The sequence below is a fragment of the Nannobrachium achirus genome (genome assembly GCF_963921795.1).
Source record: "Nannobrachium achirus genome assembly, chromosome: 14".
NCBI lineage: Eukaryota > Metazoa > Chordata > Actinopteri > Myctophiformes > Myctophidae > Nannobrachium > Nannobrachium achirus.
This window is the reverse complement of record NC_137821.1, coordinates 7,650,829-7,793,972: the sequence shown is the minus strand read 5'-3', so window position 1 is coordinate 7,793,972 and position 143,144 is coordinate 7,650,829. Positions and strand designations below refer to the sequence as shown.

At 43.0% G+C, this 143,144-nt stretch overlaps 1 protein-coding gene and 1 long non-coding RNA gene across 2 annotated transcripts; one reads left to right on the top strand and one right to left on the bottom strand.

The window, feature by feature from the left end:
* Nucleotides 1–65,564: 65,564 nt before the first annotated feature.
* On the bottom strand, nucleotides 65,565–115,724 carry slc1a1 (solute carrier family 1 member 1; the record flags this gene model as incomplete). The annotated part of the gene is made up of 12 exons (XM_080741354.1): nucleotides 65,565–65,811; nucleotides 66,846–66,980; nucleotides 69,224–69,418; nucleotides 71,033–71,155; nucleotides 74,683–74,790; nucleotides 76,074–76,258; nucleotides 84,325–84,426; nucleotides 86,902–86,944; nucleotides 90,101–90,215; nucleotides 92,249–92,341; nucleotides 97,481–97,621; nucleotides 115,607–115,724. The coding sequence occupies 12 exons, from the start codon at nucleotides 115,722–115,724 to the stop codon at nucleotides 65,565–65,567; spliced, it is 1,605 nt and encodes a 534-aa protein (XP_080597480.1).
* Nucleotides 115,725–121,798: 6,074 nt separating this feature from the next.
* Nucleotides 121,799–123,444, top strand: LOC308298253. Its single transcript, XR_013962689.1, has 3 exons — nucleotides 121,799–122,015; nucleotides 122,547–122,629; nucleotides 123,308–123,444. It is a non-coding gene; the product is annotated as an uncharacterized lncRNA (long non-coding RNA).
* The last annotated feature ends 19,700 nt before the right edge of the window (nucleotides 123,445–143,144 follow it).

Below are 143,144 nucleotides of genomic sequence, written 5' to 3'. Positions count from 1 at the left end.
TGTGTGTGTGTGTGTGTGTGTGTGTGTGTGTGTGTGTGTGTGTGTGTGTGTGTGTGTGTGTGTGTGTGTGTGTGTGTGTGTGTGTGTGTGTGCGTGCGTGTGTGTGTGTGTGTGTGTGCGCGTGTGTGTGTGTGTGTAAAAAGTATCTTTCCCCAACAAGAAAAGTCATATTGTGTAACGTTTCCAATTAAACAATGTAAAAGCAGCTATAATATTGGTATATATATGTATATATTTTTTAATCAGTGGTATATATTATACCTGCTGCGTAGGCCAGCTGGCCTGGTGGAGATCTGCACTCTGAGGGTCTTTCAATAAACAATCACTCAATAACATTCAGCATGCAGTAACATTGGCGCTCCCCAGGGGACAGTTCTTGCTCCTCTTTAGCCTCTACACCTCAGATTTTAGGCACAACACAGCTACTTGCCATCTGCAGAAGTATGCAGATGACTCTGCTATTGTGGCATCTGTTAGCGGAGGTCAGGAGATGGAGTACAGGGAGTTGGTGAAAAGCTTTGTTCTGTGGTGCAAACGAACCACCTGCTACTCAACATCGCCAAAACGAAGGAGATCCTGGTTGATTTTATGAAGAAGGGGGCTCCCCCCTTGTCTCCTGTTTCCATTGATGGAGAGGATGTGGAGGTGGTTCAGAGCTACAAGTACTTGGGTGTGGCAATGGACAATAAACTGAACTGGACTGGGAATACAGATGTCCTGTACAAGAAGGGCCGGAGCTGGCTTTACTTTCTGAGGAGGCTCAGCTTTTTTGGTGTGTGTAGGACTCTGCTGAACATGTTCTATCAATCAGTGGTGGCCAGCGCAGTGCTCTATGCGGTGGTATGTTGGGGGGGCAGTATCAAGGAGGGCGACAGGAAGAGGCTGAATAGGCTTATCAAGAAAGCGGGTTCAGTCCTCGGTACCACCTTGGATACTGTGGAGGAGGTAGCCAATAACAGGATCAGGACTAAACTCCTGGCCATCATGGACAACCCCTCTCACCCCCTACATGACACTGTGAAAGGGCAGAAAAGCTCCTTTAGCAACAGACTGTTACATCCAAGTTGCAAAAACGAGCGCTATAGGAGATCTTTTCTGCCCACAGCTATAAGACTGTACAACTCCTCATCTGGTTGGCTTGACCAGGCCTGTTAGGATGGGGGATGTGGGATACAAGCTTTATCAGATCTCTATTAGTAATGTTTTGGTTTGGTTTGTCAGTTATTTATTAACATTTTAACTTGCTTAGATGCATTTCTTTTAGATATTTAATAATATCATGTGTTTTCATTGACGTCTTTATGAGCTGCTGTAAGGCTTGAATTTTGATCAATAAAGTACCTACCTACCTACCTACCTACCTACCTACCTACCTACCTACCTACCTACCTACCTTCATGTTGAGTAAGACTTACACAAAAGCAACAAATTAGGCTATACACAAAATAAACTGTAAGAATATTGCATTATGATCATTCCTTGTATTATGATCACACCCCATATAAAACACCCTGTTCCCTATGAAGTGCACTACTTGAGAGTCTAAAGTAGTGCACTTGATCTGAGATCAAACTAGAAATGCACTCTGTCGAGGTGCCAACTTAGAAAAACTGATATATTATGACCAATGGCATCACCAGGAATACTGGTCCCTCATTGCCTGTTAATGATGATGTTGCCAGAGTTGCTGCTCCCTGATTGGACCACGGTCTTAAACAAGATATAGGGTACATAGGGTACATACATACCCAGCCGATCGCATTACTTGTGTGCTCTGCTTGTGCAAGTAATGACTATGTAGAGATGTTCTTTGAAGCTGAATTGGTCTAAAGTCTAAATTGATGGTGATGGATAAAATAACAAACCATATAGTCTATGGAAAGGCATACTCGCGCTCTTTCCAGCGCTCCGTTTCAAACATGTTCTGCTATCTCGTAAAGTGGAAAAGTATAGGGTAAGGTATGGGAAAAAAGCAGGCTCCTGAAAAGACATTTTGAGAAAAAGCATGTTTTAGTTTTAAAAATCAAACCTTGGTTCGAAGTGAAGCTGTGAATTTCTATTCTATGTGTTCTAGAGCTATGAAATCTGTGTTCTAGATCTATCTATATATACATTCTGTGTTCTAGATCTATACTCTCTATTTATAGATAGACAGATAAAACCTCTATTCTGAATTGCATGTACAGGACAGATAAAACCTGAGGGCCGAATTATCATGTGAAGCTTGACCAATCCTCAAAGTATCCAATCATCAGACCGGGAGGGACAATACACACATATTCTGGACGTACAGGACAGATAAAACCTGTTCATTCTGAACTGAAATGGCCATATATGGACATGGGACACACATTTTGCTTTTTGAAAAAGCCTATTTATTCCGGACTGATATTCTGGACGTACGGGACAGATAAAACCTGTTCATTCTGGACCGAAATGACCATATATGGACATGAGGTGACAGACATTTTGTTTTTGAGAATGCCTGTTCATTCTGGACTGAAATGACCTATATGGACATGAAACACACATTTTGTTTTTGAAAAAAACTGTTCATTCTGGACTGAAATGACCATATATGGGCGTGGGACACACAAAGCCACTCATTGGAAGCAGCTTTCACCGCTTAAAAATTGAATAAATGATGAATAAAATATGATATTATAAACTATACCTTCCTATGAAAGGCAAACTCGTGCTCTTTCCAGCGCTCCAAACCATACGTTTCAAAAATGTTCGATTATCTAGTAAAGTGGAAAAGTATAGGGAATAGGGAATAGTATGGGCAAAAACAGGCTTCTGAGAATAGATTTTTTTGAAGTGGTGAAAGCTGCTTCCAAGGAGTGGCTTTGTGTGTCCCGTTCATGTCCATATATGGTCATTCCAGTCCAGAATGAACAGGTTTTATCTGTCCCGTACATGTGTGTCCCGTTCATGTCCATATATGGTCATTCCAGTCCAGAATGAACAGGTTTTATCTGTCCCGTACATCCAGAATATGTGTGTAACATCCGTCCCGGTCTGATGATTGGATGATTAAACTCAAGCTTCACATGACAATTCGGCCCTCCAGATGAAATCATTCATTCATTCAGAATTGGAAGAATGTATTGATCACAGAGTTCACCGCTTCACTTCGAACCGAGGTTTGATTTTTATTTTTGGAAATGGAATAAATGATGAATACTATATAAACTATACCTTAGTGGAAAGATAAATTTGCCCTCTTTCCAGTGCTCCAACCCAGAAACATTCTAACATGTTTTGTTGTTTAGAAAAAGGCCTTTTTATTATTTTTTTATTAGCCAAACAAATGGAAAATAAAATTAAATAATAATGTTTTTACAGACTTTTACATTCAAGTTCATTCACATTTGTAGTACATTGTGCTATTCAATTATGTCACTTGGGGGTGCTCTCGCTCTCCTCTAATACTGCCAAAAATACACAGCTCTATAGTCTCTACAGGTGCATACATAGACATCAAAGGAGGCTTGAGTCTTCCGTCTAAATAACCCTCCATCTAGAATAGGCTGCACCTAAAATAGCTGATCTACAAGCTCTCAACGTGTTGCAGCGCGACGTGTTGAGAGCTTGTAGCGCGTTTAGAGCTAGTAGATCTGCTATTATCGCATTCTAGGACATTTTAGGACATGTCAGCCCCTGCCCCTCAAACATCCTCTGAAAGTCCCTGCTCTACAACAGCGTTTGCTTCAGCTAACAATGGAGCCATGATTGAAGTCACAACAAGTTACTTGTGTAACACTTGGATCATCTGTTTTTTGGCGTAGCTGGCATGGTTCTGTAAGAAGTGTTGGCCGGAGACCAGATGGACCCCCCTTTGCAACACAGCATTGCGAGGACTCCCTTTCCATGACAAACGGATCGCGGGCATTACTGATTGATTTAGTTATGTAACAGTTGAATAAGTAGATTTTTCGTGGGCTGCGGACCCCGCATGGTTCTGTGAGAAGTGTTGGCTGGCGACCGGGGGATGGAGGACCCCCTTGGTTTCGCGACACCGCATCGCGAGGACCCCCTGTCCCTGACAAACGGATTGCGGGCATTATTGATTGATTTAGTTAACAGTTGAATAAGTTGATCATCTGTTTTCCGTGGGCTGCGGAACCCCGTGGTTCTGTGAGAAGTGTTGGCTGGCGACCTCTACTAAGGGCATATATGGAATATAAACGTGGTGTGGATTCTATTCAACCAGATCTGAGGTAGGCTTATGTTTTAGAAACATTTATATGGCGATAATGTGTTTTGTGTCTGAGAGGAGAGGAGAGAGAGGCAGACAGATCTCTATAGCACTGTGGTTTTTGATGGGACTGAAATTATATGCTGATGAGGGGGTCCAGGGACCACTGAAACAGACAGCGGACCACCCAGCTAAGAGATTGGTGCGTGCGCACACACACACACACACACACACACACACACACACACACACACACACACACACACACACACACACACACACACACACACACACACACAAGCACAAGCTGCGACTTTCTGGTTACCTGTCTGTATCGCTCTCATCGTTTAATTGGTTTCTGATGGTGCTTGATTTAATGATTTTTACTTTCATGTGAGGCTGTGCACTTTTGTATAATGTTGTAAAAAACACTGTCAGACGTTGAGTAAGTGTATCATATGTTGTGAGAGGCTGGATAAGGCTGAGATATTTTGTGTACAGTACGTACAGTAAAAGACGATCAAAAGACGATTGGCAGGGAACGTCAAAATTAAAAGACGATTTGGAGGAGGATCCGCAGGGAGAGTGAGTTAATCATGTTAGCTTAAAGTCCATATTCTGTGATCCACAGTCTGTGATCACAATCCTCTTGATGGGCTTGCCGCTCTTGGTGCCCAGTGTGCCCATCTGCCTCACCACGTCCATGCCCTCTCGCACCCAGCCAAACACCACATTTTGGGAGTCCAGATGCTCTGTCTTCGTAAACGTGATGTAGAACTGTGAGTTGTTGGTATTACGACCCCGGTTGGCCATGCACAGCAGGCCACAGGACGTGTGACGCACAACAAAGTTCTCATCTTCAAACGTGCTGCCGTAGATGGACTGGCCTCCCGTCCCATCCTGGTTGGTGATGTCACCTCCCTGACACATGAAGCCTGGTATGACTCTGTGGAAGATGGAGTCTCGCAGTCCGAAGCCCTTCTCGCCAGTACACAGGGCCCGGAAGTTTCCCGCCGTCTTGGGGACGATGTGGGAGAAAAGCTCAATGGTAATGGTGCCCAGAAGCTGGCCATCGGCCGCCACGGTGAGGAACACCAGGGGGTTGGTCTCCCTGGAGTGCTGCGAGGCCCGGGACATGTGTTTGTAGGACGGGTCAGAGGTGTCCTGGCCCATGCGCTTCTGGCACTCACAGAAGGTATGAAGTATTGGGCTAGCTTGGGGAACCTGAACTCGGCCGGAAGCTGTTCTACTCTGCCCTCACCCTCTGTGTAGTCTGTGGCGGTCCAGACACAAGCGTTGGCTAATGAGGTCAAAGGTGTGAGCAACATATTAGGCTCAAACAGGATGTCCACGTTATTGGGTGCCTCCTCGTCATCACCCCCATCTTCCTCTCCACCATTCTTTTGTGGCACTGAAGTGTGAGTGGTGGAGTCAGGTTCAGAGGTCTTTTTCGTTGACAGGTCTATGGAAGTGTTGCTGGTAGGGGCCACACCAAGGGCATCTGTGGACTGCTCTTGGGATGTGGAAGACTTTGATTCAGTCTCCTGCACCAAGGCCTGTGGTGACATAGTCTCTTGGCTTGGAGCCTGCTCTTCTGGAGGCTCCTGGCCAAGGGTCTGTGGTTTTTGAAACTCATGGCCCAGACACTGTTGTTCTAGAACATCTTGGACCAGGGCCTGTTGTGTTGGGGCTTCCTGAAGTAGGTCCTCTGATTCTACAACCACCTTGGCTGGGGTTGGATGTTCGGGGACTGCCCATAAGTCTGAAGGTTCATTAGTCCGAAGGTCCATTAGTCCGAATTTAGTTAGGGTTACTGAGGTTAGGGTTATGGTTAGAGTTAGAGTTAGGCATAGTATTCGTAACAAATTCGGACTAATGAACCTTTGGACTAATGAACTTTCGGACCAGTGCCGTGGCACCGGATGTTCCGGAGTCTCCTGGCCTAGGTTCTGTGGTTCTAGCATATTCTGGCCCAAGGTATGTGGTCCTGGAGTCCTCTGGCCCACGGCCTGTGGTTCTGCGACAACCTGGAGAAGGGTCTGTGGTTTTAGAACATCCTGACCCAAGTCATGTGGTTCTGGAACAACCTCCAGGGTCTGTGGTTCTGGAGTCTCCTGGCCCACAACCTGTGATTCTGTGCCATCTTGAAGGGCCTGTGGTTTGAGTACATCCTGACTCAAGGCCTGTGGTTCTAGAATATCCATTACCGTCTGTGATTCGGGAGTCTCCTGGCCCACAGGCTGTGGTTCTGCACCATCTTTAAGAAGGATCTTTTGTTCTAGAACATCCTGAACCAAGGCCTGTGGTTCTGGAACCTCCTCGACCAGGGTCTGTGGTTCTTTTCTCTCCTGGCCGCTCTTCTGGCACTTACAGAAGATCTTCGTGAAAGATTCAGCCAGGTCAGGGGTCTTGAACATAGCCGCCAGCTGTTCTACTTGGTCCTCGCCCTCTGAGTAGTCTGTGGCGTTCCAGACCAAGGCCTTGGTTGATGATTTCATGGGTTTGAGCTCCATGGCCTGGGAGATGGTGTGGTTGGCACACACCTTCAGCACCTGCTCACGCCTCATCAGGATGCGGTGGAAGTGTTTGACAGGGTGGAAGAGGATTTTGATGTTGCCCACTCGGTCCCAGCGGTACAGCTTGGTCCGATCTTTGAAGAGGATCTCCTCATACTCCTCACCAGACTTGGTCTCCATCATTTGCAGTGACACAACAGGCTCAAAAGGGATATCTACATTACTGGAAGCTTCCTCTTTGTCGCTGCCCTCTTCCTTTCGGCCATGCTTTGGTGCTGGTTGTGCTGAAGCTCCAAAGACCATATCTGGGGCTTGCTTTCCAAATGCAAGATTTTTACCACAAATTTTGGCCAGGTCAGTGAATGAGTGGCTTCCAAATGTGTTGAAGACAAGGGTGGGGTCTTGAGAAGGAGCAGTAGTAGTAGTGTAAGTGGTGGAGTCAGGTTCAGTGGTCTTTTTAGTTGACATGTCTATGAGAGCGCTGCTGATAGGGACCACACTCTGGGCCACTGTGGACTGCTCTTGGGGTGTGGAAGACTCTGTTACAGTCTCCTGCTGCAAGGCCTGTGGTTCCAGAATCTCTTGTCTTGAGGCCTGCTCTTCTGGGGCCTCCTGACCCAGGTCCTGATGTTCTGGATCCTCTGCACCCAGGGTTTGTCGTTCTGGAATCTCCTGGCCCACGGTCTGTGGCACATTATTGGATGCTTCCTCTCTGTCACTGCCCTCTTCCTCTCCGCCATGCTTTGGTAAAGGTGGTGATAAATTTCCAAAGACCATATCTGGGGCGTTTGTCCACAAGATGGAAGAGGCTTGCTTTCGAAATGGCAAAATTGCAAACTTGCCACAATCTTTTTTGCACAGGCCAGTGAATAAAAATCCAAATCTGTTGTAGGCAATAGTAGTAGTAGTGGTGTAAGTGGAGGAATCAGGTTCAGAGGTCTGCTCTTCTGGGGCCTCCTGACCTAGGTCATGTGGTTCTGGAAGCTCCTTGCCCAGGGTTAGTCGTTCTGGAGTCTCCTGGCCAAGGGGCTGTGGTTCTGTACCAACCTGGAGAAGGATCTGTGGTTCTGGAACATCCTCGACCAGGCTCTGTGGTTCCACGGACTGCTCTTGGGGTGTGGAATACTCTGTTACAGTCTCCTGCTGCAAGGCCTGTGGTTCCAGAATCTCTTGTCTTGATGCCTGCTCTTCTGGGGCCTCCTGACCCAGGGCCTGAGGTGGTTCTGGAACCTTCTCACCCAGGGTATGTGGTTCTGGAGTCTCCTGGCCAAGGGTCTGTGGTTGTAGAGTCTTCTGGCCCAGGGTCTCCTTGCGCATGGCTAGTTGTTCTGGGACTTCCTGGAGAAGGGTCTGTGGTTCTGGATCCTCCTGAGAAGAAACCTGTGGTGCTGTGGCTTCCTGGACCAGTCCCTTTGGTTCTGGAGTCTCCTGGCCCAGGTCCTGTGGCTCTGGATTCTCCTGAGCAGGGTACAGGTTTTCTTTAATATCCTGGACAGATGCCTGGTCTTTGGGATCAGGATAGAGCTTCCCATTCAAGGTCTCCACTGATGACATAGCCACTGATGTCCTGCTGTCAGGGGTGTGGAGGGTGTCAGGGGATGGTGATGGAGACATTGAGGATCCAGTCTTTTGACTGGTGGTTTCTTTCTCCCTGTGCTGATTGGCAATGTTAAGAAACATGTAAGCAGACCCTGATGTAGGTGCTGGATCCTCAGTTGTAGAAATGTTCCTTTCCAGTGTCCTGGGCATTGAGATGAACCCTGAAGCACTAGCCCCAGATGGTTGAGAAAACCTAAATGGAGCAAGAAAAGGACCAGTGTTTTTTGCTGTGGGAGCAGTAAGGCCTATGGCTTCATTGCTATCTGGCTTTGAAGGATCAGAATTGTCACTCTGATTAGCAACATTCTTTGTTGTTGTGGCTATATTTCTGACACAGCACACATTAAGGTCACATTCTCCTCTCAATGCAAACTGGGCTCCAGTTGTTGTTAATGGGCATTCAGTGGGTTCTGGTTCTTTCTTCTGTTGCTCTTCATGATTTTCTGGTAACTTGGACACAATTTTCTGTGCTTCAGCAAACTTTGTTTTTAAAAGCGTTGCCTCATTGTCCGTTTTGAACTTGGTGGGTAGCTGCTCCATTTCATAACTCTGACAAGCAAATATAACTGATTGCTCTACTTTGCTCAACGGGTCTTCACCGATAGTTTTAGTGTGGGAGATGGTGGTGGCTGATTGGCTGAGCTCTACTGGGCTGGAGTGAGCTGGTTTTCCTGTTTCTACCCCCTCTTCATCACCTTCACTCTCCCCCAGCTGCTGTGTGACCTTATTCAGAAGGTCCTTCACGTTTTCCATCGACACAGGCAATTTTTCAATGTCATTCACGCAGATCTTGGACAGGTAGGTCCTGACCTTCTTGCAGAACATGATACATCTGTACTGGGTGTCTTCCACACCTTTGCCTGCTTCCTTTGACAGCCGCTGGTATATCTGTGCCAGAAGCCAGTTGGATGACATGTTATTGATGGGTTCCAGGATAGCAGTGGCTTCCTCTCTCTTGCCCTCAATGTCCAGGAGGGTGGCCGCTGTTATCATGGCCTCCTCTTCATAACCTTTTAAGGCTGAGATCTGAATATCTTTGGAGGGGAAATGTTTGAACATTGGGTACAGTGGTTTAGGGATGCTGCGACCGTGTTTGATCTTGTGTAGGAGAGGGAGGACAACCTTCCAGTAGTGGTTGCTGCGGCTGACATACTCTTTCTGCTCATAGTGCGAGTTTATGGCCATATCCATCTGGCCGAGATGCTGTGCCCAGTGGATGGCCAGCGCTGGTTGCAAGCCATGCTTCTCTCCAGCTCTCAAGGTAGTCAGTCCATGCTGTACGATCATTTGTAGCTTGCCTGACATGCAGGGGGGAGCTTGTTTGTGGATGAGGCTGTAAATGGCGTCCCACCACTCTCCACTCTCTGTGGAGACAAGGCCAAGCAGTGGGAGGGGCATACAGCGAGGTTCATGGAGCTGTTGAGGGCCTCCACTGTTGATCCTAGCCTTCTCCTGGAGCTGACAGTGGCTGCAGAACACAACGCCACACAGAAACACCTCCAGGTCTAGCAGACAGATGGACTCTGGTGCGTTGGTGTCCAGCTTGGATGTCTCCAGTGAGAGCCTGGGGAACAGCTGCTTCAGCCAGTCTTGTAGGGACGCTTTCCGTCCCTGAATGGCCCACTGGAGAGCCAGCCAGCTCAGATGCTGCAGGTCTCCTCCATGGAGCAGAATGGAACCATTGTCCAACTTTGCCAGCTGGGGGAGCTTTGGGGACTGGCTTTTGAGAGAGCAGATGTCATTATTGGCGATGAAGGAGGTCCCGGTAGGTATGTGGGGTCCAAACAGAAGCTCCAAGAGAGTCCACTGACTGCTACGGTTCCCAAATGTCTCCACCACCTCTTTGACTAGGGTGTGTATGTCCGTGGTGAGGTTGAACAACATGTGGCCAGCCTGGCTCTGTCTGTCGCTGGCCAGGAGCTCCATAAGCTGGGAAAATGTCTGGTCTCCTTTGCTGACTTTCGGCTTTGGTCTGGGGGCCTGGTAGGCCAGCAGGTAGCATAGAGCGGCCAGGTCTACCACACTTCTCCACTGTTGTTCCCTCTCCTGAGCCATCTTCAGCAGCAAGGTGGCTGTGTGCAGGTACAGATGGCCCTTCATCTCCACAAACACCTCAGACAGATCATCTGGCTGGCTGCCTGCTGTGCTACTCAGGGTCTGCATTGCCTGGTCAAAACCTTTGAGGGCATCTAGGCCCTTTTTGAGGGCGTCTAGTCCTCTCCCAGACAGTGTCAGTCTCAATAGGTTGCATTGAGCCAATAGCAGCTCCCTCTGGAGTCGGCGGGACATCTTGTCGTTGTTGGTGACATTGGGTTGGGCCAAGTACACCTCCAGAGTGTTTAGCACCACGGTGTACCAGTCCAGGCTGTGACGCAGGAGGCCTCTCTTCTCCACTGCCAGACAATGCTTCACAGCCTCGTCCAGCCGTCCGTCCTGGCAGTACAGCTGCACCAGCTTGACGTTGACGTAGATGTCTGATGGTCGAGCTACCAGCTCAGCCTGCAGCAGGTCAAACATACGGTTCCAGCCCTGCTGGCCCTGACAGCTCAACAGCTTCTCCTTGAGGTTGAAGACGGCTGGGTGGCCAGGCAGCAGCTTGGCGGCCTTCTCCACCCAGTACTCCGCCGTGTTGTCACATGGCTCATTATTGCACAGCAACCCTGCCACTTTCAGTACCAGGTCCCTCTGGGCTGGGTTCAGTTCCACTGACCGCTTGTAACATCCCACCGCCTTGTTGATTTCTGCTTCCTTCTCAAACAGCTGGCCAAGGAATTTGTGTGCTTTGGAATCCCTTGCTTGGATCTTAAGATATTCTGATACATGTCTTTTTGCGAGGTCATACTCCTTTGCTTCGAAGTACAATTTAGCAAATAAGAATCCTTTAATGGGTCTCTCTTTGAGTGAAGGAGACAAACTCTGTACTGAGGAGATGTATCGGTCCACTTCAGCTTTACTCCGCTGCATTACTCAACAAAAAATAATAATAATTCCTATTTCTTATTAAATATAAAAATAAAATGCACATATTACGAGAAATGTACCAATATATCAATGGAACATGATATCCCGCTCATCAATTGCCACTGTGTGCATTCATCATGGCAGACTCTCCCTCAGTGTTTTCTCTTTTGTGGGGATCTACATATATGGGTATGTGAAGTCAGACACAAAAGAAATCGTTACCTCACAATGCCAATTTGTGCTGAACAGCCATATTTGGGCATAATTTGAGCACCCTACTGTATGTGCTTGTGACATACCTTTTGCGCTTACATTGGGCATGTTCATATTTGAGCTGAAACCCTGGCGTTGCCAATGTTATTGCGTTGACAGTGCATCGCAAATGTGTTGTCCATATTGGCATACTGTGCCAGCACACCCACCACTTTCTTGGTATATTAGTAACGATACAACTCGAGCTGAATCAGCTGCAATTCTGAAAGAATTTGTCCATAGGTATCATTACCAGCAGAGCGCGTAAGTACTGTGTTCTGTGATCTTGTATGTGGCGTATCTGTTCGTGTTTATGCCCGTAGCCAATCAGGTAGTAAGGGGATTTTATAAGATATTTGACCAATCTGCGAAGTAAATTGTTACCAAGAAATGTCTTCACCGATGTGTTTCTAAAGGTGAGTAATAATATGTACTAAAAGGTTGAAATTCAACTCCCGGGGGAAACCTCCTAAAAAACTGATTTGTGTTTGTGTCCCATTAATTTACTATACAGGAAAAAATACAAAAAATAAATATCCTTTAAGTAGCATGTGAGGGGGCAAACTAGGAGTTTTTCATGATGCTGAATCCATTGCAAGCATTTGTTTTGCACAAAAAAACATTCCTTGGGCTAAAAACGGACCCACAAAATGATGGTTTAGTGATGAATCATCACTTTTCACTGTTTTGTAGGGGCCATTTGTAGCCCACAGAATGTGTTTCGTGCAAAACAAATGCTTGCAATGGATTCAGCATCATGAAAAACCCCTAGTTTGACCCCTCACATGCTACTTAAAGGATATTTATTTTTTGTATTTTTTTCCTGTATGGTAATGGGACACAAACACAAATCATTTATTTTATGAGGTTTCCCCAGGGAGTTGAATTTCAACCTTTTAGTACATATTATTACACACCTTTCTGGGTCGCTTGGATCCGCGCACGGGAGCATTCAAAAGACGCCCACGAGTCTTCTAGAATGGGTAAATAATCCCTGTCCACTCGCAACGATCCACTCCTAAGATATGTGCTTAACAGCGGGGGGGGGGGCATCTCCATTTCTAATATGATTATTTTATATTTTGGTTCAAATATGAGTATTTGTGGGGGTCCCCAGTTCAAATATTATGATTATTTTGGGGGCAGTGGTTGAGAACCACTGGCTCATGGGGCTCCTATCTCCAGTAAAGCCCCTTTTCCACTGACATGGCCCGACACCACACCACTCCACACCGGCCACTTTGCCAGGTTTTCCACTACAAAGACCTGGGTAGAGTGGTGTGAAAGCGGTACTAAACATCATACTAAAAATCAAACCTCGGTTTGAAGTGAAGCAGTGAACTTTTATTCTATGTGTTCTAGAGTTATGAACTCTGTGATCTATACATTCTTTATATTCTGAATGAATTAATGATTGTATCTGGAGGGCCGAATTGTCATGTGAAGCTTGACCAATCCTCAAAGTATCCAATCATCAGACCGGGACGGACACTACACACATACGTACGTACGTACAGACAGACGGACGGACGGACGGACGGACGGACGGACGGACGGACGGACGGACGGACGGACGGACGGACGGACGGACGGGACAGATAAAACCTGTTCATTCTGGACTGATATGACCATATATGGACATGGGACACACATTTTGCTTTCGAAAAACCCTATTCATTCTGGACTGATATTCTGGACGTACGGGACAGATAAAACCTGTTCATTCTGAACTGGAATGACCATATATGGACATGAGGTGACAAACATTTTGTTTTTGATAAAACCTGTTCATGCTGGACTGGGATGACCATATATGGACATGAAACACACATTTTGTTTTTGAAAGAACCTGTTCATTCTGGACTGAAATGACCATATATGGGCGTGGGACACACAAAGCCACTCATTGGAAGCGGCACCGCTTCAATAAAAGTATTCAATCTAGAGTTGGTCTGAGCTAGGCCAACTAGCTCAGACCAGTTGTAATACATGATAATAGACCAGTTGTAATACATGATAATAGATTCTATTGAGTTATCACCACTATTATAATATTTTATAGTGTATGATAATTATCATTGTAATACATTAATACATTATAGTGTATTATAATCACAGTTATAATTCATTATAGTGTATTATAATTTTGGATAATTGTAACACAAATATATAGTATATTGTATTAGAATCACAGTTAAAAGGGTCAATTTGTTTCTTACCGAGGGGTACTTTTGTGTAGTGGAACATGTAGATATCTTTATGGTGGTGCGGTGTGGTGTGGTGTGGTGTGGTGTGGTGTTGTGTTGTGTAGTGTGGTGCTAAAGCTGCAGTCGAAAAGGGCTTTAGAGTATCAAAAATAGCAGATCTACAAGCTCAAAACGTGTAGATCTGCACTTTTTTTCTCTTACTTTTGAATTGGAATCCTAAAATGTAACATTTTGATTCAAATTCAAAAGCATTTATTTATACTGCAAGCTCACAATGTTTCGATATATATTGGCTATTTGAAGTATTATTGTTATTATTTTAATACAAAAAAAAAAAAAAAAAAGTGATGAGGCACCAACGAAAATAGGACCCATAATGCTACATTTCACTCTTGTTATATTGGGGTCAGCAGGACTTTGTTTGTTTACCTTACTTTCCCACAAGAGGGCGCCAACAGCATGCTGCTGAAAGTGATCCGTGGCGTGGACCCTTCAGTGCATTGCATACCGGATGTTTTGGTATCCAATGGCAACACCCAAACGTGAGGGGGCTCAAAAATCCACCGTTCCAAGAATCATTTTAAATATCCATTACTGCCTTAACAATGTCCAGAAAAGCCTTGAAACTGGTAGTTGACGTGAAATTCAGGGCGGTAAGACAACATTTCTTTTGTATTCAGCATGTTTTAGTTTTTTTTACACAGCACCTGTAGCATTCAGTTTAGTCAAGACTTACTGTGGTGTCAGATAGTCTGACAAAGATGCCACCAATAATATCTGTATCTATTCACTATTCCATTTCATTAACCCTAGCCTGCCTCTGCAAATGCAACACAAATAGGCCTATTCAATTTAGTGGTATTGTTCCATATGCAAATGTGTGAAATAAAATGCAAGCAATCTTAACATTCTAGAGAAGTAGCCTAGTCTCATTGGCATTTTGCAATACAATATCTAAATGTAGATCGGCAATCAGTTTAGAGCTATAGTTATCCATTGCATGCCCTGAGCTGAATTCTGAGCTGCCATAACATCACATTAGCTAGTTTTTATTTTTAAATTATCATTTTATTATGATAATTTGTTTTATGGGAGCCCAGAATTCTGCAAACTACTATACTTGATACACAGTGAAGTCTTCAGGGCTGGTTTGACCATTTTCCATTTGCACTCTTGTATGTAGAAAGTACAATATGCTTGTACAGTGGCGTCAGTTCAGTAAAAGCTAAGACATGGCACCAGTCATGTTGCCATACCTTAGCAACAGGCATGATACATTTATTTTAAGAAGTACATTCAATTTCCCCCCCGTTTCTACGGTTTCTTGGGCTGGATATGGCAGCCTGGAACTGTTGTTCAAGTGCAGCTAAACGTGGCATGTTAGTAAACGTGCCACAATTAACAATAATGAATTGCATCTGTGCAGCTGACCTGGGAATTTTGTGAAGATGGGGAGAATATACAAGTGTGGAGAATATAATTACAATACCTTGTTAAAGTGACCTTTTTGTTACATTTTGCATTTGTAGTTATTTTACTGTAATTTAACAACATAATAACCAGAACAGATAGACAAAGAGACATTCATGGATTTATATTTAAAGGTAACTTTTGTTTTCCCCCCTGGACCCAGGATATGGCAGCGCTGCATACCCTTGCCATACACAAATGACGCCCCTGTGCCTGTATTTACTTATATTACTCCTCATGACAGTCACCGCTGCATGTGCAAGCGGAAAGACAGACTCCACAGGAGCACACAAAGCATCACAACAACGTGACACATTGTGAGCTTGTAGATCAGCTTTTTACGCTATTTTATTCATTTATCCTTAAGAAATAATAATAAAAAAAATGCCTAATGACATGCCCAAAATAGGGACATCAGGTTGATCGTGGTTAAAAAGAGAATCCACATAACCGTCACCTTGGAACAATCACCCCATGTGTGGTGGTACCCCGGGGTGTCACAAGGGGGGGTGGGGTGGGACTGAGTAACTAGGGCCCGAGGTGGAGGGGACCTGATTATTTTATACTTTAGCTATTGAAAAATAGCAGATATACAAGCTCACAGCGTGGCGTCGAGTGCGCTGCGCTGCGAAATGTATGCAACTCTTTGAATATATTGAAGCAAACATTTGTAACTCACATTTTGCTTCTGGGGGGTCCCTGCCTGGTCCTCTGCCATCGGTTTGTGGATGTACACAGGGATGCTGACAGAACCCTCGCTAAAAACCCCAGGACAGAACTACAGACTCACTCCCTAGCTTCCATTAGAACTACAGACTCACTCCCTAGCTTCCATTAGAACTACAGACTCACTCCCTAGCTTCCATTAGAACTACAGACTCACTCCCTGTTTCTGCCGTGGACTGCGAAGACTCACCTCTTCAGACTCCACCTAAACCCATATACTGTAACACTCCCCCTTCCCTCAATGACCATACATGAAAGCTAGATATAATTTTTGAGCGGTGGTCACACCGTCTCCATAGCGTGGCCGTGTGTGTAGGTATGTGGGTGGGTATGTGGGTATGTGGGGTGGGTGGGTCTGTATGTAGCCTCAAGCCTGTGGTGTACCTTTTATGACCACACATGTTAAGGGAGGGGCGCTGTTTTCAGGCCAGGCCAGGCACACACACACACACACACACACACGGGGGGGGGTTGGTGGGTAAACCACCGCTCAGTTCACACGGGTGTGATTTTATTAGGTTTTAGAAACGTTTTTTACTGATTAGGTGTGTGGTCTAACTATGTTATTCTTTTTTTCTAGATTGATATCCTATGCATTTGCTGTATTGTTGTTGATGTATTGACATACCAGTATCTTGCTTATTATCTTGCTTATTATATTGATGTATTACTGTCACACTCTGTCCCTAGAGTGAAGGTAATGTGCAAAAAAGGCACTTGAATAATGTCCAAAAAGACTCAAAATACTTCAGGTCAGCTCCCCACAGTTCTTCACTACTTACCGCTGAGCAGTGGCAGGGTTCACCCTTATAAAGCTTAAGGCCCTCCCACCCGACCATACCAAACCTGATTGAAGGTACATGCCAGTTAACCCTTCTATTTACAAAGACAGACCATAGTCTGCCATGGCATATACTGTAACCCTATTTTATACTTAGTGATACATTTCTCTTACGTTACCCACAACCATAATGCAATAGGTCACTTTATTTACAATATCCCAGAGGTGGTATGGTCCTGTGGGATGAACCAAGCAGGCTTCCCTAATTGGAACAGGCACTATAAAAGGCCACCTGAACCAGCCTTCGGGTCCTTATCCTTATTTTAAGAGGCAGCTGTGTGCTTTTTCAGTAGCCTAAACTTTCTGAAAAGCAGCAGTTGCTAAGTATGCTAACGTAACGTTGCTATTGAAAGGAGATGTAATTCATAACATTGGCACACCTGCTGTTAGTTTACATCTTTATGCGTGTGAAACTATCAAGCCCAAACGACCAATTAAGCTGCAAGTGCTGTATTTTGGGGTCATTTCCTCCATTGTTCACAGCTGAGAAGCATTCGAGACACGGCCATGAAAACCAACCAATCAGAACACCGAACCACCGCACCACCGCACCACACCGCCTAACCCCATCTTCTGAGTAGGGTTGGCGAGTGCGTGCACTCAACACACCAGTGCGCCGCGCACTGGATTTCCGAACGACAACGCACCAAGTGCACCGAATAAACGAACGACAACATGGCACACCAGTGCGTTGAGTGCGCATTTCCGAACGCGCCCATAGTTACAGCTTAGTGTGTGCACCCACCAAACTAACCTTGTATGCTACCTGGGCTTTTGTAGTTTAGTGTGTATGTGGTTATGTGGTGTTGGTGTTAGTGGCAGGGTGAACTGCCACAATTACCTGATTATTGGAAATCGCTTTGGATTAAAAGCGTCTGCTAAATGCCTAGATTGTGAATTATGTGAGAGCGGGGAATGTAATGCCCGATCTCTGTAAAGCGCCTTGGATAAAGGCACCATATATGGATATATTTACCATGTATGGCAGGGTTCCCCAATTAGTTTTGCCCAAGGGCCGAATTATGTCTAGGGTACCAAGCCGAGGGCCACAACATTGCAGGGGGTGACGGTTTCGTACCCGCTACTCCAGCGACAGTTCGGATATCGTCGTTTTCGGGTGAAAACCTTGCATGTCCAAAACCGTTTGTTTTGCATTTATCATTTTAAAAATGATTTAAACAGTGAAAACAGCCGATCTACAGGCAATATCGCGAGGTGTTGTGTGCCTGTAGATCGGCTGTTTTCACTACTTTTGTGCGACAGCCTTGTATGATGAAGCAGGGCTTTACTTTGCGAAAGAACGTACACATTTGGAGATACGAGGTTTCCACCCGACAACGACGATATACTAGTGTTGTTGCTGCTCACCATTATTACTGGGGTTGGTGGGGGCCAGACAGTAGCCCTCCGCCTAATGGGGAACCCTGATGTACTTGTATGTCTCACTGGGCAGCGTGACTGACTGGTCCCCCTCTCAGGTGTCCTGTCCGGGCGTGTACCTCCCGTCCCGGGACGATGTGTACCTGAGCATGTGCTTCATGGGTCAGTACCGCAGGTCCGAGCTCCTGCCCGCCGTCTTCCCCCTGCTCTTCTACGAGAAGATGACCTTCGAGAAGGTAAGGATCTTCTAGCCGCAAATTGCAACACTAGATTTTTTTATAATCGGATGAATCTAGGGTTGCAATACCTCCCATAGGGATCCAATACATCAAAACTGTTTTTTGCTATCTGATTGTGTTAAACAATGTCAAACTCACCAATATTGTGGCTCTATGGAAAGCTTGGAATTTACTCTTGCTATCTGCAAAGTGTTTGTTTCTGAAAAATCCACAGTAGACATGTTAGGAGCTACTTTCTATCCAAGAAATTTGGTTCAGGTGATAATTTTTTCTAAGTCCTGGAGTTTGGAAGCGCTCGTGGGAAAATCCCTCAACGGTCCTGGGACCACCTGGTTCTAAATGTCACATTATGCAGGAGGCAGCGGGACATGGCGTTATAGAAGACGAGCGCTTCCAAAGTTCAACACTTTCAACACAAGAGTAAATTCCAAGCTTTCCATAGAGCCGCAATATTGGTGGGTTTGACGTCGTTTAACACAATCAGATAGCAAAAAACTGTTTTGATGCATTGGATCCCTATGGGAGGTATTGCAACCCTAGATTATAAAAAAATCTAGTGTTGCAATTTGCGGCTAAGGAGCTTCATGTTCCAGGGATCTGTTGTCACAAGGATGCACGAGTATATAGGTGTATAATGCATGTACTGTGGAAAAATTGGAAACTATAGATAAGTAACAATACTAAACGTATTATCTGGATTGATATAAAGCCATTTCTAAAATACACCAAAGAAAACTATGCACAAGTAACACTACTAAACCTATTATCTGCATTAATATAAAGCCTTTTCTAAAACCCATTTAGACATGGGTTTTAACGTATTTTATTTTATATTTTGGCTATTCAAAAATAGCAGATGTACAAGCTCATACACGGTATAGAATGCTGCGCCATGAGCTTGTAGATCTGCTATTTTTGTGCACATGCTTTGCATTTCTTGTCAAAGGTTTTAGTCATTTACATCAATAACAGAGCCACAAATGTCCTATACTGACAACTGAAGGAATAGCCTGAATATTCACTTTATGAATAAAAACATCATTATGATATTCTCAGGGATTTGTCACTCTGTTTTTTTTACGCTCTATTGTTTTCTGTGATGTATTTGAGTTTCAGATCACTGTTGTTCTCCCTTTATTTTGTAGTAATGGGCTTGTGTTTCCCGTCTACCATTGCGATTGTTATTGTGTCTTGTCCGATCTACAAGCTCACAACGTGTCACGCTTGTGACGCGTTGTGAGCTTGTAGATCTGCTATTTCTGGTGAAGATAGTTGAAAAATAACTGCTTTTTTTTTCAAATGGGAAATAGCAGCCTGGGTCCTCAAACGTTTTCATTTCAAGGACCCCCAAATGAATATGCATGTTGGCCTCGTAAGCCTATGCCCACATTGGGACCTATGTTGTATCAGGGACCCCCTTTTGCACAAAGTAGTGCATTGCAAGATAGAGGGCGCCAGATCACTTTTAGTCACACTGTACCACTACTTCCTGTCCATCCACAGAGCATTGATTCTAATTGTTTTCTCCATTAGATTTCTTTTCACTTTTTTCAACTTTTATTACTTGGGATGGTAAAAAGATGAGGCAGACAAATAAAATGTATTTTGACAAGTAATAAAACTTGGAAAAAGTGAAAAGAAAGCACTTTAATCTAATGGAGAAAACGACTAGAATCAATGCTCTGTGGATGAACAGGAAGTAGTGGTACAGTGTGACTAAAAGGGATCTGGCGCCCTCTATCTTGCAATGCACTACCTTGTGCAAAGCTATAAGATATGGCCAGTGAGTAGCCAAGTGAAGGTTTATTTATTTCCTCTTTCTGTTGTGTGTCCCCCTCCCCAGATATTCAGGCATGCTGTGGACCCTGGAGACATCGCTATGATGCTAGAGTGTACGTTGTGTTTCTGTGTGTTTTCACTGCCTCCATAGTCCATACGTCATCTTCAACCTTTTCTAACTCCCGGGACCCCCAGTTTGATGTGCGTTAGGCCCCAGACCCCCATTTGATACACAATCTTTAAAGAGGCGGTGCCATAGTTTTTGTACTTTTTATAAATAATAATAATAATAATAATGCATTTTATTTATAACGCACTTTACATTCAAAGAATCTCAAAGTGCTACAAGGTTAAAAGCAAGGCATAAAATGGCAGACAATCGGTTCATAATAGGCTACTAAAACAAGTTTCAAGGTAACATTTTTAACTAAGCAACACAGGGCAAGCACAAATAAAATAATAAAAATACAACAATAAGAAGGCAAGTCCCAGTAAAATTAAGAAAACGCTTTGTTAACTCTTACCATGCCACAGAGGTAGATTGACGTAAATGGTCCAAAAGCCATTTTGACGTAAATAATAAAATAAAAAAATAAAAAATAAATAAAAAAAATGACCTGAGATCAGAGAGATGCTTTTCTCTGTTTGTGTGTTGGCTCCCTCGTTAAGCTGATTGAGAAAATGTGTGTCCATTCTAGTGGATGGACACTTTTTTTGATTCATTCAGCTCTATCTCTGGAACCATTTGTCTGATTGACAAAATTATTTTTGCCACTGAATCACAACAACTGTGTCTGTTTCTGTGGGGAAAAAATCTAAAAAAAGAAAAGGGACCGTGGGGCCATTTTGGCCTGGCATGGGAAGTGTTAAAAAGGTAGGTTTTTAGTCCCTATCTGAAAACGTCAGTGGACTGTGGCGCTCTCAAGTGGTTCCACAGATTTGGGGCCGTCACATGAAATGGGTAATGTTTTGTATGTGTCTATGGAGTTGGCATTACTCTAATAGACTACGGGTGGGTGGCGTTATAATGTACAAATTTGCCTTCCCTGTATATGTTACTTCCTGAAAGCCTCTACCTGATCATCATGTTTAAGGGGGGGAATCATGGCACTCTTTATACATTTCTGGGGTCCCATTCTACACCAGGCTTTCTCAAAGTAGGTGCAGCGGCACCCTAGGGTGCAATTCCAGGGGTGCCTCAGAATACTTTGATATTAATCAGAATTTATAGATATAGATAGATACCTTTATTATCCCAAGGGGGAAATTCAGTAATTTATCACTATCACTATAATTTAACTTATACATTAATGACAGAATATTTCAATCCACATGCATTATAATGACACATGTTCTACATGCTATTTACCCAATCTACATATTTAGATCATTATTCTAATGGGGCGGCATAGCTCAGGGGTAGAGAAACCGTTATTAGAGCACGAAGGGTTCCCGAAGGGTTCCCAGTTCGAATCCGGGCTCCCCCTGAGTTAATGTCGAAGGGTCCTTGGGCAAGACTCTGAACCCCTAATTGCTCCCGGTGAGCAGGTTGGTGCCTTGCATGGTTTCCTCCGCCAACGGTGTATGAATGTGTGCGTGAATGGGTGAATGTAATGCACAATCTCTGTAAAATCGCTTTGGATAAAAAGCGCTTTTACTTAATTATTGTTGTGCTTTTGTTTACTGCATGAAGGTAATTTTGGATTTATATTTTGTGTTTAGATGAGACGGTGAAAGTGGAACTGGTTCAGCTCACCCCACCAGGTACGACACCATATGGTTTACAACCCATTCAGAACAGGTTCACATTATTGTGTATCATTATTTTATGTTTTAAATATTGAAAAATAGCAGATCTACAAGCTCAAGTGCCGCGCTGCGAGCTTGTATATATCTTGTATATATCTTGCCTACTGGATCTCTCTGTGTCTATCTCTTGCTCTCTCTTTGTTCCTTACTGTCCCCCCGACTCGGTCGAGGCAGCACGGCTGTTCACCCCAGAGTCAGGATCTGCCTGACGTTTCCTCCTCCTTAAGAGGGGGTTTTTCGTTACCATTGTCGCAAATTGCTTGCTCAGGGTGGGGGCCTCAGGCCTGTGAGGTATCCGCTCGGGTTCTCTCGAGGGGGTACCTCACAGGTACAGGTTCTGCTCGGGTTCTCTCTCTCCTCCCCCCTCCCCTCTCTACCTCTCCCTCTCTCCCACGGCTCTTTAGCCTTTGTAAATGTCTTGAGATAACTTGTTATGATTTGACACTTCAATAAAATTGAATTGAATTGAATTGGGAGTTTCCCCCGGTAGGCATAGTGTGGAAGGAACACGTTATTTCAACCAGGTCCTTTCAGCTATAGGGCACCGGGTGGAGGGGAAAGGAACTGGGTGGGGCGGTATAGAGACCAGGATTACTCAGGGTTCCCACAGTCATGAAATTCCTGGAAATATTTTGAAATGAGAAAAATATTTTTCCAGTACTGGAAAAGTTTTGGAATTGATCAAGGGTCCTGGAAAGTCCTGGAAAAAATAGCTATGCATTGTTTAACTCACTGCTTAAAGCCCATGATACACGTAGCAATTTTTTCATCAATATCAACCAGCAACGACCAGAGGCGTCAATTGGGTATGGCAACTTCCATTCCTTGGCTAAAGGGGAAACAAATAAAATGTACTTCCTAAAATAAATTCTTGCCTGTTGATAAGGTATGGCAACATGACTGGTGTCTTGCACGGGTGAAGTTACAAAATGATAAATCCAATGACGATTTATGACCATCAGTCATGTTGCCATACCTCATCAACAGGCATGAATGTATTTTAAGAAGTCAATGTTATTTTGTTCCCCTTTAGCAAAGGTATGGACGTTGCCATACCCAATTGATGCCTCTGGTCGTTGCTGGTTGATATTGATGAAAAAATTGCTACGTGTATCATGGGCTTAACTCACTGCTTAAAGTTATACTGTGTAAGTTGCTCAACTAGTGGTCAGTAGCGGTATAGCAAACCGCGGTCGCGTCTGCTTTTTTTCGGACGTTTTTCGCCGCGGACCGGGCCTTCAGACCCCCGCGTCCGCCTCGCCCGCCTCGCCAAGTCGCCACGCATCCGTAGAGGTCTCTCGTGTCCCTCTGCGGACCGGCGTTGGGGAGTTAGAGGCTCGACTTCTCGACCAGCGTAAACAAAGCTGTTGAAGCAAGCTATTTCCTGAAAGAGACGCAAGATGCACTGTCATTGGCCGGTAGTGTATCATGTGTGTATGATCTGCAATGTGATTGGCCAACGTATACACAACGTATACGGATGATGCAGATGACGTCATTTTGCCGCGAAATCCCGCCCCTGTCACGGCTAAGTAGAAAATATATAAAGAAAAGGCTTTTGGGGCTGAAATTAACGGAGTGGGGGTTCTAAAACTTTAGCGGTTTAATAGTTAGGACAATTTTAAGATATGTTTTATAAAAAAAGTAACTTTAACTCATTTACTGCCACCATAAACGTACCTTTTGACGTGGGCATGCCATGATCCATTTTTGCCACACTGCCTGTATTTGGGCATTGCACATAGGAGTAAGCGACTCGTTATTGCGATGAATTATTGCTAGATAGGCCTGGAAATTGGGTTAAATAGTCTGGAAAGGTTTCGGAAAAGTTTTGGAAATTCATAGGTAAAAATGTGTGGGAACCCTGATTACTGCATGTTATTTGTGAGGGCATCTACCCTAGGAGACACGGGTAGAACATGCAAACTCCACAACCCCGACCCCACCTAGGGTGTGGGCGCTGATGACGCGGGGGAGAGAACAGCGTACATGCAGCGTCTTCAGTGGGAATTAACCTTCTAGCTGTGAGGCGACAGACAGCACCACTGACCTCGCCACCCTACACAAGTTTCTTTCTGACAGTGATTTGTGTGTGTGTGTGTGTGCGTGTGTGTGTGCGTGTGCGTGTGCGTGTGCGTGTGCGCGTGCGTGTGTGTGTGTGTACACACCAGATGTTGTTGTTGTCAATGAAGGAGACAAATCAGTTTCCATTCTTGAAGTGGCCTGTACCTTTGATTTTAAAGTCATTAAATACCAGCCGCTCCTACGAACCATCACAGAGCTAGGCTATAGGTGCAATCTATTTGTGTTCTTCTTTGGCAGCCTTGGACACGTACAGTACATAGGTTGGTTGTAAGAGGCTTCCAACAACTTGGGATGCCAAAAAAAGCAGCTAAACAGCCTGAAAATTCTCTGCAATCCCTAGCCTCGGAAACCCAGGCTTCTTTGGCGATAGGAAGAAAAAGAAGCCTGGGCGATCGCGTTATGATGACTGTTGGAGGAAGACTGTAGAATTTCCCCTAACCAATCAGAGTGCAGAGAGCGTTGCACCGAATGTGTTGACGTCATGACAGCATTCTCCGCATTAGGTTAGAGTGCTTGTACCCTTGAATGGTTTGTGAGTATTGGATATTTGTCCAAGATATGATGAAAGGACCAGGTCACCTCTGGGACAACCAGATCTTATTTTATTGTTGTGTGGGACACGATCAATATCTAAAAACACAGATTGAACACAAAAAATAACTCAGGATTGTATTGTTCGTGTCCCACACAACAATAAAATAAGATCTGGTTGTCCCAGAGGTGACCTGGTCCTTTAAAGCACCTTGTAATATTTGTGTCCTTGTACTTGTATCTCTTATGTGGACATAAATAAATGATTGAAGTGTGTGTGTGTTTCCAGCAGGGGAGGCTCTGGCTTGCTTCGTCGAGGACGCCCGCAGTTTCTTGTTCCCAGAACCCAAACTGGTGCCCTGCTTCTCTGGAGGAGAGAGGGAGGTCCTGATGACCCGCGCACCCTACTTCCCTGTACGTAACGTAACAACTTAGTAATGTCCTCCTTCACTAAATACATTAAATGTTGTATTATTTGTCTTTGTGGGTGAACAGGGGGTCGGGGGCTGTACTACTTTGAAGGCATGTACAGTGTATAATTCTTTGCAAAACTCATTGAGTAGACCTGGTATGAAAATTATGTGTACGCGTCATCGGCGCCCATACCCTAGGTGGGCTTGGCAAAGGGGCCTTTCTGTGTGGAGTTTGCATGTTCTCCCCGTGTCTCCCAGGGTAGGTATACCCTCACAAAAAAAACATGCAGTAGTAATCCTGGTCCAGTAATCCAGGCAGTATGCCTTCCCCTGGCCAGCCGGGGCGCCTGATGGAGGCCGAAAGGAACTGGTTGGAATAACGTGTTCCTTCCGGCGCTTCGTCCCACCGGGGAAACTCCCCCTGTCAGGTGAAAAGAAGCAACTTGGAATTCTCATGCATAGAAGGAGGCATGAGGTCAGTCCCTTGCTCTCCCCAGGTTGGCAGAGGGAGTGTAGCGCCCAGGATTACATTAGACAATTGGCACTGGGTGAAAAATGGGTTGCATAATTGTGGGATAAAATGAATTTAAAAAAAAAAGTGTTCTCTACGCTGGGCTACAGCTGGTGTTGTGTGTCGCAGGGCATCGCTCCACGGCTGGAGTTCGCCACTAAAACCACCATCAGCGAGTGTTCTGCCGACTCAGAGACCAACGTTCACCCCAACGTCCCCATGATAAGGGTAATGTACCGCAATCCTACTTTATATCATATGGGACACCTACCTTACATTATTAGACTGATGGAAGTGGAACTATTGCTGTATTGACTTGACCCCTAAGGACCTTCCAGGGAGAGTACTCATGTGTGTCTTGCGGTGGCACGCTTCCTAGTTTCTTCTTCTCTGAGCCGTTTTGTTTTTATTGCGCACAGATTTTTGACATTGCACTATTAGGTTGAGTTTTTTGAGTATTTTGCTTTGTTTAACAATGCCAGTGAGATACTTGTTGCACTAACTAGCATTGACTGCTACGGTCTCTTTTTGTAAGACACTTTATGTACATATACTTATATATTATTCGGCCCCTCTATTGATGCACCTTCTCTTTATTGGTACTACTGCTCTTGTTTTTCTCTTTCTATCTTTTTTCTTACTTCTCTGTAACTTTGTAAATAACTGTATACTGCTGTGCTACAATTGGAAAACTGAATTTCCCCCTTGGGATAATAAAGGTCTATCTATCTATCTATCCACCTGTTTCCGCGGGAATTTACTGTAGAATTACGTGTGTGGGGCACATCCGGGTATTCTGGGACCGTCAATGACGGTCGGGATTATGATGACGTAACGATCGGCTCGGCTGTGATGCAGCTGGGAGCCGGAACTGTTGCCCACCTTCTCGCAATGCACGATGGGACGCTGGGATGCTGGAAACTTGTGGATAATTTCTTTGTTTGTTACCGAAGTTTACCAGTTTAGCATGATAAACGGCAAATCAATTATCTGTCTGTGTACGCTTTTTACAGTCTATAGGTTTGCCGCTCTGACATCACTGTGATGTCAGGGGAACAACACTAACAGAATCCCTTTAATGTCAGGTCATCAATATTAAGCCCATATCTAGCATAATGATGCAAATATTACACATATTAAATGGAGGCAACTGCAGGCACAGGTGAACTACATATCCCATCACTGACTGTTGATTTGTCATCAGGGAGTGTTGTTTGATCATAGTAAATGCTAGGTCACCATCTAGTGGTCGGTGGTGGAATTGCACAGCCTCACAATCCAGGAAGTACAAACATTTCCAGCACACATATATAGATATCTCTGTCTTTCATCTGACATAGTCTGCATGCTGATATGATATGTGAGTTTTTGAACACAGTTCTTTTATGACGCGATATGAAAAAGTCTATGGGAATTCAGAATGCGGGGGAATTAAACCGCGAACCAGGTAGGATGTGTAAATGACGTCAAACTTCACTGCTCTATTGGGGGAGCACCGGCTACCCTTGGCTCCATTTATCAGGCACTAGTGGCTAGTATAACGCCTGGCTCCATTTATCAGGCTCTAGTGGCTAGTATAACGCCTGGCTCCATTTATCAGGCACTAGTGGCTAGTATAACGCCTGGCTCCATTTATCAGGCACTAGTGGCTAGTATAACGCCTGGCTCCATTTATCAGGCTCTAGTGGCTAGTATAACGCCTGGCTCCATTTATCAGGCTCTAGTGGCTAGTATAACGCCTGGCTCCATTTATCAGGCTCTAGTGGCTAGTATAACGCCTGGCTCCATTTATCAGGCTCTAGTGGCTAGTATAACGCCTGGCTCCATTTATCAGGCTCTAGTGGCTAGTATAACGCCTGGCTCCATTTATCAGGCTCTAGTGGCTAGTATAACGCCTGGCTCCATTTATCAGGCTCTAGTGGCTAGTATAACGCCTGGCTCCATTTATCAGGCTCTAGTGGCTAGTATAACGCCTGGCTCCATTTATCAGGCTCTAGTGGCTAGTATAACGCCTGGCTCCATTTATCAGGCTCTAGTGGCTAGTATAACGCCTGGCTCCATTTATCAGGCTCTAGTGGCTAGTATAACGCCTGGCTCCATTTATCAGGCTCTAGTGGCTAGTATAACGCCTGGCTCCATTTATCAGGCTCTAGTGGCTAGTATAACGCCTCTCTTCAAAGGGGGAAGCAAGCTAAGATCCTATAGTAATTATACCTCCCTGTTTCCATGCTCTGCTCAACATACAAGATAATTGAAAGAGTTACAGACAAACACATTGATGGTTACTTATCATCCCTATTGTTACAATATCAATCTGGTTTAAAAAAAAAAAGAAGGAAAACGCTCCCTTCCCATTGAAATGCATTGGCATTGGAGGAATACTTTGGCAAATGTATTCCGTCTTACCATTTGTCTCTTTCACGCCTATACTGCATATAGATATCTAGCCGCAAATTGCAACACTAGATTTTTTTTATAATCGGATGAATCTAGGGTTGCAATACCTCCCATAGGGATCCAATGCATCAAAACAGTTTTTTGCTATCTGATTGTGTTAAATGACGTCAAACTCACCAATATTGTGGCTCTATGGAAAGCTTGGAATTTACTCTTGCTATCTGCAAAGTGTTTGTTTCAGAAAAATCCACAGTAGACATGTTAGGAGCTACTTTCTATCCAAGAAATTTGGTTCAGGTGATAATTTTTTCTAAGTCCTGGAGTTTGGAAGCGCTCGTGGAAAATCCCTCAACGGTCCTGTGATCACCTGGTTCTAAATGTCACATAATGCAGGAGGCAGCGGGACATGGCGTTATAGAAGACGAGCGCTTCCGAAGTTCAACACTTTTTTGATTTTTTTTTCAACACTTTGCAGATAGCAAGAGTAAATTCCAAGCTTTCCATAGAGCCACAATATTGGTGAGTTTGACGTTGTTTAACACAATCAGATAGCAAAAAACTATTTTGATGCATTGGCTGCCTATGGGAGGTATTGCAACCCTAGATTCATCCGATTACAAAAAGTCTAGTGTTGCAATTTGCGGCTAATAGATATCTCTGTGTCTTTCATCTGACATAGTCTGCATGCTGATATGCTCATATGTGAGTTTTTGCATTTTCCCATTCAAGTCAATGGAGAAAATTCATTCACAAATAAATGAATATAAATGAAAGGAGTAGCGCCACAAAATACGTTTCATTTGGAAAGATGTAAGAAAGTCTTATAAGTACTATACCGGTAGTCTGGTTGAACTAGGGCATTAACGACTTGTGATTTTTGCAAGTCGACTCGACTTGCAAAGTTGAGTTGAAGTCGACTTTATCGTTTGATGACGTCATCACATCACACACGACCCCCCAATTATTTTGGGGGGTCCCCCAGATGATTAACATAATGTGCAACATTGTTTTCTCACTCAACTGTAAACAAACCAACATAAAGTTTAAGTATATTATGGAGGGTATCTTCACATTTCTAAATTGTGAAAATAGCAGATCTACATGCTCACAACGCCTCGCGATCGCGATGCGAGGCGTTGTGAGCATGTAGATCTGCTATTTTCACAATAGGACCATGTTATACCATGTAATGTAGCACTGTAATATTGGATCATTCCGTTCTTGACAATAAGTAATCCTACTGTTTGAATGCTGTACAGACGCACACATGGAGCAAAAATAATGATAGAAAATTCGACTTTCTAGTGTGTTACTAGACACCTTTACAAACACATTGGTGAATAAATATTTTGGTAAGGAATTTATTCCAGGATATGACACTATTTCTGAAGATATTCCCTTCTTATTATGTTTTTGTGAGGAATAGCTTCAGTGGAAAAAGTGAGATGTTGTTCGTCCAGACTCTGGACTCCAGAGATCTTGAAGTTGTGTGAATGTCAGCCTCTGTGGGGGGGTATTTATATGCAATTATCGTGGCCAATGGCATTGTAATACTGAACATTAGGATTTAATGGTGATGTTAATGTGAAAAAAGAACAGGAAAACTAATTTGGCCTTGGGTTAAGACTGGGTTAAGCACTCAATGCATTTCCCATTGGAAGTGAGTCTGGAGAGAGAAGAAGTGAGACCCATTCAGTCCCTCAGGGATCTGAGGGACTGAATGTAGGAGTCTCGGAAGTAATGTTGGAGTGCCCATCAGGCCTGGAATTTAGTCATTTTAGGGGCAAGGCCACTTGGCCTTTGGTGTTGTCCATTTTGGAGGGCATGAAGGCCAAATGCCAGGGCAGGAAGGCCATCAAATAAAACAAGATTTTAGTCCATTGAAAGAATTTGTTGAATCTAAGGGTTAGGGATAATAATAACCTAATCAGCAGAGAGATAGATAAATGAGCCCTGCACCAATCAAAGTCACTGGATTTGTTTAAAGATGGGTACTCGGGGGAGTTAATATTTAAGAGACACTGGTGTCTACTGTCTACATATTGACAAGAAAGAGACAGAGGAGAAAGTGGTACAGTCAGCTGGAGCATTAAGGCCACTGTGGTCTCAGGTCATCATGGCATGCCATTGTTTTGAGGGGCACAAGGCCAAACTGAGGGGCAACGGCGGCCATGGCCTCCATGAAATTCCTGCCCTGGTGCCCATACATGGTATGCAACTTGCAAGCCCACACTGTTTCGTAGGTGTATCTAGTTCCTTATTTCCTATCAATTACTCACCCCATGAAGCCTTGAATTCAGTTTACAGTTTAGGCATTTAGCAGACACTTTTAATCCAAAGCGACTTACAATAAGCAGGTAATACATCACTATAATAAACAAGATAATATGTCAGTACATTAACAGCAATATAACAATGTAAATGGATATCTGTCTAGAGAAAACACAATATAATCAAAGTTCTAAAAAAAAACTAAAAACAAATGCTAACTAGCTTCATGTATGGTCATTGATTTTACTGTAGTGCTAAGGGTTTAGGTGGAGTCTGAAGAGGTGAGTCTTCAGTCCACGGCGAAAGCTAGTGAGTGAGTCTGTTGTTCTAAGTGCGGCAGGGAGTTTATTTCACAACTTGGGAGCCAGGAGGGCAAACTGTCTCGGACCAGTGGATTTTTGCCCTGGAGTTTTTAGCGAGGGTTCTGTCTGTAAGTGAACGGGTGGGGATGTAGGGGTTGATCAGGTTTTGGAGGTATGGAGGAGCCATACCTTTGGCTGCTTTGAAGGTCAGCATCAGTGTTTTGTATTCAGTGCGGGCCGCAAACGGGAGCCAGTGGAGGCTGCGGAGAATTAATTTGTTATTTTTGTTATTGTTGGTTTCCTGAGCCAATAATTTGATGATCTCAGTAGGCTGCGCCGGAGACTCCGCCGGTAGGAGTATTTCTACATTTTGGCATGGCTACTAATAAGTGAACATTGTTCCCTGGCCAAGCCTCTTGGCTGAGTGACAGGACATAAAAGATATGGATTTTATCTTTAACAAGTCTTTATATAAAGGTCATAAGACAGTGAATAATACTCAGCTTTAATATGGAGGTCAAAACCCATTTTTCTTTGGGGTTTCTTTGTGTGTTCTTTTCTTTCCACACACGCACGCACGTGAGCGTGCACGTAGATTCAGAAGAGATCATTCCTTTCCAGCATCATTGGTAGGTTGATAACTACAAAGCGTATACATCTCACAAAACTAGGTAACCCGCCCACCAAAGCAGTGTAGTTCTCAATGTGAAAAAAAAAAAAAATTAATTTGTATTTGGCCACACAGACCCCCATCCGAAAATATTGTCCCCCATAGAAGATTTGTGTTGTTTGAAATGGCAGATCTACAAGCTCACAAATAAGCGTCACATTGTGCCGCGTTTTGAGTTTGTAGATCGATTATTTTTGAATAGTGTGAAGTAGGGTTACAGTAGGTAAATAGAAGGGGGGAAAAGCACGGTGGAAGTCATGTTACATCTTACTATCAACTGAAAGGTGTTCGGATAGACGCCTCTGCTTTGAAAGAGGTACCAAATGAAAGGTGTTCGGATAGACGCCTCTGCTTTGAAAGAGGTACCAAATGAAAGGTGTTCAGACTAACGCCTCTGCTTTGAAAGAGGTATCAAATGAAAGGTGTTCAGATAGACGCCTCTGCTTTGAAAGAGGTATCAAAAGAAGAAGTTTTGCAAAAACCCAAAGCCCTCAAAGCATTTAAATCAGGGGGGCAACGGGCAATGCTTTGTAGAGCAGTGAAGTCATGACACATGAGCACCCTCCCTGGAAGGTCCTTAGAGGTCAAAGTCAATACAGCAATAGTTCCAACCTAATGTCAAAAGTCAGTGCGAAAAAAAAAAAAAAACACTGCTCTTTTGGGGGGAGCACAGGCTACCACTGGCTTTGTTGATCAGGCACTAGTGGCTAGAGGGGTCTTCAACAGGGGGTCCGGGACCCCTAGGGGGTCCTCAGACTTACTACAGGGGGTCCTCCGAATCTTTGTGTGATAGAAACTTTTTTACTCCTTTTTTTTTATATTAACCACTTGAACCCTAGTATCCATATTCTGAGAACTTTCGCCAAAAATAGCCGATCGACAAGCTCACAACGCCTCGCAGCGTAACGGGTTGCCAGTGCAGTGCGGCCAGTTCTGGGGTTATGTCGGGGGTCAGCAACCCGCGGCTCTAGAGCCGCGTGTGGCTCTTTAGCGCCACCCTAGTGGCTCCCTGGAGCTTTTTCAAAAATGTATGAAAATGGAATTGTTTTAACGATTTTTTTATCGTCACTGTCGGGCAGAAACCTTGTATCTCCAAGTTTCAAATTTGTATGTTTTTTTTTTCCCCGCAAAGTAAAGCCCTGCATCATCATACAAGACTGACGCACAAAAGTAGTGAAAACAGCAGATCTACAAGCACACAACGCCTCGCGGTGCGAGGCGTTGTGTGCTTGTAGATCGGCTGTTTTCACTAGTTTAGTTCATTTTTTAAATGATAAATACAAAACGAAGTTTTGGACATTTCCACCCGACAACGACAATATATAAGACTTTTATAATTTTTTGCGGCTCCAGACAGATTTGTTTTGGTTTTTTTTGGTCCAATATGGCTCTTTCAACATTTTGGGTTGCCGACCCCTGGGTTATGTGTTCAGACGACCTAGTCCCAGTAATGAGCCTGGCCGCTGCATTCTGCACCAGCTGCAGACGGTGATAAGGTCATTTTGACCTTGTGCGTGTAACTGTTGCCATAACAACATTTGGCAAGATACAGCTATAAATAAACTAAAACTGGGATGTCCAAAAACTGATGGCAGGTGGCCAAAAGGTGTTGGCTATTATTAACTGCATGCAAATTTTTAGGTATCTTTACTTCAGTGGAGCATTTCCGATTTTCAATACTTTTACTTCTACTCCAATACATCTTTAGAGGCAAATGATGTACTTTTACTCCACTACAATTATGTGAAACTTTACTTACTAGTTACTTACTATAGATTGTGATTATTGATTACACAGGGAATACATGTTTGCATATTACAACAATACCTGGGGTATTATACCTGTTAAACTAATTCGGCGACAGTAACATTAGCGTTTTCTCACCATCAGCTGATTCTTCATATCCATCAGTGTTGCCAGACGTACGATAATTATCGTATTTGTACGATAATTTGACCCCCTGTACGATGTACGATCAATAATTCCAAAAATGCCCAAATGTACGATAATGTATCGTACATCAAAATCATCAAAAAGAGCGTGAATTCACTATTTTCCCTGGCTGCTGATCTGGGATCTGGTTTGGCTTCTCAAAATAAACCAGGAAATCAGTCAATCTGACCCTAGATCTGTACTTGGAGGCATTAAAAACACTGGTTGCATCTTTCCAGACCAGTTTCAGGCTTTTATTTGTGTAAGCTCCAAGAAGTTGCCTGCCTCCACACAGCATATCTGATGCGTTTTTGTCACGCAGGAGTCTAAAACGAGGTCGTTTCTTACACTAAAGACGCATTTTTTGGTGAAATTACGTTTTTACGCGAGTGATTTCTCTTTTTTTGGCCGTGTACGATAGTTTCATGTCAAATACGATAATTCTGAGCCTCCGGTACGATAATTCAACATTTCCCATCTGGTAACACTGATATCCATATATGAGTCATCACCTCCGTTACACATACCCATGTTTCTGGTTGACATTGGCACATTTCACTCAGGTTTTTTCATCTCACTCATGTCACTTTGTCTGCTGACCTCACTCAGCAACGAAATAAAAATAAAATAAACAAAAATTAAAAAATAAAACAATTCACAGGAGGCAAGCAGTGATCACCCCATGATGTGCACTGCAATGTCATTTCAAATGCACGACATTGCAGGCGCTTTTTGAGAGTAAAAAAACGAAAAAAGAAGAAACGACTCGTGTGACATGCATGATCTGGGCAGATTGCCCCAGGAATTGTGCCAATCTCAAACCAAAACAACGGTATATGTCTGTCACGTCATCTGCCTTTGACCTTTTTGTGGGTCATCAGTATAAGCCCATATATGGACATATTGGTGGTTCTGTAGTATGATCAAGTAGGGCTGTTAATTTAGGGGGGAAACGAACACACAAAAAGTTAGAATATACAGAGATAATAAGAGGTTTTCCATGTCCCGTCTGCTTCCAGAGGCCTGTGAGCAGCAGGCGGCGAGTGCGGCGGTCCCGCCGGCAGAGGACGGTGTCGCCCCAGCGGCCGCGCTCGCGCACGGCGGAGCGGAGGCACGGCGGACGGGCCGCGGCGGCCAGAGGAGGGCGCCATTCCTCCCAGCCCAGGTCCCGCTCCCTGTCCCCGCTCACCGCCAGTTACCAGAGCAGCACCGCGGACCGCCTGGCTCAGCTCAGCCTGGGAGGAGGCTCCCCCTCCCCCCGGAGCCCCTCCCCCTTCGCCTGGGACAAGTCCACCGCCTCGGACCCCGGACCCCCTCGCCAGGTAAGATAGACATTTAGGGCCTAGAATTATTGAATGCTTTAACCAGTGGAAAAATTGCAGATATACAAGCTCACAGCGCGGCACCGAGTGCCGCGCTAGGAGCTTGTAGATATGCTATTTTTTTTTTAAAGTCGTGAAAATGTGAAAATCTTTGAATATATTATGTACTTTCAAAGCGAACGTTTGCAACTCGAATTTTGCTTCTGGGTGGTCCCTGGAACTAGATATTTTTAGCTGGGGGTCCGTGGCCGAATAAATATAATTTTGGGGGTCCTTCACATGAAAAGGTTTGAGAACCACTGAAGTTTTGAGAACCACTGACATGGTAGTCTCTCAAGAACAGACTAACTGAAAAGGAGCTTTTCTTTGACGATGGCTGGCCAGGTTGCTGACATAGAAACATGTTTTTTTTTTCTTAAAAAAAAAACCTTAGAAGGATTCAAAAGACACTTATAGAATCGGGTCAAAATTCTAATTTTCACGTTTTTTTTTTTTCTACAAGCTCGCAGCGCCGCACTCGGTGCCACACTATGAGCTTGAATATCTGATATTTTTCAATAGTTAAAGCATTAAATAATGATACACAATAATGTGTACCCGTTCTGAATGGGTTAATGCCTTCAACAAAACGGTGTTGATCTCGTCGGCTAAAACAGTGGTTCTTAACCTGTGGGTCGGGACGAATTATTTTGGGGGGTCCCCAGATGATTAACTTAATAATGTGCAACATTGTTTTCTAAACAAACAAACCAGCATAACATTTAAGTGTATAGAGGGTATCTGCACATTTTCTAAAGTGGCAATCTAAGTACTTTTTAATAGCTCTAAAATACAAATCAAACATTGGCCAAATTGTCAAATATTAGAGGCAGAAATTTTGAAAATAGCCGATCTACATGCTCACAACGCCTCGCGTAGATCTGCTATTTTCACAATAGAATCATGTAAAAAATGTAATGCCTCAACTCTTAGTGCACGTCAGGGTGGGGGGTCCCCAGTTAAAATATGATTATTTTGGGGATCGCGACCTGAAAAGGTTGAGAACCACTGGACTAAAACTAAGACGAAAAAAAACAATCGTCTACTCCCTTTTTTCACACTAAATACCAAATGTATTAACAAATACAAGTGGGGCGGCAGTGGCTCAAGGGTAGAGTTGTCGTCTTAAAACACAGAGGGTTCCAAGTTCAATCCCGGGCTCCCCCAGAGTTAGTGTGGAAGAGTCCTTGAGCAAGACTCTGAGTCTGGACCCCTAGTTGGTATGCATTGCATATACATGCAATGCATCTCTGTAAAGCGCCTTGGATGAAGACGCTATATAAATGCACCATTTTACGAGTAAAAGTAACTAAAAATGTTATGCATTGCTGTCATGTCTATTCACAACGCATTTATACAACTCTCTGCAAGGATTTGCTCGTAGAACCGCTAGGCTATACAAAGCCACGACCTAAAAACATAGAAATGCAATCAAATCAACAAAATAGAAAAATACGGTAAACATTGAGACATGGGTGTTGTTCTGTTTCATCTGGTTTGTCAGACTCATTGAGCAGCTCACTTGTTGAAGATAAAAACAATTCAGCCTTTTTTTCACATGTATGCGCACCATTGCAGTTATATTTAAAGTCCTGTAATTGTCTTTTGTTCAAATGGCGTTGAAGTCAAATGTAACTAATATCCACCTGTTTCCGCGAGAATTTACTGTATCATTATCTGTGGGACACTTTCGGTTAACCGCAGACATACAAGCCCACGTCGCGTCGCAAATGCAACCGCTGTGAGCTTGTAGATCACACTCGGCTGCGGCGCCGGAAGCTGCCACACACCTTCTGCGCAGTGCACGATGGGACGTTGGAAAGTTGTGGATAAAACAAATAAGAATATTTATCACATCTTGAGAATCAAACAAAGCAAAGAAAAAGCAGTTAATAACCTAAGTAATTGTACTGAAAATAACCAGCTTCATCCATTATATAATTTTAGAGAGAGGTCAGTCAGTCAGTCAGTCAGTCAGTCAGTCAGTCAGTCAGTAGGTCAGTCACAAATGCATTTCCACCTTTATCTCTTCAGCAACTGATCCCAATTTTCACATGGCGCATTGGCCATTAGCATTATACAGAGGCTGACGGAGCCCGATTTCCATTTTCACCAAATTCAAGCTATTTCTTAGCGTTTTTATACCACTTCTGTTCAACTCAACTTCAGCCTGTTGTCAGGGCAACGGTCCGTTCCTCCAGGCCATGGGATCTGTAACCCCACACCCACCAATCTCACAGTTAGGAATGTTGCAGTGCTCTCTCTCTCTCTCTCTCTCTCTCTCTCTCTCTCTCTCATGTGGTTTGCCTGCATGCACGGGTCACTCATGCACCGGGTGCATTTGATGTGTGTCTTATCTTCCGACGGGTATGGCAAAATTATGTAGAGCAAGCGCATACATCCTCATACTTCTATTCACCTAATTTAGCTGTTAAATTATTTGTATCCATCAAAAAATATATACTCCTCCATGGGCTGCTCCTTACATTATGATGCCCCCACATATTCTCACGCACGCACCAGTTACAGTTACTTTCTCCATAACCCACACTCTGCACATATACACACTAAAAACTCATGGGTCATTTCTTGACCCAAATCATGGGTCATTTGGTCAAATTTCGGGGTCATTTCTCAGAGCCACAACCCTTCCTTGAGTTATTGGGATATTATTTTGACCCAATTCCAGGGTTGTTCGAGTTAGATAATATTTATCTGGGGGTGACCCGTTTTTGGGGTTAGTGGTAACCCCTATACTTGGGTCAGTTGTCTAGCTTTGGGCCAATCAGGGGACAGGCACCATAAACCTGTTTGCAAAGCATGCTGGGAAAAGCATTTTTCTAGGTTTCCAGAGACATTTTCTAAGCTGTTGGGAGCTAAAAATGCTATGTCATATCCATGTGTCTGTCTCGGCAAGCTGTCTGTCATATGTCTGAATTTGATTTGTCAATATTTGAGCCTAAACCCTAACCGTAAGTGCTTGGCTGCTAGCTTAGGGTTGAGCTCCCTCCCCAACAGCTTGTCTGAAAGAGAAGAACTCATAGTATAGTAATTCTCAGATTATTTTTGTGTATCTTCTCTAAATTATTCTGATTATAGTATTATCAACATTGTTGCATAATATATATTATGCACTTTTATGTTGATATTACCAATCTTTGAACAAATCATCTGAGAAGAAACCCTGAAACATTTCTGATGTTATGTTAATGACAGATAATATTGACATTGTCATTCTAAAGACCATGCATAAGTAGGTTGTATTCATTTAGCCCACTCAACCCCAAAACTTGGGTCATATTGACTACAATCTTGGGTCATTTTAAACAAATAATTTGGTTATTTATTTGACCCAATTTATGGGTCAATATTCATAACCAAATTTCTTGAGTTAAAATAACCAAACTGGGCATTGGTCCCTATTTGACCCGTGAGTTGGATCAAAAATGACCCAAGTTGAGTTGTTTTTGACCCAGCAGTTTTTAGAGTGTATTGGAGCACATATCTTCAAACGGGTAAGGTCTAGTTTAACTAGTTCTACGGAGAGATAACCCAGCTTCAATTCAAATGTTCCACGTCTTAATTTGTTCCATGTATTAATTAATTTATTTACGTGATTTTACCGGGCCACAAATTATACATTTTACGTAGTAATTAAAACAAGAAACACTTAAAAGTGAAACATTTAAAATTCTTTAAAAAAAGTACATTATTTAACTGACATAAAATAAAATTAAACAAATTGCCTATTAAATGCACAATAACTTCTCCTATGCAGATTTAAGAACACAACACACATGAAACATGGTACTGTATTACAATGGAACAGATGGCCAGCTAACTGATACACACCAGCTAACTGATACATGGTGAACATGATGGTTTCAGCACACAGCTCTTTCACACATCCAGTATTTAGAGACAGAACACCGTGCATCATTCCATCCTCTGGTAGGAGCGCCAGACTGAGACCCATCATAATACTCAACACAGTCTTCTACTGCATTAAGGTAATGGCCTTTTGCAGGGTCATCGCGTTCCCATTGAGGCTGACCAGGGACCCAGTACCTGTAGAAGTAGGAACATAATTATTACAATACTTTTACAAGGATGCGTTTTCACTCTAAATACTTTGTTTTTTAATCATGACCTCATTTTATATTCAGTGGTTTTCAAACACACACGGTCGGTCACGCTTGCACACACACACACACACACACACACACACACACACACACACACACACACACACACACACACACACACACACACACACACACACACACACACTTCAAACGTTTTTAATAATGAATTAATTGGAATGAATGAATGGATTGAAAAAAATAACTAATTAACAAACAACAAACACAAAATAGGGACACCAAAGTTATTTTAGGATTGAGAGTTGAATACATCGCTCCATCCTCTATGAGGAATGTCTGGTTCATTGTCAACACAGACAACATTTTTGGGTTCTTTGTCAGATGGCTGACTAGGATGTCAGTAACTGTACAAATATTACCATTTAAATACATTACAATACCTTTACAATTCTAAATATTTTGGTTTTTAATCATGACCCCAATGCTATTCTCAGTGGTTTGGAAACTGTTTGTGTCCAAGTCATACCTCTATTCATCGCTAAAATAGTCAATTAGTAAGACACGTTGTGAACTTGTAGATCTGCATTTTTGATACTTTTGTAAATGTGTAGAGAAAATATTAATGAATATTAGCAATTCACGTTTAGCCTAAAACAGGAAGCTATGCCACAATGAAAGTGATTAAAATATGGATTTTAAGGTATAGAATTTGCCTCTTTATTGAGAAAAAGCAAAGCACAAAGCACTGACTTTACAAAATAAATGACAACATAATTAATAACTGTATATCAATAATAATGTGTGGTTGACACCTGCACTCACGGTGCACCAGTGCACCTCGACACACATTAGATGTAGATTTACTGGACATAATGTCTTAGTAACTGTGAACAGGTTTGTTTTTTAACATTTGATACCATTTAGAAGAAGAAGAAATATGAACCAAATAAATGTGGTTGAAATTAACAATAAAAGAATGAAGGTAAAAAGAAGTTGGTCAGTCTTACGTTGGTGTGGTCAGTGGTGATCCGTCCACCCACTGGAACGATCCTTCTGTCACTTTGTCGGTCAAACCCAGCCACACTCTCTTTTTGAAACTGGCAACAAAGTCCTGGACAGAAACATTGCTGGTTACTGTTGTACAAACTACAGTCGATTTGTGTCTCACAAAGTTTACAGTGCTGTTTCCCAAACACTGGGTTGGGAGCCATTTGTGAGTCACGAACACATTTTTATGGGTCCCATTTACATTACTTTTCTAATATAAATAATTTCATTAAAAAGAAAATGTAAGACATTTCATTAATTAGAAATCAAATGTTTAAGAAGTAGGTCTAGTGAAAATGACAGACACACGCACGCACGCACGCACGCACGCACGCACGCACGCACGCACGCACGCACGCGCGCACGCACACACACACACACACACACACACACACACACACACACACCTGTTTTGCTTTGCTCTTTATGACAATGAGGTCAGAGTTTCTGTCTGTACACCACAGTCTGCTCTGGTTCCAGGTTTTCCCCACAGTAGAGATGTAGTAACACAAACCACCACGGAATGTAAATCCATCTGATTCTAACAACAACAAAATAATGTTAGCCTCAGTCTCTCTTTTCTTCATTTTATCAGATTAATAACACGTGAGTAGCCCATTACTTTTTTCCTCCACAGTTTAGCTATTGCACCAATTCATTCCTCCCCTTAAATGTGTAGTTGCCACTGCTGTTGAACCCTACTGCCTCACCTACCAGTGAGGAGCCTCCAACGGGAGGACGCAGCAGCTCTGTCTAAGGGCCGATTCATACTCCACTTTTAGAGCCGAATTCATTTCCGTTCAGGGAGTCACAAAATGTCGGTGGCACCGAACAGCCAAATGAATGATGGTACCTGCCTTCTGAAGCTGAAAAAAAAAAGTCCAACTGAAATAAATTCAGCTCTAAAAGTGGAGTATGAATCGACCCTTACACCTCGTCCCCCCGCTGATAGGCGTCGCCCCCAGCCTATAGGAGTTATGTGTAGTGACAAATATCACCTCACCTTGCTGCCCTTCCACTAACCAACCCAAATGTGTTTATACTATATAGACATTCAGCCAAAACAGGATGTACCCCATAGTGGATTTGAATCCCTAGACTCTGCAGTGGTGACCGGGTACAATCATTTATCCCTGTATCACCTGAGTGCAGACAAAATGATGAACAACGTGAAATAACAACGAAGAAAAACTCTGATGTCTCACTGACCACAACGTATCCTCTTGGCGTCTTCTTGTTCAGTCAGGTTCTTACAGCTATTCTGCAGCAGGTCAAAACGGTCCTGTAGTTGGTCTCGTTCTTCAGTCAGGTTGTTGGTCCTGGCCAGTGATTGGTCCCTCTCGTCAGCCAGTTTGTTGTTGCTGTCCAGTAATTGGTCCCTCTCTTCAGTCAGGTTGTCCAGTAGTTGGTTGTAACTTTTCACTAGTAGTTCTCTTTCTACTCTGTTGGACTGATCTGTATGTGAACAATATTTACAAAGATCCTCTATTTAACAGGGCGGCATAGCTCAGGGGTAGAGAAACCGTTATTAGAGCACGAAGGGTTCCCGAAGGGTTCCCAGTTCAAATCCGGGCTCCCCCTGAGTTAATGTCGAAGGGTCCTTGGGCAAGACTCTGAACCCCACATTGCTCCCGGTGAGCAGGTTGGTGCCTTGCATGGTTTCCTCCGCCACCGGTGTATGAATGTGTGCGTGAATGTAATGTACAATCTCTGTAAAGCGCTTTGGATAAAAGTGCTATATAAATGCACCATTTACCATTTTTACCATTTTAACAATGTAATCCTGATACTTAATGACCTTCCTGTTTTAGCTCTACACTAAATATCTTCACTGAAAATTAGCCGATCTGCAAGCCCAGAACAGGTTGCAACAACACGATTCTCCGTATCGTTCCAATTTTAGCTCAAAGACAGCGCCCCGTTGCCAACCAAGGGCATTTTGGTATTGCATCTGAAACGGCTTGGAATTAGACACAGACAGAACATGAAATTTCAATATCCGAGTGGTTGTTTAGGCTAAAACCTGTATAAAACCATATTATGGTCCAATATTTATATAAAATATATCTTTTGAAAAGTGTGGTGTGGCCCCTTTAAAGTGTGTGGTGCATCATACTCTCTATAGTGATCCTGTTGCTTTTGTATTTTGTAAAAATATTTTGGTCCAAAAAATAATAATAATAAATAAAAACAGCAGGCAGGCAGATAATAATATTGTCCAAATACCATTTTACTATAACTAATAACTAATGCTGCCGATATTTCTTTTTTTAAATTAAATTATTTTTTTATTTTTTGATGATCTTTTTTAACTCTGTAATACTCTTATTAACATGGGAGTGGACAAATATGCCTGCTTTATGTGGGATTTGTTATTGATGAACATGGCAAAAATAAGACCAATATTGTCCGGCTAATGTTACTGCATTAGAATGCAAATGATTCAATAAATAAATAAATAAGTAAAACAATTTTTACATAATAACAACTATACAATAGTCAAATAAATAAATACAATTAACCCTACAAGGCCCAGCGTTGCTTTTTGGCAAACATTTTTAAATCATTTAAAAAAAAATATTACAGTTCGTTTTCCTGTTCTTTTTTCACATTAACATCACCATTAAATCCTATTGTTTAGTATTACAATGCCATTGGCCACGATATTTGCATATAAATACCCCCCACAGTGGCTGACATTCACACCTCCCAGAGAAGTTGAAATTCCAGCGTCTAAAATACAAGACTTACGGAGAGAGAGTGGAACAGCAACGCTGAGGAGAGCTAGAACAGCAACCAGCAATCCAGCACCACCTCCAACCCGCTTGTACCGTCTTCTGTCTGGAGGACACACACACACACACACACACGCGCACACACACACACACACACACACACACACACACACACACACACACACACACACACACACACACACACACACCACACAGAGAGAGAGAGAGAGAGAGAGAGAGAGAGAGAGAGAGAGAATTGGAAGGAGTGAGATCAGTTAACATCTTTGAACTTCAAAAAGTCAAATAAAAGTCAATTTATGTTTTTTTAGAAACTTACCAGACTTCAGTATCTTCCTCAGGTGTGTGGCAACATCTTCATAGGTTGCATCATGGATCTGTTGGCCATCAAGCTGTTCATAATGTCCATCTTCTGCATCATCAATATCATAATAGCTTTCATCGTCTTCCTCCTGGAGTGGATCTCTCTGCTGAGCTGCAGGCCTCACATCAACATCATCATAGATTGTATCGTCGATGTCTTGGAGCTCAATGTTGTCAGAATGTTGAGCCACAGCCATTTCTACCTTTATGATTTGAAAACCTCGTGCTGCTTTTTGACTGAAGACATCGTACCGTCACTGTCCTAAACTTAGACAGCGCTGTTACATTTACGTCACATGTGACAGCTCTGTGCACCAATAAAAACAAACCACCTCTCTTTCACATGCATGCGCGCACACGCACGCACGCACGCACACACGCACGCACGCACGCACGCACGCACACACACACACACACACACACACACACACACACACACACACACACACACACACACACACACACACACACACACACACACACACACACACATGTATATATACATCACTTATGGGGACATTACATAGACTTCCATTCATTTTTATGCAAGTCCTGTGGCCTTACCCTAACCTCTATCCCTAAACCTAACCCCTAACCCTAAACCTAACCCTAACCGTTGTGGGGACCTACTATTTTGTCCCCACACTGTCAGAGGTCCCCTGCAGGTGACTGTGTGAACATGCGTTTAGTCCCCATAAGTATAGCTAGACAAACTCACACACACACACACACACACATGCAAGCATAGCAGCATCACCTCTCCACTCTGTGGTTTTATAGCTCCCTTTTCTTATCTGATGGAATTCATCTAGTTTCTAATAATAAATGTGATGTACTTACTGGTAAGAAGCTAGAAGTGACCACAGATTTCCTGTAGCAGCTTCATGGTCTATGTAAACAACACCAACACGTTTAATTAATGTTAAATAAGATCAGAAGAATTAATAAAAAAGGACTGATTAAATGAGGAGTCAACGTAAGTTTAATAAAAAGATGCGTGCGTACGTGCACGTGCGTGTCAGACTTTCAGTAGCATGCAGTGTAGGGTTTTGCAGTTTGCAAAAAGAGAGAGAGTTAGAGAGAGAGAGAGAGTTAGAGAGAGTTAGAGAGTTAGAGAGAGAGAGAGAGAGAGAGAGTTAGAGAGAGAGAAAGAGAGAGAGAGAGTTAGAGAGAGAGAGAGAGAGAGAGAGTGCGAGAGAGAGAGTTAGAAAGAGCGAGAGAGAGAGAGAGAGAGAGAGAGAGAGAGAGAGAGTTAGAGAGAGAGAGGGAGAGTTAGAGAGAGAGAGTTAGAAAGAGAGAGAGAGAGAGTTAGAAAGAGAGAGAGAGGGAGAGTTACAGAGAGAGAGTTTCTTTTATTGTCTCCACCAGGCCGAAAGACTAGAGACTATGCTTTGCGCCTTGTCTGTCTGTCTGTCTGTCCGTCCATCCGTCATTCTGTCTGTGTGTGTCCGTCATTTTGAACAACCATGAACACAGCGTCTGATTGTGGTGAAACCTTGCATGCACATTTGCACGATGAGGAAAAAATGCCACCTTTTTAACATTGCCCCATTATAGCATCACCAGGAGAACCATTTCTGTATTTTTGTATATTACTTTTTTATATTCAAACGTTGTGTATACGTTGGCCTATCACAGCACGGATCATACACACATGATACACTACCGGCCAATCAAAGTGCGTCTTGCCGTCTCTTCAGGAAGTAGCCTCCCTCAGCAATAGTGTTTACGATGGTGAAGGATTCTTGCCTCTTACTCCCCAAATCCTGGTCAGAAAATTACGTTCTACCCCTCTACGGATTTGTATCGGTCGCGGTGGTTTGCGGCCCCGTTCCGGTGGTCCGCGGCGACTCTGGGCGAAAAACGGCAGAAAAAAGCAATACCGCTACTGACCACTAGTTGAGCAACTTACACAGTATAGCTTTAATGTGCAACATTGTTTCATTGATTGAAGATCCATGAAAAGACTAAGCTTATTTCCACAGGAAACCATTAAAGTATCTCATATAACATTGAATGACAGACAAATAGAACACAGTACTATGCAGTAGATATGTAAAGAAAAAAAAAATGAAAACAGTAAGTCTAAACAAACTCAATAGTAAACAAACCAACATAAAGTTTAAGCAGAGGGTATCTGCACATTTCTAAAGTGTTAGAATATGATTATTTTGGCCTGAAAAGGTTGCAAACCATGATAGTCCTAGAGATGGTTATCTGGATATCCTAGCGATGGATATCCTATTTTGCATAAATCCCTTTCTGCCTCTGAATGTGTGCCATTTACAGTAAAATGTCCTTCTCCTGTTTGTAGATGTTGGAGTCGTGGCCGGGGGCTCGCCGATCCCCCTCACCCAGCAGGGCTCCATACGCACCAGGTAGGCTGCCTGCAGTGCCTACACATTCACATTATATTCATGGACACTACATAGTACATTGTGTTGCAGCCAGAGTATTATTTTCTTTTTGTTGATTTTTGTTAATGTGCATTTTCAGACATTTCACTGCTTAACCCCTCAAATACCTTAGTTACACCACCTAGGGCTTTTCATATGATCTTCTCTCTTCTTTTGGCTACGCAGGGAGATACTCATCCTCCAGCAATGGTGTGGTAAGACACATTTATTTTATTTTAACCAAAGTTTGGCACACTACTCCCACAGTTTTTAGATTTTACCAAGAGATATCTTGAATAGTTTAATTTATTGTGTTGGACATATGTTATATTGATGTGGTGTCACTGTCATAAGTAAACCTCATGTTGATATGGCACACTGACTATCAAGAAAATAAAAACATGGAACTTCATGTCTAAAAATTTGCCGACCCCTGTTAGATGGTAGTATGTGTGCTATTTTTGAAAAGAAGAAAAAAAGATTTAAAGTGAAAGTATGATTGTGATGATCTCTTACCCTAACCCTAACCTTAACCTCTATGGAAGTGTTGCCACTCCGACAATAAGAAGTCACTGTCGGAGTGGCGACATGTCCGAATGGAGAGCGCCCTGATATAGAAACATGTTTTTCAGAAAATCGTAGATAGGAGGTTTTGGTGTTTAAAACACATTTTCTTTTTTCATTTTTCCAACAAAGTGAATTTCTCAGATAGGAGGTTTTGCGTTTTGGCCATCAAATTATTATGGTGTTGAAGCATGCTGTATAGTCAGTCTAATCACATTTTCCGTCTGGCATCTGTCCTGGGTACCATCGGACCAGTGAGGAAACTCCTACAGTAAAAGTCGATGTGCCGATGATTGACGGCGCCCGAAGCCAATCGAGGTGGCATAAGTCGCTGACTCGTTTCTAATGTCTTCCATCATCCTGCCGGTGGGAGGGACCACCAGCATAAATCGCAGACTCGTTTATTTTACGAAAAATAATAAAAATCTCCCCAATTTTTGTCATCATAGACTATTAATTCCCCCCCACAAACATTGCTGTGTGTTGTGACTGCTGTTGTATCCCACTGGTTCACCTGCCAGTGAGGAGCCCCCACCGGGAGGACGTACTGTTGTATCCTACTGATTCGCCTAGCCAGTGAGGAGCCCCCACCGGGAGGACGTACTGTTGTATCCTACTGATTCACCTAGCCAGTGAGGAGCCCCCACCGGGAGGACGTACTGTTGTATCCTACTGACTCACCTAGCCAGTGAGGAGCCCCCACCGGGAGGACGTACTGTTGTATCCTACTGACTCACCTGCCAGTGAGGAACCCCCACCGGGAGGACGTACTGTTGTATCCTACTGACTCACCTGCCAGTGAGGAGCCCCCACCGGGAGGACGTACTGTTGTATCCTACTGATTCACCTTGCCAGTGAGGAGCCCCCACTGGGAGGACGTACTGTTGTATCCTACTGGCTAAAAAAAACAAAGGTTGCAAACTCGGGCGCCCTAGCTAAATCAGCAAAATGATTTAGGGAAATGGAAAATGGGCTATAGAGATGCTCTTGACAAAGCCTGCATGGTGCACCCACAACCTCCGTCTCATTTCTAATGTTCTGTCGTCTGCAGGCAGGAGGGACGTCCAGCTCCTCTGACAACCTGGACGACTACCCACAGGTCCGCAGCTCCTCTGTGACGTGGCGCTCCCATCCAGGGAGACACAACGGGTCAGTTCTTACTTACTGTCTTCTTTTTTGTTTTTCTTTACATATCTACTGCATAGTACTGTGTTCTATTTGTCTGTCATTCAATGTTATATGAGATACTTCAATGGTTTCCAGTGGAAATAAGCTTAGTCTTTTCATGGATCTCCTTTTAGTAGACCTTGTACCAGTGAACTGTACCGTCATGAAACTGTACCTTTTCCTATGCAAACTTCTAATAAAGTCTTCAATCAATCAATCAATCAATCAATCAATCAATCAGTAAACCCCCTAGGGCAGTGTTTCTCACATGGGGTTATGGCTACCTCTAGGGGTTCGCAGGGGGTACTGCAGGGGGTACCTGAGAAAAAACTCGAAAATTGGATTTTTGTTTGTTTATTTGTATTTTGAGTTTGCGTGAACCTGCTCATTTTTACATTTCTAAACCAAATAAATTGACTAGTATGAACTGTCTGTTATTGAATAGAAAGCAATGTTTATTTGCCATTATGCTGTTTTATTTTGAACGTATTGGCATTGGAACAGGACTTTTGATACATCTTTTTCAGTAGTCAGAGGAAGGGGTACTTGGCTTCAGAAATCAGTGTGAGGGGTTACTGCAGCCAGAGTGAGAACCACTGCACTTGGGAAGTACTGGTACTAGTTTAAACTTCTCAATACTGATTGATTCCACATCCATGATGTCACTGGTAGGCGGTAACATGGCATTGGTTAGACCACCTAAACCTAACCTTAACCCTAACCTCAGTAAAACTAACGCTGGTGAATGCTAACCTGGTGAATGCTAACCTTGTCTAACCAACGGGAGGTCTAACCAATGCTCAGTCCCCCTGGTGGCAAGGCTACAATTCTACTCTGAGACACAGACTGAGACTGAGTAGAGTAGAAAATAGTACCATGTTATAATGAGCATTAGCAAGGACCAATTATATGAAGATCGGTGGAAGTTGTCGTTTAACTTTTAATTGCAGAGCATCAGAGTCCATTGCTGTGTATTGCTGTGTTTTTGTGGTGCTGTACCGTACCGTACCGTACCGTACCGTACCGTACCGTACCACAGGTCACAGAGCACTTCTCACTGACAGGGACATGCTGGGCCCGGGAAAAAGAGTTGGAGAGGCCCTCATTGCGCACTATAGAGAGAGAGATCTCTCTCTAGCGCTGCTGCTACTCAAAGATTTGCCATTTCAGATCATGACAAGTGACAAGCCAGTGGGCCAATTACATGAGTTATATTTTGTCTTGTCGGGTGGAAACCTTGTATGTCCAAAACCGTTTGTTTTGTATTTATCATTTTAAAAATGATTTAAACGAGTGAAAACAGCCGATCTACAAGCACACAACGCCTCGCGGTGCGAGGCGTTGTGTGCTTGTAGATCGGCTGTTTTCACTACTTTTGGTGCGACGGCCTTGTATGATGAAGCAGGGCTTTACTTTGCAAAGAAATGTACAAATGTGAAACTTGGAGATACAAGGTTTCTGCCCGACAGTGACGATTTACTTTGTTGGCCGCCCAGCCCCCAAAATGGAACCAAGGCCGACATTTTTTTTCCTATAATGGCCGGCCTGGACCGGCCGGGAATGAACAGGCCGGTCGGGAGTTGGTCCCGCTTTTCCCAATGGCCAGCACGTCCCTGCTCACTGACTATTGCTGTGTTTTTGGGGTGCTGTGAGCAGGTTCCAGAGCGGTTCCCAGGACCAGTGGGCTCAGGTCCATGAGCGCGTCCGTGGGCTCCTGACCACGCCCAAAGCTGTCCGCCGCCTGACCTACGTGAGTAATGTCCACTCACACACACACACACACACACACACACACACACACACACACACACACACACACACACACACACACTGTAAATCTCCTCCCTGTCATTTCTCCTCTCCAGGACATTTCCCTAATGGAAGTGTGTGAGATCGATTTTCATTGTTCACGTTGTAAAAAAAAAAGAATACGTTAGCGCACAAGCTCAGCGTTTTGGCAACGATGTTATCTGTTGTGGAACAAACAGTGTCTGCTTTGTATCAAGGAGGTGTCAATATGTGCAGGAGAACAGCAAATAAATCACAGCCAGTGTGAAGTGAGCGGTGCCTTTTATACGTTTATGAGTTAAGCTTGGCCAACGCCGTCTCCAAGCTCTGTGGGATGGATATACGGACGGACGGACGGACGGACAGACATACAGTACACAGAAAGCCACATGTAGGAGCTCTTGGCAGCGCAAAAAAAAGGCGGCGATTTCGGCATATCGAGTAGGGCAGGGGTTCCCAAATGTTTTTGGCTCAGGGCACCCCTATAAATAAATACATTTTCATCCGAGGCACCCCTACATTATAGTCATAATTTTCACTCCCAACACCTTATATTTAAGTGTCCAAATGAACTCCAAATATTATCAAATTATCTCACGGCACCCCTGGATTATATTAATGAGGTTTTATTCAACAGGCGTGGCATATTAACAGATCCTGGCATTGTAAATGAGGGTATACTGATAGGGCAACATTTGAGATTCCATAAAGTTCAATTGGGAACATTCTGGGAGTGGGGGAAATTATTAGCATGTCGTTTTTTCTTTTGTTTTTAGATTAGTTTTTGGGCTTTCACGGCTTTACCGATAGGACAGTATAGAGTATAGACTGACAGGAAATGGGGAGAGAGATGGGGAGGGGAGCCACATGCAGCAAAGATGGTCAGGAACGGAACTCGAGCGCACGACGGACTGCCAGGCACCACAGCCCAGGCGGTATAGCGTCCAGACCAGCGGGGCATCCCATTGGCATGCAGATTTGTGGATCAGAGCTTTGTTTTTCTGATAAACAAACTACACACTGGATGTGTGGAGTCTGTCTTTAAAGAGGCGGTGCCATAGAGTTGTACTTTTTCTGGTTTTGTATGCTGTGTCTAGGGAGTCATTACTCTAATAGACCCCCAGCTGTGTTATATTTTACCATACACTCAACACTGTGGGTGTGGCTAACTTCAGCTGGGTCACCACCCACCATGACAACCAGGCATACTTAATGAACTGGTGGGTGTGCCAACATAAAAAAAACTATTTTAACACTTAATGTACACCTTTTTTGGAGAAAATAAAATCCTAGTATAATCATAATACCTGATCAACATGACAATCACGTTTCTCTTTTTTTTGGCACTTCATCTTTAAGTGTATGGCTTGGCTGCATTTGTGATGCAACCAATGTAAAACTTGTGTAGCCTAGTGTGATTCTTCCAGAAACGGAAACATGAACACTTGACTTGAAGATTCTTCAGTGTCACAGATCATTTTGATATAAAAGGAATTGTTATGCAGTGCACCTACCTGTGCCAAACAAGTCCTTAGCTGGTGCAGGACAAGAATAGAGTGCAAAGACTGCGGTTTGCTGCAGAATAATCTCTAATGGTACAACAGGCATTTCGGTCAAGGAATGGGGAACTGCCCCATAGGTCGAACTCCTGTTGGGTCGAACAGCGTCGGCAGGTTAGATAATCACCCGCAAGCGTCGGAAGGTTAGATAATCACCCGCGAGCGTAGGCAGGTTAGATAATCACCCGCGTCACGGTTACTGAGGTTAGGTTTAGGGTTAGGGTTAGGGTCGTTTCACACTCTAATAAAGAGTCTAACTAATTTCGGTTCGGGAGGACTCCCCGACCCGAAATTATTTAGGTTCGGGGGGAGTTCATCCATACTTTCTTTAACGGCTAGTGCCGAAGTCGCTTGTAAATATTGGAGGTCCATGGCATGACAACGTGTGGCCGATACATGAGCATTGCAGGGCGGATACATATCTGAATGGCCCTCGCGCTGCTGCAAGCTGAATGACTGGAGGTCCATTAAGTAGCAGGCAGCTCCAGCAGGCAGCAGCACCAGTGACAGGGACACGGGGTCTCTTCCATAGGTCTCTCAGTCTCACTCTCACAAACGCTCTGTCGAAAACATTTAATCTACAAGCTCACATTATAGACGTGCCGCGGCCGCCTCTCTTGCTGCATGCTTATCATCACGCAGTCACAACTCGTCGTGGAAACCTATCAACACGGAACATTAGCAAAGTCGTGTCTATGCTTTTATTTTCTCTAAACGGTTGGCGAGTAGCAAGACGTGTGTGTGTGTGTGTGCGTGTGTGTGTGTGTGTGTGTGTGTGTGTGTGTGTGTGTGTGTGTGTGTGTGTGTGTGTGTGTGTGTGTGTGTGTGTGTGTGTGTGTGTGTGTGTGTGTGTGTGTGTGTGTGTGTGTGTGTCGCACGCGCGCCTGCCTGCCACGAACGAGACCCAGCTGCACTGTATTCGCTATGAAACACTCAATACACGGCGTCCACAATCATTTGGAAGTCGGCTCCCAAACGACCGCTGTTTCCTTGGATTCACAGCCGAGAATATGAACGTGAAGCCGGGCTGAATTAATGAGAAGACACCGCTGAGTACCGAAATTAAGTCGGGAGGTCACAACATTTCGCCAGCACCGTGGAGCCGAGTTTAGTCGGTTGACGCCCCCCGAACCGGGGGATGCGAACCATATTTGGGTTCGCCTAGTGCCGAACCGAAATTAGTTAGGCTCCTTATAACGGTGTGAATCGACCCTTAGAGTTAGGCATAGTTTTACTGAGGTTAGGATTAGGGTTTGGGTTAGAGTTTGGTGGTCGATCCAAAGGGTGTTTGACCTAATGACATGTTACCCAACGAATGGTCTTCCTTCATTTATTCCAGATAATGTTGTCATAATTAAAAAAAAAAAAAATTGTACATAATGTTCATTAATTTCCCAATTGACAAAAGCATTTGTACAAATATTCATCTTTTTCCCCAGTATACACAGATGGCAGTACCTAATACTGTATATATAAATGTGTGTGTGTGTGTGTGTGTGTGTGTGTGTGTGTGTGTGTGTGTGTGTGTGTGTGTGTGTGTGTGTGTGTGTGTGTGTGTGTGTGTGCGTGTGTGTTTCCAGGGGGCTTCCGGGTCAGAGGTCAACGAGGTGTTATGCAGAAGATCCATCTCTCCAGGACCTCCTTGACCAAGGAGAGGTCAGAGGTCAGTTCAGTCAGTTTACTTTAGTTTTGCACGATGATCAAAATACCACAACAAGGTAAAGTAAAAAAAAAGGGGCGAAATCTCGCTATTTCTACGTGTCATTATATCGACTAAGGGTTAGAGTTAGGATTAGGCATAGTTTTACTGAGGTTAGGGTTTGGGTTAGGTTTAAGGGCTTTGCACGCAGGACCGTTGCGTTTTTTCCGGTTGCTGCATGATTAAAACACATTGGATTTGGTGTGCAAGGCTGTGTGGAATCCACACTGCGGATCACAAAAGGAGTCATAAAAGGAGTCGATGAGTTTTTACCGCATGCGACAAGATGCACGAATCGAACTGGTTTTGATCTGGAAAAAAATGCACTGCCGCAGCCACCTGCCGCATGGCAAATTCGGAGCCGGTGTGCATGAGGTCATAGAGAATTATTATTTTCTTTAAAGAAATGAAATCGTCTGTTTTTTTCGTGTGATGAAAAAAAAACGCGTCTGTGTGCAAAGCCCTTAAGTGCGTGCGTGCGTGCGTGCGTGCGTGCGTGCGTGCGTGCGTGCGTGCGCGCGCGCCTCCCAATCTGCCATCTCTCTTCAGCCAGAGCGAGAGCCAGCTGACATTGTGTCCGCTATGCAACGCTCAATACACAGCCACAATCATTTTGAGGTTGGCTTGTCTCCCTTCCAAACGACTGCTGTTTCGTTTCCTTGACTTCACAGCCGAAAATATGAACTTGAAGCTGGAATGAGAAGACACCGCTGAGCACCGAAATTAAGTCGGGAGGTCACAACATTTCGGCAGCACCGAGGAGCCGAGTTAAGTCGGGTGACGCATCCCCGAACCGGGGGGAACGACGACCCATATTTGGGTCTGGACAGTGCCGAACCGAAATAAACTCGGCTCCTTATTAGAGTGTGAATCGACCCTAACAGTACAGCAGTTTTATCATAAGGTCATTCAGGTTCAGCCAGGTGATTATTATGGGATGCTGCTGGATAAATAGCAACATTTCTGCCCCCCCCCCCCCCCCTCCCCCTCTTTCCATTTAACAGAGGATGACGTCACCGCAACGCTGAATTCTTCAGACCTTCAAGCATTCATACACTGTGTGTGTGTGTGTGTGTGTGTGTGTGTGTGTGTGTGTGTGTGTGTGTGTGTGTGTGTGTGTGTGTGTGTGTGTGTGTGTGTGTGTGTGTGTGTGTGTGTGTGTGCATTGCATGGGTGCATGCGTGTGTGTGCATGTGCACGTGTGTGTGCATGCGTATCAGTGTATTTGAGTAATGACAGACAGGATGTCAGAGAGTGTTTTGTTTAATTAAACCATAGTGCTATCATGAATGATTGATTTGTAGTGGCGTACGATTCATTCCTTAAGAATCCTGTATTGGTGATTTGAGTGAAAGTGATTGATGTTCGGTTTGAATAAACCTTTTTTTGCATTGAAACTGAGGAAGCTTTTTCTCCTCTTTTGATCGCAATCTAACAGAACCAAATGGACCCTTATGAGTATGTAACTCAGAGAGCATACAAATGGAACCAAATGGACCCAAAGGGAAGGGATGTGTGTTGTTAAATATGTTTCACAAATATTCCAAACATTGCCAAGAATTGTACTTGAGTACACTTGAGCTTAGCTATGCTTTCCATCAGACCCCACTTTGAGAACCACTACTATGCCAGGGGTCTTCAACAGGGGGTCCAGGACCCCTGGGGGGTCCTCAGAGTTACTACAGAGGGTTCTCCAAATCTTTGAGCAATAGAAACCTTTTTTTGCTATTTTATAGTAACTACTTGAACCCTAGCGTCCATATTCTGAGAACTTTAGCCAAAAATAGCAGATCTACAAGCTTGGTCAAATATCTGAAGATACAAATTGACACAAATCCAAAATACACGATACATGAGTGCTGTCAAACAATGGAAATATATGGAATCTATGATAAGATTGTGGTGGTCCCTGCTTCATCTCTCTCGACTAAGGGGTCCTTGGCCGGAAAACGTTGAAGACCCCAGACTATACTATAAGAGTAGCACAGGTTGTTAATGTTGCCCATCTACTGTGTTGGGCAACAAGTAACCTCGCCTACCAGGCTTTCTGGGGGAAAGCCTGGTGTTCGTTCACGACAGGCCGTTTGGTTTCCGCCTAAAGCGTGGAAACCACTAGAAGAAGCGGCGTCGCTTTGATTTGGTTCCCTCCGTTTGTTTCCCCAATCCCTGCTGCTCAGTGCTCAGTAGCCTAGTGTAGTCTTTCCAGTCTCTACGAGTTGGACTAAAAAAAGATGCATACCAAACATATTTTTCAAAAGCAAAACTACTCCGCATCAAGGAGTTTATTAGGTAGGCCCTAAAAGTATGTCCTTGAGCGCAGAAGAATTATTTTGGGTTAAGACTGTTTCCGGTGGATAGTTCCGGCCAAATTGTAGTCCTTTGAGTACTACAACATGGCGTGTTGTGGTTTCCGCTCCAGACCGGTTACAAGCCCGAAAAGTGAAGTGATCCCAGACTAGGCAACAAGCAGAGGTTTGTTGCAGCCTGGTTGCAGCAGCCATGGTTGCCTTACAGGCTATTTCACAACACTGAGTGGTCAGACTGCTGGGCTGCATGTGATGAAACCCAGGGAAAATATAACTTTTAGTTGTGAATGTATTATTTATCTGCCATATACCACAATGCAGCAGTTTTGGTGCAGAATTATGTACAGTATAATTGTCTAACTACTGCAATGGACACAACTGATACTAACAGAGGAATGTTTAATAATTAGTCCTTATCTGGTCTGTAGACATATTCAATTTATCTATTCAATGTTATATGCATCAGGACTAGGGGCCCTATTATGATCCAGGTCTTATGCCTTATGCTTAACTTCTTTGCCTTTTTTTACTATTTTGTTTTTGTGTTTTAAATATTTCAAATAGCTGATTTGCAAGTTCACAACGTGCAGATGTAGATCAGCATTTGAAGTATTTAAAAATGTTTTTCAAAATAGTGGAAAAAAGTTAAAGAAGTTAAGGCATAAGGCATAAGACCTGGATCATAATAGGGCCCTATGTGTTTTCAAACCTTTTTCTCTCAGGTCAGCCCTGTAAATAACGGCTTCATCCATGGCATCCCTGAATTACATTGTTACTTTACAGTACCTTAGATTCATGTCAATAAGGGAAATCTTTCCCCCTAAGATATCATATGCCATAATGAATATTGAAAATAACTTTTATTCTTGACATTTTAACCACTGGAACCCCAGCATCGCTATATTCTGCAGGGAACATTCACCAAACATAGCCGATCTACAAGCTCATAACGCCTCACAACGTTGGCACGTTGTGAGCTTTTACTTTTTGCTGTTGTTGGCGAAGAGGCTTGGTGTGTCGTGTGTGTATGTTCTGTCTGTCTGTCTGTCTGTCTGTCTGTCTGTCTGTCTGTCTGTCTGTCTGGAACCCCTCTAGGGGTTAGGGATGGGACGATAAGCGTTATAATCGTTTATCGTGATAAAAAACACTCACGATTATCATATAGTGGAGATGTAATATATCGTGATATCGTCCTCCATCATGCACTGGGATCAATTCACCTTTTATTTGTCGAGCTGGACAACTTTTTTTTTTTACAAAAAGGGTTCATATTTTAGATTGTAATTAGAGAAAAGAAAAAGTGAGGGTTAAAATGTTTTCATTTGCTTCGTTCTATTGTTTTATCACGTTTACCGTGCTAAAATGTGGGGCATGCGTACGCATGGGGGCATGCGTACAAGTGGCTAAATACGTATTTTTAGACACAATAAGCCAGCAGTTTCTTTATTGCTATCTAAAGTAAAACTTCTAGCCCCCATAAGTCACATCCAACCATGAAAGGTTGTGTTGTATCTTGGGAATGGGCTTATTCTGTGTAAAATGACATATTTAGCCACTTGTACGCATGCCCCCAACAACTGAAATAAGAATCTCTAAAACAATAGAAAGAAGTAAATGAAATAATTTTAACACTCATCTTTTATATTAGTTAATTACAATCTAAAATATGAACCCTTGTTGTAAGAAACTAAAGTTGTCCTTTAAACCCTCTATAATTGGTAAAAGTTACTTTTAAAATATACTATGAAAATAAAGACCAGAGGCGAGAGGGGAAAAGAAAACGAGCAATTCTGTCTTTATTGGCTTGCAGTTATACAGTACACATAATCTGGTACATATTGTTGATTCATAATACGTACATAATAAGTATTTCACTGTACAGGAGAGAGACATTATGCTGAATCGGATTTATCCTTCGTGATGTGCTTTTGTTGGAAATGTAAGAATATAGAGCCTGATTTGCAAGCTTATATTTCACACAGGTCATCGATTATGAAATGACCTTTTGTTTTATGGTTCAATAAGTGATTTATGGCCAGGATCGTTCTTAAACCTCATATTAGTCCGGGCATTTTATCGATTATAAGGGGCTAGCCTCAAACAAATTGCAACAGAAACGCTTTCAACTCCTTTTGTTTCATCATTAACAAGATATCAAAAGTCCTAAGACATTTGAGTTGTGGAACACATTGAAAAAGCTTCTGACAGCCCCACAAAACTATGGTTTAGTGATGAGTCATCACTTTTCACTGTTTTGTGAGAGCCGTTTTTAGCCCAAGGAATGAATGAATTCAGAATCATGAAAAAAAACATAGTTTGGCCCCTCACATGCTACTTAAAGCAGATTTATTTATTTATTTATTTGTTTATTTATTTATTTATTTATATAGTAAAATTAATGGGACCTAAACCTTCAGCCACTTTTTCAATACGTTCCACCACTGGGATTTCCTAGGACTTTTGACATATTTGTGAAACAAAAAAGAGTTGAAAGCCTTTGCGTTGCAATTTGTTTGAGGTCAACCCCTTATAATCCATAAAATGCCCGGTCTATATCAGCCAGCAGTGGAAAGAACGTCCTTGCATTTTCAGATATTTAGCGTATGGCACATTCGGTTCAGTTGACTAGAAAACAAGAAGCCAGTGGATTTAACTAACCAGTTAAGCCCTATGTAGCGCTTTGTATAGCAAATAGTGAAAGAAGACGATCTACAAGCTCACAACCCGTCGACGATCTACAAGCTCACAACCCGTCGCAAATCTGGCACGTTGTGAGCTTGTATCTTCAACAACAAAAACATGTATTTTTATTTTGTGACACTTTGTGATATTTTGAAAATGTGCCCCACATCGGACAAAAACAATCACGATTGTATTATTATTATTATTAAATTGTTACATTTTGACACATCATTTCCCAAAAGGAAATGCAAGTATGTAACTCAGTCTGACCAGAAGCCGGGGTAAAACACATCCCCACGAGAAAAAACAAACAAACAAACCAGCAAAAACAACACCTCCACCATGTTGTTGTAATGACAGAAAGCATGACCTGCTAAACACTGTGATAAGAATGTGCAGTGTTTAACTATCCAGACCGTCCCACAGTTAACGTCATCAGGATTGTGTTGTTGCCCTTAACCGTCCGGAAGTCCAAAGTTCTGGGCGGAGAAGGAAGTCATTTCATCCGAAAACGCTGCAATTCAAACATTATTGCTTTATGTTAACAATTAACGGACGCTTTATTATACTTAATTGCCGTTGTATAGCTATAGGCCCCAAGAGCCCTCGTGCACTACTGTATATTTAAGAGGACACAACGTCCCAGTTGTTGACCATTCACAGGGGTCATCAACATGTCCCGTACACGGACAAATGTGTCCGCGGCAACGCCTTGTCCTTGTCCGAGGTTTTAAGATGTTCTGACCTCACGGACACCTCATGTCACACCCCATATATGGCCAAGACCTCTCCATATATGGAGCTGACCAATACCTCATTGGCCAATACATCTGACCTCACGGAATACAGGATATTAGCTGGCCTGTTCTGATATCACAATGATGACGCAACCAGCCAGATTAATAGTTACTACTGCTTATTAACTGTGCCGTATTAAGAAGCTCTGATGCTCTGAAGGCGTCTTTAATACTAGTAATGTTCTTATTTTGATCATAATAACCAATTACTGAACGTCAGAATGTCATGTATCAAACTGATTTACGACGACACTTTGGCACATTAGGAGTCCACTATGGCACGAGTGGTTTCATTGGCAAGGACCTCCATAGCAGAGAGTGTACACACTCTCTGCTTCATTCAAAATGTTCCAGGGCCCCCAGAAGCAAATATTTGAGTTGCAAATGTTCGCTTTAAAAATACATATATTCAAAGATTTGCACACATTTCCACAACTTTTCAAAAATAGCAGATCTACAAGCTCACAGCACGGCTAAAGTATAATTCCTGGTCCTAATGGGTCAATCAATGACTTTTTGCAAACTTTGTCTGTAGCGCACCAGCCTCCCGTCTCCATGGTGAACTCCATGTTTCTTCCTTTATTGAGTCTCGTTTAGACGGTTATCAGCTTTACAAGGGAGCAATAAGCACACTTCCTCGTAACCTGGCTTGAAACCCTTGAATCCTCAGCCCTCACTTGAAGACTGCACCTAATCTTTAACCACGTAAACCTGATGTATACTTGAAGTGACCTGGAGGGACCTCAGGGGATCTGTACTTTCCCCCTCTACACCAAACCTTCACCTGTTTCTGCATATCATGACAGGCCCAGAATAAGGGACGCTATACTATAAATTGATGTGGTTACAACTGCGTTAAATCCATGAATACTCGCAGCCAAAGTCGGATATAGATCTGTGGTTCTCAACATGTGGGTCGTGACCCCCAGGGGGGTTCCCAAATTATTTTGCTGGGTCTCCAGATGATTAAAGGTATATTCAGTGATTGTATTTCATTCAAATGAAAATATAATTGGTACATTTTCCATTAATTCTCCTCACTAGAATGTGTGCTGACCATAATAAGGACTTCCACCATGGCCCGTGTTACGAGCATAGCTAGATTCGGTTTTCAGCGGTGGCCAGCCAGTCCTCGACCAATCAGGGTAGAGTATGGCCATAGTTATGTTATGATGTTTAGTTACAGTATGATGGTCAAAATAAAAGTTTTGAGAACCACAGTCTCTCTGAATTAAGAACGTCTGAGAGAACATTATAATGGTGTAAAAAAATCTATAAAAAAACGAAACATTTTTTTTAAGGCCAGTAAGGGACAAGATGACCCCCGGCCACTTTCATTATCACTGAATACACCTTTAACTTAATGTGAAACATTGTTTTCTCATTCAACAGTAAACAAACCAACATAAAGTTTAAGTGTATAGAGGGTATCTGCACATTTCTAAAGTGACAATTTAAGGACTTTTTAATACCTCTAAAATGACAAGTTAAACATTGGCCAAATTGTCAAATATTAGAGGCAGAAATTGTGAAAATAGCAGATCTACATGCTCACAACGCCTCGCAATTGCTATTTTCACAATAGTACTGTGTTAAACAAATTGTAATGTCTCAACTCTTCCTACTCCAAGTAGTGCTCGTAAGGGCTCGTAAGGGTGGGGGGTCCCCAGTTCAACTATGATTATTTTGGGGGTCGCAGCCTGAAAAGGTTGAGAACCACTGATATAGATAACTGGTCTAAAAGTGAACGTTTTTTTTTTTTTAGACAGCTACGCTCAAGCTTAGACTTGAAACAGCGTCCTTTCAACAACTATATATAGACGGTCTAAATATAGACACAAAAAAACAAACAGCAAATCAATATCTAGGTTAAGCCTAGCCGTTTATAAATCTTTCACATTTAGACCAGTTGTAGCCTCGGAAACCCAGGCTTCATTGGGCGCTCGGAAGAAGTTGTAACCTGGTTTTAGCCTTGACGTTTAGACGTATTTTAGACATCTAATAGCCCGAAAGAAATGCTCAGTGGGTTGATTTGAAGACGTCGCCTCATTTGTAATGACACCGAATGACACTTAACAACAAGTCAATCATGAACCCAGGGCAAAGTGTAGCACACTTTATGTGACCAGTCCCAGTGGCAATAAGTGACAAGGTAGCATGTTCTGAGTCTGACTCCAAAAGGAGCGCCATAATACATTCTTTTTAAACTATTTAAAGGATCATCGACAGCCTAACAATGGTACATGTATGTGCGTTAGATGTGTTTGCAACAGAATCAATAAAAAACAATGTTCAATGCATCTCTTTAAAAGATGACACTTTTTAGCTTATTTTTGACACAAATCCCTCAAAACAGGTATAGGTGAAATCAGACGGTGTTCTTAAGAAAGCACAACACTGGGAGACACATGAGATCGATCAATATAATAATATAACAACATCGTTGCTGTCAGGTGGAAACCTCATATGTCCAAATCTTTTACTTTTCAGTATTCAAATTAAAAAAAGCATAAACACTTGCAGATCTATAAGCTCTAAATATGCTGTGGATCTACTCATTTTGATGCTTTTGTGTGACGCTATGATCAAGTAGGGTGTTAATTTTACAAAAAGAAACACAAAAGGTTAGAATATGGAGATAGCGGTTTCTTGCCCGATAGCAACAATATAATGTATTGCTGTGCCTACATCCCAGCTATCAATGGAGTTTTCAGCCAGTTAGTAATTCGGTTATGAAAAACATAAACAAATGTCTGTATATTTCACAGTGTTCAATGATTTCATACGATTCTTGTGCCGATGTGTATTTATATATATTTGCTCTTCTTTTCAGTCTTTAATTGATAAGAACACTTACAGAATACATTTTTAAAAAACATCTGCTCATGACCAGTGATCTGCATCAAGCAACATTTTTTTGTTTTACTTTTTAAAGTTTGGCACAGTTTGAATATAATATAGTCAGAGATATAAAGCACTAGATTATTGTACACTCGAGGCCTCGTTCACACGACAACGATCGGAAAAGAACGCGACAAAGCTCCGTTGCGTTCTCACTTTTTACTCTGCGTTTGCACGGAGACGGAGACGCAGCAAAACCGCTGTAATGTGCATGCCAGGCCGCTAGGTGGCGGCGGTGTGACGCGCTGCCAGACGGACCGGTTACGCACGCGTGGAACCGATCCCGTTCTACTTCCGTTCTACATTCCGGTCCGCTTGTTTGTTTACATTAACCCAGACCCCTCGAAAGAGAGAGTTATGACACTTACGTCGACTCCCATTGTAAGCGTGGAAAGCCTATTTAGCCTAGCTTAGCCTAGCTTACTGGAGCCTGTTCTCATTCTTAGCGAGCCTTTACTGCTCTTCAGCCCCGTTCGCCCCCATTATAACCGAGGCATTTTCCCTCGCTGGCCAAATCACGTCTTTTTCCCCCTTTTAATAATGTTGTCTACCTTGGAGAGGCCTGTGAATGAGTCAAAAGCGGGAAAAAGACGTGATTTAGTCTACTTACCAGCGAGTGAAAATGCCTCGGTTATAATGGGGGCGGATGGGGCTGAAGAGCAGCAGAGGTTCGCTAAGAATGAGAACAGGCTCCATGCGACGCCACTTCCGGTCTGCTGCGAGATCAAAGCGTGTCGCCACTCTGCTTACACTGCTCTGCATTGACCGATGCAGCGCGGCTCTACGGCTCTGCAGCGTGAACCGACGTGAGCCGTGACATTGTACGCTTTGCGGATTCCCCCGTTTTGGCCATTTACATGGAGACACGAGGTGGAGCGTTTTCAAATAGATCCACTTTGAAAACGAAAAGGGGTTTTCACTTTGTACCCGCGATGATGGTGTTTCCTTCTAAACCATACATGGGCAACTGGCGGCCCGGGGGCCACATGCGGCCCCCACCTTCACTTAATGCAGCCCACAGCTGGTTCATATTGGAATACTGATATAGTATTGATTTTCAGCTCCATTTCCAACCACGCTTTAATTACTACTTAAGTCTATATTAGACATAGCAGCACTTGTTTTTTTTTATTTTATTTTTTTATGTCCAATATATTTGTATTTAAGTTCACAAAGTTAACATAAGGACACATAAATGCATTTCAAATTAAATAAAATTGCTACTTTTCAGGATTCCAATTAAAAAATATCTCAAATTTCGGATTCCAATTCAAAAATAGCAAAAATTGAGCTTGTAGATCTGCTATTTTTCCTATTTTTTTTTTTTACTGTATATGCATTGTGGCCCTCTGGAGTGAATGTGAAAATATAGTGGCCCTCTCCATCATCAAAGTTGCCCACCCCTGTTCTAAACGGACGGCACATACTGTATATCAGATATTTAGTTTTGTCCTAGTGACCGCTGTCGTGTGAACGGGGCCTGAGATTGGACAGGAAACACAGACTCACAGTTATCCTTAAACCAGACAGACGACAGATAAAGCAAAGTCTTAAAAGTCGTACTGTGTAACGTTTTATCAATTAAACATGTTAACTTTGATGTGGTCTGATCTTTCACTGGTGTATTATTTTTCCAAAATAACCATAAATTAGTTTGTTTTTCTTTCTAAACCAAACTTTTTTAATCGTGAATGTCTGCTCTCAACACTGATGCCAAATTAGATAGATACACTGTAGGTAGGGCTGTCACAATTATTACATAATCGTCTAATCGCAATTATTTGACATAATCGCGATTATTTTTCATAATCGTCATAATCGTTTCCATTTGAAAAATGTTCATACATTTTTTTTTTTAAGTCAAAAATAGTGGAAATAGCAGATCTACAAGCTCACAACGCGTCGCATCGCGACGCATTGTGAGCTTGTAGATCGGCTATTTTTTAAATATTTATTTATAATTTAATACAATAAATAACAAAACAGCTTTTTCAAAGAGCTCCAATTAATGTGTTACACAGTATGACTTTAAGTGTAAAAAAACAGAATTCAGATTAGTTTACAAAAAAAAAAATCTGTATTGAAGAGTTTTGAATCAAGTTGCTCCATGTCAACATCTACCCCTAGTTCTAATTTATCATGCTTTTGTTTTTGTCGCAAAATGCATTCAGCTCAACGTTGTGACACTGTTAAACACATGTCATAAAAGGTCTTTCTCTTTATCTCTCTCACACACGCTAACGCACGCACACACACAGTCAGTCACACACACACACATACACACACACGGAACACAGATAAAACAGGCTCTTTGCGAAAAAAGAAGAAGATAAAAAAAGTATTTTGTTTGAAGAAAAGAAGAACTCTCGGTTGGTTTTGGCACATGGTCAGCGATGGTAGGAAGCGCTTTCATCTTTCATCTAGTGCAGGTTTTATTCAAGGACCGCATAGAATCCACGCCCGCGTGATATGATTATGAAGGGCGTTGAAGGGGCGTTCGTGGCGGAGAGAGAAAAGCTTTTGAAGAAGGGCGTGCGGTGAGAGAAGGGAGGCAGATATTGCTAATGTTTTTTTTTTCCAGCTCTGGGTTGAAGGGGGCAGGGACGTGCTGAGCCCCTGATTCAGCCCGGGAAAAAGAGTTGTAGAGGCCCTCATTGCGCGCTATAGAGAGAGATCTCTCTCTATAGCGCCGCTTGCCATTTCAGATCATGACAAGTGACAAGCCAATTACATGAGTTATATTTCGTCGTTGTCGGGTGGAAACCTTTTATGTCCAAAACCGTTTGTTTCGTATTTATCATTTAAAAAATGATTTAAACTAGTGAAAACAGCCGATCTACAAGCACACAACGCCTCGCGCCCGCGAGGCGTTGTGTGCTTGTAGATCTGCTGTTTTCACTACTTTTGTGCAACAGCCTTGTATGATGAAGCAGGGCTTTGCTTTGCGGAAAAAAAAAAGTACAAATTTGAAACTTGGAAATACGAGGTTTCTGCCCGACAGTGACGATTTACTTTTTTGGCTGTCCAGCCCCCAAAATGGAACGAAGTCCGACATTTTATTTGTATTTTTTCCCTAATGGCCGGCCTGGACCGGCCGTTCGGGAGTTGTCCCGCTTTTCCCAATGGCCAGCACGTCCCTGGAAGGGGGATCTGGTGGAAGGGGTCCCCCTCTCTCTCTCTGGGTTGAAGGGGGGGTCTGGTGGCAGGGGCCCCCCTCTCTCTCTCCTTAATAATGGCACTGTGACAGCACATCATGGACGGACGGTGGTCCCCGTTTCGGAAGCAGCATGGCACTTTTTTTTATAATTCTTTTTACACACAGAAAAATAAAAGGATTGGATCGGTAAAATGTCATATAGAAGATCCAGGTTCTTTTAATAACGATTTATTTGCAATGGTTCGATAAAGAACCTTAACTACTTTAAAGAGGTGGTATTATGATTATACTAGAAGGAAGATTGTTTTCCAAAAAAGTATACAGAAAGAGTTAAAATTTGGTTTTTATGTGGCCACACCCCCAGTTCATTAAGTATGCATGGATGGCATGGTGGGTGGTGACCCAGCTGATATAGCCACACCCCACAGTGTTGGGTGAATGGTAAATAGGGGAGGAGTTGATACTGTGACATACTTAGTATCTGTGTTTTTTAACTGACACTTTTGACCACAAGGTGGCAGCCTCCAAGAGAAAACAAACAAATACTAAGAGAATACATCATTTCTCAAAAATAACACACCAGGGGGTCTAATGAAGTACTTTCAACCTCCTAGACACATGAAAAACAGAAAAAGTACAAAACTATGGCACCACCTCTTTAACTACTTTAACCATATTATTATATTTCATTGCTCGGTGTCTCTCAGGGATCTGGACACTTGGAAAATAGCTGATCTACAAGCTCATTGTGAGCTTATAGATATGCTATTTTTGGCTCACCTATTAAGATAAGTCATGACCAAAATTGGGATGCTATGGTTTAAGTAAGGTGTCACTTTGATGAATAAAAATAGAATAAAAAGAGAGGAAAAAATGAACCATATGAGGAACTTGGAAGAACCATTCACTAAACAAAATGGTTCTTTAGTACAGTGTTTCTCAACCACTGGGCCTGGGGACCTTTGGTGTGCCCCTGAGAAGGGTCAAGTGTGCCCCTTGAAACTGCTTGAAAGCCAGTATTGTTGTACCGGTATTTATCATTTTAAAATTGATTTAAACAGCCGATCTACAAGCACACAATGCCTCGCATCGCAAGGCGTTGTGTGCTTGTAGATCTGCTGTTTTCACTACTGTTGTGCGACATCCTTGTATGAAGAAGCAGGGCTTTACTTTGCGAAGAAACTTACACATTTGAAACTTGGAGATACAAGGTTTCTTCCCGACAGTGACGATATTTACACCCCCATATTATGTTGGTGTGCCCATGGATTCTTGGGACATGAAAAGTGTGCCCATGCAGAAAAAAAGGTTGAGAAACACTGCTTTAGTAGGTGATGGCTCTTCTCTCGGAAACCACCATCGCCTTTTTAAAGAACCATTTAAAGGGATATTTCATCCCCCAAAATGACTTGATTAGTCACCCCATGGATACTTGGATTCATGGATATTTTCTTGGACTGACATTCGGTTTTCTTTGGAGACACAAAGGAGACTCTTTGTGTCTCCATATGTAACCACTGCTGGTCATGAAGTTATTGGCTTCGGAATGGGACAAAAAACAAAAGATAAATCCATGAATTCAGGTCTCCATGGGGTGAGAGTCATTTTTCCCATCTATCCATTCAAGAACCATTTATTTTTCTGTGTGTGTACCCCCCATCATCCCCCACAATCCCTGGCACCAGCTCCGCCCCTCTTCCAAGGCAGGGAGGAAGGCGGAGACTCTTCTTTAAAACTGCGATGTCTGTGAAGGAGATGCTTTTAGAACTGCGATGTCTCCGTGAAGGAGATGGTTTTAGAACTGCGATGTCCCCGTGAAGGAGATGCTTTTAGAACTGCGACGTCTCCGTGAAGGAGATGGCGTCCGTCTTGTCCACGGTGAAGCCCCCGTTGACGTAGGACTTCTTCTCGCTGTCCTCCTCGTCCAGCGTGCTCTCCAGGGCGAAGGGGTTGGCCAGGTCGGCCTCCGAGGACGACGTCAAGTCCATGCGGTCCAGCTCCCGCCGCGACAGCTTCTGCACGATGGCCGCGCCGTAGGCGTCGCCCAGCACGTTGATCATGGTGCGGAACCGATCCCTGGGGCGGAAGTAAACATAAATAACAATATATATATATCGTTGATGATCGATGATTGTGGGTTCGCTGAAAACAAGCACACGTATGTTATCTTCATTATTTATCTATCAGTCAAGTTCTCCCCGACATTACAAAGGCAGGGTCCTTAGCCAATGAGGCGCAATTGGTGGAAAAACATTTGGGAGTGGTGCTAGCTGGAATATAGTCACGTTGGCAACCACACTTGCAATTGAGGTGCCAATGAGGTGCAGCCAAAGGGTAGATCTTTGTGCCCATACATGGTGTTACATGCGAGCCCACACTGTTTCGTGGTTCTAGATTAGTATGAAAACCTGCAGATCATGTCTGTTTGTCCGTCCGCGCGCCTAATGTCACGCTCCATATATGGCCAAGATCCCTGATGTCATCAAGATTAAGCCCATATCTGGGAAGGCCCATATATGGACATCTCTGTTGTTTAAAGGGAGAGGTCACTTCTTGCCCTTAGGGTCTTACTGATATGATGATCAATAATATGATCGGAACCAATCCCCAGAGAAACGTGTCCGTAAATTAACACCCTATACCTGATCACACTACAGGCCAGTAGCCACTTTGAGTGGCAGTTGGGGCAAAACAGCGCAGAGTTCGGCTCAAGCGAACTTCACAGCGTTCGGCACGGCGACTCGCTCATTTTAGATCGCTCGGCAGTGCCTCTCGCGGCGGCTTCTTTCGTGTATCATCGTCCTTGAGTTCGCTTGATACAGCGCGCTTCTGTCGTGGTCAAAAACTATTCTAAAGTAGTCCGCAGTTGTTTTTGGTAGATGAGAAGCAGTTCCCAAGGTTATAGCACAAGGTTATAGCACAAGGTTATAGCACAAGGTTATAGCACAAGGTTATAGCACAAGGTTATAGCACAAGGTTATAGCACAAGGTTATAGCACAAGGTTATAGCACAAGGTTATAGCACAAGCGGTATGTATATTTATGTATATATACTGTAGGCTTTGGAATGTCGCATCAGGGGACACCAGACAGGAAGAAGAGGTACTCACAGCAGCCAATCCACCGCGACGATCAACGTGACATCACTGGCTGGCAGTCCAACCGCTGTCAAGACGATCACCATGGTGACGAGTCCGGCGTTGGGGACGCCCGCCGCCCCGATACTGGCTACTGTTGCTGTTATACTGAAAACAAGACACAACGATACTGGCTACTGTTGCTGTTATACTGAAAACAAGACACAACGATACTGGCTACTGTTGCTGTTATACTGAAAACAAGACACAACGATACTGGCTACTGTTGCTGTTATACTGAAAACAAGACACAACGATACTGGCTACTGTCGCTGTTATACTGAAAACAAGACACAATGATACTGGCTACTGTTGCTGTTATGCTGAAAACAAGACACAACAATACTGGCTACTGTTGCTGTTATACTGAAAACAAGACACAACGATACTGGCTACTGTTGCTGTTATGCTGAAAACAAGACACAATGATACTGGCTACTGTTGCTGTTATACTGAAAACAAGACACAATGATACTGGCTACTGTTGCTGTTATGCTGAAAACAAGACACAACAATACTGGCTACTGTTGCTGTTATACTGAAAACAAGACACAATGATACTGACTACTGTCGCTGTTATACTGAAAACAAGACACAATGATACTGACTACTGTCGCTGTTATACTGAAAACAAGACACAATGATACTGACTACTGTCGCTGTTATACTGAAAACAAGACACAACGATACTGGCTACTGTCGCTGTTATACTGAAAACAAGACACAATGATACTGGTTACTGTTGCTGTTATGCTGAAAACAAGACACAATGATACTGGTTACTGTTGCTGTTATACTGAAAACAAGACACAACGATACTGGCTACTGTTGCTGTTATGCTGAAAACAAGACACAACGATACTGGCTACTGTTGCTGTTATGCTGGAAGTAAAACAAGACACAACGATACTGGCTACTGTTGCTGTTATGCTGAAAACAAGACACAACGATACTGGCTACTGTTGCTGTTATGCTGGAAGTAAAACAAGACACAACGATACTGGCTACTGTTGCTGTTATGCTGGAAGTAAAACAAGACACAATGATACTGGTTACTGTTGCTGTTATACTGAAAACAAGACACAACGATACTGGCTACTGTCGCTGTTAAGCTGGAAGTAAAGGAAAACAAGACACAACGATACTGGCTACTGTCGCTGTTATGCTGGAAGTAAAACAAGACACAACAGACTTATTGCAATTGCCCTCGTTGTTGTTGTTGTTACTTGAGCAAACAGAGTGCACAAGTACTGTGATTGTTTAAGCCCATAGCCCAGTCAGGGACCAGAATTTCTGACAAAGTCATCATTAACAGCCAATGAGCATTCCTGGTGATGCCAGTGGTGAGCGCACCTCATGGCGCGCTCTGCTGGCCATACATGGCCTACTTGTGCACAAGGTGCAAGTTAGCACCTCGAGAAAGTAGTTGTTGTTTTTTGGAGCGGTGAAAGCGCTCCCAATAGACAGGTATGTCCCTGGGTGGGTGGGTGGCTGGCCGTGTCCGTAGCCTGGCAATACCTTGAGTGGCCACACACAACACACTAGTTAAAGGAGGGGCGCTGTTTTGTGCAGGCCAGGCACACTCACCACTCACTCACAGGCACAGTTTACAGTTTACAGTTTAGGCCTTTAGCAACACACACAGGGTATAGCTGCTCAGATTCACCGCTCCACTTCGAACCGAGGTTTGATTTTATAATACATTTTCCTCCCAAAGGCAGACAGTGCAAACTCAGCCTGTGTACTGAAAACCATGCCATTACCCCACATCTCCAGAATGCTTAGTTCAGTGTGGTATCACACACCGAAAACAGCTGACCTCAAGCTCGACGCGTCATGAGCTTGGAGGTCAGCTGTTTTCGATATTTCAACCAAAAGGCCCTTTAGAAATTTCAGCCACTGCCTCTCTTTTTCTTTTTTTTTAAATTTTTATCCCACTATTTTTGTAACCCATTTTTTCACCCAGTGCCAATTGCCTATTGTAATCCTGGTCTCTGCTCTCCCTCTGCCACACCTGGGGAGACATCGGACTGACCTCATGCTTCCTTAAGTGCATGAGGAGTCCAAGTTGCTTCTTTTCACCTGACAGTGGGGATTTCCCTGGTTTGGACGTAGCGCATGGAAGGAACACGTTATTCCAACCAGTTCCTTTCCCCTCCATCAGGCGCCACCGGCTCGCCAGGGGGAGGCAGCATAGAGACCAAGGTTACTGCATGATTTTTGTGAGGGTACCTACCCTAGGGGACACGGGGAGAACATGCAAACTCCACACAGAAATCGCCAACCCCACCTAGGGTGTGGGCACTGATGTGGGCGGAGGAGATGTCTCCTGGTGTAACAACAGCGCTCACCTGATGGTGACGATCTGTCCCGCGTCCAGCTGATAGTCGTTGAGCTGGGCGATGAAGATGGCGGCCACCGCCTCGTAGAGCGCCGTGCCGTCCATGTTGATGGTGGCGCCCACCGGCAGCACGAAGCGCGTGATGCGCTTGTCGATGCGGTTGTTCTCCTCCGCGCAGCGGAACGTGACGGGCAGCGTGGCCGAGCTGGAGGACACCGCACCGCCACCACCACAAGGTGGCACCACCGGGGGGCGCCGCGCATGGAAACACATTAGGATCAGTTAGAAAAGTCAGAAAAACCTTGGTTATCCAACTTTTTAATGTTCTTGTTGTTTTGTAATTCTCTACTTCCTAATAAGAGAATGTGCCATAGTTTTGTACTTTTTTTCTGTTTTGCATGTGTCTATGGAGTTAAGCAAACAGCCATTTTACAAGCTTTTTTTGTTTTGTTTTTTAAAAAGGATCCCTGGCTGGAAAAGTGACAAATCTAACAACATTTTCAAAAGCAGAGATGACCACAATCGTGAACATTGTTGCAATATCGAAATTGAATTGTCGCCTCTAATCATATTGCTGTAGGCTAAAAGGGATAGGGTTAAAACACCTTAAAGAGGTGGTGCCATGATTTTTCCCCCTCTAAAACATGATAATCAGGTATTATGATTATACAAGGAGGAAGATTTTTTTCCCCAAAAAAGTGTACAGAAAGAGTTAAAATTATGTTTGTATGTGGCCACACCCACCAGTTCATTAAGTATGCCTGGTTGTCATGGTGGGAGGTGACCCAGATGAGGTTAACAATACACAGGGAATGCACATTAGAGTAACCTCTTTAATAAAAAAGGGATAGAGTTAAAACACTTTCAATATTATAGTTATTTTAGAATAAGTTAATCTTTTACTCTTTTACGTGTACGCGTATGCACGCATGCAGGCACGCATACACACACAGGCACACACGCACTCATGCACATACTGTACACACACGCACACACGCGCGCATGCACACACTCACACAGAACACCCAGTAACAAGCAGTGCTGGGCCTCCTAATTATACATTCCACGCTACATTACATTCCAGGATGAATCTGACCTGGATGATAACGATAATGATGCTGACCAGCACCTTGGCCAGCACACACACGTGCACACGCGCACGCACGCACACACACACACGCATGTGCACGCACACACACATACTAGCGATGGGACGATATGAACATTTCTACTGTGACCAAAGACATTTTACAATTTAAAATATTATCGCGATAATCAAAATATCCCCGACATCCATAATCCTGGGGCGGAACAGATCTACAAGCTCACAACGTGTCGCAGCGCGTTGTGAGCTAATAATGACGATTATCGTCCCATCTCTAGGGCTGTCACGATTATGACATTTTACATGACGTACGATTGTCACTCAAATAATTGCGATTAACGATTTAATTGTGTTTTTGTCGTTGACAATTACATTTCTGTTTGGCTTGTAGGATTTGAAGTTGTACATGGCAGATATGACACATAACCTAAATATACAAAGAAATTACTGACATATTTGACAACTTTACACTTAAAAAAATAACATTGATAGTGGAAATAGCCAATATATATGACACTTTTTCAATGGAAAATGATTATGCCGATTATGTCAAATAATTGCGATTAGACGATTATGTAATAATTGTCCCATCCCTAGCGTGCATGCACCCACACACGCACGCACGCACGCACGCACGCACGCACGCACGCGCGCGCACACACACACACACACACACACACACACACACACACACACACACACACACACACAGACCTGGAGGAGATCATCAGGGCGGTCACCAGGGCCTGGGCCATGCCCAGGGTGAAGGTGAACGGGTTCTTCCTCACGATGATGAAGAAGATGAGAGGCAGGCAGATGGTGGCGTGGATGGCCAGCCTGGGAGAGGGGACACAGCCAATCACAGGCTTTAATATGCATGCTGTTCTTCCAAACAACCAATCACAGGCTTTAATATACACCCTGTTCTTTAAAACAACCAATCAGTGACTTTAATATGCACGCTGTTCTTTAAAACAACCAATCACAGGCTTTATGCATGCTGTTCTTTCAAACAACCAATCAGAGACTTTAGTATGCACGGATTGCACGCTGTTCTTTCAGACAACCAATCACACACTTTAATATACACGCTGTTCTTTCAAACAACCAATCAGAGACTTTAATATGCACGCTGTTCTTTCAAACAACCAATCAGAGACTTTAATATGCACGCTGTTCTTTCAAACAACCAATCAGAGACTTTAATATGCACGCTGTTCTTTCAAACAACCAATCAGAGACTTTAATATGCACACTGTTCTTCCAAACAACCAATCAGTGACTTTAATATGCACGCTGTTCTTCCAAACAACCAATCACAGACTATAAAGGGATACGTTTCTTGATTCAGTATTTAGGTAATAGATATTCATTTTATCAGACACAACCCCTTCCTATACAAAGTCATTGTAACTTCAAACTCCATTTTATCCATGATATATAAAAAAAAGCACCCCTCCTTGGTTTTGGTGACGCATACTGTTTTGTTTTGTGTTTTTTCAACAAAAAAAAGAGGGCAGTATGAGTCACCAGAACCAAGGGTTACAGTGGGTTTGTATCCAGCTGTTTCCATGAGAATTTACTGTAGAATTATTTGTACAACACTTCCGGAGAACAGCAGACATACAAGCTCACGTTGTGTCGCAGATGCATCCGTTGTGAGCTTGTAGATCACTCTTGGCAGCCCGACTTTTTAATACAGGGGTTCCCAAACCTTTTTGGTTCAGGGCACCCCTATAAATATATATTTTTTTTAATTCGAGGCACCCCTACATAATATTCATAATTTTCACTCCCAGCACCTTATATTTTATGGCATATTTTACCTTTACCTTTAGCGTGATCTAACACATTTTAATCAAAAATTTAAAACTTTTTGTTATTAATTATTATAAGACTAGTAAGACTCCCTAAATCGGGAGATAAGTGACTTTGGAAGGCAATGGTAGCCAATCAGGAGGGAATATGGGGGAGGGAATATGGGAAATGGGACAGATCTATGTTGATGACATGACTTAAGAGAAACTGTATACCGCTTAGCGTGATTTTAGGGACAAATCTGTAGAAGCAGTGTCCAAAAATGTGTTTTTCAAAACTAATGGTGGCGCTAGATGGGACAGATGCATTTTGATGACATGACTGTAGAGATACTGTGTACCGGTGTGCGTGATTTTAGGGCAAAATCTGTAGGAGCAGTGTCCAAAAATGTGTCTTGCAAGAATCGGCGTCATGGTGGTGCTAGAAGAGGGGCATGTGAGAAATTAGGGGTGGAGGTCTTGGTTTGGCAGCCAAGGAGTGTGTGTGCAATGTTTGGCATGGATAGGGGCAACGGTGGCAGAGATATGAGTAGGGGAAAAGTGTGACGTGACGGACAGACTGACTGACTGTCGGTGGAGGTTTTGACAGTAACTGCGACCTGACGGACGCAATGATGACAACGCCTGACTGAATTTGTGTTTTATTGAGTAAATCACATTACTTGGCAGGCAACTTCTCTGGGCAAAGGATTCTGTTTCGAGTCTCGTAGCATAAAGCATTCCAAATATGATCACATTATCTCGAGGCACCCACTTTGAAAACCCCTGTTTTAAAAGGATCCCTGGCTAATACGACAAATATACCTTAATACATTATAATTGTCCTCTATAACTACAATGTAAAATTAAAAACACCTTAAATATTTTATATTATTTTATTTCTTCTATAGCTAATCTTTCACTCAATAGGGGAAATGCATGTTGCAAGTTGATGATGTCATAAATGTCATGTGTCATTTTTATGGCATGCATGTGCAAAAAACAAAACACAAACACATTTGAAATATTGATTTGATGCTCATATTAACCATAGGAAGTATTACGTTTGTTTTTATTTTCACATGCATGCCATAAATTCCATAGGGATAGATCACACATGACATTTATGACATCAACTTGCGACAGGCATTTCCCCTATTGAGTGCAAGATTAGCTATAGAAGAAATAAAATAATTAAGGTGTTTTTTAATTTTACATTGTATTTATAGAGGACTATTATAATGTATTAAGGCATATTTGTCATATTAGCCAGAGATCCTTTTGAAGGATATTATTGTTTAACCAAATAGGTTACAAACAACTCCTATAATCAGTTAAGGGTTTAACCATTCATCATGAACCTCCCTCTAGTCGCTGTGTTAAACACTACTCACTGAGCAGTGGACACACGCTTTGCAACGATTCTGCTGCACGTTGGGAAAGCATCCATTCTGCCTCTCAGTACACACGCACGCACACACACACACACACAACTGAAGCAGCGACTGTGAGTTAAGGTGAAGAGGATTTACTGGGCGAGAGTCTTTAAGCCTGTCTGTTAAGATTTAGAGAGGCTGAAGGGGCTGAGCTCAGACCCCGGCTCTCATTAAGCTGCATCTGCAGCACGAGCACTTTTAAATGTCCTTGGCTCTTATCAGTGTCCACGCAGAGCGCTCTGCTCTTTATTTCTTTATTTTTTTACAGGATCTCTGGAGCGGGGAATCATGCAGCCCCCAAATGTCAGCCGTAAATCTGTGTGTGTAGGCTGGGACGCAGTGGGACGGGGTCATTGGTGTAAAGTCACTAAGTATTTAAACATTGTGCAGTATTTCACTCCACTAATTATCAAGTGCTTTTTCCGGGGGGATACATTCTTTGGAATGTAATGGGATAGATCATCATGGGAGTGTAGTGTTAATGCAATGTTCGATAGTTCGACGTCACATTAGTCCGACGCTGGTGAATGCGCACCTGGTGAATGTTAACCTGCTGGTGAATGCTACATACTATGCCTAAACCTAACCCTAACCTCAGTAACACTATGCTTAAACCTAACCCTAACCTCAGTACCACTATGCTTAAACCTAACCCTAAAACCTAACCCTTAGTCGGAACTAATGGGATGTCGAAATATCAAGATTTCACCAAACATCACCTTTATTTAAACCCGGGAGTACAATTGAAAGATGGGGAAGGGCAGTAGAGATCGTTGGGGGCGGGACTCGAACCCGCGATGCACTCACAATTCATGGGTTTCATTTGTAGTCCTACACGGCCATGTTGAGGACCTACTTTGCATAATTATTGTGCGACTTGATATCGAGACCAGTATGTTATATCAGTATGTTATACCAAAAGTTTATAGACCAAGGTTATTCGCCTCAAAAAAAGTACCGACAGTACAAAGGCAGGGCCCTTAGCCAATGAGGAGCAGCCAAAGGGTAGATCTTTGTGCCCATACATGGTGTTCCATGCGAGCCGACACTGTTTCATAGGAACAGTATCTCTAGTTTGTATTATTATTACAAAACATAAAAGATATATATATATACAGTAATAAGAGGTTACCCGCTCAGCACCGTCACCATGTACAGACCCATCTTCCTGAAGATCTCCCAGTCGTCCACCTCGATGATCTTGGCAGCGATCAGGAACAGGATCCCCACTGGCATGTAGCTGGAAGCACAACACCTGCACTGAGCACTTTATCCACGGAACAGAACACTGTCTATTTGACATGTTCCAACATGCTGCCTATAACCGAAACTGCAAGATATCGTTCAGAATTTTAAAAGTATTAAAGGGGATATGAGTGATTTGTTATGGAGACCATGGGTCGATTCTACAAAATGACTTCTAAATCAGTAGTTTTCACACTATAAAACAATAGCACATGTACAAGCTCTATAAAACAATAGCACATGTACAAGCTCTATAAAACAATAGCACATGTACAAGCTCTATAAAACAATAGCACATGTACAAGCTCTATAAAACAATAGCACATGTACAAGCTCTATAAAACAATAGCACATGTACAAGCTCTATAAAACAATAGCACATGTACAAGCTCTATAAAACAATAGCACATGTACAAGCTCTATAAAACAATAGCACATGTACAAGCTCTATAAAACAATAGCACATGTACAAGCTCTATAAAACAATAGCACATGTACAAGCTCTATAAAACAATAGCACATGTACAAGCTCTAAATCAGTAGTTTTCACACTATAAAACAATAGCACATGTACAAGCTCGCAACTGCAAGCTTGTATCTTCTATTTTTGAACAGCCAACGCGAAACAACACGGATGCTTTCCAGGTTTTAATGGGTTAAAAATAGATGTTAAATTGCTTTATATTCCCATAGTAATCATTACTATTCATGGGTTGCATTTGTAGTCCTACACCAGCCATTTTGAGGACCAACACAGGTGTTTTGATTAACGTAGAACATTGGTTCTATGCCAATCAGACAAATTGAACACCTGCGTTGGTCCTCAATATGGCCGGTTTAGGATTACAAATGCAACCCATGAATAGAATGTTTTTGTTTTTTGTAACAGGGATCTCTCCGGCACTTTAGAAAATAAAAAATTAACAAGTGTTGAAACCAAAACAAAAGCGAGCTGACACAATTTGGAACTGTGTCGTGTTTTCCCTACTAATGAGAGCATTCTGCCATGAGCCGGCACCACTACAAGCACCTGGTGTGCGTAGTATTTCAGTGCACAATTGGAACTGAAACACATTTTAGGCTGATAAATTAACTTAGCAGGGCTCTCCTGATTATTATTATCCCAACATGGAGAACCCAGCTACAAAAAAACAAACATATCACTTGAACCCCCTTAACCACTTCTGCTATCTTTGCCAAAGATATGCCTCAATGACATTCCCAGAATAGGGATGCAAGTGTTCGTGTGGTTAATACTGAACAACATGGTACACGTACCACATGATGATCTGGACCAGCTTCATGGTGGCTTCGTTCAAGGCATCGAAGAACTCCAGCAGGATCCGCCCCCGCTCGCCCATCTTCCCGATGACCAGGCCGAAGGCCACGCAGAACACGATGAGGCCCAGCACGTTGATGCCGTCCGAATACGAGCCCACGATCTTATAGTCCTTGGTGATGTTCTAGAGGAGAGGAGAGAAAGATCTTATAGTCCTTGGTGATGTTCTAGAAGAGAGGAGAGAAAGATCTTATAGTCCTTGGTGATGTTCTAGAGGAGAGGAGAGAAAGATCTTATAGTCCTTGGTGATGTTCTAGAAGAGAGGAGAGAAAAGATCTTATAGTCCTTGGTGATGTTCTAGAAGAGAGGAGAGAAAGATCTTATAGTCCTTGGTGTTGTTCTAGAAGAGAGGAGAGAAAGATCTTATAGTCCTTGGTGATGTTCTAGAGGAGAGGAGAGAAAGATCTTATAGTCCTTGGTGATGTTCTAGAGGAGAGGAGAGAAAAGATCTTATAGTCCTTGGTGATGTTCTAGAGGAGAGGAGAGAAAGATCTTATAGTCCTTGGTGATGTTCTAGAGGAGAGGAGAGAAAGATCTTATAGTCCTTGGTGATGTTCTAGAGGAGAGGAGAGAAAAGATCTTATAGTCCTTGGTGATGTTCTAGAGGAGAGGAGAGAAAGATCTTATAGTCCTTGGTGATGTTCTAGAAGAGAGGAGAGAAAGATCTTATAGTCCTTGGTGATGTTCTAGAGGAGAGGAGAGAAAGATCTTATAGTCCTTGGTGTTGTTCTAGAAGAGAGGAGAGAAAGATCTTATAGTCCTTGGTGATGTTCTAGAGGAGAGGAGAGAAAGATCTTATAGTCCTTGGTGATGTTCTAGAGGAGAGGAGAGAAAAGATCTTATAGTCCTTGGTGATGTTCTAGAGGAGAGGAGAGAAAGATCTTATAGTCCTTGGTGATGTTCTAGAGGAGAGGAGAGAAAGATCTTATAGTCCTTGGTGATGTTCTGAGAGAAGAGAAGAGAAAAGATCTTATAGTCCTTGGTGATGTTCTAGAGGAGAGGAGAGAAAAGATCTTATAGTCCTTGGTGATGTTCTGAGAGAAGAGAAGAGAAAAGATCTTATAGGCCTTTAGTGATGTTCTGAGGAGAGGAGAGAAAGATCTTATAGTCCTTGGTGATGTTCTAGAGGAGAGGAGAGAAAGATCTTATAGTCCTTGGTGATGTTCTAGAGGAGAGGAGAGAAAGATCTTATAGTCCTTGGTGATGTTCTAGAAGAGAGGAGAGAAAAGATCTTATAGTCCTTGGTGATGTTCTAGAGGAGAGGAGAGAAAGATCTTATAGTCCTTGGTGTTGTTCTAGAGGAGAGGAGAGAAAGATCTTATAGTCCTTGGTGATGTTCTAGAAGAGAGGAGAGAAAGATCTTATAGTCCTTGGTGTTGTTCTAGAGGAGAGGAGAGAAAGATCTTATAGTCCTTGGTGATGTTCTAGAAGAGAGGAGAGAAAGATCTTATAGTCCTTGGTGTTGTTCTAGAAGAGAGGAGAGAAAGATCTTATAGTCCTTGGTGTTGTTCTAGAGGAGAGGAGAGAAAGATCTTATAGTCCTTGGTGATGTTCTAGAAGAGAGGAGAGAAAGATCTTATAGTCCTTGGTGTTGTTCTAGAAGAGAGGAGAGAAAGATCTTATAGTCCTTGGTGATGTTCTAGAGGAGAGGAGAGAAAGATCTTATAGTCCTTGGTGTTGTTCTAGAAGAGAGGAGAGAAAGATCTTATAGTCCTTGGTGATGTTCTAGAGGAGAGGAGAGAAAGATCTTATAGTCCTTGGTGATGTTCTAGAAGAGAGGAGAGAAAAGATCTTATAGTCCTTGGTGATGTTCTAGAGGAGAGGAGAGAAAGATCTTATAGTCCTTGGTGATGTTCTAGAGGAGAGGAGAGAAACAGATCTTATAGTCTTTAGTAATGTTCTGAGGAGAGGAGAGGAGAGGAAAGATCTTATAGTCCTTGGTGTTGTTCTAGAGGAGAGGACCATCTTATATATGGCATCTTATAGCCCTTGGTGATGTTCTGAGAGGAGAGGAAAGATCTTATAGTCCTTGGTGATGTTCTGAGAGGAGAGGAAAGATCTTATAGTCCTTGGTGATGTTCTGAGAGGAGAGGAAAGATCTTATAGTCCTTGGTGTTGTTCTAGAGGAGAGGAGAGAAAGATCTTATAGTCCTTGGTGATGTTCTAGAGGAGAGGAGAGGAGAGGAAAGAAAGATCTTATAGTCCTTGGTGTTGTTCTAGAGGAGAGGAGAGAAAAGATCTTATAGTCCTTGGTGTTGTTCTAGAGGAGAGGAGAGGAAAGATCTTATAGTCCTTGGTGATGTTCTAGAGGAGAGGAGAGGAGAGGAGAGGAAAGAAAGATCTTATAGTCCTTGGTGTTGTTCTAGAGGAGAGAAAGATCTTATAGTCCTTGGTGATGTTCTAGAGGAGAGGAGAGGAGAGAAAGATCTTATAGTCCTTGGTGATGTTCTGAGAGGAGAGAAAAGATCTTATAGTCCTTGGTGATGTTCTAGAGGAGAGGAGAGAAAGATCTTATAGTCCTTGGTGTTGTTCTAGAGGAGAGGAGAGAAAGATCTTATAGTCCTTGGTGATGTTCTAGAAGAGAGGAGAGAAAGATCTTATAGTCCTTGGTGTTGTTCTAGAGGAGAGGAGAGAAAGATCTTATAGTCCTTGGTGATGTTCTAGAAGAGAGGAGAGAAAGATCTTATAGTCCTTGGTGTTGTTCTAGAAGAGAGGAGAGAAAGATCTTATAGTCCTTGGTGTTGTTCTAGAGGAGAGGAGAGAAAGATCTTATAGTCCTTGGTGATGTTCTAGAAGAGAGGAGAGAAAGATCTTATAGTCCTTGGTGTTGTTCTAGAAGAGAGGAGAGAAAGATCTTATAGTCCTTGGTGATGTTCTAGAGGAGAGGAGAGAAAGATCTTATAGTCCTTGGTGTTGTTCTAGAAGAGAGGAGAGAAAGATCTTATAGTCCTTGGTGATGTTCTAGAGGAGAGGAGAGAAAGATCTTATAGTCCTTGGTGATGTTCTAGAAGAGAGGAGAGAAAAGATCTTATAGTCCTTGGTGATGTTCTAGAGGAGAGGAGAGAAAGATCTTATAGTCCTTGGTGATGTTCTAGAGGAGAGGAGAGAAACAGATCTTATAGTCTTTAGTAATGTTCTGAGGAGAGGAGAGGAGAGGAAAGATCTTATAGTCCTTGGTGTTGTTCTAGAGGAGAGGACCATCTTATATATGGCATCTTATAGCCCTTGGTGATGTTCTGAGAGGAGAGGAAAGATCTTATAGTCCTTGGTGATGTTCTGAGAGGAGAGGAAAGATCTTATAGTCCTTGGTGATGTTCTGAGAGGAGAGGAAAGATCTTATAGTCCTTGGTGTTGTTCTAGAGGAGAGGAGAGAAAGATCTTATAGTCCTTGGTGATGTTCTAGAGGAGAGGAGAGGAGAGGAAAGAAAGATCTTATAGTCCTTGGTGTTGTTCTAGAGGAGAGGAGAGAAAAGATCTTATAGTCCTTGGTGTTGTTCTAGAGGAGAGGAGAGGAAAGATCTTATAGTCCTTGGTGATGTTCTAGAGGAGAGGAGAGGAGAGGAGAGGAAAGAAAGATCTTATAGTCCTTGGTGTTGTTCTAGAGGAGAGAAAGATCTTATAGTCCTTGGTGATGTTCTAGAGGAGAGGAGAGGAGAGAAAGATCTTATAGTCCTTGGTGATGTTCTGAGAGGAGAGAAAAGATCTTATAGTCCTTGGTGATGTTCTAGAGGAGAGGAGAGAAAGATCTTATAGTCCTTGGTGATGTTCTAGAGGAGAGGAGAGGAGAGAAAGATCTTATAGTCCTTGGTGATGTTCTGAGAGGAGAGAAAAGATCTTATAGTCCTTGGTGATGTTCTAGAGGAGAGGAGAGGAGAGAAAGATCTTATAGTCCTTGGTGATGTTCTGAGAGGAGAGAAAAGATCTTATAGTCCTTGGTGATGTTCTGAGAGGAGAGAAAAGATCTTATAGTCCTTGGTGAAGTTCTAGAGGAGAGGAGAGAAAGATCTTATAGTCCTTGGTGATGTTCTAGAGGAGAGGAGAGAAAGATCTTATAGTCCTTGGGGATGTTCTAGAGGAGAGGAGAGAAAAGATCTTATAGTCCTTGGTGTTGTTCTAGAGGAGAGGAGAGGAAAGATCTTATAGTCCTTGGTGATGTTCTAGAGGAGAGAAAGATCTTATAGTCCTTGGTGATGTTCTAGAGGAGAGGAGAGAAAGATCTTATAGTCCTTGGTGATGTTCTAGAGGAGAGGAGAGGAGAGAAAGATCTTATAGTCCTTGGTGATGTTCTAGAGGAGAGAAAGATCTTATAGTCCTTGGTGATGTTCTAGAGGAGAGGAGAGAAAAGATCTTATAGTCCTTGGTGGTGTTCTAGAGGAGAGGAGAGGAAAGATCAATGGGCAAGCTACTTTGAAAAGAGAAATGTAGTAGGCTACACTACAAGCTACATGGCAAAGGTAGCTAGCTATTAGTTGCCCAGCGGCAGCAGGTTATTTACAAAGTTACAGAGAAGTATGAAAAAGATAAAAAGAAAAAACAAGAACAGAGTACAGTAAGTACAGTAAGAGCTAGGTACAACAGGAAAGGGAACGAATAATATATATACATAAAGTGTCCTAAGGCACGACTATCAATATAATACAGTGCCCAAATCAAAGTGACCATAACAGTCAATGCTAGTTAGTGCAACAAGTATCTCTACATCATGTCAAACACAAGCATAAATACTAAAAACAACTACTAACACAACCTAATAAGCTATTAAGTAAACTCCTAAAATGACAGATACAGATACTAGGATATTCAGCTTAAAATCTTGTCGCAAGAGATTCCAGGAATCAGGTGCACTAATGCTGATAGTCCCTGCCCTGGTGATGTTCTTCCCTTCCCAGAGAAGGGACAAGGAAGCCATTCATTCTGGTTCAGCGAGCACCCGGCAGGCTCCAGGAAGCTACAGTTTTTACTACTTTTTCATCTCGCGCTAAAAGAGCCACTGATGAGCTTTCGTATGGGATCACAGCACACTGACCTGTGCCTATATTCAGTATATACGTTTGTGCTTATTGTGTTACTGTAGGACTGAGGTCTGCCTTACAGCAGATATTGCGGGCCAGGTGGTAAATGGTGCATTTATATAGCGCCTTTAAAGGTGCTTTACAATGATTGTGCATTACATTCACAGAGAAGATTGTGTGCACATCTTATGTGCCTGTATTTAGGCCAGGTGATGGACATCAAGGCATCAAAGTGAGAATCAAGTAGGAGAGAAAACATCTGCACACCGTTTTTAAGCTCCAAAAACATACTTTTTTAAATTGTATAAATGCAACGTTTCGACCGTTAGTTCTTCAACAGATGAGTATGCTTTTGGAGCTTAAAAACTTGCATTACACTCACCCATTCACACACACACACACACAAACACACACGCACACGCACACACACACACACACACACACACACACACACACACACACACACACACACACACACACACACACACACACACAATGATTTAGGCCTTTCCAGATTAGAATCATGAGTTGTTATTAATGTGTCCAAATACAATTATAGTTGTTGTTGTGTGAGGACTGGAGGTATACAACCAAAGGAGGACAGTGATTCTCAATATTTTTCATTTCAAAGACCCCAAGTTTGATTTACATTAGGCCAGGGAGCCCCATTTGAAACCATCTTTTATCCCTGGAACTGTTATCTACACTGTAAAATCCTCAGTGATAATTTAACTCTGACAGTGGGTCCATTTGGTTCCATTTGTACACTGTCAGAGTTACAGGCCCGTAAGTAAGACTGCTGATGGTCCCCGAATCTGACGTTACTTATAAATAATGTGGTTTCGGCAATTAGATGTTTAATGCATTTCTGCTGCATTTACAACTGGATTTAATTGCATTTTAACCCTAACCCAATTAAAACCAATTACCCAGGATAGCGTGTTAATGCTATAGGTGTAAACGGGACCATTGTTGTCGTGTTTTAGCCGAGACCAGAGTGCTGAAGCAGACGTATTCTCCTAGGCCCAGGCGAGGTGATGTAATAATTGTTCCCACAGCTGCAAGGCAGAGATAGGGGAGGAAACATGCCAAGTCTGGCTGCCACCACGTTGCTCCCTATCTCTAGATGTATTATCAACACGTTCTCGCTCCCTTCTCTTCACATACAGAGGCCTGGTCGGGACCCCTTGGCCTCACCTTTTAACAATCAAATAGCTGGAACGCGCCCGAGTCGCGTTAGATTTGAACCACTTTAACCATTATTGAATGCTTTAACTATTGAAAAATAGCAGATATACAAGCTCACAGCATGGCACCGAGTGCCGCGCTGCGAGCTTGTAGATCTGCTATTTTTTTTTTTAAATTGAAAAAGTCTTTGAATATCTTTGACCCGATCTTTGACCCGACTTCTAAATCCTTCCTCTAAATCAGTGGTTCTCAAACTTTTTCATGTCAAGGACCCCCAGAATTACAGGTATTTGGCCGCGGACCCCAATCTCAAAATATGTTGTTCCAGGGACCCCCCCAGAAGCAGAGATTTGAGTTACAAAAGTTTGCTTTGAAAAATATATATTGAAAAATATGCACACATTTTCAAGATTTTTCAAAAATAGCAGATCTACAAGCTTGCAGCACGGCACTCGGTGCCGCGCTGTGAGCTTGTATATCTGCTATTTTTCAATAGTTAAAGCAGTCAATAATTCTAGGCCTAAATGGGTTAACACACTGAGAACCTATTTTTTTTGAGCGGAGCTCCTGGAAGGAGCAAAGCTCCAACATGTGGCTTTGCCCGGGGCGCAAATCGTGGCCTACATCTGGCCTACATCTGGCCTACACCTTGGCACAAAGCGCTCAAAGTTTGTTATATGCCCAGGGTCACATTGGCCAAGCTTCGCGGAACTCTTGTATCTCATGTATATATAGCGCCGCTCACTTTTTTAAACTAATTTAATGCCTCAGACATGAAAGGGTTAATTGTCCAGCGTGCCGGGCCGCCTGCTCCGTCCGCGGCCAGTCTCTTATTTTGAAGGCCGGAAGTAGATCGAGCTAACTAAAGGAATTCCTACTTGACGGAGATTCACCCGGAAGTATAGTTCTGGTCCAAATGTAAACAGTGGTGGAAGATGGATGCCTTTATGCTTGTGCTATTTTAGCGAGAATCCAATGCCATCCTCGGCATCAAAAGTGTTTTTTGGAGCAAATGGACTAAAGATGATGATTTTTTGGAGTAAAGATGAGAAAGACCGATGTTATGGGATCATTATTGTGTGCACGTGGATGCGCGATGATGATGAATCGGCGACTCCACCAGTGCCAGGGCTTTTCACCGGACGGTAGGTAGCCATTGCCAGCTTTACTGTATATACAGTATATTGCCCGCGACATCGCGGGATCGGCACTCTAGATCAGGGGTTTTCAAAGTGGGTGACGGGGCACCCTGGGGTGCCGCGACGGCAGTCCAGGGGTGCCGTGAGATCATTTGATAATATTTGGAATTTATTTGCACACTTATTTTCAGTCAGTTCTAACCAAAATGGCTATCATCTCAACGTTTTCCTCACAACATAATCACTAAAATATCGTCACTGTCGGGCAGAAGCCTCGTATCTCCAAGTTTCAAATGTGTACGGCTTTTGGTAAAGCAAAGCCCTGATTCATCATACAAGGCCGTGGCACAAAACTAGTGAAAACAGCCGATCTACAATTGGATTGATTTGTGCTTGTAGATCTGCTGTTTTTACTAGTTTAGTACAATTTATAGATGACAACGATATGCTATAAATATAAGATGCTGGGAGTGAAAATTATAATGTAGGGGTGCCTCGGATTAAAAAACATATTTATGGGGTGCCCTGAGACAAAAAAGTTTGGGAACCCCTGCTCTAGATACCTTTTAATATTTCGCGAGTATTCGCGGGATCGGCATTAGATGAGTGCAGGGTACTCTGATAGGTAACCGGATGGCTCGCCCCAAAACACACAAAAGTTAAACAACATTGACCATGAAGGCAGGCACTTGCTCGGGCTCGGGCATGAGCACGCGTCTGACAGGGATCAGACGTGTGCTTTCTGCTGACTCGCCTCTGTCCAGAGTTGCATATCGATCAGGGTGTTGGAGTGAGTTGGAAGTGAGAATGCCTTGCTCATAGGCATATGGGGCGGGGATTGAAACACCTACCTCCATGGCTGCCATGAGGGTGGTGGTGAGAGGAGGGATGGTGGTGGTGGTGTTGTTCACGGTGACCCTGGCTGGCTCCAGCTCTTTGCGCTTGGTCTTGTACTGGAGAGGAATAATAATGGACACATTTTAGTTTAGATTCGCATCGTCGCTGTCGGGCAGAAACCTCTAATCTCCATAAGCTATATGTTTAAATATACATGTTAAATGAATGCCCACTAGTCCTAAGTTCAAAGATATGTGTTCTGAAACTATGTGCAGAGTGTGGGTTATGGAAAGTAACTTAAAAACTGGTGTTTGCATGAGACAGACAGTATTGATAAATATGTAGAAGGCCTCCTTTTTGGAGGTAAAGCTGTGTGTTTAGTTTGCGAGGAGCACATCTTGCAGGGAGCACTGTATGCCTTTTGGCCCGGCCCTCCACAATATTTTCTGTTGTTCATGTGGCCCCATGGGAAAGAATTATTGCCCACCCCTGCACTACAGGGTCACACAACCACATCAAAAGTAGCAGATCTACATGAAAAAGGACTCGCTTTGGGCAGCTTTTCGGATTTGATTTCTGAAAACCAACAGTTTTGGACATACTGCAGGGTATGAGGCAACAGTCTTTCACATTCATATCGTCAGATACTGTAGGCTTTGTGTGGCGTGACTGGTGTGTCCTCGCCCCATACATTATGCTAGGTTTATACAGTAGGTAACTTGGTGTCACCAGACTTTCCACCTCAGAGGAAAGCCTGGTATAAGAGCCATTAGCCCAATTCACGGCCCGCCCACTAAGCATCCCACGGGTGCTGAAGTCACATTTTGAAGGGGTAAATCCTACCATAGCCTATGGAGTTGGCACAGAAATCGCAAATTTAATGCAATTTCCGAATAGTAAAGTATAAAATACGGCTAGCATGATCAAGAACACAAGATACTAAACGGCACAAAGCACTATAATTTACTTTACTGTTAGAAATAATGATTTGTTGGCTTTAAGTCCAGTATAGTTTCCCCTTCGAATTGAAGTCAGCACCCGGGGAAAACTGAGAAACGGAAGTAGGTGGGCGGGCCGTGAATAAGGCTAATTCTGACTTACTGTTGTAGGCTATGTTAATTGATGATGTCACTCGCAGGCAGGGCTATGGTTAAGGCCAAGTTGCCTGGGTATTTAATCAGGTCTGCAACAAGCCACAGGTGTTGCTGATGGCAGAAGCAAACTGTTTTCAACTGTGTCTCATATGAGCTGGTCTGTGTTCTTGCCGTACTGCTGTGTTAAGTTTGCTTATTTATTTATTTGTATACTGAATTATAGGAGTATGAAGTCACAGATAATAAATATCATTTATTTAACTCAACAACACCATTCCAACAACATCAACACTGGCCATCGGCATCCGTGCTCCAAGTATTGGACTTGGGCCGCACTACACGGGTTGGTTCCGGTTGGCATAGCATAAATCAATGTAATAGGGCAGGGTTCCCACAAATCTTTGTGTGATAGGATAATTCTTTTAGATTAATAACGTGAACCCTCGCGTCCTTATTCCGGGGAGAACTTTGGCCTAAAATAGCAGATCTGCAAGCTCTCAACGTCTCGCAGTGAGCTTGTAGATCGGCTATTTTTGCAAAGGCTGAGCGTGGAGGTAAAAAAGTACCAAATACCGAGTGATAGGTCAAGTATACAAAGTATCGACAATTTAAATGTCTGAAAAAAAAAAACATTAACACGAATCCAACATCTACTGATGACAGTGCTGTCAAACAAGTCTATGAATCTACCTATGAAATCGCTGATCTGCATCACACATTTATACAACATGTAGAGGGGGTCCCTGCTTCATCCCTCTCTCAGCTAAGGGGTCCTTGGCCTGAAAATGTTGAAGACCCCTGTAACAGAGGAATCATTTTGCATGCTGATGCCTATAGGCCTACTACAACAAACTACGTCATGACACAAAGTTATCACTGCTCCTCCTATATACTGTAGTAGGAGAATGCATGTGCGCAAAAACGCTAGCCTAGTTCCAGACCCTGAATCGCTAGCCACACCCTTTTAAAAATTTGTTTTGGCGATCCAGGGGTCTAAAGTGCTCTCATAGAAGAGGCTTTCCTCGTTCAAAAATCCGTATGGCGAATCAGCGTCTTGTGATCAGCGTGAGTGGGGATTTCCCAGAACTCATGTGCATTTCCAAGTCAACAAGCGCCGCTCCCGGACTGTACCGCACATCGCGTCGCCCGTCGCAGTAATATGCGATCGTATCGATCTCGCTATGAAACACCAGTAGCAGGCATGTTATGTTGTGTTTGATTCCTAGTTCGTAGTGCTCCTATTCTGCCTGTTTCTTTGGTTAGCAAGTAGCACTAGCAAGCAACATGCTAGCCGCTAGCCAGCCACATAACAACACTACTTCATCTGCTTTGCTACTGTTGTGTTGGTCAGACGGTGAACCAATCGCAGAAGACTGCCTCTTTGGCAACGCCCATCCCAGAAATTGCCTTGGACGAGACCAAGTTAAGACTGAATAATGGAGTGAAACTAAATGTCAATTCAGGCTGAGGGTCAGGCTACAAAAACGCCACACTTACCTGTTGAAAACAAGCCTGCACCAGGTTCTCAGGGAACATGTTTCTGTGGACAGGAGGAGAAGAACAGTTGGAAGGTGATGATGTAATGAATGGGAACATACAGTAGGATGAGAGTGGATCAAATTGGCTTGGAACATTTCTGTTTAACATCTGTCATACCCTAATAGCCTCCGGGCACACAGGACGGGAGGGCAGGCTGTACGCGCAGCGTAATAAAAACGCTCCCGCCGCGTAAACGTTTTTCACGGGACGATTGCGCTACTGAACGATGAATGTGAACAAATCATTTGAACGCTGATTGGCTGTCAGGATGCGATCATGCGATGGGTGGAGTCGAGGGGAAGCGAAGCAAAGTTTTCCGACCGTTAGTAAAATTTTGCTTTAATGGAGTATTTCCAGTTTTCAGTACTTTTACTTCTACTCCACTACAAATATTATACTTTTATTCCACTATAATGGAATTTGAAAACATTAGTTACTAGTTACTTTGATTATTATTACAAAACCCACTGAATTTTTTGCCATTTGAAAATAGCCAATCTGCAAGCTCACAATGCTTGTAGATCTGCTATTTTCACTATTTTCTTTTACTAGTTTTGTGCGACAGTCTTGAATCTTTACTTTACTTAAAAAATAATAATAATAACAAAAAAAGAAGAAAAGCCTGTTTTGAGAACCCGTGGGATACTTTTAACCTTCGCCTTCTCAAAACCAGAGAAAGACACAACGGTCAGAAATGGGACTTTGTGAGGATAGAAGGTGCTAGTGGGACCCCAAAAAAGGTTTTAAAATAGGAAAAGTGAAATTTCATGGTGTATCACCTTTAAGATAATAATACAAGACTGTGCATATATATATATATAAGTATATAGCCTACTGTACAGTGAGGTTTTTAAGGGAGTAGTTAGTTAGTGACCCTGTTTGCAACACTGAAGCATGACTTATACATCATGCACCATTGTCTCTTCCCAGTGTCATCGTGAGCCACAAATAGCCCATCTACAAGCTTCTGCTATTTATAATACAATAGCCTATCTACAACCTCTGCTATTTATAGCAGCTTGATGACACTGGCCCTCGCAACAAAGTATGAATCCGGCCTGATTTGTTTTCACCCAAGGCCCCCAGGTTCCCTCTAACATTGTAGTCAATATTACAATTATTTTGGAGGTTGGCAAAAAATTAGGACAGATATAATAGTAGTGCAAGCTGTCACTGTCTCACATGGCCACCAGGATACAACGTGTTAAAGTGAATATCTCCCAGGTGTGTCATACTCCTTTGAAGGAAATAAAATGTAGTTTTGGTCATATTTTAGTCATCTGAAATGCTTTAGTGTTAGTCTAGTTTTACTTGACTAAATATCATTCGATTTTAGTCAACAAAATTTACAGTTCATTTAGTCGACTAAAATGTATTTAGGCTGTGATGGCGTTGAAATGCCTGATCTAGACTCGGCTGTGTGCCCAAAAACAGCAGATCTACAAGCTCATCTAGAGCTTGTCTAGAGCTTTAAAGCTTGTACACAACCATGCAAAAATTACTTGTCTTTTTAGTTCTACTGGATCTCTTCTCCACTATAGTCCCTCCCTTAAAGGAGCTATAGTCAACCTTTTCTTGAAAAACGGATGCTAAAATAAAAATAATGTTTCGAAAATATGTTATAAAAAAATAAGCTTCATATATGTGTTTCAATTAAAAAATGACCACAAAAAGCGGAAAAATAATGATAAAATAATCATTTTGGTCCTTTGTTTACATTTACAGGGCCCGTAAATGTAAACAGAGGGCCAAAATGATTATTTTATCATTATTTTTCCGCTTTTTGTGGTCATTTTTTAATTGAAACACATATATGAAGCTTATTTTTTTATAAAATATTTTCGAAACATTATTTTTATTTTAGCATCCGTTTTTCAAGAAAAAGTTGACTATAGCTCCTTTAACATTTTAGTCTAGTTTTTATTTGTTGACAAAATGTATATACTTAGTATTAATTTTAGTCATCATATTTAGTCAGAGTGGTTGCTGTACAATACATTGTATTCGGTCCGAGATTCTTTTTCCCAGCAAAGTGAAAGTGTGTTTGGTAAACTTTCTGAGTGATGCTATCCTGGTTGGGTGGCTGCACAGCAGAAAAGTGAAGCTTTTTTCACAATACATAATATAAACGGATAAAGACGTAATTCATTTGCAAGTGTGACTCGCGGCACAACAACCACGCTTGAAAAAAGTGTAGTCGACGAACATTTTCCGTCACAGTTTTAGCGGAGGAAGTCAACACTGGTCGTGCCTCACACGCGCGGCCACCAGGATACATGCAGCTGGTCGTGCCTCACACGGGCGGCCACCAGGGTACATGCAGCTGGTCGTGCCTCACACGCGCGGCCACCAGGATACATGCAGCTGGTCGTGCCTCACACGCGCGGCCACCAGGGTACATGCAGCTGGTCGTGCCTCACACGCGCGGCCACCAGGATACATGCAGCTGGTCGTGCCTCACACGCGCGGCCACCAGGATACATGCAGCTGGTCGTGCCTCACACGGGCGGCCACCAGGGTACATGCAGCTGGTCGTGCCTCACACGCGCGGCCACCAGGATACATGCAGCTGGTCGTGCCTCACACGGGCGGCCACCAGGGTACATGCAGCTGGTCGTGCCTCACACGGGCGGCCACCAGGATACATGCAGCTGGTCGTGCCTCACACGCGCGGCCACCAGGGTACATGCAGCTGGTCGTGCCTCACACGCGCGGCCACCAGGATACATGCAGCTGGTCGTGCCTCACACGCGCGGCCACCAGGGTACATGCAGCTGGTCGTGCCTCACACGGGCGGCCACCAGGATACATGCAGCTGGTCGTGCCTCACACGCGCGGCCACCAGGATACATGCAGCTGGTCGTGCCTCACACGGGCGGCCACCAGGGTACATGCAGCTGGTCGTGCCTCACACGGGCGGCCACCAGGGTACATGCAGCTGGTCGTGCCTCACACGCGCGGCCACCAGGATACATGCAGCTGGTCGTGCCTCACACACGCGGCCACCAGGATACATGCAGCTTGTCGTGCCTCACACGCGCGGCCACCAGGATACATGCAGCTTGTCGTGCCTCACACGCGCGGCCACCAGGATACATGCAGCTGGTCGTGCCTCACACGCGCGGCCACCAGGGTACATGCAGCTGTGTCCGCTCACCTGATGAGGTCCAGCAAGGTGTCCACCGTGGTCACGTTGGGCGTGGTCCCCTTCCGCTCGATGTGATCCGCCGTCTGGGTCACTCCAGGCTTGATGGTCATCACCAGGATGATGCCTGTTGGACAGGAGAAGATCAATGTTTAGATGTTCTCCTGATGGTCATCACCAGGATGATGCCTGATGGACAGTAAAGATCAATGTTTAAATGTTCTCCTGCTTGATGTTCATCACCAGGATGATGCCTGTTATGGCAAACGACGCAAACAGTATCCAGTTGGAAAAATCCAAGTGAATCAACCTTCGCTTCCCCCTGCCTCCACCCATCGCTTCCTGACAGCCAATCAGTGTCGATGTCGTCCGGAGACACAAACTTATTTTTTTTGTTTTTTCAGGTGTTACGCCTTGATTCTTTTTCTTTATTTCCAAAGCTGACCAGCACGACCAAAGTGAAGCGATTGAAGCGACTAGAAACCAATATATCTCTTCATATTCCACTGCTTGATGGTCATCACCACCAAGATGACATCTGTTATAGAAGACAGATGTTTATATGTTCTCCTGCTCAGTACATGCAGCTGCATCACGGGACAAGACACTCAGAGAAAAGGCATGGCCCGTGGTAACGGTGCACAGAAGGATGGAACAGAATGACAGCGTTATTTTCTGGTGCAAAATACCAAAAATAGTGATTTGTTAGTAGTGCGTGTCATTGGAGTGACACCTGGAAATGGCAGCGTTTTATTTTAGCATGTCCATGAAAGTCACCCGACCAGGGGTCGTCACCACGCTGGCTTGTGGTGGAAATTTTTTTTGTCAAAATTCTATTTTTGCCACCGACACTCAAAATGAGCAGACAGTAGTATTACCAGACAGAAACACATAGAGATAGCCCTGAATGACCATAGCAGGTCTGTAACTCTGAGAGTGTGCATATGGAACCAAATGGACCATTTGTACACTCTCAGAGTTATGGGGGTCCTCAAAAAATGTGGCTCGCAACTCACTTTCAGTAGCTCCAATATTTATTTGACAACAAGGCAGCGCGTGAATAAACGTTTCCGACCGTCTTGGGTCTTCCTCAGTACAACCTTGCAAATAAAACATCTGAGAACCCCTATACTAGGCCTGTGCAAAAAAATCGATTCACTATATTATCGTGATGTTGATGCTGGCGATTCAATTAATAGATTTTCAAAGTTCAGAATCGATTTTCCCGATTTTATTTATTTATTTAAAAAAAAAATTACCTGAAGGTGAATTTGGTGAAATAACCACTTTCAGTCAGAGTAAGTACAGGTCCTAAAGGAACAGTTTTAGGTCATGAGGATGTCATGTTATGGCTAAAGCTGGCACAGTGCTGTAGGCCTGCAGCACAGCGATTTTATTTTATGTTTTTATGACTGTTGTGTTCTGTGTTTTCTGGCATCTTGACCAGGAACATGTTGTTGTAATGTTGTACCACTGGCCCTTTGGCGGAAATAAATGTCAGAAAGATTGACTGACTTTATTTGGCTGCATTGATTTGAAGTATATGATTCAACTTTTAATGTTTTACATTGTTTAGAATTGTTTTAAAATGTTTCAATATAAAAAAGCTGTAATTTTTTGGGGAAAATCGCAATAATCGTGAGTCGAATCGCAAATCGCAGGAAAACGCAATAATCGTGATATAATCGAATCGTCACCCTATGAATCGAAATCGAATCGAATCGGGAAAAAGTGAATCGTCACAGGCCTACCCTATACCAGTGCACTCCTAATATGCCATAGTCTCCCAGTAAATCAGTCTCATTCATATTCTGAAGAAAGCCTGGAGACCTAGCATTCAGTAAAGTCTTTGCCATGGACACATTAGTCCGTGTACGGACACATTGATGACCCCTGCACCCGACATGTCTTTAGAACGACGTCACGTCGCTTGTCTTTTGCCCAAAGAGTTAGAATAAAAATGCCATCCGTGTAATTTGGTACATCGTGGTTCTCGACGTGGGGTTCTGTAATTTTGAGAGTGTAAAACCAAATGGACCCCCTTATTATGGGTCCATTTGGTTCCATTTGGAGAGTTTGAGAAGCACTGATTTGGAGGAACCGTGGAATTAAGAGGACGTGATAATGAGATCAACGTAAAAATAATGGTGTTTTTCTCACCCAGGATGACAGCGATGATGGTGGTAGAGAAGTAATAGATGACGGCTCGCAGGCCGATCTTTCCAGAAACCTCTGAGTCCAACGCTGCTACACCTGTAGACACATACGATATCAATACCCTGTAGACATAATATTCACATATCAGCCCCTTGTAGACATAGTAGATTATGAAAACTAGTAAAAAACTAGTAAAAAACTAGTAAAAAGCCGATCTACCTGTAGATCGGCTATTTTCACTAGTTTTTTTTTGCGACAGTCTTGAAGCAGGGCTTTACATGAAGAGGGCTTTACTTTCCAAAATAAAATTAAAAACATACACATTTGGAGATACAAGGTCTCTGCCCGATAGTTTACAGTTTAGGCATTTAGCAGATGCGCTGAAGAGGTGAGTCTTCAGTCCACTGTGGAAGCTAGGGAGTGAGTCAGTCGACAGGGAGTTTATTCCACAGTTTGGGGGCCAGGAGGGCAAATTGTTTGTCTAGGACAAGTGCATTTTTGTCCAGTGTCGATATGTTGCTATCTACTGTACATAGCAACAAGAACCCTAAAAGGGGTTCCCATCCTGAAAGGTAGAGTTACAAATAGGGGGTTCCTGTCCAAAATGGGTTAAAGAACAGCAAAAGTACTAGCAGATCTACAAGCTCAAATACGTCACTTGTGGGCCTTGTGGATCTGCTACTGTTGATGCTCTTGTGTGCCGTAGTTTGATCAAGGAGGGCGTTTATTTTACGGAAAAACGTTAAACGTTTGAATATGGAAATACGAGGTTTCTGCCAAACAGCAACAATATGCATTCTTGTATCAAACCCTGTACATCAGAGGTCTTCAACAGGGGGTCCGCGACCCCTAGGGGGTCCGCGGAGGTACTGCAGGGGGTCCCCGACCCCCACGACCTACGACCTACGAGGTGGTAGGGGGTCCCTGCTCCATCTCCCCATCAGTTTGGGGGTCCCCGGCCTGAAAACGTTGAAGACCCCTGCTGTACATAATACATTACTACTACATTACTGCGTTGCTGCTACTCTGCCACTGTGTAATGCCCTGCTGGTTTGTTTCAACACTGGCCTGAACAAACATCCATCAGGAGACCACAAGGGGAGGTGCAGTACTACATTCCCATTGAAAGGAGGTGTCACTAACTGCTGACATTTTACCTGTTTCTCCTTTGTTTGTACATACTAGTCCTGTGCCCGGGGGCTGTGCACAGTATATGAGGAGTCAGTGGTGGAAAAAGTACTCACATATTTTACTTAAAGGCCCGCTGACACGCCCTGAAATTATAATAGTATGATACACGTGGTCTCTCTGAAACAGTCTGAAGCTCATGTCACAGTGTAATCTTCCCCTCGCCCCCCCAACAACAGCTGACCAGTAAAGTAAGTACAGTCAATTAATTTGATTTGCTTAAAATTGCGAATTCTCACAATGACATCATAAACATATAACTCGTATTTTAAGATTACTTTTTAAAGTGACAGTTTAGATGACAGTCCTACTTTAAGTAAAAGTATCAATACTGCAATATAGAAATACTCTGTTACAAGTGAAGGTCTGCAATTCAAAATGTACTTAAGTAAAAGTACAAAAGTATTGGCATCAAAATATACTTATAAGTACCAAAAGTAAAAGTAAATGTTTGAAAATAGCAGATCTACAAGCTCACGTGTCACATCCATGTAAACGTGCTGTTTACATGTATGACTAATAATGTATTCCATCAATAAAGATATTCTTATATCAACCCCAGGCCAGTACACATACAGTACATTCTGATATCAGGCTCTCACTATAGCCAGACTTACAGTACAGGGGCACGAAACACCAATTTGTAGCTTGTGTTCCTATAGAGTACAGGTTAAATCAATATACCCGTATTTTCCGGACTATAAGGCGCACTTAAAAGCCTTTAATTTTCTCAAAAAACTACAGTGCGCCTTATAGTCCAGTGCGCCTTATATATGGATCATTCATTGACATTGACATTCCCTTTAGCACAGCTCCATCTGTTGGATGCATAAGCGTCTATTATGTGCGCCTTATAGTCAGGTGCGCCTTATATATGAAAACAGTTTGAAAATAGACCATTCATTGACAGTGCGCCTTATAGTCAGGTGCGCCTTATAGTCCAGAAAATACTGTAAGTGCAAAACATGGCAGGCTAGTAAGCAACGCTGCAGCTTCTACAATGAATGATTAGTGTGTTCAACTGAAGTGTGCCCTCAATGTTGTGTAGATAAATGCCAGGTCATTGTTGACCTGCCATCCTGGTGTGTATAGTTTAAACAAACTGATTATTGTATTTTCTTTATATTCTAGTGTTAGACTGATGATAGGCTCTTGGCTTACTTATGAGCCTAGTCAGTCGTCTATTTGTGTGTTTGTGTGTGTGTGTGTGTGTGTGTGTGTGTGTGTGTGTGTGTGTGTGTGTGTGGGTGTGGTGTGGTGTGGTGTGGTGTGGTGTGGTGTGTGTGTGTGTGTGTGTGATAAAGTTCCTTTCTATGCCATCACTTGCACAGTGATGGCATATCACATTTCAGTTATTGTTTTTTGTGTCTTCCTGTCTGTGTTTTGTTGTCACTTTAAACAAGGGTAATCTTAGTGCCTTTTGAGCATAAATAAAAGTTTGAAACGCCATGAAATAAAGACCAAGCGTTGACATTTCGTCCCATAATATCTCCCCTAGCTCAGTATTACAGATACTAGACAGCCATAGCTCAGACAGAGACACACAAGTAACTTTTAATTTCTGTTGCAATTTCTGGAACAGATCAAAGACGCTTTAGTTGCCATTTTGAAATCCTGCCCTTCTGAGAAAAAACATCAGTGGATTAGGCTGGTAGGGAAGGAAAGCTGATACAATGTGTCTGAACGGACCGTTTGAAGTTCATTATAAAGTTGTCCCATAATAAACTTCAAACATTAATAGATGAGAAGAAAAAATAATACACATTATTACAATGAAAAGCATTTTTTTTTTCATTGTGGCAGGGAGTTTTTTGTCCAGTGGTCTTACACAGTAATTATACCCTTTAAATTAACCACTTTATATAACTTTAACCATTATTTTATACAGATATACAAGCTCATAGAGCATCACTTCATGCCATGCTATGAGCTTGTAGATCTGCACTTTTTAAAAAAATAGTTCAAATGTATTAAAATCTTTGAATGTATTAACCATAATTTTTTACTCAAATCTTTGCTTGTGGGGGTCCCTGCTGGAACAAAATATGTATCTGTATCTCTTGAGAGTGTACAAATTGTTTGGTTGCATTTATATGCTCAGAGATATATCAACATTTTACAGTGTACACGTAGTTTGGGGTCCCTGCGATTTAAAAAAGGGCCCCCGCGATCTAATGCATATCAGACTATCAAAATGAGAATCACTGGTATGGATGAAGTACATGAGGCGTCACCTCATGTACAAATGGCATGTCATCATCTTGGAAACCAATTCTTGTCATCAGGCATCAGGCGACACCATTCTACCATGGATTATAGATAATCCATGGGCCTGAGGTGACAGAACACAGCCGTTACTTTAGGGATCGGGCCGTGGTTTTCTCACAATATCCCAGTCATTTGTCATCAGATAACAACATGACAAGTCAGACACGCTCCACCACACTGTTATTGTTCAGGTGTTGCTCATGAATATTGTATTGTTATTTGTGTTGTTATGACAAAACAACAGTGAGACACTTAGTATGTGTGCATAGCAGGGCAGGAATTTCATGGAGGCCATGAAGGCCATGGCCGTCGTTGCCCCTCAGTTTGGCCTTGTGCCCCTCAAACCAAAGGCATGACCTGAGGCCACAGTGGCCTTAATGCCCCCAGCTGACTGTACCACTTTCTCCTCTGTTTCTGTCTTCTCAATATGTAGACAGTAGACACCGGTGTCTCTTTCTTGTCATGTAGACACAGTGTCTTTTGTTGAGTCTCCATTTTTAAACCAATCCAGTATCTTTGATTTGTGCATAGCTGAGCATGGATCAGATTGTAAATTCCAATGTATTTATTTCACTGCAGATATTCTACATATTACATCTAAAATCATCCTTAACCCTTAAATTCAATTAATTATTTCAATGGTCTAAAATCTTGTTTTATTTGATGGCCTTCCTGCCCTGGCATTTGGCCTTTATGCCCCAAAAAAACACCAAAGGCCAAGTGGCCTTGCCCCTAAAATGACTAAATTCCAGGCCTGGTGCATAGTATACCATACATTCTAATGGTGTGTCATTAAAAATAAATAAAGATTTTACATCTACATTTTCGTCCATGCATTGCACCTTATCCCTAAACTTCTTTGCCTTGTTTTACTATTTTGAACAACTACATAAAATTGCTGATCTACATCCACATGTTGTGAGCTTGTAGATTAGTTATTTGAAATATAGCGTATAGACATAATAGTAAAACTATTAATATTGTAAAATTGTTTAGGGATAAGGGGTAAGGCATGGACAAAAATAAAACCCTAAGTCTTTGCCACGGACACATGTTGTCCTTGTGCAGACATATTATTGCTGACCCCTGCATGGTGTGGGGAACTGGAGGTCATTAACAATTTTGCTGCCATTTTAAACATAGCTGTAGTAAGCAGCTGCCAAATTGTCCTTACCTTTTAACGTGGGCACGTGCACGCATAGTGCATGATCTGTGCGCGACTCATGTGGTAGACCGGTAGACAAGATGACAGCTTTCGAATAAAAAAAAATCCATTGGAATAGACAAATCCGTTGCCAGGCTGTTACCCCTGCTGTAGCCGCCATTGTTACATAAGAAAACATTGGAAATGGCCAGCTGTGCGCTATGGTAACACGTGGACACGTTCGCGCACATAGCAGACGATATTTGCACGGATCATATGCCAGGCAGGCACAAGAATCGAAAAGCTATCAAATAATAAAAAAAACGCGATGAGCGACGATGAAATGAACGTGCTGCTCCTTCCTCTGTTTACGATGTAAACAGATGGGACGGAAGCTACGATGGGGCCTTGGACATGATACGGAAACCTAGATCCGGTCAGAACAGGAAATACGGCAGGATACAGTTAGGGGGCGGGCCTAAGACTCCGAAGCGGCCATACAGCGATCATACTTTTAATTGTTTCATAATGATTAAAGCTAATTAAATTTCCGGGAACGACGGGCATCGCAGAGAGGTACAGTGGGAAATCAACGGTTTCGACGGGGATCGCAGAGTATGAGTTAATGGGGTTACCTGTTATCATGCTGGAGATGATGAGAGGCAGGATGATCAGCTTCAGCATCCTCATCAGGATCTCCCCCGGGAAGCCAAAGTACTGCTTGTGGAGCTGGGAGAGGGAGGTGTACTCCCTGACCACCACACCCAGCCCGATGCCTGCAACACACAGACAGGGATATTATCGTTTATCATAATACAAATCACTCGCGATAATCGTATCGTGGAGATTACGTTTATCGTGATATCGTCCTCCGTCATGCACTGGGATCAATTCACCTTTTATTTGCCGAGCTGCATATACGGTACCACTGTCTTAAACCCGTAAAAGGTACTCATAATATACGTACTTGATGCAGTCTTTTTTCCACTATCAAATGCCAAAAAATTGCAGATCTACTAGCTCACAGAGCGTCACATTGTGACACGTTGTGAGCTTGTAGATCGGCTATTTTTTGACAAATGTTCCGCCCCAGGATAATGGATTTCAAAAATATCATAGATCGCGATTTCTTTTGTCACATAATAATCGGGATATGAAATTGTCATATAGTCCCATCCCTGCACCTAGACCAATTTGTTTACACACATTGAGACTGACTGTGCATTCAGTCTCGCGACGGGACGGAGCATAAATTAGGCTTCATGGACTGCAGCTGGACGAGCAATAGAAGGGACGGGTGCCTTGATCATGAGGAGCGCTCCCTCCGTTCTGATTGAAGGGCAACTGTTTTGAATTGCTATTATTGTCAATCAACAGAAACCAAGAATTACAATGACATATTCCAAGAGTGAGAGATCACAGTAAAACTCCTAAGCAATCTTTCTCCACAGTGGAACAAAAACATCATCTGAAAGTTTGATGGAATGCATTTGTACATGTGAGTACAGTGAGCACTTATCCATTGCATCCTATGGGCGGTGGGGTTCATTTGGTTCCGACCTGCGCACGCATACTGGTTTGTGGTTCTTATCAGTGTGATCTGGACCATTAACACATCGAGTGCCCGGATGTATGTTGCTGGTGCCCATGGCAACGCGTCATTCTACCTACCGGCGAGAGTACTGGCGAGAAAAGTAATCCGAGTAAATGTAATCGGAGTATGTCCTGTTTATTTCGCGAAAATCTTTTCTTTCAGTCAGGACCGTTTTTTATCATTTCTAAGCCACATTGTTTGTGTTATGGCAGGTAGAAGAGGCTGCCGTTTTGAAATGAAAGTGATTTAAAAGCTAGATTAGGAGAAAACCACGTTTTTGTGCAGCCGTTAGACAGGAAGTCAACGAGACACACAGCGCGTCCGGATGACGTAATTGCGCGCTGCATGTTGGGAAATGGAGTTTGTTTCATCACCGCGGCAGCCAAGTGCAGTAGCTACAGTACAGTATAGTTTACTGTAAAACGCGTCAAACGCGTCGTGGGCCTCCAGCGACATCAAAGAGATTGGCTTGTAGACACCACGTGGGCACCCGATGTGTTAAGGCATCCACACACACACACACACACACACACACACACACACACACACACACACACACACACACACACACACACTAATGCCTAATGCCTTTTCTAATTTCTTGTTTAATTGACAAACACGATTGGTCTGATTAATCACTTTTTGTTCGTACAATGGTGACGTAACAAAAATGAGATGAGTTAAGATCTTACAAGCACAGTTTGCAACTACAAAAACTGTGCTTTGCAACATTGTATAAACCTGACCAGTCCAGATCAAGGTCAACGAGGAGAGAGCATTTACGTTTCCGTAGCAACAGCACTTGTCATGTCATCTCAACCTGCTCTCCTTATAATAACAGGCAGCACAACAACCTCTCCTCCTGTAAACATGTATATGTATTATAGCCTACAAAATACAAATTCCACGTAATATTTATATAATTTATATTGTAGACCAGTAGTTCTCAAAGTTTTCCGTGCCATGGATGGACTCCCAAAATTCACTGGGGACCCCCTGGAACCCCTCCAAGGACCCCTGAGGGGGTTGTCTGCAACCAATAGGCTATATGCACCTGGTCAAACAGAGTCAGGGTGCTGATATTGTGCATGTTGGCTCACTGGAAACACTCTGCTATAGGGTCCCAAAGTGTGGTCCTTGGGGGTTCCAAATTACCCCTTAAAAGGTGTGTAACTCTGAGAGCATACAAATGGAACCAAATGGACCTGTAAGGGTCCATTTGGTTCCATTTGTATGCTCTCAGAGTTTTATGGGAGTCCTTGAAATGAAAAGGATTGAGAACCACTGTGCTCCATGAAATGGAACAGAGCCTTCATTAGTATCATTGGTAACACCTTTGAAGGAAATGAGAAGAGACCCAACTTCTCTCCAATATGGCTGCTGTGCATATAGCCTATTGTTGCAGACAACCAACCAACCTGAGATTGCAGCACAGTCCCTCGATCTGGCTAAGTTCACGGCCTTGCCCGTCCCTCCCGGGACATGGAAGGAAAACGACAATGCACGCATTAAACATCTACAGTATATCAGTGTGTTTTCATTTTATTCAACGGGTACACATTATTGTGTATCATTATTTTATGCTTTAACTATTGAAAAAATAGCAGATCTACAAGCTCACAGCGCGGCAGCGAGTGCCGCGCTGCGAGCTTGTAGATCTGCTATTCTTGAAAAATCTTGAAAATTAGAATTTTGACCCGATTCTATAAGTGTCTTTTGAAAAACCTATGTTTCTATGTCAGCAATCTGGCCAGCCATCGTCAAAGAAAAGGTCCTTTTCACTTTCAACTGGAGCTCAGTTAGTCTGTTCTTGAGAAACTACTATGTCAGTGGTTCTCAAACCTTTTCATGTCAAGGACCCCCAAAATGATATGTATTAGGCCACGGACCCCCATCTCAAAATATTTAGTTCCAGGGACCACCCAGAAGCAGAATTTTTGTTACAAACGTTCGCTTTGAAAATACATATATTCAACGATTTGAAAGACTTTTTCAAAAATAGCAGATCTACAAGCTCGCAGCGCGGCACTCGGTGCCACGCTGTGAGCTTGAATATCTGCTATTTTTCACTGGTTAAAGCGTTCAATAATTCTAGGCCTAAATGGGTTGTTAATACTGGATTGAATGTGGAAGCTATTTGGGACCTCAGCAGTGCTCTGACCTCGGAAGGACTTTACCTCCCCTGCAAGATATGGGAACATAAGCTCCTAAAAATAGCTGATCTACAAGCTCCAACAAGCTTCATTTTTTTTTGTTGGTCTGAGCTTGTAGATCTGCTATGTCCCATACAAAACACCCTTACAGGGCCACACGTGAACACACACACACACACACACACACACACACACACACACACACACACACACACACACACACACACACACACACACACACACACACACACACACACCTCCCTCAGCTGTTCCACTATGAAGTACACAAGAGTCAAATCTGCACTAACATTCAGTGGTGGAGAGAACATTAGATTGAATGTGAACGCCAGGGGACAGTGGGGCTAACGTCATCCCATGAGTCCTTTAAATGAACTCTAGGCCTGTGGGGCTTAAAGGACCATTTCACCTCTGGGACAACCAGATCTTATTTTATTGTTGTTTGGGACACAATCAACACAATCCTGAGTTGTTTTTAGATATTTTAGTATGCCAGCATGCTACAACTGGTCATATGATGCATTTAGCATGCTGGGTCATTTTTCTTAAGATTAGTTTTTTTGGGCTTTTATGCCTTTATTGATAGGACAGTAGACTGACAGGAAATGGGGGGAGAGATGGAAATTGACACGGGGCAAAGGTCGTCCGGATCAAAGCTAAATTAAATTGCATTCTAAAGTCTTTCAGATATAGCCTACAGTATTTACAATAAACAATATCCCTAAACTTCTTTGCCTTTTTTTTACTATTTTGAAAAACTATTTTAAATACTTCAAATAGACGATCTACATCAACACATTGTGAACTTGTAGATCAGCTATTTGAACTATTTAACCCATTTAGGCCTAGAATTATTGAATGCTTTAACCAGTGAAAAATAGCAGATATACAAGCTCACAGCGCGGCACCGAGTGCCGCGCTTGCGAGCTTGTAGATCTGCTATCTTTGAAAAAGTCGTGAAAATGTGGGCAAATCTTTGACTATATGTATTTTCAAAGCGAACGCTTGTAACTCAAATTTTGCTTCTGGGTGGTCCCTGGAACTAAATATTTTGAGATGGGGGTCCGTGGCCAAATACATATCATTTTGGGGGTCTTTAACTTAAGTGAAAAGAAGCTCCAGTTAAGTGAAAAGGAATCTGGCCAGACGATGGCTGGCCAGATTGCTGACATAGAAACATAGGGTTTTTCAAAAAATCTTAGAAGGATTCAAAAGACACTTATAGAATCGGGTCAAAATTCAAATTTTCACGATTTTTCAAAAATAGCAGATCTACAAGCTCGCAACGCAGCACTCAGTGCTGCGCTGTGAGCTTGTATATCTGCTATTTTTCAATAGTTAAAGCATAAAATAATGATACACAATAATGTGTACCCAAATGTTTTTCAAAATATAAAAAAGGGGCAAAGAGGTTTAGGGACTAAAATAGGTCCCTATGACTAAAACGTATAATCAAACATTGTTGTCAAACTGCTCCTGTACCTCCCCGCCCCAGAATGCTGCACTGTGTTCAGCGTTCTTTGAAGTTTGCATTCCAACCATACTCTGTAAGGACTGTGGGAGCGCTGACCCAGTTCATACCTGACACCTTTGATACTGCACTCCATCCACTGCCCATTATGAGCTGGCTTAAAACCCATTCAGAACGTGTACACAGTATTGTGTATCATTATTTTATGCTTTAACTATTGAAAAATAGCAGATATTCAAGCTCACAGCGTGGCACCGAGTGCCGCGCTGCGAGCTTCTAGATCTGCTATTTTTGAAAAATCGTGAAAATTAGAATTTTGACCCCGATTCTATAAGTGTCTTTTGAATCCTTCTAAGATTTTTTGAAAAACCCATGTTTCTGTGTCAGCAATCTGGCTAAAGCCATCGTCAAAGAAAAGGTCCTTTTCACTTAACTGGAGCTCAGTTAGTCTGTTCTTGAGAGACTACTATGTCAGTGGTTCTCAAACATTTTCATGTGAAGGACCCCCAAAATGATATTTATCTGGCCACGGACCCCCATCTAAAAATATTTAGTTCCAGGGACCACCCAGAAGCAAAATTTGAGTTACAAACGTTCGCTTTGAAAATGCATATATTCAAAGATTTGCACACATTTTCACAACTTTTTCAAAAATAGCAGATCTACAAGCTCGCAGCGCGGCACTCGGTACCGCGCTGTGAGCTTGTATATCTGCTATTTTTCAATAGTTAAAGCATTCAATAATCCTAGGCCTAAATGGGTTAAGGCTGAGGCCGAGGCAACTCCTTTATTGCTTAATGCATCACTGCTAGCTAGGGGCCGGGCAGTACAACAGATGCAGTTCACTATATTATGGACTAAAAAGGTACTTTGGAGTTGAAGTTTCAAGGTCTTTATTATTGTCACGCCAGCAACAAGGCTGATATAGAAATGTTTCAAGGACTGTGTCTGGCAGGCCAAGTCAGAGTTTTTGGCCGAACCCGATTGGAAGAAGATCACTTTGGGTTTTATCAAGTTTTAACTGAAGCGTATTCAAAAGCACATTCCTAGGTGGTTTGAAATATTAAATGAAATTCTGTGTCTATAGTCTGGAAATAGAAAATAGCTAAAGTAGCAGATCTACAAACCAGCATGACACTGTAGCGTGATCAAGTAGGGCATAGATTTACAACAAACAATACAGAAAAATATGGAGACCAACGATGTTGCCCGGATTGGCAGTGAGCTGCCAAAACCTGACCTGATGACTTGTAAACAACAACAGGCACGTGCACACATAGACATCAAAGGGGGCTTGAGCCCCTGCCCTTTTATCTGTCTGTAAAAAGTGCCCACTCCAGACCATGAATGCAGTTTTCACTATGGTGAAAGAAATGCAAATGCCCCTCTTTCCATGCCATACCTGAAGGCAGCATTCAATAGAATTGCCTTGTCCAAACTCTCCTGAACTTGAATGCAGTGTTGAAATAATTGCCCTCTCTGTGTAGAAATCCAGTATTGACTTGATTATGCTTAGTTCAGTGTGGTATCAAGCACCGAAAATAGCCGACCTCCCAGCTCTCAACGCGTCGCGCTGCGACGCGTTGTGGGCTTGGAGGTCTGCTATTTTCGATGTTTTCACCAAAAGGCCCTTTTAGAAATGTCAGCCCCCCGCATGCCTCTCTAACATTCTCTGCACCTCCCTTGACAACAACGTGGAAAGCCTTGGTACTTCATACAGCCACATAAGTAAAGCGCAGTGTAGTAATGAAATATGCTTACAATCTAAGCGTGAAAATAATTGCTTGAGGTTTTAACAGAATGAAAAAAGGAGATATAAGAATGGGCTAATACGCTCAATATTCAATTCCACCATTCATTGGTGCACAATAGGGTATATGCACATACGCCATTTTGTTCACTCAGCACCCTGACTCTGTTTGACCAGAATGGAACAGACCCTTCATTAGTATCATTGGTAATGGTAACACCTGTGAAGGAAGTCGAAAGACACCCGGAAGTAGAACAAAATGGCGTATATGCATATACCCCATTACTGCCCCAACCAGAGAATCCAGAGAAATAGCCATTGGTCCATTTGATTTCATTTATAAAAACTATCCAAAATCTGCTCACCGATCCGCAGTGCCTAAATGCCCTAAAGAAAGTGCTTCCTGTTTGGGACCGGAAGTGGAACTACATTTTATTTATTTTTTGTCCCGGAACAACCCATTTCTCTGTGACCACTTCCTGCCTGCGGTTACTTCCTGTGTAAACAACTCTGCTCCTATAGCTCAGGCAGCAACGCTAGCATGGATCAAGATGGGGTCTTCTGTAGTCGTGAACGGACCACAGCTTGCACGATCCGTGCACCATCGTGCACGATGGACACGCACACGTCCACATTGAAAGGTAAGAAAAGTTAAAGCTATACTGTGTAAGTTGCCCAACTAGTGGTCTGTAGCAGTATAGCAAACCGCGGTCGCGTCTGCTTTTTTCGGCCGTTTTTCGCAGGTTTTTCGCCGCGGACCGGGCCGTCAGACCACCGCGTCAGCCTCGCCTCGCCGAGACGATTTCAATGAGGTCTCCCGTGTCCCTCTAGGAGCAGCGGTTGGGGAGTTGCATGCTAGACTCCTCCAGTGTAAACACTGCAGTGTACTTCCTGAAGGCATGTTTCCTAAACCCACCAGAGAGCCCGGCAGTGTATGTGATTGGCCGGTAGTGTATCATGTGTGTATGATCTGCGATGTGATTGGCCAACGTATACAGATGATGCAAATGACGCAATTTTGGCGCGAAATTCGTCCCCCCTCACGGCTCATAGAAAACATATAAAGAGAAGGCTTTAGAAGCTGAAAATAACGGACTGGGGGTTCTAAAACTTTAGCGATTTAACAGTTAGGACAATTTTAAGATTTGTTTTATAAAAAAAGTTACATAGTACAACTTTAAGTAAGTGATATTCTTTTTGTAAAAAGGTTAAAGCTTTTGTCGGTAAAAACAGTTCATATTCACAGCTCAGAACATGGCTGGGATCATCAGAGACAATGTTGTTGACAAGCCTTGGTATGTTGTTATGGTTCAGTAGGCTGCTGATTCATAGAGTTGCTTGAGCGGTTTGGCCAACAGAAGCCATTATGAATCATCCTTACTGTAATAGATACTGTACTTTCTTGTATGATCGTGACCACAATCATTAGTGAACTGAAGAGTGAGCAATGTGATCACAGTAAAAGTGCAAAAAAGTGTGGAAGTGCATCATTTAGGATGTCCAAAACTGTTACTTTTCAGGACAACGGCTCTTCAAATGCAGATCTACAAGCTCGAAATGTGTCGCTTTCACGCCGCATTTAGGGCTTGTAGATCTGCTACTTTTGAAGCTCTTGTGTGACGCTATAGTCTGATCAATTAGGGCATTAATGTACAAAAGAAGAACTGTTGGACAGCCTCTCTGAGGTGGTAAGAACTCTGAACTATGATATTCTGGGTTCAATGGTTCTTAGAATACATTTCATGTCAAGGACCCCCAAATGGATGTATTCAGCAGACCCCCATCTTTATCGGTTTTGTGGCAGGGACCGCCACAAGAGATTTTTTACAAAAAAAGTGTAAAACAATATCCCACAGGATGTGCATTGTGACCCATTGTGAGCTTGCAGATCAGCTATATTTTTGAATAGCCAAACTGCAGCCAGTTATTTTAACTGCGCCAGTTCACCTTGCAGGCTTGCACGAGACATAGACTACTTCTTTCCTGAATGACCATATATGGTGTTAAACAGTGGTGGAAGAAGTACTGAAATGTTTTACTTAAAGGACAACTTTAGTTTTTTACAACAAGGGTTCATATTTTAGATTGTAATTAAAGAATATTAAAGATGAGTGTTAAAATTATTTAATTTACTTCTTTCTATTGTTTTAGAGATTCTTATTTCAGTGGTTGGGGGCATGCGTACAAGTGTCTCAATATGTCATTTTACACAGAATAAGCGCATTCCCAAGATACAACGCGACCTTTCTTGGTTGGATGTGACTTATGGGGGCTAGAAGTGTTACTGTTAATAGCAATAAAGAAACGGCTGGCTTATTGTGTCTAAAAAGACATATTTAGCCACTTGTACGCATGCCCCCATGTGTACGCATGCCCCACATTTTAGCACGGTAAACACGATAAAACAATAGAACAAAGCAAATGAAAACATTTTAACACTCACTTTTTCTTTTCTCTACAATCTAAAATATGAACCCTTGTTGTAAAAAAACAAAGTTATCCTTTAAGTAAAAGTATCAAGTTCGGTGTTAAAAATGTACTTGAGTAAGCCACACGGCACTTTTATTCCACCTACAGTATGAGGGTGGATTCCACCAATGCATTTCAATGGTAATGGAGCTGCCATTTGTGGATTTCTGCCAAAAAAAACAGAATCTGCCCTCATAGGTAGAATAAAGGTGCAATGTGACCATGCCCTGGCCCCTAAGTATCAACATCAAAATATACTTACTAGTACCAAAAGTAAAGGTTCTCATTATGCAAACGTCCCACGTACTTCTCAAGTTTGTCATGTACTGGTCTGGGGATCCATAGGGGGTCCCTAGACTCCCAGAGTTACTACAGGGGGTCCTCGAAGTCTTTGAGTGATAGAAACTATTTTTTCTTCTTTTTTACATTAACCACTTGAACTCTAGTGTCCATATTATGGGAACTTTTGCCAAAAATAGCCGATCTACAAGCTCACAACGCCTCGCGCTGCGAGGCGTTGTGAGCTTGTAGATCGGCTATTTTTGGCAAAGAGCTTTGGTGTAGAGGGGAAAAAGAGCAGACTAAGTACAGAGTGAAAGGTCAAGTTTATTAAGTATTGACAGTTCAAGTGGTTAAATATCTGAAAACACGAATTGACATGAATCCAAAATACACTGATGATTGTGCTGTCAAACAATGAAACTATATGGATCTATGATAAGGTTGTGGGGGTCCCTGCTTCATCTCTCTCTCCACTAAGGGGTCCTTGGCCTGAAAACGTTGAAGACCCCTGAACTAGACAAAATAATAATAATTGTTGTTGTGGAGTAATATTTGCCTCTGAGATGTAATTAGTGGAGTAGAAGCAGAAGTAAAGAAAATTGTAAATACCTCAACATGTTTCACCGCGGATGTAAAACATAATGATTAGTGAAGAGTGTCTATCATAAAGTGGGGGCAAGAAAGGACACGATAAGTGTTGAGTCAATGTTTACATTCTTGAGTCGGTGTTCCCAGCAAGCACTATCAGGACCTGGACCAATCAGTGACGTCTCCATTGGGGCCAGATCAAGTCAAACCATCACTAGTCACAGATCTTTTGTTTGGCACTGTTTGTTAAGTTATGCTTGAGTACAGTTTTTTTGTGTGTGTGACGTGTCACTTATGAGCGTTGAATGTTTCGTGGTCACTTTATGTATGTATTCTTCTTTTTTATTTTTTTTATTTTTTGCAATAGCTTTGAATGTTTGGTGGTCACTTTATGTATATGTTACAGGGAGTTTGGGTAACTCAGTGAGATTGTGGTAAGAGCGCTCGTTTTGTAGTTCACCACACACCAATCACCACCAAATGGCGACAACAGCATGGACAACAGCCATTCACTAGTATAGGCGCTGACGTCACTCGTTTGCGACTCTCTTTCTTTATTTACTAGTCTAGCTCGGCAGTGTTTTAGCCATTAGCTTACTATGCCTTACTCTAACCCTAACCCTAACCTTAACCTCAGTAAAACTATGCCTAACCCTAACCCTAACCCTAACCCGAACCTCCGTGGGGTGAGGCGTTATAATTCCTGCCGACGCTCCGTTGTTGTGGCTCCAAGCGACCGCTTGTTCCGCCCCGCGCTGCACGACGAGCGCTCCGTTTCTCGATCTGACTGTTTCTCTATCTAACCGTGACATATATATTCTTCTTTTTTTTGCAATTGCTTTCAACACTTTATGTTTTATTTATCTTTTTTTGTGCTTGCTCTTTGGACTGTATACTACAGTAGGCTACTCTTTTTCTTTTTCTTACTTCTCTGTAACTTGTAACCTTAACTGCTGTGCTGCCTCTGGGCAACTGAATTTCCCCCGTGGGATAATAAAGGTATCTATCTATCTATCTAGCCTAGAATATCACCTGATTTCAACCAACATAAATCCTGCCCGCGAAAACGGACGTCCTGGATTAATCAGAGAGGGTCCGATCGGAGCCAGATAAATATCATAACTAGTCAGATATGTCCCAGAATATAACCTTACATGCTCATATTTCAACTAACATTACAAACGATAACAATATTGATCCTATAGTCCAAGGTTTCCCAATAGGCAGCCCGCGGGGGGCTACTGTCTGGCCCCCACCAACCCCAGTAATAATGGTGGTATAAGAGCAGCAACAACACTAGTAATTCGTCGTTGTCAGATGGAAACATCCACATTTTTCTATGTTCTTTCGCAAAGTAAAGCCCTGCTTCATCATAACAAGGCCGTCGCACAAAAGTAGTGAAAACAGCAGATCTACAAGCACACAACGCCTCGCATCGCGTTGTGTGCTTGTAGATCGGCTGTTTTCACTAGTTTAAATCATTTTTAAAATGATAAATGCAAAACAAACGGTTTTGGACATACAAGATTTTCACCCGACAACGACGATATCTGAACTGTCACTGGAGTAGCGGGAACGCCACCGTCGCCCCCTGCAATGTTGTGGCCCTTGGCTTGGTATCCTAGACATAATTCGGGCCCTTGGGGAAAACTAATTGGGGATCCCTGCAATAGTCCATATGACGTCCTGGTAATGACGTCAAGATCATCCCCATATGGGCTGTGATTTGGTCTAGTACTGAACGTCACCGTTATCATAACATCATGAGGTCATTTGGCTTGCAGGGTTTACAACCCTTACATAAAGCAATTAAAGCATGAAGCAACGTGATGACGTTCTCCGTTTTGGGCACAGACACAGACGATCAATGCTCTGTTGAAACACCTGCTACACATGAGGGAATATCAAAGTAAGCCAGAGACATTAAAAATAAATAATCCTGCGAACCGTCCAGGATTACCCTGACCTCTCCCGGGTCTTCTGGGACATCAGGTTCTGCTTCCTGAACCCAGAAGAACCACAGCTAAATGTGGAGAAGCACAAGGACATATCTGGAACTAGAGCCCGACCCATATATCAGATCCCCCCATCTCAAAACATGTTGTTCCAGGAACCCCCCCCCCCAGAAGCAGAGAATTGAGTTGCAAAAGTTTGCTTTGAAAAATGTATATTCAAAGATTTGCACAAAATGTTAGCAGATATACAAGCTCACAGCGCGGCACTCGTTGCTGCGCTGTGAGCTTGTAGGTCTGCTATTTTTCAATAGTTAAAGGTTTAAATGTTTTAAAGCTCTTTGAATTGCCTTGTTGCTGAAAATGTGTAGCTACACAAATACATTTGCCCTGACCCTAAAACAGCAATCAAATAAACACTATTACCAGGGCAGGAATTTCATGAAGGCCATGGCCGCCGTTGCCCCTCAGTTTGGCCTTGTGCCCCTCAAACCAATGGCATGACCTGAGGCCACAGTGGCCTTAATGCCCCAGCTGACTGTACCACTTTCTCTTCTGTCTCTTTATTGTCAATATGTAGACAGTAGACACCGGTGTCTTTTTTTCTGAAATATTAACTCCCTGAGTCCCCATCTTTAAACCAATCCATTGACTTTGATTGGCGCAGGGCTGAGCATGGATCAGATTGTAAATACCATCATTTATCTATTTCACTGCAGATTAGGTTATCATCCCTAACCCTTAGATTCAACGAATTCTTTCAATTTACTAACATCTTATGAATATTTGATGGCCTTCCTGCCCTGGCATTTGGCCTTTGTGCCCTCAAAAAATGGACAACACCAAAGGCCAAGTGGCCTTGCCCCTAAAATGATGAAATTCCAGGCCTGATTATTACTATACCTTTTTTTCTCCTTTATTTTGTTCCTCACTATGTAATTGTCCCATAGTGTTTTTTCACTTTGTAGCCTACTTATTTCTACCATGCTTTATTTATGTCTCTTTTCCCTAAATGCCATGTTTTATTGTCAGCTCTGCGTGTGTGCATTCGTGCGCGACTGTGTGTGTCAGTCAGGTGTTGAGTGTGTGTGTGTGTGTGTGTGTGTGTGTGTGTGTGTGTGTGTGTGTGTGTGTGTGTGTGTGTGTGTGTGTGTGTCAGTCAGTCAGGTGTTGAGTGTGTGTGTGTGTGTGTGTGTGTGTGTGTGTGTGTGTGTGTGTGTGTGTGTGTGTGTGTGTGTGTGTGTGTGTGTGTGTGTGTGTCAGTCAGTCAGGTGTTGAGTGTGTGTGTGTGTGTGTGTGTGTGTGTGTGTGTGTGTGTGTGTGTGTGTGTGTGTGTGTGTGTGTGTCAGTCAGTCAGGTGTTGAGTGTGTGTGTGTGTGTGTGTGTGTGTGTGTGTGTGTGTGTGTGTGTGTGTGTGTGTGTGTGTCAGTCAGTCAGGTGTTGAGTGTGTGTGTGTGTGTGTGTGTGTGTGTGTGTGTGTGTGTGTGTGTGTGTGTGTGTGTGTGTGTGTGTGTGTGTGTGTGTGTGTGTGTGTGTGTGTGTGTGTGTGTCAGTCAGTCAGGTGTTGAGTGTGTTTGGGGACAAGGGGACAAAATCCAATTCCTGTAAATGTCATTTGTTTTATTGTGCTGTTGTTCCCTCACAGCCACTGTCTTGCACAAGCAGGGGCGTCACACCAAATTCTGGGCCCTGGGTACAAGGATTCACTGCGGGCCCCCCACGAATGTTAACTATTGAAAAATAGCAGATATACAAGCTCGCAGCGCGGCACTCGGTGCCGCGCTGCGAGCTTGTATATCTGCTATTTTTGAAAAATCGTGAAAATGTGTGCAAGAAACCTATGTCAAGGACCCCCAAGATGATATGTATTTGGCCACGGACCCCGATCTCAAAATATTTAGTTCCAGGGACCCCCAGAAGCAGAATTTGAGTTAGAAATGTTCGCTTAAAAAATACATACAGTATATTCAAAGATTTTCACACATTTTCACAACTTTTCAAAAATAGCAGATCTACAAGCTCGCAGCGCGGCACTCGGTGCCGCGCTGTGAGCTTGTATATCTGCTATTTTTCAATAGATAAAGTTATTAGGGCCCCTCCTCCACCTTGGGCCCCAGTAACTCAGTCCCACTTTCCTACCCCTTGTGACGCCCCTGTGCACAAGACAAACACAACCGTTGGCTTCATATAAAGCTACAATAAACGCTGAGGTTTGGTCAATATGTAACACTCTCCTTGTGGATAACAGGAAACTCAGGACAACCTAAATTACAGACGCAATCACCTTTTAGTTCCACGCCTGTTCAAACAAAACCTGCCCTTTCACACAAGAAAAGAATCAATCGGTAATATTGATCCAATCTATTTTCATTCATTCATCTCTATTAAGCCTAGTGTATTGATAGCTTTAAAATATAGTGGCTTAAACTAAGACTAAGAATAAAAGACTGATATTTAGTCGACTGACTGAGACTAGACTAAGACTAAAGACTAAAATAGGACTAAAACTAAATGGTGTGTTATTCAAAAACTATAAGACTAAATCAGAATTCGCTGCCAGTGTTCATTTTGTCGACTAAGACTAAGACTAAAAGGACTACGATTTTGATATTTAGCCGACTAAGACTAAACAATTTCAGATGACTAAAATAGGACTAAAACTAAATGGTGTCAGTGTTATTCAAAGACTAAGATTAAATCAGAATTTGCTGCCGGCGTTCATTTTGTTGACTGAAGGTCTTTGCACACTGCTGCGTTTTTCGGGCCGTATATCGGAGTGAATTTCGGAGCACGTGAATAAAAAAATCAACCTCACGTTATGTCAATCACGTTTGCACACTGCTACCCGTGTCGTATTTATTTTCAGACCAGGGTTGATTTTTTTTTCAGATTTTCGCAGCTGTTGCACCGAGTCCCTTGCTCTCTCTCTCTTTCCTCTCTCTCTCCCTGGCTTTTGGATTTCGGATTTCCAAAACGCAACAAAAACACGCAGTGCAGTGTGCAACCAGCTTAAGACAAAAAGATTCTTGGTATTTTGTCGACTATGAATAAGACTAAGACTAAACAATGTCAGATTACTAAAATAGGACGAAAACTAAATGCTGTGCTATTCAAAAGACTATTACTAAATCAGTTTCTAAATCATTTTGCAGAGACCAATACTACAAGCTCATGCACCACAGGTAGACAAATATAACTCTGAGAGTGAGCTAAATGGTAGCATTTTCTACCATTTTGCTCACTCAGAATTAGAGATGTTACCGATCAATCGGCAATGGATCGGATCGGGCCGATCAAAGCGTGATCAGCGATAATCTGTGGTTTAGATCAAAAGGTAAATTCACCGATCCGATCCGATCGGTGCATCCGATCAACCAGACGTTCAGTATGCCCACTTGAGGCCATTTTGGGGTATTGATTTCCACATTGCTGAAGGAATAATTAGTTACTGCTATGATAATAAATACATAGTAATGCTGGTAAATAACTATAAGGCAAATATATAAATGAATTCATGAGTGAATTAATTAATTAAAGTTAAAACATTAACATTTAGAAAATATAAATAATATATAAATAATAACTTGATCGGATCGGTGATTGATCGGTATCGGGTGATCAAACTTTTGTGATCGGTGCTCGGTGATCGGTTCCAAAAAACCTGATCGGACCATCCCTACTCAGAATTAATAGGAACACTGCTGGAGGATTCTAGGGTGCAAGAGCTTGAGTCTAGTCACGTTTGACTGAGACTGAGACAGAGCCACAGGCACTGACTGTGGAGAGAGAGAGAGAGAGAGAGAGAGAGAGAGAGAGAGAGAGAGAGAGAGAGAGAGAGAGAGAAAGACACAGTCACATAGGGGTGGGCGATATGGAAAAATACAATATCACGATATTTTTTCCAAGCTGTATCGCGATACACGATCTTATCACGATTCTTTTTCACGTTGGTTTTTATGGTTATTATTCAAGTTACTCAACCACCTACAAGGTAACACAAATCTCTAGTGGAATCTTTAGGCCTAAAGGGAAATCTTTAGGCATTTAGCATCTGCTAAATGCTTAAACTATAAACTGTAAGTTGACCATTACCAGTATGTAACTCTGACAGTATACAAATGGGTCCATTTGGTTTCATTTTGTATCACTGTCAGAGTTAAGGGGAGACCATGACATTGTTGTTTGAAAAGTACTGATTTAGACCAAAATGCAAGTTTTGCAGATTTTTTATATGGCTACATCATTGTATCACGATATATACGATATCTCTGAAAAGGCATATCGTGGAGACATTGTATCGTCTCAACGATATTTATCACCATATCGGCCACCCCTAGTCTCACACACACACACACACACACACACACACACACACACACACACACACGCACACACACACACACACACACACACACACACACACACACACACACACACACACACACACACACACGGCTCACACTTATACAATCACACTTTAATAATGTGCATTATGGCACAAACACATAGATTCACATCTATAATTAAACGAGACATTTTCTGCAAATCCAGAGACCCCCCTCCCACACACACACACACACACACACACACACACACACACACACACACACACACACACACACACACACACACACACACACACAAAACGCCCCCCCAAAACACCCTGCCTCTCCCATGAGCCTGCAAGCAACAAGCCCCAGCAGAGAGGTTGATTTATGGGTCTTCAGCCATGCTACAGAGCAGCAGGCAGTTAACAGCAGAGAGAGATGGCCTGAGAATCAGGGACGTCGCACCACCATTCTGGGCCCTGCATGAGTACAAGGATTCACTCACATGTTGTGCTTTAACCATTGAAAAATAGCAGATATACAAGCTCACAGCGCGGCACTCGAGCTTGTAGATCTGCTATTTCTTTTTTTTTAAATCGTGAAAATCCTTCTAAGGTTTTTTGAAAAACCTTCTATGTCAGTGGTGCTCAAACTTTTTCATGTGAAGGACCCCCAAAATTATATGTATTTGGCCACGGAATCCCATCTCAAAGTATTTAGTTCCAGGGACCCCAAAATTTGAGTTACAAATGTTCGCTTAAAAAAATATATAGCCTATAGGCCGATTCAAAGATCGCACTCGGTGCCGCGCTGTGAGCTTGTATATCTTCTATTTTTCAATAGCTAAATATAAACTAGTTAAGGCCCCTCCACCTTGGGCCCTAGTAACTCAGTCCCACCCCCTTGTGACGCCCCTGCAAATAGCTTATACAGCCACTGTGTACAACAGCTTTGGGGTTTTATGCCTATTTACCAGGTAGGATGAAGATATGGTGTGATCCATAACGATATATACAAGCAGATAGATAACCATCATAACCAGACATATCTCTAGACTATAGGGTCTTCACCGTTTTCAGGCCAAGGACCCCTTAGTTGAGAGAGAGAGAGATGAAGCAGGGACCCCCACAACCTTGTCATATATAGATTCCATATCGTTTCATCGTTTGACAGCACAAATGGTGTATTTTGGATCGATGTCAAATGTGTGTTTTCAGATATTTAACCACTTGAACCGTCAATACTTCTCCCTATACGCAAAACCTCTTTGTCGAAATATAATTAAGCAGACGTATCTCTAGACCACTGTTTCTCAACCTGTGGGTCAGGGTCCCCAAATGATTTCGGGGAGGTCCCCAGATGATTAGCTTATAATTCGTAACATTAATTGTTTTCTCACTCAACAGTAAACAAAACAACACAAGGTTTAAGTGTATAGAGGGTATAGCCTAATATGCACATTTTAAGTGACAATTTAAGTGCAACCTCTAAAATGACAAATTAAACATTGGCCTTACCCTCCCTGCCCCTTCCTTGTATATACTGTACATACTGATTGTTTAGACTTACTGTTACCTGCCCCTTCCTTGTATATATTGTATATACTGTACTTACTGATTGTATAGACCTACTGTTTTCTTTTTCTTTCTTTTTTTCTTTACATGTCTACTGCATAGTACTGTGTTCTATTTGTCTGTCATTCAATGTTATATGAGATACTTAAATGGTTTCCTGTTGAAATAAGCTTAGTCTTTTCATGGATCTCCTTTTAGTAGACCTTGTACCAGTGAACTGTACCGTCATGAATCTGTACATTTTCCTATGCAAACTTCTAATAAAGCCTTCAATCAATCAATCAAAGGCCAAATTGTCAAATATTAGAGGCAGACATTGTGAAAATAGCCGATCTACATGATGAGCACGTAGATCTGCTATATTTTCACAATATAACCATGTTATACAAAATGCAATGCCTCAACTCGTCAGGTTGGGGGGGGGGGGTGGGGGGGTCCGCAGCTAAAATATGATTATTTTGGGGGGGTCGCGGCCTGAAAAGGTTGAGGACCACCGGTCTAGACAGTCAGACAATGGGGTGGATGGAGGGATCTAGAGGGTGCTGGGTGTCTGTATTTGGATGGAGGTTTGGTAGGACCTACCTAACAGCACAGAGATGACCGTAGCGATCAGCAGCCAGTTCTTCTTCAGCAAACCCCTGAGGTTCACGCCTGATCCTCCTGATCCCCGTCGACGTTCCTTCTTATCCAGCAGGTCCATGGTGATGGATATGATAAAAGGACGATGCGTGTATTAAATTAATGTCCCCGTTTCTGTTAGAAATAATTCAGACGCACCACGGCTCGGCTCGGCTCGGCACGGCACGGCACGCCGCGGCCACAAAGGAGGATAAACGTTAGTGTTTTAATATAGGCTGCTATATTCCTACACACTCCTCTTCTCTTCTCTCCTCTCCTCTCCTCTCCTGTTGGCTATGAATGCCGCTGTCTGTCTGTCTGTCTGTCTGTCTGTCTGTCTGTCTGTCTGTCTGACTGACTGACTGCAGCCCCGACCGACCCGTGTGTGTGTGTGTGTGTGTGTGTGTGTGTGTGTGTGTGTGTGTGTGTGTGCGTGCGAGGGAGAGAGATGCCACTGTCAGCCGCTTCCAACGCCTATGCGCGTGCGTGCGCGTGTGTGTGTTCATTTACACACGCTCCCCTGCACTGTGTGTGTGTGTGTGTGTGTGTGTGTGTGTGTGTGTGTGTGTGTGTGTGTGTGTGTGTGTGTGTGTGTGTGTGTGTGTAATATAAAATGTGTGTGTGCGCTCAAGAAAGGGAGGGATCGAGGGAGGGACAGCTCCTCCAAAACCGCTGTTACAGCGAAAACGGTGACCTGTGGAATTGTGTGACACGGACTGTGACTGTTGCGTTTGCTCGTGTTGAGCAGATTCGTCACTGCGCCTACTATAGCGTAACTGTTTACACGCAAACGGCGTTAAGAATGTCACTTTATAGTTTATAAACCCACGATGAAATCCTGAGAAATCCATGCAAGTCTGTATTAAAAAAAATAAAAAATAAAAAAAAAAATACAATATTTAGAATTTAGGCAAGACAGTATACAAGAAACAAAAAGTGTCATTCAGCACCATGGACAGCAGCAGTTGGCTGTTATCAGGGGTGTCGCACCACATTCTGGGCCCTGGGTACTATCTATACTATAATTTTGCGAATGTCTGTCTGTCTGTCTGTCTGTCTGTCTCAGCGTTTCTCCTCAGTGGCTGGAGCAATTGATCTGAAATCGCATCACCATTAGCATATGAACAGACCTAACATAACTGTGAAGCCCGTTTGTCACTTTCACAAATCGTATGCTGTATATTAGCATTTTTATGGTGTATCTACTATCTATTCTGCATCTAGCATGAGGCACATCTATTCTGCATCTAGCTTGAGGCAACATGTTTTACCAGCTCTCTCTGTGTGTGTGTGTGTGTGTGTGTGTGTGTGTGTGTGTGTGTGTGTGTGTGTGTGTGTGTGTGTGTGTGTGTGTGCAGGCAGGCGGGTGGGCGGGCGGGCTGGGGGGGGGGGGGGGGGGGCATTAAACGAAACGGGTATTTCTTACATTGATGCTCCTACATATTATCATGCAAGCACCAGTTAAAGTTACTTTCCATCCCTCATATACTGTATGCACAGTGCACATCCCATAACCCACACACTGCACATTATTTTGGAGCTCATATCTTTGAACGGGTAAGGGCTAGTAGTATTGAATAATAGCAGATCTACAAGCTCGCATCTGCCATTATTGAAAAATCGTGAAAATGTGTGCTAGTCTTTGAATATTTCAAATCCTTCCAAGGTTTTTTGAAAAACCTGTCAGTGGTGCTCAAACTCTTTCATGTGAAGGATGCCCAAAATGATATGTAGCCTATTTGGCCACAGACCCCGATCTCATCTTCTTGGGGGTTCCAGAGACCCCCCAAGAAGTAGAATTTGAGTTTCAAACGTTCGCTTAAAAAAATACATACATATATTCAAAGATTTGCACACATTTTCACGGCTATTTTTCAATAGCTATAACGTATAATAACATAATTAAGTCCCCTCCACCTTGGGCCCTGGTAACTTAGTCCTACTTCCCCTCGGTGACACCACTCTCTCTCTCAAGACACTGATAGATACACGCTGTCCTGATCACATATTAAAGCTCCTTTTTCCACTAGGAGGTGGAACCAGAACTTTCCAGGTTTTGTTTCCATAGCGCAGGGCCCGTTTTCAGACACGGTCCTGTGAACCTTTTTTTAGGTCCTGCTCTTGATGTTAGAACTAAACTTGAGTTCTGGGAACCCATATGGGCGGGGCCAGCATGGCTGCTGCTCTTTTTTGGGACCTTTCCGGTTAGGTCCAAGCCCCCACAACCAGGGTAGAACGATGAAACAGCCTTGGCCCTACTGGCCAAAGCTAGAACTGCAGGCGGGGTGGACATGCCACTGGGGTCTGCCATATAGGGTTCAATGGACAATTTTCCTTTTGCACAAAGTAGTGCAATGCAAGATAGAGGGCGCCAGATCCCTTTTAGTCACACCCTACCACTACTTCCTGTTCATCCACAGAGCATTGATTCTAGTTGTTTTCTCCATTAAAGTGCTTTCTTTTCTTTTCACTTTTTTCAACTTTTATTACTTGTCAAAATACATTTTATTTGTCTGCCTCATCCTTTCCCAAGAAATGAAAGTTGAAAAAAGTGAAAAGAAATCTAATGGAGAAAATGACTAGAATCAATGCTCTTTCATGAACAGGAAGTAGTGGTAGGGTGTGACTCAAAGGGATCTGGCGCCCTCTATCTTGCATTGCACTACCTTGTGCAAAAAGGAGAATAGTTTGAGTTCGTGACATGAAATTGGCCAACAATGGTGAGCCAATTCCCCCACAATGCACCTGGATTCAGCTTCTTCCGGGTGCTTCAAAACGCCACAGAGCAACTTGCATTGAAATGAATAGCTGGGGGACGGTCCGCCCTCTATATTTATATATTACCATATGGTTAGGTCTGGTTATATGGAAACGTAAGCAGAACTTGGTCCCGGGAACTTCACAGGTTCTTGAAATTTCTTGGTTCTAGTTCCGGTTTGGCCCTGTGGTTATCTCTGCCGGGCCAAAGATTAGAGCTTGAGTGTGTGTGTGTGTGTGTGTGTGTGTGTGTGTGTGTGTGTGTGTGTGTGTACGCATGTGCACGTGTGTGTGTGTGTGTCCTCCCCATCCACCTAGCTCTCTCTCTCTCTCTCTCTCTCTCTCTCTCTCTCTCTCTCTCTCTCTCTCTCTCTCTCTCTCACTCTCTCTCTCTCTCTCTCTCTCTAAGCTCCATCTCTCTCCCCCTGTCTTTTAGTTGCCCCTTCATTCACATGGGCCTATAAAGCCTTGTTCAGACCATTCGCGTGTTGTGTGTGTGTGAGCGCACGCATCCCATTCATTTCCAATGGAGGCTTGCGTGCAGCCCGTCTGGCGCGATACGGAATAATTCACGTTGAACGCACGCTGACAAAGGACAGATCTAATTTGAATGAAGTCCATCTCAACCGACTTTATTCAAATATTGTGCGTGCGTGAGCTCTTGGGAAATGACAGGAAGTGATCCGACAGAGTGACTGTCAATCAACAACAGCCGTCGCGGACTGGAGGCGCACAGAATTGTGTTCCTGTGCTCTTAGACTGCGTATTTCTTTGGTGTGAACACCGGTTAAGAGACTCCCTCTAAACTATGGGTGATGGTTCAGTACAGTGATTGGCGCAGAGAACAACATGACATCACCATGTATCACATGACAAGGACAGGTGATGTCAGACTACTGTTTATTGATTATAGCTCTGCGTTTAACACTATTGTACCATCTAAGCTGGTGTTGAAACTTAGGGTTCTTGGTCTTGGCAGTAGTATCTGTAACTGGCTGTTTGACTTTTTGACAGGCAGGCCATAATCTAATCTGTGCGAATAGGAAATAACCATTCATCTAAGATATTGACCAAGACTGGTAGCGCCCCAGGGCTGCTGCCTCAGTCCCCTGTTGTACAGTCTGTTCACCTTTGATTGTGTTGCCAGGTGTGGCAAAAATACCATCATCAAGTTCGCAGATGACACCACTGTGATAGGATTAACATCCAACGATGATGAGAGGGCCTATAGGAGGGAAATTGAAGAGCTAACCCTATGGTGCCAGAATAAAGCCCTTTGCACACAGGCGCGTTTAACCGCACGGATAAAACGGACAATATAATTTTTTGAAAAGAAAACAATGATTCTCTATGACCTCATGCACACCGGCTCCGAATTAGCCGTGCGACGAGTGCCTGCCGCCGTGCGTTTTTTTTCTCGATCGAACCCAGTTCGATTCGTGCGTCTTGTCGCATGCGGTAAAAAACTCATCACTCCTTTTATGACTCCTTTTTGGATCCGCAGCGCCGATTCCGCACAGCCTTGCACACCAAATCCAATGCGTTTTATTCATGCCGCAAACGAAAAAAAACGCAACTGTCCTGTGTGCAAAGGGCTTAACAACCTCTCTCTAAATGTCAGTAAGACTAAGGAAATCATTGTTGACTTTAGGAAGTCTAAAGTTAATCACAGTCCCTTATCCATCAACGGTTCATCTGTAGATATACAGCTTCAAATTCCTGGGTGTACACATCACAAACACACTCACATGGTCTCTAAACACCAAAGGTATCCTTAAGAAAGCACAGCAGCGACTGTACTTTCTGAGGCGCCTCAAGAGATTTGGCTTGAGCACCAAGGCTCTTGTGAATTTCTATCGCTGCACCATAGAAAGTGTTCTGACAGGTTGCATCACAGTGTGGTTTGGTAACTTGACTGTCCAATATTGTAAACAGCTGCAGAGGATTGTGAAGAGAGCTGCTAAAATTATCGGCACAGAATTGCCACAGCTCCATACAATCTATACCACACTCCATACAATCTATACCACACTCCATACAATCTATACCACACTCCATACAATCTATACCACACTCCATACAATCTATACCACACTCCATACAATCTATACCACACGCAGCACGAAAAAGACTCCGAACATCATGAAAGATAGCAGCCATCCCGCCCATTCCCTGTTCTCACTCCTCCCATAAAAAAAACGTTACCAGTGCATCAAATCGCACACCACTCGTTTCATTAATAGTTTTTTTGCCCAGGCAGTCAGGTTGCTCAACGAAGGGATGAAAGTGAAATGTAGGTAAACATGGGCACTGTACGCATTTTTTAAACTGTACACTGTTACACTGTATGGTATTGTCGTTGTTGGGACTTGTCTTGTGTGGCCCGCATGGTATGTGGGTCCACACTCCTGTCGGTCACTGTGACCATGTCTTTGTGTAATAAGGCTGAGAGTGCTCCTGGCACAAGCATTTAATTGTATCTGTACTTATATGGATGTGTGACAATAATTGTCGTCCCCCACTCCCCAGCGGCCTGGAATGTTTGTGAAGCACTGTTCTGTTCAGTCTGATTAAGTAGTTGACGGACATGGTTTTCAAGGGAATCAGTATGTGCTTAGTGTTTACACAGATAAGATTCAAGTGATTCACTACAGTATGTACTGTACTCTGGGTTAAGCAGATATATGTCACTCAGTCCTATAATCATAATCATAATAACACTCTCTTATGTCTCCTCTTTGTTTAGGCTACTGTTGAAGGAGAGAGAGAATTATGGTACATTATACTCATTTAACGCTGCATACAAAATTAAATAACCTGCTTGTAGTTCTACTACAGTCAGTCACGTCACACTTTTGCCCTACTCATATCTCCGCCACCGTTGGCCCTATCGATGCCAAACTTTGCACATCACACACTCCTTGGATGGTAAATCACAACCTCCACCCTCATTTCTCTTCTAGCGCCACCATCAGTCCGATTTTTGCAAAACACATCTTTGGACACTGCTCCTACAGAATTTGGCCTAAAATCACGCAAAGCGGTACACAGTATCTCTACAGCCATGTCATCAACATGGATCTGTTCCATTTCCCATATTCCCTCCTGATTGGCTACGATTATCTTCTAAAGTTTGTGAATGCGACCTGACGGTCGCTTATCTCCCGGTTAGGGAGTCTTACTGGTCCTTTTAGTCCTTTTGTAGCAGTGAACTCAGCTGCACTGTCATGAAACTGTACACCTTTTCCTCTGTAAACCTCTAATAAAGTCCTCAATCAATCAATCAAACCCATGTGATCTCAGCACCTTATCACCTCCTCAGCTCCTGCAGCTGCACTTTGCTCTTGACCAAAAACATCTGCACTTTGCTCTCTCTTGACAAAACATCACAAATCTCTCGAAAAAACACGCTCTCTTTATTTGGCTTCTGCCGTGGCTATAAATGAGAGCTGATTTTAGTGTCCCTCACAATACATTCATCCGTCTCATCTGCAGTGGTGCAAAGTAACTGAGTACATTTACTTAAATACTGTACTTAAGTACAGTACTTTGAGGCACTTTTACTTTACTGGAGTATTTTCAACACTTTTTTCTTCCACTCCACTACACCTCAGAGGTAAATATCGTACTTTTACTCCACTATAATTATATGAAAACCTTAGTTGCTAGTTACTTTGTAGATTTTGATTATTAGCCTATTAACCACTTCAGCTCTGTATACATTTGGGTCATTTGGAAATAGCTGATCTACAAGCTCACACACCCTCTTCGCCCCTCATTTGAGCTGTTACCATCAGGCAGGAGGCTTAGAGTACATCTAGCAAAAAAGTAGGGTTATAACTTAAGACATCAATTGTGCCAACTGCAGTGGAGATTTTAAATAAGAAAATGTTTGAATAGTTCCAACCCCTACAGGCCTTGATCACTGTTGCACTGTTGCTATGTCATGGGGATGCGTTTTATATAGTTTTTAATGCATTTGTGTATTCTGGTTTTATTGTTGTATACTGACTGACTGCCTGTGTGCCAAAGACACATTTCCATTTTAATGCAAAGTTTGATGGACAATAACATTTTCTTATCTTATTTTATTATACTAAAGTAAAGAATGCATGTACTTTTTCCACCATCCGTCTCATCTCTGCAGGTCTTTTTTCTTCTGCATGACCATGAGTGCCGCTCATATTCTCTGGCTTTGCATTCTGGGAGCTGCGCTCCTGCACTGTGGCAGTAAGTACTGCCAGTTCAGTGGCCTTGTGGTTAGAGTGTCCGTCCCGAGACTGGGAGGTCAGGGTTCGATCCCTGGTCGGGTCATACCAAAGACTCTGAAAAATAGGATCCAGTGCCTCCCTGCTTGGCACTCAGCATCAAGGGTTGGACTAGCTCACTTCTTCAAGTCAAGAGATGGGTCAAAGGCGGAGAACACATTTCTAGCCGGGGTGCCAGCCTGCAATGCTACGTTCTGTGGATTTGTTTTGTCACTTTGTGACGTGAAAAAAACAAATGTACGGAACGTAGCGTAGCAGGCTGGCACCCAGGCTGACACATTTCAAATTACAGCAATGTATCTGACAAATAAAGATTGTTGTATTATTTTTATTCTGTCAGGCAGAAACCTTTTATCTCCATATTTTTGTGTTTGTGTTTATGAAAATAGCCGATCTACAAGCTCACAACGCCTCGCAATGCAAGGCGTTGTGAGCTTGTAGATTGTCTATTTGTACAATGTTTATCTGTGGAACCGACTCAAAGAAAAATGTAATGCCTCGAATCCTATACGATCCCAAGTGCTTGTCAGGATGGGGGTCCCCAAATTTATGATTGTTTTGGGGGGTCGCGGCCTGAAATGCTTGTGAACCACTGTTCACTTCAAACTTGGTTTGATTTTTTTGTTCTATTCATTAACAGATGCAAATGCAGCAACCATGGCCCCAGATGTAGTAATGGCCCCAGATACAACAGCCATGGGCCTAGATCCAGAAACCATGGCCCTTAATGCAGGAGGCATGGACCCCTCTGAATGCTGTTCCGCATTCTTCCCCAAGAGAGTGAACATCAGTAAGCTGAGGTCTTATTCCATGACTGATGGCAGGTGCGCGAAGGCCGGAGTCATGTAAGTGATGTATCCTGACATATACTTTAAAGGACAACGTTGTTTTCTTTTACAACAAGGGTTCATATTTTAGAGTGTAATTAGAGAAAAGAAAAGATGAGTGTTAAAATGTTTTCATTTGATTTCAGTGGATGGGGGCATTGGGGGCATGCGTGCAAGTGGCTAAATATGTATTTTTAGACACAATAAGCTGTCGATTTCTTTACATTAACACTACTTGCCCCCATAAGTCACATCTGCCCGTGAAAGATTGTGGTGCATCTTGGGAATGGACTTATTGGGTCTAAAAAGACATATTTAGCCACTTGCACGCATGCTCCCACCCACTGAAATCAAAGTCATTAAAATGGCTAAATCAATAGAAAGCAGTTAATGAAAACATTTTAACACTCATCTATTCTTTTCTCTAATTCTCACATTATCTAAAATATGAACCCTTGTTGTAAAAAAAACTAAGTTGTCCTTTGAGGGGAAATATTGACGTATTTATGCTGTTCTATGACATGCTATTGTATTCAGGGGTGCCGTGGATGATAAAGTTATTTACAGGGGTGACTCCGAGGCAAAAAAAAGTTTGAGAACCCCTGACCTAGTGATTGTATAATCGTTGTTGTCGTGTGGAAACCTTGTATTTGATTTAAACTAGTGAAAATAGCAGATCTACAAGCACACAACGCCTCGCAACCGCGAGGTGTTGTGTGCTTGTAGATCAGCTATTTTCACTAGTTTTGCGCCACAGTCTTGTATGATGAAGCAGGGCTTTACTTTACGGGGGGAAAAAAACATAAAAATTTGAAACTTGGAGATACGAGGTTTCTGCCTTTCAGTGATGACGATATCCCTGTATATGTTCTTGTTCCTTTCACAGTGTGGTCACACTGAACGGTAGCCGGATCTGCATGGATCCCTCTCTCTCCTGGGTCCAGAGGACCCTGAGGGTCCTGGATGGACGTGGCTTTTAGCAGTCTGCCAGCAGGATTCTTTTGGTGGGGGTTTAATTTGTACTCTCTCAGAGTTGTGTGGGTTTTTATTAACATGTACTGTCTGTACACTCTCAGAGTCGTGGTGGTTACATTTTGTACACTCTCTATTTTGATTGTCTTATAGTACCAGCGCTTATGCCTTAACTTAAAGGCCTGTCCATATACTGTCTCCGACCACCAAACCTTTTGTCTGAGAGTTCAGAATTTCCGACATGCAGCTTTCCGAACTCTAATTCGGGGATGATGCTTTTCAGAAGATGCGAGTGACGTCATTTTGTAGTTGAACCGGACCTTTCCGACGAATAGTGTGGTGGTCGGAGACATTATGGACAGGCCTGTAAGGCATAAGAGCTGGTACTTAAGACAATCAAAGTAGAGCCCTGAGAGTTATGGGGGTTAAATTTGTACTCTCCGAGTTGTGTGGGTTTTCGTCACTTTTTGCCTGCACCCTGTAAAGCATACATGGGCAACTGGCGACCCGGGGGCCATATGTGGCCCCCACCGTCACTTAATGCGGCCCGCAGGTTAATACCGGAATACTGAATATAGTATTGATTTCAGCTGTTACGATTCCAAACATGACCTGCTTTAATTCTGTCAGTCTATCTTAGTAGCTTAATGACTAGTATAGCAGTATTAAAATCTTTTTTTTTATGTCCAATGTATTTGTATTTAGGTTCATAAAGTTAACATGTATATTACTAAATGTGAAATAAAATCAAAATGTAACATTTCAGGATTCCAATTAACCCATTTTGTGCTCCTGAAATTAACGGGTTAACATGTCCAGCGCGCCTCCCCCCGGTCCCATTCACTAGTGTTGTCTTATTTTGAAGGCCAGAAGTCCATAGCGTGAACACTTCCGCTCTGACGTCATCGCGTCATTCACAGGAAGCGATCGTGTTTACGTGGTGCCATGCTGGATCAGATCCGTGCTTTCCAACATGTGCTTTATAAGCGAGCAATCTGCCTCCATCTTCGCTTCTAAAGTGTAGTTTTGAGATAATGGACATTAAAGATGAGATCCCCCGTCCACCTCAATGTTATGGGATTACTATTGTGTGCCCGTGGAGCCGTGATGATGATGAATCAGCGACGGAGATGGACTCGGGAGGTTCCGCCATTGTACTCGGTAGGATACCCGCCGTTACAGTAATATATTACTTTTCACGAGTATACTCGGGATCGGCACCATGTACTTTTCGAGTACTTTTCACGAGTATTCTCGGGATCGGCGCAAAATGAGTTAAGAAATAACAAATGTAATTCAGGATTCCAATTCAAAAGAAGCAAAATAGCCGATCTACAAGCTCAAAACGCATCGCAGCGCGATGCGTTTTGAGCTTGTAGATCTGCTATTTTTGCTTCTTTTGTATGCAATACTAAAATGACAAATGTGGCCCTCTGGAGTGAAGGTGGAAATATAGTGGCCCTCACCACCATCAAAGTTGCCCACCCCTGCTGTAAAGAAATTAAAAAAGGCTTAAACGGTCCGTGCCTGCTCCAATGCCTTTCCTCCAACAGATTCAAGTCCCGCTCCTGAGATGCACCGGACCATCAGCTAAAACCAGGCTAGAGGCGCGATGGACGCCCTTCTTGCTTATGTGGGTTTTCATTTGTACACTCTCAGATGTGGGTTAAACTGTGTGGGTTAGATGTGTACACTCTCAGAGTTATGAGGGTTTAATTTGTACACTCTGAGTTGTGGCCGTTACATTTGTGTACACTCTCAGAGTATATGGCTTTTCATTTGTACTCCCTCACTGTTGTGGGGCTTTCATTTGTATGAGTTGTGTGGGTTTTCATCTGTAGGCCTCCTCTCTCTGAGTTATGGGGGTTATATTAGTTGTAACACTCTCATGGGAGTTCTTGAAAATAAATAAAAAAAGGTTTGAGAACCTATTACCTTATTTGGCACTGACTGATGTAAGGGTTGAACATGAAAGTTGCAGAATGAAATGCAAGGAGCATTTCAACTTCACTATAACTGAATGCTAACATACACTGGAACACTTAAAGAGTGAATGCTAACATACACCAAACACTTCAAGAGTGAATGCTAACATACACCAAACACTTCAAGAGTGAATGCTAACATACACCAAACACTTCAACAGTGAATGCTAACATACACCAAACACTTCAAGAGTGCAAAAGAAGGGACACATGCTGAGAAGAACTGAGTGATGGTGCAGTGGTCCAATAATCCAGTGGTTCTCAACCTTTTCAGCCTGCGACCTCCAAAATAATCATATTTGAACTGCATGGGGACCCCCCACCCTGACGAACACTAAGAGTTGAGGCATTACATTTTGTATAACACGGTTCTATTGTGAAAATATTTCACAATTTTCACAATTTCTGCTTCTAATATTTGACAATATGGTCAATGTTTAATTTGCCATTTTAGAGGTGCTGTTAAAAAGTCCTAAAATTGTCACTTGAAATGTGCAGATATACTCACTATACATTATTTTACACCGACTTTATGTTGGTTTGTTTAATGTTGAGCGAGAAAACAATGTTTCACATTAAGTTAATCATCACAGGTTGAGAACCACTGGTCTAATCATCTGACTTTCAAAACTCATAGTCCATGTTCATGGTCATGTTCAATTCCCAGTCCTACTATATTTCATTGATGGAGTACTCTGAAACTAGAAAGGTGCAATTCTGGGAAATTGCAAGAGTGGTTGACTATTTATAGCAGGGGTCTTCAACAGGGCGTCCAGGACACCCAGGGGGTCCTCAGAGTTACCACAGGGGGTCCTTCAAATCTTTGTGTGATAGAAACCTTTTTTCTTCTTTTTTTATATTAACCACTTGAACCCTAACGTCCATAACTGAGAACTTTAGCCAAAAATAGCAGATCTACAAGCTCACAAGGCCTCGCGCTGCGAGGCCTTGTGAGCTTGTAGATCTGCTATTTTCGTCAAAGAGGTTTGGTGTAGAGGGGAAAAAAGAGCACACTAAGTACAGAGTGAAAGGTCAAGTTTATTAAGTATTGACGGTTCAAGTGGTTAAATATCTGAAAACACAAATTGACATGAATCCAAAATACACTGATGATTGTGCTGTCAAACAATGAAACTATATGGAATCTGGGGGTCCCTGCTTCATCTCTCTCTCAACTAAGGGGTCCTTGGCCTGATTTATAGGCTATAATATGTGATGTCAGGCCATCATGTATGATGGCTATATACTCCACCCTGGCCACAACATGCGATGTGAATGGCATGAACCTGTAGACACCGGAAGTGGCGGAAGTGCTGCGGTTAACGGAAGTTACGTCATGCGTTGCAGTCTGTTTACATATGCCAGCGAAACAAACCTAAATAGATTGTAGTTCTTAATAGGTTTCCTTTGTCAGAATCAATGTTTTTGTTTGGATATTGTTTATTACGAGCGCAACCGAATGGTCGGGAGAAGTAGATTTTTTTTTTCTTTTTTTTTTGTCAGCTGGGAATACACCACACTGTGAAAAAACAATAACATCCGGTGAAATTCTCCCGGCGGAAATAGCACTGTTCTATGCAGTATCAGCCTATGGTCGTAACCAGGCTTTTCTCTTCGCAGATGAGTAAGCCTGGCTACACGAGGGTAGTGTTACTCTAATAGTGTGGTTGCTATTAAGTAGTCTATACGTACAATTCTGAGGTACTTTTACTGCAATTTTGACCAATGTTCTATATTATTTTTACTAGGCTACTACTCCACCACATCGCATAGGCAATTATTGTACTCTTATTCCACTACAATTATTTGAATTCTTTATTTACTTGTAACTTTGTACATTGTAATTATTATAATATTACAAAACATACATTAGCCTCTTCAGCCCTACAGTATTTAAACTTTGGCTATTTTAAAATAGTCAAGCTACAAGCGCACAACATGTTGCGATGTGCTGTCACGCTTGTATATCTGCTATTTTATAGTTTAAAAGATTTTGGAAGAGTGGTTGATTTTTGGTATCCCGTTGGGAGCCCGGTTCAATTCAATTCAATTCAATTCAATTCAATTCAATTCAATTCAAATGAGCTTTATTGGCATGAGAAAACATATGTTTACATTGCCAAAGCAAGTGTCAAAATAAAATAAAAACAGTTGAAAATGGGGAACATATATACAGTTGGAGGGCATACAGCATTCTGCAAACAGAGCTATGTCACATTGCTAGCCGCAAATTGCAACACTAGATTTTTTTATAATGGGATGAATCTAGGGTTGCAATACCTCCCATAGGCAGCCGATGCATGAAAACAGTTTTTTGCTAACTGATTGTATTAAACGACTTCAAACTCACCAATATTGTAGCTCTATGGAAAGCTTGGAATTTACTCTTGCTAACTGCAAAGTGTTTGTTTCTGAAAAATCCACCGAAGAATTGTTATGATTTATTTTCTGTCAAGAAATCCGAGCAGACATGGTTTATTTTCTAAGTGCTGAACTTCGGAAGCGCTCGTCTTCTATAACGCCATGTACCGCTGCCTCCTGCATAATGTGACATTTAGAACCAGGTGGTCACAGGACCGTTGAGGGATTTTCCACGAGCGCTTCCAAACTCCAGGACTTAGAAAAAATTATCACCTGAACCAAATTTCTTGGATAGAAAGTAGCTCCTAACATGTCTACTGTGGATTTTTCTGAAACAAACACTTTGCAGTTAGCAAGAGTAAATTCCAAGCTTTCCATGGAGCTACAATATTGGTGAGTTTGAAGTCGTTTAATACAATCAGTTAGCAAAAAACTGTTTTCATGCATCGGCTGCCTATGGGAGGTATTGCAACCCTAGATTCATCCCATTATAAAAAAATCTAGTGTTGCAATTTGCGGCTATCACATTGCCATTATATATATATATGGGTCTACAGGGTAGAAAGCTTTTGGAACAAATAGCAGCATTGTTTCTCCTCAATACAATTTAGATAGTATGAAAATAATAATAATAAAAAAAGACTCATATGTAAACATGCATTTAAAAGTAGCAGCTCTGTTTCATACTGCATGTTCAAAGCCCAGGATTCAGAGGTGTAGTTGCATATTGTTCCCACCGGAGGGCGCAATACATAACACTCTATATAATTCAGAAATGGCGTCCTGTTCTGTAATCATGTTGTTCACTTCCTCCCAGGTCGGTTTGGTTGCTGAGAGCAAGCTGTGAAGAATTACTGGTATGAAAAACACATAATGATCAAAATGTTTCCATATTATACATACATAACTTCTTAGTGAAGTCCTGACCAAAGAGAATTCAGTCAGGTTTAGTGTAGTTGTGAAACCACTTTTAGGCCCAAACAAAGCCTGTTGCTAATGCTAACCATGTCATGTCATGTCATGTCATGTCATGTCATGTCATGTCATGTCAATGACATGACATAACATAACATACTTATGACAGGGAATGGCATAATTCCACTTTAGTTTTCTGCCGTAGGGGAGAACGGGGTAAGTTAAACCACACCCTGTATCTTTATAAACTATACACACACAGGAGTTGTCATGTAACCTCAAAGTAAGGACACAGCCATCATCAAGTTGAGAGTAGAGGTGGAACATACTCAAGTAAAAGAACTAAAGTAAGTACTCAACAGTAGTCTTTTGAGGATCTGTACTTTTAAAGTAGGCTAATTGTTAAATGCTATACTTTTACTCTTATTTTAATCATTTGAATAGTAAATACTCTACTTTTACTTTGAGTTCAGAGTTATGGATAGGATAGGACCTAGCCGCAAATTGCAACACTAGATTTTTTTTATAATGGGATGAATCTAGGGTTGCAATACCTCCCATAGGCAGCCGATGCATGAAAACAGTTTTTTGCTAACTGATTGTATTAAACGACTTCAAACTCACCAATATTGTAGCTCTATGGAAAGCTTGGAATTTACTCTTGCTAACTGCAAAGTGTTTGTTTCTGAAAAATCCACCGAAGAATTGTTATGATTTATTTTCTGTCAAGAAATCCGAGCAGACATGGTTTATTTTCTAAGTGCTGAACTTCGGAAGCGCTCGTCTTCTATAACGCCATGTACCGCTGCCTCCTGCATAATGTGACATTTAGAACCAGGTGGTCACAGGACCGTTGAGGGATTTTCCACGAGCGCTTCCAAACTCCGGGACTTGTCTACTGTGGATTTTTCTGAAACAAACACTTTGCAGTTAGCAAGAGTAAATTCCAAGCTTTCCATAGAGCTACAATATTGGTGAGTTTGAAGTTGTTTAATACAATCAGTTAGCAAAAAACTGTTTTCATGCATCGGCTGCCTATGGGAGGTATTGCAACCCTAGATTCATCCCATTATAAAAAAATCTAGTGTTGCAATTTGCGGCTAGGATAGGACCCATATAGACTCATATGTTGACATAACATTAATGTTATTAATGGTGTTTTTTTCTGAATTTATTTTTGCATCGTGTTTATCACTTTTGTATTGTGAACTGGGACGGATTAGTATTACCCCCACGAGGGCCCCTGGACGATATTCTTTTAGGGCATAAGGGTATGATGTCAGATGTCATAGACATCATTAGCTGCAAATAGCAACACTAGATTTTATTTTAATCGGATGAATCTAGGGTTGCAATACCTCCCATAGGCAGATCTACATTGTGTGCTTGTAGATCGGCTGTTTTCACTAGTTTTGTGCGACAGTCTTGTATGATGAAGCAGGGCTTTGCTTTACCAAAAGACGTACACATTTGAACCCTGGAGATACGAGTTTTCTGCCCGACAGTGACGATATTTTAGTGATTATGTTGCGAGGAAATCGTTGAGATAATAGCCATTTTGGTAGAACTGACTGACAATAACTTTGTACTTCAAGTTTAAAATTTTACTAAATATTTTTTCAAGTGTCCAAATAAATTCCAAATATTATCAAATTATCTCGCGGCACCCCTGGACTGCCGTCACGGCCCTGGTGTAGAGCAGTGGTTCTCAAGCTGTGGATCAGGACCCACCAGGGGGGTCGCCAAATTATTTTGGGGGGTCCCCAGATAATTAGCTTAATGTGAAACACACACACACACACACACACACACACACACACACACACACACACACACACACACACACACACACACACACACACACACACACACACACACACATAACAGTGGTTATGTGTGTGTGTGGGGGTTAGAACCACTGTCCCCAAATGTATTTTTTTGGGGTCCCCAGAACTTAATGTGCAACATTGTTTTCTACACTCAACTGTAAACAAACCAAAATACAGTGTAAGAGTGTAGAGGGTATCTGCACATCTCTAAAGTGACAACGTATGGACTTCCTAATACCTCTAAAATAGTCTCACGTGGTCAAATGCTCCCGGCATACAGTCTGGTAAAGGGAAATAGAAACGATGATCATTATATTATCATTATATAAATATAAATCATATAAGCATGTTTAGCTTGCTGCTTAGCAGAAATGACATTTTAAAATATATTTTCTTGAACGGTAATGAACGAGTAATGGAAACGGCCATTACTCGCCGTTCGGGAGCTGCTGTTCCAGACTCTATATAGCATTCAGAGATTGTGGAATAGTTGTCTGGCTAAGCAAGACTACCTCTAAAATGACAAATTAATCATTGGACAAATTGTCAAATATTAGAGGCAGAAATTGTGAAAATAGCAGATCTACATGCTCTCAACGCCGAGCATGTAGATCTGCTATTTTCACAATAGAACCGTGTTGAAATATGATTATTTTGGGGGTCATGGCCTGAAAAGGTTGAGAACCACTGGTGTAGAGGTGGCCAGTCATAGGTAGGGGTGGGCGATATGGAAAAATACAATATCACAATATTTTCCCAAGCTGTATCACGATACACAATCTTATCACGATTCTTTTTCATGTTGGTTTTTATGGTTATTTTCAAGTTACTTGACAAAAACTAGAGTCAGGATTGACTTACTAGTCAGTAAGTTCAAATTCACCCACAAATAACAAATCTCTTGAAATTTCTTTCTGCATCCTATGACTCTAAAGCGACCTCTTTTCCACCCCAAGGTTTCAACACCCACACATATTTTATTTTAATACATATCAATTGATGTAAAAAAAAAAAAAGGTTATATTTTGCGTGTCCTTCTGAGCCAGTCAGGACACACAGGGATTGTCCATCAGTGGTTTTCTATCGTGACAGACAGCTCTGTAAGGTTTCTGGCCAACCGCCTGACAGAGGCAGGGATAACAGCCTCCGTTCACCCTGACACGCAGTCACTGTCACTGTGTGAGGTGGACACAACTAAACTCCCAGTGGACTGGTATCCTCAGGACTTTGAGTTGAACTCACAGCTGACTGCTGCCTCCAGGACTTTGAGTGGCACATACAGCTGAGAGGTCATACAGCAGAGTTCTACCCACAGACCTGATGGCCATGCAAAGGCACTAGAGTGGTGCAGTAGATTAGAGTTTATCATGATTGATTATTTGTGACGTTATAGAGTAGATCATGTATTCATTGATTATATTAATATCTAGGTGACGTCTGTATGATGATACTAATACTTGATAGTTAGGAGTCGAGAAGTCTTCAGTAGGCCTCAGTAACTATTGTTTTGGTAAAGCCTATCTTGTTATGGTACAGATCGTTCCAGAGGCTTTGAAGCTACACAGTATAATTCTAGTGTTGGACCATTCTTCTTGGCAGAACTCTTTTACCACTGTCCAGAGTGTTAATTGTACTTCTGTCCATGATATCATATATAAACTTGACCACACACCACCTAATATAATTGTCTTGTCTCCTCATTTTCTCATGATTATTGATTGATCTGAATTCCATCGCAGTGGTCTCTATATGCACTTGAGTGATTTGGCGGTGAGCAAGTTTTTACTTTTCAGTTTCTGACGGCCATGTGAGGCGCGAGAGTGGTCTATAGATGCACTCTATAAAGTGTTTTGGTCAAGCAGCGAGGTTTTACTCTAAGTTCCTGGCGGCCATACAGTTGAGTTCCACTCAATGACCTGGAGGTACCAGCAGCTGTGAGTTCAACCCAAAGTCCTGAGGGTAGCAGTCCACTGTGAGTTTAGTTGTGTCCTCCTCACACAGTGACAGTGACTGTGTGTCAGGTTAAATGGAGGCCATTATCCCTGCCTCTCTGTCAGGCAGTCGGCTCAAAACCTTACAGTGCTGTCTGTCACATTAGAAAACCACTGATGGACACAACTCCTTCTAAAGCCAACATTTTTTTCCACTTCAAGGTATCTTCCCCCAGATGTCATGAGTTTGAAGCAGAGATACAGGGGATGATGATCAGTGCCCATCTTCCCAGACGTCCACAGACCCCAAGGACTCTGAGGAAGAGTGGGGCCCGTCAAGGAGCGATGCCCACCTCAGCAGAGCAATGGTAACTTTTGTGTTAGATTAAATGAAATTAAATTAACGTATTTCCACGCGCATTATACTGTATCCATGCATGTGATGTGTCGTGTTTGAGATGAAACTAAATGAAATGATATCAAATGAATGCATTGTAGCGTGTATCAATGCATGTGGTGGTGATGATGATGATGATAGTGTGCGTTCGGATTTACTGTACAGCACTGATTCCAAGAAGTAGTGAAAATAGACCATCTTCAAGATCACAACGCGGTGCCAAACGACGCTGTTGTGAGCTTGTAGATCGGCCATTTTTACAAGTTTGGTTCCCGTACAAACATCTAATCTTTCTTTTGGGTCTTGAGCTAAAAGGTTCGCTACTGCTGTACCGAAGCGTGCATGCCCGGTGCGCAAACTGTGCATATCCGAATGCACACTTCTTTGAGTACATAATTATTTACCAAACTCTTCACTTTGCACTGGTTTCAGATGACGAGGAGCAGTGCTATGGTGCGAGGAGCACTACCCCATTCCAGTGTGTCTCCAGTAGAGGTAAGAAGTGAACAATGAAAGTGTTTATTTTACGTTTTCAAAACAAAAGAACAGCTTGCATTGTTTTCTCTGCATTCATTTCAATGTTACTGAGACATTACGCTCTCTCTCATCATTCTATGATCTTATAGTTTACTGAGACACTACGCTGTCTCTGCGTTATATAATCATATTGTTTACTGAGACACTACGCTGTCTCTCTGCATTCTATGATCCTATAGTTTACTGAGACGCTACGCTGTCTCTCTGCGTTCTATGATCCTATAGTTTACTGAGACGCTACGCTGTCTCTCTGCGTTCTATGATCCTATAGTTTACTGAGACGCTACACTGTCTCTCTGCGTTCTATGATCCTATAGTTTACTGAGACGCTACGCTGTCTCTCTGCGTTCTATGATCCTATAGTCTACTGAGACGCTACGCTGTCTCTCTGCGTTCTATGATCCTATAGTTTACTGAGACGCTACGCTGTCTCTCTGCGTTCTATGATCCTATAGTTTACTGAGACGCTACGCTGTCTCTCTGCGTTCTATGATCCTATAGTTTACTGAGACGCTACGCTGTCTCTCTGCGTTCTATGATCCTATAGTTTACTGAGACGCTACGCTGTCTCACTGCGTTCTATGATCCTATAGTTTACTGAGACGCTACGCTGTCTCTCTGCGTTCTATGATCCTATAGTTTACTGAGACGCTACGCTGTCTCTCTGCGTTCTATGATCCTATAGTTTACTGAGACGCTACACTGTCTCTCTGCGTTCTATGATCCTATAGTTTACTGAGACGCTACTCTATCTCTGTGTTCTATGATCCTATAGTTTACTGTTCTATGATCATATAGTTTACTGAGATGCTACACTGTCTCCCTGCATTTTATCATCCTATAGTTTACATACATATTTTATATATTTATACATTGCCGTATTATTTTATATGGGCCCATGAGTCTGAAATAAAGATAAGGTCTTATAAGAACAAAGAAAGAGAACAGTATAATTTCATATTCTTTCACTTTCTGCAGATTGGGTTTTTGACGACCCAGTGAGTGTGAACGGTGTGGATGGTGGTGGAAGGGGTGTGGCCAGCCATAGGACCCGCCCACAGAGGACATGTGACCTGATGTTTCATCCATACAGGCAAGACGCTGAGTAGCAGTCCACACACACATAGACATAGAAAGGTAGACGCCTCCTTCGGCTCTGGGGCGTTGGTAAAAAAGGACTGGCAATTCATGAAATGGGGGGTAAGGGAAGTTGGCAAGTCAGATCCATCAGTGGGGTTTGACTGACTCCTTGACCTAGATTATCGACCCTCTCCGCTCCGGGCAGGGTCAACAACTCGGTCGGCCGGTCGGCCTGAGGTTCTGATGAAGGGGAATCAGAACCCTCCCGTGCCACATGTCTTCGGCCACATGTCGCGTGGGGGGGGGAATAGAGTATTACCCAACTGAAGTCCAAGGGTGCGGCCGGATGTTGCCTTTCCGTGTTTGGAGCGCTTTCGGGCCATGTGATGTGAGCGCGGAGCTCGCATCGCATCATTGGTGTCCTAAGCCGTGCGTTAATGGTGCTTTTGGAGGGAATCCTCCAGCCTCCCACTCGCGCGGAGCGGACGGGGGTTGGAGTGTTGAGGAGAATGGCTGGTGGAGTGGTTGAGGTGCTGACAGTCGAAGTGCACATTGAACTAGGGTCTCCCTGCCCCGTGAAGGGGGCGGGGGATCTCAGGTTTCGTTTGTGCCGTACCTCTTTGCGGGCAGAGTGAGGCATAACGTCCCCTGACGACTTCCGGGTCAGACGGGGAGCCGCATCCACAAAGCCAGCCATGCGAGGGCCCCCTCGCATGGCATGCGCCATGTGTCGGGCATTGCCTCTCCTCGTCCAAGTTTCTTGTTCCCCTCTTGCAACAGTGACGCACGGGAAGAGTCCCTTGGCCTCCTTTTTCGCATGGAGCGGTCCACGTGGATTTGGGATGGGGGTCATGGGACTGAGGAGTACGGCTGATGGGAGGAACGAGGTGCCAAGCACTCACTCGAAGTGCACATTGCGTTAGGGTCTGCCGTCCCTGAGGCGGGGGATCTCAGACGTCGTTTGTGCCGTGCCCCCTCTGGTGGGCAAGAGTGTGGCCTAATGTTCCCCGTAAAGCCCTCGGGCCAGGGCGAAGGCTCCGCCCAAACGGGACGCCGCGTTCACAAGTCAGCCGTGCGAGGACCCCCTTCTGGGGGCAACCTCTCCTCGACCTTCGGGTCGCAGGGGGCCTATGGCCATATCTGAGGGATTGTCTATAGCTTCGCTATCTTACTGTGGGGAAGTTGTCTCAGGGACCAACTCCCCCAAGCCACGATGGTAGCAGTCAGTAAGTCAATCCTGTCGCCCGGTTCGAAAAAAACATCACAAGTCAGCCCCAACCCGCAGACTCTCACCCACGGGTGAATTGAAGGAATTGACGGAAAACCCCAGTGTCTGTGACGGTAACAGGGTCATTCCTCGGCCCGTCACACCTGGGAGCGGCTTGCGTACGGAGAAGGGAAGGGACGCTCTGCGGTGTGAGCCCCCCTGGGACCCCGGGGGGGGGGGGGGGGGGCAATGCCAAGAGGAGCTGGAGTAATATCCTGAGAGATCCCGACAAACAGGAGACCGCACCAAGGTTTCTAAGAATAGCCCAAGCTGTCTCTGCCTGGGGACCCTCTGAGCGGTCAAGGCTCCCGGCTAAGACACCAAAACAGCTCTCACCCTAAAAGAATAATAATAACGAAGACCCCAGTCTTTCCTCGGAGGAGGATTACTGTTCTGCTTCGTTACATGTTGTTGGGGCAGAGCTGTGTGTATGTGTGCATGTGTGTGTGTGTGTGTGTGTGCGCGCGTGTGTGTGCGCGCATGTGTGTGTGCGTTCGAGGGAGAGGAGTGTCACTCCGTTCGCATCACTCTGGTCGCAACAACCTCACTTTTTTAAACGTTTCTTGATTAAAATATATCCATAATTGTTTTGGTCGCCAATGTGCAACCACTCACCACCCTGTGACCCCAATTTGGGTCAGGACCCATAGTTTGAGAATCGCTGCTTTAGGTCAATGTACACATTTTCCCACAAAAAAGAAATCAGTTGAAATCTCTTTCTGCATCCTATGATTCTAAAGCGACCCCTTTTCCTCTTCAAGGTCTACCCTGTCACTGTGTGAGGAGGACACAACTGAACTCACAGTGGACTGCCACCTTCAGGATTTGAGTTGAGCTTACAGGTACCTCCAGTCAGAGTCCTGGAGGTCATTCAGCAGAGTTCTACCCTCAATCCTGACGGCCATGTAAAGCACTAGAGTGGTCTATAGATGCACTAGAGTGGTTTGGCGGTGAGCGAGTTTTTAACTCTTCAGTTTCTGACGGCCATGCAACCCACTAGAGTGGTCTCTATATGCACTAGAGTGTTTTGGTCATGGAACGAGGTTTTACTCTACCAAGCCTGGTGGCCATACAGAGTAGCACTCAATGTCTTGGAGGTACCAGTCAGCTGTGAGTTCAACTCAAAGTCCTGAAGGTAGCAGTCCACTGTGCGTTTAGTTGTGTCCTCCTCACACAGTGACACTAACTGTGTTTCAGGTTAAATGGAGGCCGCTGTCCTTGCCTTTCTGTCAGGCGGTCTGCCTAAAACGTTACAGAGCTGTCTATCACAATAGAAAACCACTGATGGACAAAACTCCTTGCTAAAGCCAACAGTTTTCCCCTTCAAGGGTCTGTATCTTGGCCCAGATGGCATTGAGTTTGAAGTAGCGATACAGGGGATGATCAGTGTCATTAACAGTTTATAGGCAGCATAGCATTGTGTTGCTCTATCAATGTATCTGTCTTTGTTGATGCTGCTATTTGTTTGTCCCGAGAGCCCATCTTCCCAGCCCAGAGGGACCCAGAGGACTCTGAGGAAGACTGGGCCGTGTGGAGGAGTGATGCCCACTACCTACGTGGACGGACTAAAGAAAGAACTGTCCAGATGTATGGAGAACCAAGATGACTGGAGATGCCGATGGAGGGCTCCTCTGAGGACGACCTAGAGAGAGTGGTACGACTACACTTGTATAGTGTTTGATATGAAATGAAATAAAATGAATGGATTGTCGCATGCGTTAGGCTATACTGTATCCATGCATGTGATGTATTGATGGTGATGATGATGATGATGACAATGATAATGTGCTTTGGGACATACTGTACACAGCACTGGTTGAGATGCTACGCTGAGATGCTACGCTGTCTCTCTGCATTTTATGATCCCATAGTTTACTGAGACGCTATGCTGTCTCTGTGCGTTCTATGATCCCATAGTTGACTGAGACGTTGCGCTGTCTCTCTGCGTTCTATGATCCCATAGTTTACTGAGACGCTACGCTCTGTCTCTGCATTCTATGATCCTATAGTTTACTGAGATGTTACGCTGTCTCTCTGCGTTCTATGATCCTATAGTTTACTGAGACGCTACGCTGTCTCTCTGCGTTCTATGATCTTATAGTTTACTGGGACGTTACGCTGTCTCTCTGCGTTCTATGATCCCATAGTTTACTGAGACGTTACGCTGTCTCTCTGCGTTCTATGATCCCATAGTTTACTGAGACGCTACGCTGTCTCTCTGCGTTCTATGATCCCATAGTTTACTGAGACACTACACTGTCTCTCTGCGTTCTATGATCCCATAGTTTACTGAGACACTACACTGTCTCTCTGCGTTCTATGATCCTATAGTTTACTGAGACGTTACGCTGTCTCTCTGGTTTCTATGATCCCATAGTTTACTGAGACGCTACGCTGTCTCCCTGCATTCTTGATCCTATTTTCTGAGACACTACACTACGGTTGTGACCCTATAGTTTGACTTGAACTCATCCTGGTTCAAGTCTTATGTAAACAATGGTGGCTGCTCAATGTTCGAAATGTGTATCTGCAAAGGAATCACTGTCTAAAAAAATCCAGGTGTATAATAATGACAATTTCTATGGATCGTTTAATGATCACGCTTATTTTAAGTATTTGTAATTGGTGGTTTTATTGATCTAATTATATGGCCGTTCAAAGTCGGGGTAGTTATTAGTGTGGTTGCCCACAAGGGCAACACACTATAGTACTAGTGCAGCTTTATTATTTCTAGATACACTTTTATCCAATGAGGAAGCAGCATTCGCAGTGACATCACCTTAATAGAGTAACCCCATTGACTTGAATGGGAAAGGGTAAAAACGGCAACCACACTCGCAATTTCCCAGAATTGCATCTTTCTAGTTGTGAAATAAATATTCTACCAACATTTTATAGATTTTAGATGTGGGTAGGGTGGCCATTCGTCCGGATTTACACCGGACAGTCCGGTTTTTGAACGTGCTGTCCTCCGCCCAGCGCAGCCTCTGGCCGGACACCTAATTGTCCGGCTTTCAGAGGGATTTAGGCTACAGACAGTGCATGTTTTTGCTTAATGGTTACATTTACATATCTCTGCAAATCTCCCGTTAATTACAAGCTCACAGCGCGACACCGCACCGCAGCTTGTCGCGTGCTATGTGTGTGTATTTCGTTTACACGCAGCAAGCACAAGTTGCAAGTTTTACTTTGTTACTCACACCGAACGCTGCAGTCGCTCCTCCCACGCTCGTGGATAAAACCGACGGCGAGTAGGTCTAGTTGTTAGAAAGCCTGGTGAGGCGAGGTTAAGTAGTTAGTTGTAGAAGATGAACTGCAGCTCAGATTTGCCCAAAAGACGCCGAAACGAAACGTAATTTAGCCAACATGGAGCAAGGTAAAAAAAGAAGCGCAGAATTCACGAGTATCATGCACTTTGCAGCACTGTGTGTAACGGCTTGATGTCAGCAAAGGAAAGATGCATGCTTTGACTGACAGGCAATATGTTCTGCAGCTATAGGTTTTCCTCTCAGTGCAGCTTAGCTATCTAGTATGTCCACAGGTCTCCCCTTCTCTTCCCCTCTCTCTGTTTTATTATTTCTGATGCCAGTCATGTGGAATAGATTTCAAATGGGAAAATATAACTCAAGAATAATTGCAAAAAAGATACAGTGTACTGTAGGCCCATCATAAAATAAAATAATTCATGAGGGGTCTTTGGGTGCATACATAAAGGAGGTTGGCTACCCAGTACTGTCTTAGTTTAAACCACTTTAAAAAAAATTACACAATATTTGTAAATAGCCGATCTACAAGCTATGAACTTTTTTTTTTATTATTTTCTTTTTTTATCAAAAAGTGTACAAATTTAGAATAATATGTGGGTCCCTGGCTGGCACAAAATATTTTGAGAAGGGGGTCCGCGACTACATATCAATTTGGGGGACCCATACGGCGCGCCCCGGAAAAGTGTCCTCCTTTCTGGGGTCCTGCTGGTGGCCACCCTAGATGTGGGTAATACATTGCTTGCGCTGAAAGCTTTAACCCCTTGCATCATCAATTCATTGATTGATTGATTGAAGACTTTATTAGAAGATTGCATAGGAAAAGGTACAGTTTCATGACGGTACAGTTCACTGGTACAAGGTCTACTAAAAGGAGATCCATGAAAAGACTAAGCTTATTTCCACTGGAAACCATTTAAGTATCTCATATAACATTGAATGACAGACAAATAGAACACAGTACTATGCAGTAGATATGTAAAGAAAAACAAAAAAGAAAACAGTAAGTCTAAACAAACAGTATATACAAAGAAGGGGCAGGGGAGGGTAGGGTTGGGCAAGGTTCGTTTTTTTTTTACCAGTTGCGAACGGCTGCTGCCTGTAAGTGGTTTTTCAGGGCAATTTTAAAGGATGCTAGTGATCAATAGCAATATCAATATAGCAATATCAATAATATCAATAGTCATCAATTAAAAAAAGGGCCATGTCAGTGTCAGTGTGATGTCAAATGCATATGTGCCCGTATATAGGAGATCCTCTCAGTCCTTGTCCCTTTTTATGGGCAATATTGGTTGGATCGGCGGTTCTACTGAAAAGTGTTGTTTTTCATGCAAGTACAGTAACGGCAGGGGTAGCTAAGAGCGTAGGCAAAGATCTGAGCTATCCGTGTGCAAAGGTTGGAGTCTGTAGAACCAACCATGTGCTGTGAGAACCCTGTCATTCAGATGGGATGGGATGGGATGTGTTTACATGTGACCCATGTGACTACATTAGATTGTAATGGATTCACTATGACATTAGGTGGAGGCTAACTAAATCTGCAGCTAAATGCCTACATTTGATGTACATAATATATTTTTTATATTTTACTGGGTTTTCAGACATGTCTGAGGAACGGCCTACAACCAGTTCTGCTACAGCACCTGCTGCCAGGAACTGCCATGGGTAAGAAGAGCCTTTTCTGCACGTCACACTTCAGAATCAGGTTTATTGTCACATCACAAGTTTAGAGAGTAAAACAAAGTGGGTGAAATTAGTTTTAGTACAAATGGTGTGAGCATAGCAGCAGATGTATATCACACTAGGGAGGGGGCGAACATTTCATATCACCACGATTGTGACAAAAGAAGTATGTAGGCCTATATTATAAATACCTTTTACCAAGGGTTTAAAATAGGGTTTAAATGAGTAGTTCACCCCCACATTTTCTCTCTATTGATTACTCACGCCATGGAGACTTGAGTTCAATAATATTTCTAGTTTTTTTTGTCGCATTCCTAAGACAAAAATGGGGTAATTCGGTAGTAATTTTAGCCCCATTGATTCCGGATGGGGAGATTCGGGTCCCCACCCGGAATCAAAGGGGGTACATTTATTGTAATGACATTTTTGTCTTAGGGTTAGGGTTAGTTACAAAAAAATACAAATATTTAACTCAAGCCTCCTTGGCCTTGAGTAATCAATAGAGAAAGTCATTTTGGGGGTGAACTACTCCTTTAAGCGGTACCGGATATGCAGCTCGGCAAATAAAAGGTGAATTGATCACTGTGCATGACGGAGGACGATATGACAATAAATTGACTGAATTCACGTTACGCAACTTCCTGGTGCTGACGTCACGGTTGTAGGGGAAAACCCTACTAAAAGCCAATAGAGTTAACACAGAAATCGCAAAATGCAATTTCCGAATAGTACTGTATCAAATATAGCTAGCATGATCAAGAGCACAAGATAGTAAAAGGCACAAAGCGTTATAATTTACTTTACCATTTGAAATAATGATGTGTTGGCTTTAAGTCCAGCAATTTCTGTATTCATGTACCCTTCAAATCTGATGTCAGCACCAGGAAGTTGCTGAGAAATTTGCTGAGTGCGCGTGCGTGGGCGGGCCGTGAATCTGTGGGTCTATTAAATCTCCACAATACGATTTAAATGAGTGTTTTTTATTACGACAATATCGCTTATCGTCCCATCCAAGGCAAGAATTTCATGGAGGCCATGAAGGCCATGGCCGTCGTTGCCCCTCAGTTTGGTCTTGTGCCCCTCAAACCAATGGCATGACCTGAGGCCACAGTGGCCTTAATGCCTATAAGCTGACTGTACCACTTTCTCCTCTGTCTCTGTCTGGTCAATATGTAAACAGTAGACACCAGTGTCTCTTTCTGGTCATGTAGACACCAATGTTTTTTTGTTGAGATTCTGAAATCTTAAATACCCTGAGTCCCCATCTTTAAACTAATCCAGTGACTTTGATTGTTGCTGGGCTGAGCATGGATCAGATTGTAAATACCATCATTTATCTATTTCACTGCAGATTAGGTTATCATCCCTAACCCTTAGATTCAACAAATTCTTTCAATGGACTAAAATCTTCATTTATTTGATGGCCTTCC